The 144,179-nt window shown below is 46.2% G+C and overlaps 1 protein-coding gene and 1 long non-coding RNA gene across 4 annotated transcripts; one reads left to right on the forward strand and one right to left on the reverse strand.

The window, feature by feature from the left end:
- Positions 1 to 2,608: 2,608 nt before the first annotated feature.
- SETD7 (SET domain containing 7, histone lysine methyltransferase) lies at positions 2,609 to 79,996 on the reverse strand. Its single transcript, XM_029596087.1, has 8 exons — positions 79,809 to 79,996; positions 62,060 to 62,189; positions 39,344 to 39,545; positions 31,744 to 31,933; positions 28,568 to 28,649; positions 20,608 to 20,725; positions 11,890 to 12,047; positions 2,609 to 4,283 (listed from the first exon to the last, which is right to left on the reverse strand). Exons 1-8 carry the CDS (start codon positions 79,990 to 79,992, stop codon positions 4,103 to 4,105), a joined length of 1,245 nt encoding a protein of 414 aa, XP_029451947.1. The 5' UTR covers positions 79,993 to 79,996; the 3' UTR covers positions 2,609 to 4,102.
- A 22,520-nt stretch (positions 79,997 to 102,516) lies between these two features.
- On the forward strand, positions 102,517 to 111,686 carry LOC115079849. Of its 3 annotated transcripts, none has more exons than XR_003853412.1 (4): positions 102,517 to 102,587; positions 102,660 to 102,846; positions 103,088 to 103,571; positions 110,838 to 111,686. It is a non-coding gene; the product is annotated as an uncharacterized LOC115079849 (long non-coding RNA). The 3 variants fall into 3 exon arrangements; XR_003853416.1 differs by lacking the exon at positions 110,838 to 111,686 and having other exon boundaries at positions 103,088 to 103,156; positions 103,443 to 103,856; XR_003853409.1 differs by lacking the exon at positions 110,838 to 111,686 and having other exon boundaries at positions 103,088 to 103,856.
- Positions 111,687 to 144,179: the final 32,493 nt, after the last annotated feature.

Genomic DNA, 144,179 nt, shown 5'->3' on the forward strand with positions numbered 1-144,179 from the left:
GCTTCTGGTGACTCTGGATTGGCCACAGAAACCACTGTGCGCTGCCCTCTGACAACACTTAGTGGGCAGTCTGATGATACTGCTGGTCAGGGAGGATCTTCTGTATCAGGGGCCGATCGTGTACGAAAATCCAGGTTGGTTCTGTCTTATGGTTTGGCTCTTAAGAGGGCTCGTTTGCTGAGGCATGGTTATTCTCTGGCAGTGATATCCACATTGCTTCAAGCTAGAATGTTTTCTATATCTCTGGCTTATATTAGGATTTGGAGAGCATTTGAGAACTGCTGTGGTTTAAGAGATTCTCACCCTCTCAGAGTGGAGATCCCATTAATTTTGGAATTTCTGCAGGAGAGATTAGTTAAGGGCTTGGCCCTAAATACCCTGAAGGCGCAGATGGCAGCTCTCGCATGCTATAGAGGGCGAATTAATGGTAAGCCCTTATCCTCCCATCGGTTGTGTCTATGTTCTTGAGATTTTTGGCCACTGCGTGATCTCTCCTTGTGGCCACGTACCTTGAAAATGGCTGTCCTGATGGCAATCTGTTCAGCTAGGCATATCTCTGAGCTGCAGGCTTTGTCTGGCCGTGAGCCTTTTTTATGGAGAACTCCGGGGGCAGTGCAACTCAGGGCCGTGCTTTCCTTTTTGCCAAAGGTGGTATTGGAGTTCCACTTGTATCAGTCTACTTCCCTGCCCACACTGGACAGGGCTAGAGATGAGAAGGATTATCGGTTGTTACATGCCTTAGATGTGAAGTGGCATCTGATGCAGTACTTGAAGATTACTCACTCCTTGTTTTTCTCCATCACAAGTGGCAGCAGCCCGCTGGGTTAAAGAGGTCATCATGGCTGCCCATGTGGATGCAGATGTTCCATTGCCTTGGCAAAAGTCAGGGCACGTTCCTGACTACAGCATAGGCAGTCTTGTTGTCTCCTGTCGAGATTTGCTGGGCAGCCACATGGTCCTCTCCTTACATACTTTCTCCAAGCATTACCACTTGGATTTTAAGGCTCAAGAGGACGCGGCCTTCATGCAGGTAGTGTTGACGGGACGCAGGCAGCCTCCTACCCATTTTGGGAGTAGCTTCGGTACATCCCACTGGTGTGGACTGGCCTGCCTGAGTGAAGAGGAAGGTAAAATTACTTCTTACCTGTTCATTTCCTTTTCTCTGAAGAAGGCAGGCCAGTCCACAACCTGCCCTGGCTGCCTACTTGGTTTTGGCTTCAGTTCATCCTTTATTCAGGGGCGATGCTGAATGTTCTTGGTTATGAGTCATTTGAAGGACTGGTAAGTGAAAAACCAGCCCCTAAGATCAGTTGATGTTAAATTTTTCCTGAGCTCAGTGCTTCCCAGTTATTAGTCATTAACTGTTAATAGTCATGTTTCAAGTATAATCAGTTTGTCCACAGTTTGGCTTTTCTAGCGGTTCTGGCAGGCTGATGTCTGGGCAGGGTTATATGTCAGTGACGTCAGTTTTCTCCATCTCCCTCTGCTGATAGGAGGGCATAACCCACTGGTTTGGATTGGCTTGCCTTCCTTAGAAGAAAGGAAATTATCAGGTAAGAAGTAATTTCACCTTTCGCTCCAAGTTGGTAGTGTTGTTTGAGTATTTATTCTGCAAAACACAGGTGTGAAAATAAAATGATGAAACCGTAAAACTCCAGGGCCACAGGACTGCGTTATCCCCCTCCCTCCCTCAACCAGACTGAAATATTAAAAAAGCCTGATGCGTGCATTAATTAGGGGATGTGCGAATATATTGGGCTTGTGTGTGCTAAGTGGATTTTAAAGGCTGCTGAGATAAGCGCATATCTCCTGGACCATGCACATCTTGAAGGGTTTCAAAAATGGGCGGGATAAGGTTGTTTCGAGGCATAAACCCGAGATGTGCGCGTATATATATTTCTGCAATCCGGTGCGTGCTGAGGCCTCCTGCCTTGTATTAGAACCTCAGATTAGAACCCTGCCTCTTAACGTTCAGAAAAACACTCAAAACGTGGCTATTTCATCAAGCCTTTGCTGACCCTCCAGACAATCTCTAGTCACCATTATTCTCTCCTGGACGAATTTATCCCCTCCCAGACGAATGGTTTGCTATCCTCTCGAAAGATGGACTCAGGCACTTCCAGGTTAAAGCACCTTAAGCTTTAACCCACATCCTTTACTATTGTTACAATACTTCCTGCCTTTATTTTTTCCAGCTATTTTTAGCTTCCAAGTTTCTACACCTTGTTAAATGTAACTTTACCTTTTTCTCCTCTATTGTTAATCACTTTATTTATTGCTTCAGTTATCCTTGTTCTATGTAAACCGATCCGATATGGTTTTCACTATGAAGGTCGGTATAAAAAAGTGTTAAATAAATAAAATAAATAAAATAACTTTATTTCTGCTATGGATGGGTAAGTTCAAAAATAAATGAAAACAAGCAGATCAGCGGGTTTTTAAGGGTTGGGGCCAAATGGGGGGGGGGGGAGTGAAGCCTATTAAACTAGGGGGTGGGGTGGGTGGGTTTGGAAGACCTCTCTCTTAACTGGGGGTCGAACTGGTAAAACTGGGAATAGCATCGGCGCACGCCCCTTTTAAAATCCCTCCCCCCCCGATATACGCGGGAGAAGCGGCATTTGCACACACATGCGCGTGCCCACTTAAAATTTGGTGCACGTGTGCAAGCGGCCAGGCTATTTCATAACACGTGCACAAGTTATAAGACAGCCGCATCCCTGGGCACAGGCTGACGCACGCACGCGCATGTGCGCCCTGGTGCCGGTTGGAAAGTTATCGTCCCTATATCGTATTTATTTTACCAACAGGAGATAAAATGCTGCAGGCCAAATGTCTCGGGAATCGTGCGGAACGGAGGGATTCCTGCAGCATGGGTAATCCCAGTAAGACCGAAGGGCGGCACATATGGCCACCACCTGTAAAATGGCACAAATATGAAGCATCATAAGGTGGGGGTTTTTTTTTGTTTTTTGAGATTTAGCAGGTTGTGAACCAAATTCAATGAAGGTAAAAAAAAAAAAAAATGAAAATTTGCTTCAGCATACATGTATTGGCCAAATATCTTTAGTTTAGTTTTGCTTGAGGGTTTTCTTTCTAAGTTGCTTCAAATGTGTTTGCACACTAATCCCGCATTGTAGCTCCACATCCATTCATATAGGACTGTACCCCTCACTGGAGCAAATCCCTTACAAAAAAAAAAATATGTAACCGCTTCAGCTACAAAACACAATCCATGAAGATTCAATCGCGTTTTCGTTCTTCCTTCCCCTTGAATGAATTGTTACCTACATTTGCTGGCAGCTCATTCGAGCCACTTTATCCCATCCTCTTTGGATGGGTGCAAACATCTCAAAGCAGGGGTGATGGGTAGATTTACTATCTACCAGGTGACTAATCCTGAAGCAAAGATTTAGCCCTACAGATTACTCTAATGTCGAAGACTCAGAAAGAGGATCCTCTTGGAAAAGAGCAGGAGTGAGAAATTGGCCAGGAACAACACAAAGTCAGACCCAGCCTCTTGTAAGAAAGGGGAAAAAAAAAAACTGCTCGATTAGAGAGTTAGGTCAAACGCTAGATGGCAAATTCTGTTCCTGCTGTAGGAGAGAAAATCAAAATATACCAACCCGGTCCTGCCACAAAGATATTCCTGCAAAACGTGAGAGCGTCTAAGGTTTCCACCAGGGCGACAGCAATACGTAAACCACACAGCTAAAAATAACCATGTCCTTTTACCTCGAATCATTTGGCATCTGAAAACAAGACTAATAATTAGTTTGGAAATACCAAAAGAAGCACACGCTACCTGGTATGTACCGATAAATAGCCCCTTTGTCACAATGCTAGCTAAATGTAAATTGGCTAAGAGCAGTGCACTCAAACCCAGTTAGTGTGTAAGAAACTCCTGTTTTAACACCGGATGAAGATTTGTGAGGCAACAGTATGAAACAATCCCTGGGTGTCCGGTTTTCGGTATAAACGTAGTGCATAGATCCAAGTATCCACATCAGCTCCCTGAACTGCGAAGTTCCCGCCGCTGCTGCTGCTGCTGTTGTGTGTGAGTTTGTGTGTGTGTGTGTGTGCGCTTTGTGCATGTTAATTCCCTTTAATTCTGCTGAGATGCCTGGAAGGCCTTCAGTTCCAGCTGGTACCATTCGGGTGCTTCAGGCCCATTCTTCCCTCGAGGGTTGTGATCATACCCGTAGGCGACCGTCAGTTCATCATCCAGCTCCACTGCCCTGATGGTCCGGATGCACTTAATCGGGCCAAAACGAGGATGAACAAACCTGAATACCAAAACAAGAACAAGTAAATAACCCCAGATTCATTCTCAGCAAAGCATTTTTTTCGTGAGGCTGGTTGATGATATTTTTTTGTTCTCCATAGGTAATCTGCGCAATTAGAAGAATTAAAGAGAGCCCACTGCTCAGTAGGCCAGCTGATAGCAGTGTCTTATTTGGATCAACATAGCTAAATGGTTTTGCAGGGGTTGGTCTGCATTCCTAACCTTTCAGATGCAAAACCAGGTGGCCACTGGGTACTAAGCTTATTCAGGTTTCTACAACTCAGGATTTCCTAGACTGCATTATTCAACCTTTGAAATGCTGCAGTGCAGTGTTTCCAGCAGCTGAATTATTCCCTTAAGGAAAATTGGATTTGTTGTAGGCCATGCAAGCTCTTATTGGCCCAGTTGTAAAAATCATCCACAGATGATAATATCCACGAGCTTGAGACCAGAGCCATGTCTTGGTTTCAATAAGAAGGCATCACAACCTGCAAAGTATCCAAAATGGAAAACTCAAACACTTTTAAAACCTTTTCTTCAGCTGTGCTAGAGGAGCATTTCTACAGGGAAGGCCAAAGGGAAGGGCAATTCACAAAGCCCCTTTCTATAGGTGAATAGTGATTTCCATGCATTTCTTCCACAACGCCTGTGCTTTTAGCTGCATTTAGAGTAGATGCTCCAAGGAGTTTAGGTCATTTGGGAGAGGAGGGGGCAAGAACACTCACAGGGGTAAATTTTCAAAGGGTTACACGCGTAACCCCCGAAAACCTACCCCAAATCCCCACTGCGCGCGCCGAGCCTATCTTGCATAGGCTCAGTGGCGCGCGCTAGCCCCGGGATGTGCGTAAGTCCCGGGGCTTTCCTGGGGGCAGGGGGGGGGGGGGCGTGGCGCTGTGGCGCGTCATCCGGGGTGGGGCCGCAGGCATGGTTCCGGCCCGGGGGCGTGGCCGCAGCCTCCGGACCAGCCCCCGGACCGGAACATAGCACGCCAGCAGCTGGCCCGCGCGTGCGAGTTAAGCCTGCCTTGAGCAGGCGTAACTTCTGGAATAAAGGTAGGGTTAGGAAAGTTCCCTCCGAGGCCGGCTGCGCGGCTTGGCGCGCGCAGGCTGCCGATTTTGCTCAGCCTTGCGCATGCCGATCCCGGATTTTAACAGATACGCGCCGTATCTATTAAAATCCCGCGTACTCTTGTTTATTTAATTATTTAGCATTTTTTTTATATACCGAGGTATAGCATAGTTGCCTTCACTCCGGTTTACATACAGAACAACTTGTTACATTGAAAGATTTTAAACTTTAAATTTAACAATAGTGGGAAATGGAACCAACAAGAAGAGGTATGAACAAAAAACATAGTGTAAACAGGGTAGATACACTGAATAGATAGGCAGAGATAACTGGGTTCTTCAAAAAGGAGGCATCAGTGGCTTGAATCAGTAGAGATTGTCCAAATGGAATATTTAGAGTTGGCGGATAATGGGATTATAGTATAAAGTCATTGAGAGTTGTCCTTAAGAGTATGGTTGAGAAGCCAAGACTTTAGGTCTTTTTTGAAGGATTTTAAGTTTTCTTGCGCGGTGAGGAAGTGGGGTAGTGAATTCCATAGTTTTGGTCCGATGATGGAGAAGGCTCTGTTTCTGGTGGAGGATAGTTTGGCATTTGGGAGTGAGGGAATCACAAGTTGAAGTTTACTAGAAGTTCTTGTTGTGCGTTGAGGGCGAAGTATGTGTAAAATGTCATCAAAGGCAGTGTAGTCGGTTTTGTAGATTGCATTGTGGATCAATGAAAGAACTTTGTATTCAATTCTTTTTTCTATTGGGAGCCATTGTAATTGGTTGAGGACAGGGGTAATGTGATCATATTTGCTTTTACCCGTTAGAAATCTGGCAGCAGCATTCTGAAGAAGCTGCAAGGGCCTCAAAGATGATTTTGGTAAACCAATCAAAAGGGAGTTGCAGTAATCCAAACCGGAAAAGATGAGGGCTTGTAGTACGGTTTTTAAATCGTGGGGGTGAAGAAGAGGTTTTAGGTGTTTGTTTGCGCCTGGTGTGCGAACAAAAGTATGTGTGCGCGTAATTTTGTAAAATCTACCCCATAGATTGTATATTCAACTTTACTCCCATTGTTTTCTATTAAAAAAAAAAAAAATCCACACAGAAAGCAGATAAAATGACCACAGGTACAAACGTTTCAAAACGAAAGTACACGCATATTTTCGTTTTCAAAACTGATGCAACTTTGTCTCAATGCAGACGGTTTGAAGCTTGCCTCCTGAATGTGTAACAGCTATCACACAGTAATATCCTCAGATCAAAAAAGTTCTTCCTAGGAACACTTTGACTTGACACATAGGGGAGGATTTTCAAAGGGTTATGCGCGTAACCCCCGAAAACCTACCCCTGCGCGCACGAGCCTATTTTGCATAGGCTCGGCGGCGCACACAAGCCCCAGGAGTCCCGGGGCTTTCGAAAATGGGCGGTCTGGGGGCGGGGGCGTGGCAGCAGTCCGGGGGCGGGGGCGTTCCCAAATCCTCCGGCACATCAGCCATGCTGGAGGCAGGCGTAGCTCCATCGAATAAGGTTGGAGGGGGATTAAAAAAAAAAAATTCCTTCCAAGGCCCCCCCGATTTCGGAGGGGCCTTGGAGGGAACGGGGAAAGCCATCGGGGCTCCCCTTGGGCTCAGCACGCGCAAGGTGCACCGACCCTGGATTTTTATAACATGTGTGCGGCAGCGCGCGCATGTTATAAAATCGGGTGTACATTTGTGTGCGCCGGGTAGCGTGCACAAATGTACCCCTCCTGCGCGTAAAATTTAAAATCGGCCCCATAATGAGGGGGTATATAAAAGAAGGGGGGGGAAGGGGCAAAAATGTATGTGGTTGTGCTTATTATGTGATGGGCTTCATTGCTTATTTTGTATGGATCTTCAGCATTACCAGGTTATGCATTGCACTTGTTGTGATTACCCTTTTTTTTGTTTCTGTATTTCTACTTGCAACCCTATTTCCTCTTGAATAAAGATATTTAAACTAAAAGTACTTCCTAGAATACTCCCGCAACCAAAAAATGGAGAACTGCTTTTTTTTCCAGGGCTCTGCCTAGGGGAGGGGGATTTTTAAGTTAGAAGAATCTCAAGGAATTCATAGAGCTGGAAGTATGCAATTTCTAAAGTTGGTCTTTCTGTAAAACAATCTCTGAAGGAAGCGTAGAGTGCACTCCCTGCCACCCTCAGAGCCGGATTTAAGATTTTGCCGCCCTTAAGGCACTGTTGGTGTCACCACCACCGGGGAGTAGAAGGTCCAAGGTACGGTCTCGCAGTTCTGTGGATAGATTCTGGGACAAAAATTTAGAAACTTCTAAAGCACACTGACAAACATTTCCAACTTTTATTTTATATTATAAAAATGTTCCGTCTTTGCTTCTGTCTTTATAATTTGTTTCCTATTTTATTGCACGACGATAATGAATATCAAATATCAGTACAAAGAAAAGGTCTCAGGGACAGGGAGAGAAGGAGAGGCTGAGAGGACCAGGGATAGGAAAAGGAGAAGGTGAGAGGATTGGAGATGGGGGGTAGAAGAGAAGGAGAAAGAAGAGAGGATGGAAATACAAACAAAAAACAGACTTTGAAATGTTTGTATGCTAATGCCAGAAGTCTAAGTAGTAAGATGGGAGAATTAGAATGTATAGCAGTGAATGATGACATAGACTTAATTGGCATCTCAGAGACATGGTGAAAAGAGGATAACCAATGGGACAGTGCTATACCAGGGTACAAATTAGTAACTTAGTAGTGGGGTGGCGCTTTATGTCCAGGATGGCATAGAGATGGCTGTAGAGGCAAAAACTCAGAGTAAAACCTTTTTAAAATATATCCGAAGCAGAAAGCCTGTGAGGAAGTCAGTTGGACCGTTAGATGATCGAGGGGTTAAAGGGGCACTTAGAGAAGATAAGGCCATCGCGGAAAGATTAAATGATTTCTTTGCTTCGGTGTTTACTGAAGAGATGTTGCGGAGGTACCCGTAATGGAGAAGGTTTTCATGGGTAATGATTCAGATGGACTGAATCAAATCACGGTGAACCTAGAAGATGTGGTAGGCCTGATTGACAAACTGAAGAGTAGTAAATCACCTGGACCAGATGGTATACACCCCAGAGTTCTGAAGGAACTAAAAAATGAAATTTCAGACCTATTAGTAAAAATTTGTAACCTATCATTAAAATCATCCATTGTACCTGAAGACTGGAGGATAGCAAATGTAACCCCAATATTTAAAAAGGGCTCCAGGGACGATCCGGGAAACTACAGACTGGTTAGCCTGACTTCAGTGCCAGGAAAAATAGTGGAAAATGTTCTAAACATCAAAATCACAGAACATATAGAAAGACATGGTTTAATGGAACAAAGTCAGCATGGCTTTACCCAGGGCAAGTCTTGCCTCACAAATCTGCTTCACTTTTTTGAAGGAGTTAATAAACATGTGGATAAAGGTGAACCGGTAGATATAGTATACTTGGATTTTCAGAAGGCGTTTGACAAAGTTCCTCATGAGAGGCTTCTAGGAAAAGTAAAAAGTCATGGGATAGGTGGCGATGTCCTTTCGTGGATTGCAAACTGGCTAAAAGACAGGAGTGCCTCAGGGATCTGTATTGGGGCCCTTACTTTTCAATATATTTATAAATGGTCTGGAAAGGAAGATGACGAGTGAGAATCAAATTTGCAGATTTATTTATTTATTTATTTATTTTTAGATTTTTATATACCGGTGTTCCTATATGAAATAAAGATCACATCGGTTTACATTGAAACAGAACATGAAAATTGCCAAAAGGCATTACATAGAACAAGGTTATGAAACTTGGAACAGAGTACATAAGTTCAAAATTTAATGATAACGTTGTAACATTGATGACCAAAAGATAAAGGAGAAAAAAAAAAAAAAAAAAAGACTTAAACAATTAAGTTGACAGGTCTTATTGAGCATAAAAATTATAACGTATAAGTGAGAACGTCTCAAGTGTCCTGCAGCAAGAGATTAGATACCGAAGTAGGTAGTGGTATGGAAAATGGGGGTTTGTGAAGAAGATATGTTCTTGCTGGTTGGAGGGGAAAAAATGATGATCATGGTCCTGGAAAAGCTTGGCTAAAGAGCCAGGTTTTAAGTTTTTTTTTTGAATGAAGAGTGGCAGAACTCAAGCCGAATGTCTGGTGGGAGCGCATTCCATTGAATGGGGCCTGCTGTAGATATGGCACGTTTATGATGCGAGGATTTTGTTGAAGGTACATAGAGTACACAAATGACACAAAATTGTTCAGAGTAGTTAAATCACAAGCAGATTGTGATAAATTGCAGGAAGACCTTGTGAGACTGGAAAATTGGGCATCCAAATGGCAGATGAAATTTAATGTGGATAAGTGCAAGGTGATGCATATAGGGAAAAATAACCCATGCTATAATTACACAATGTTGGGTTCCATATTAGGTGCTACAACCCAAGAAAGAGATCTAGGCATCATAGTGGATAACACATTGAAATCGTCGGTTTAGTGTCCTGCGGCAGTCAAAAAAGCAAACAGAATGTTGGGAATTATTAGAAAGGGAATGGTGAATAAAACGGAAAATGTCATAATGCCTCTGTATCGCTCCATGGTGAGACCGCACCTTGAATACTGTGTACAATTCTGGTCGCCGCATCTCAAAAAAAGATATAATTGCGATGGAGAAGGTACAGAGAAGGGCTACCAAAATGATAAGGGGAATGGAACAGCTCCCCTATGAGGAAAGACTAAAGAGGTTAGGACTTTTCAGCTTGGAGAAGAGACGGCTGAGGGGGGATATGATAGAGGTGTTTAAAATCATGAGAGGTCTAGAATGGGTAGATGTGAATCGGTTATTTACTCTTTCGGATAATAGAAAGACTAGGGGACACTCCATGAAGTTAGCATGGGGCACATTTAAAACTAATCGGAGAAAGTTCTTTTTTACTCAATGCACAATTAAACTCTGGAATTTGTTGCCAGAGGATGTGGTTAGTGCAGTTAGTATAGTTGTGTTTAAAAAAGGATTGGATAAGTTCTTGGAGGAGAAGTCCATTACCTGCTATTAAGTTGACTTAGAAAATAGCCACTGCTATTACTAGCAACGGTAACATGGAATAGACTTAGTTTTTGGGTACTTGCCAGGTTCTTATGACCTGGATTGGCCACTGTTGGAAACAGGATGCTGGGCTTGATGGACCCTTGGTCTGACCCAGTTTGGCATGTTCTTATGTTCTTAAGCATAGGTGCATAGGATCTAGGATCTGGGGTCAGAATTTGAGATCAAGAGAGAGGATAGGAGTTGTGCTGGGTGGGGGGAGGAGGAAGCAGGAATCTGTGCGGGTGGCCTGCTTTGCTTTGCATCCCCTCTGTAACCTCCCATCTAATCTGACAATCACTCATGCACACCCATCACCAATCCCTTCTCTCTGACACACAAACACTTCTCCCCTCCCCCTCTTTCTCAGACATCCCCTACTCTCCTCTCCTCACTGATGCCCCAACCTCCCCAAAATGATCTCCCTTTGCTCTGTGTGCTCCAGGCTCTCACCCTTCCCTCCTGTCCCTGAATGACAGGAGGGGAGGGATTGGATTTGGGAGCAAAGTAGCTTTGCTATTGCCAGGGTCTCCTCCTCCCCTCCCCTCCTATTCCCTGGGAGGGGAAGGGCTAGAGCAGGAAGCAGAGGGCTCTTCTCTGCTGAGTGAGATTCAGCACAGCTAGAAGGCAGCAAATCTTCAGCCAGCCTGCTGTGCCCCCAGACTTTTGCCACCCTATGCACAGGCCTAATGTGCCCATTGACAAATTCAGGCCTGCTGAGAGCCAGCAGCAAGAGACAGACTGCACTGCATGCTTGTCAGCAACTACTATGGCAACCATTGCCAACAGGAAAAACCTGGAGTTTTGGGCCATGGCAGTCAGTCAAGAAGTACTGAAGACTTGCAGCCCTATCCTCACAAAACATCTGCAGGAGAAGCAAGGTATCTCAGTAGCTGCATGAGATCTGGAGAAAAAACGGAAAAGAAAAAAATGTAATCCACAAGCTTGCGAGACCCCTCGTCCAGATGTCAGCAGTCTCAAAAGCCCATGGACTACAACATCTGACCTATGTTGATCCAATAAACAGAGCCGAAGAAACCCTTTTGGCATTCAGAACCTTGGAACTTGACAGAAACTTCTTATTTGCTGCAGATAACTGGAATGGGGTAGACTCAGGAACCATTTCTGTGGTAGGATGCATGGTAGCGGCTCACAGTGGCGTTCTGAGAGTAAGAAAGCGCAGGATAATCCTTAGCGGTAGGGAAGTCAGGGCGAGTGGCTACTGCGGGGGGCCAGGAAATGGGGCACCGCAGCTGAGTTCTGCCGTCTCCACTCTGCTTATCCTATTTCTAGGCTTCTGTAATTGAAATCGTGAGGGAATTAAGGCGACCGCACTGGACGGCGCCACAATTACGGGAATCTGGCTTGCACCCACACATCCTGGCTGCGGCCCGAGCGCGACACGACATTTGCTTCCTCTGTTATCTTTAACGCGCAGCGCCTTCTACATCAGCCCAGCCTCCTACTTACGGGTCATAGATGCAGTTGGGAGTGAAGGAATGGTTGGCCTTGTGTCCCAGGGAGGCACAGTATTTGGCTGTGTAGTTGTTCGGCTCCGGCACGTCCAGCACCGTTTCATCATCAAGGGAGATGGTGTTTCCGTTCAGGGACCAGTCCCGACCGTCCACCTGAGACCACAGAGAAGAGTTAGCAGGGAACGCGGCAACCCCTCTGGTTATTATTTCTCCATTTCACTACAGCCTGCTGAATAACTATCCGCGAAGCAGATGGGCTCCCAAATTCCCTCCCGCACACCAGTTTCCCAGAGAAATGCATTTCCGCCGCGACACAATTTAAACAAATGCAGATCGGTCAGACAAAAGCACACGAGAACGTCACAGAAAATGCAGCAGTTCTGTGCTTTTTAAAATATTTATATATAGTAGACGGTGGCAGAAAAGATCTAAGGGCCCATATCCAATCCGCTCCCACTGCCAAGGATACATCCCCGCTGCCAGGCATGGAGTGTGAGCACCTTCGAGGTTTCTCCTTATCTAGGATGGTCTTTTTTTGGTCTTCCTCCTTTGAACTCTACCTTCTTAGATATAAGATCCCCCACTTCGTTTCCTCCAGCACCCCACCTTTGCCGTGCCTGACCACAGTACAGTACACAGTACACCATTCACCAACCAACCTCGTTTCCTTTGTGCAACAATTCTACAACTCCAAATGTCAGGGAAACCCCTTGATCTGTGGTTTTTTGTGCGGTCGCTATTTATGGAACAACCATAAACAAAAAACACAGATACTTGAATAAAAATTGAAAATGAAGAGTTGTTGAACAAGAAAATTAAAGAATAAAACACTGGAGCTATTAAAACAGGTCAACCACAGAGTGGTTGTTCCATAAAATAGCAACCGCACACAAACCACATATCAAGGGGTTTCCCTGACATTTGGCGTTGTAGAATTGTGCCTAACCACAGGGCAAACAGGCAGCACTGCTAGTGTGACCAGGGCCCAACCATCTGTGTTCCTAGCTCCCCTGCCTACCCTGCCAGACAGACCTGGCTAAGATTTAACATGATAAAAACAATAATCAGGTGCCTTATTTTCCTGATTCAGTGTAAAAAAGGGTTTTGGAAGCTGCATACTGCAGGTTTTATTGACAGCATTCTGTGCTCCCCTCCTCCCCAAACGCACACCCTGCCCTCACAAGAGGTCATTTCCAGAGGCGCGTAAAAATAGCAAACATCTCGGCAATTTTCAAAAGCCCGCTTATGCACGTAAACCTTTGCCCTGTGGAATTTTAAAAGGCGTTATATGTTTGGGGGAAAGTAGCAATTTTCAGAAACCCGCTTATGCACGTAAATGCTTTTGAAAATGACCTCCCGGGTGTTTGTGTGCCTTAACTATTAGCCATGTGCTAGCAGAAAGGGCGCGAAGGGGAAAACTGATCAGCGTGGCCAGATGGCTGCAGGCCTGCGCAGGCCAGCGGACAGAACAAGCGCCGGAGACGGCTCCATGATCTCACAGCCATGGAAATTGGATGGGAGAGACAGGGACACAGGCCTGGAGACAGCTAGGGGAACCAGTGCTTGGGTCGGGACTGGAGGGGGAGGAAGGGAGAGAGTGCTGGGATCAGGCTAGGGGAAGAGTGCTGGAGCTGAGCTGGGGAGGGGGGGTTGTGGGACACAAGCTGAGCTGGGCCTGGAGAGCCACTCTCTTTTGAATTTTCAGTGGGTGATGGCTAGAGTTTACAGCATAAATATTTTCATTTGCATTTCCAAAAATGTCAGTGTTTTGGTTCTAACAGTCCTGATGACAGTTCTTGTGAACAAAGACAAAAGTTGACAGTTTTGAGAGTATAAATAAATGTATTCAGGTCTTTTAATCCTCGGAGACGTTGCGTTTTTTTCTTAAGGCTCTTGATAGAATTGGAAGTCCTGGTATCTGCCCTCCGATGCGGTGTATGCACGTCTGCAGTTGGGGAAGCTTTTCCATGGGATTGTACTGGATAAACGGCAGATTTTTCTTAAGCACCTTTATAGGGAGGGAGCAAAATGGCAGAAAGCAGGAGCAGCCCACTCGGAGCAGGGACTCCAGAGGGGGAAGCTGAGAGGACGAGGACCGCATGTAGTGGAACAACGTTAGCCCACACACAAAAAAAAAAAATCAGACAGAACGGGACATCGAGAACTTCCTGTTTACGGAGCTCAGCATCAGCTACTTCATTCACTCTGAAAAATCAAGACCCACGTGGAGAGCTATTATTTATTACTGGCACCAAAAAAAAGAAAAAAAAACCCCACAGAAAAGCAGAATTAAGACAGACTGGAAGTCTCCACAGACTGCGATACGGAGCCTTTCATGGCTAAGTTCCAATTCAGATCCGGCTCGGATCGCTGGAGACAGAAAATCATTACCAGCTTAAAAACAGAACTAATCAGTTTAAAGGAATGGGCCGGCTATCTGCCTCTGCCTTTGCTGTGGTCATGCCTAATAAGAGCTCTTGGGAGTGACAGAAGACAGGGGCCTGTGAGGAGGTTAGTCAGTCTAACGCAGGAACAAACCATCTTAACAACAACCTAAAGCAAGATCAAGCTGGGCCATTAGAATTCTATTTTTATTCACTTTAAATAATGATTTTGTCCTTAACAAGGGGCACTAGCAGCAGTACAGACTGTAGCCGCTCACAGATAATACAACGCAGAATCAGACAAGGGAGACAGAGGTGGGGTTAATACAGCAGGATGAGCCATGGGGAATAAGCCACACAAAAGCAAGGGAGAACGAGAGAGAGAGGTGGGGGAAGGTAAGAGCAGGATGAGCTATGGATGCAGTGAAGTGCTTTGAAGCCAGGTAGGCATGGGCCATACCGTAAGACAAAATCAAGTTGGATCTTCGTGAAGAACAGTTCCCTGCTGCAACAGGTTCCTGTGCACTGGAATTCGGAGAGGCGAATCCACCAGGAGTCTCCGTAGATCTGCATACCACGGTCTCCTGGGCCAATCTGGAGCGATCAAGAGACCATCCCTCTCTGGTGTTCGATCCTTCGAATCAATCTGCCCAACGTGTGCAACATAGGAAAGGCATACAGCAATTTGTCTTCCGGCCACTCCTGCACTAGGGCATCAATCCCCAATGACTTCAGATCTCTCCTGTGGCTGAAGAATCACTGAACTTTCGCATTGCACAAAGTCACAAACAGGTCTAGGAACAGGAGACCTCCAGCGATCCTGAATCAGCTGAAACGCCTCATCCGACAACGCCCACTCTACTGGGTCCAGACTCTCCCTTCTGAGAAAGTATGCTCTTACATCGTCTTTGCCTGCAATGTGCGAGGCTGAGATCATCTAGAGATGCACTTCTGCCCATTCCATAAGTTGATCTATTTTCTGCGATACTTGTTGAGTCTTGGTACCTCCCTGTTGATTGATGTAAACCACAGTCGATACATTGTCCGACATTATTCGGACTGATCAACGCTGCAGTCTGTCGCCGAACCGTAAACATGCCAACCAGACCGCCCTGGCTTCCACCGACTGACGTTCCAGAGAGACTCTTCTGCAGTGCAGCGCCCTTGCACGGACAGCTCCTGACACTGAGCTCACCAACCAAGGAGGCTCACATCTGTCGTCAGTGCTAGCCAGTCTGTTGGGGTTAGGGAAACTCCCTTCCGAAGATGATCCACCTGCAGCCACCACTGCAGCTGGGAATTGACCTCCATTGGCAGGTGGAGCTGAATTGAATAGTGCCAAGACTGCCGGTTCCACAGAGTGAGCAGGGAGCATATGCGCCCTCGCCCACAGTACCACTTCCAGGGTCGCCACCATTAAGCCAAGTACCTGCAGGAAAGACCATACTTTCAGGCGCAGAGTGTTCAACAACAGACGGAGTTGAGCTAGCAACTCCTGAATTTGAGCTTCCGGCAGGAATACCTTGCCCTGCTTCATGTCGAACCAAACCCTGAGGGATTCCAGCGATTTGAGTAGGCTGAAGACTGCTATTGGCTATGTTCACCACTCAGCCGAGCACCTGCAACAGGGAAATCATCTTGTGAGTCACCAGGCAACTTGGCTCGAATCAGCCAGTCGTCTAAATAAGAGTGCACTAGGATTCCATCATCTCTCAACTCTGCTGCATCTACTACCATTACCTTGGAAAAGGTTCTGAGAGCAGTGGCCGGACCAGAGGGTAGAGCCCAAAACTGAAAGTGGCACCCCAGAACTGCGAACTGAAGAAAGCATTGATGTTCTAGTTAGATGGGAATGTGAAGATACGCTTTGGAGGTCAGAAATTCCCCCGATGGCACGGCCATTATCACAGAGCGCAAGGTTTCCACGGAAAAATGTTTCACCTGCAGATGATGGTTGACACCTTTGAGGTCAAGGAAGGGACAAAAAGAACCTTCCTTCTTTGGCACGATGAAATATCGCCCCATATTTTCTTGAGAAATAGGCACTGGGACCACAGCCTTCAGACTGAGGAGCCTTGACAATGTACTCTTCACTGCCTGCTTCTTCTGAGGGGAGTGGCTGGGAGACACCATAAGAACATAAGAACATAAGAAAATGCCATACTGGGTCAGACCAAGGGTCCATCAAGCCCAGCATTCTGTTTCCAACAGTGGCCAATCCAGGTCATAAGAACCTGGCAAGTACCCAAAAACTAAGTCTATTCCATGTTACCGTTGCTAGTAATAGCAGTGGCTATTTTCTAAGTCAACTTAATTAATAGCAGGTAATGGACTTCTCCTCCAAGAACTTATCCAATCCTTTTTTAAACACAGCTATACTAACTGCACTAACCACATCCTCTGACAACAAATTCCAGAGTTTAATTGTGCATTGAGTAAAAAAGAACTTTCTCCGATTAGTTTTAAATGTGCCCCATGCTAACTTCATGGAGTGTCCCCTAGTCTTTCTATTATCCGAAAGAGTAAATAACCGATTCACATCTACCTGTTATAGACCTCTCATGATTTTAAACACCTCTATCATATCCCCCCTCAGCCGTCTCTTCTCCAAGCTGAAAAGTCCTAACCTCTTTAGTCTTTCCTCATAGGGGAGCTGTTCCATTCCCCTTATCATTTTGGTTGCCCTTCTCTGTACCTTCTCCATCGCAATTATATCTTTTTTGAGATGCGGCGACCAGAATTGTACACAGTATTCAAGGTGCGGTCTCACCATGGAGCGATACAGAGGCATTATGACATTTTCCGTTTTATTCACCATTCCCTTTCTAATAATTCCCAACATTCTGTTTGCTTTTTTGACTGCCGCAGGACACTAAACCGACGATTTCAATGTGTTATCCACTATGACACCTAGATCTCTTTCTTGGGTTGTAGCACCTAATATGGAATATTTATTTATTTATTTTTAACTTTTCTATACCGATGCTCCTGTACAGGATACATATCGCACCGGTTTACATGGAACTGAAAACAGTCGCCGGGAGGCGTATACAATGAAACATAGGAACAAAAAACGTTCGGGGAAATAAAACAGTGTGGGGAAATGTAACATTGGAACAAGGAACGTGCGGGGAACAAGGAACGTGTGGGGAAATGTGAAAACTTTAGCAATATAAGAGAATACACTACCATATAATGTGGTAGATATAACATAATATTAAAAAGAGTAAGTTTAATAATAATAAGAATGGGAAAAGAGGCCTAAGCCTCGGGGAAACGAGCCGGTGGGGTGGAAAGGGAGAGAGTAAAGGGAGAAAACCACAATGAGCAATGGGACATTTAGCATTGGCAGGATTCAAGGGGGAGAGAGATCAAGGGCGAAGGGATTATCTGTCCGAAGAGGCCTGACTGAAGAGCCAGGTTTTCGGGATTATCTGTCCAAAAAGGCCTGACTGAAGAGCCAGGTTTTCAGTTTCTTTTTGAAGACCAAAGGGCAGGGTTCTTGGCAGAGGTCTGGTGGGAGCGAGTTCCAGAGTGGAGGCCCAGCTGTGGAGAGGGCGCGCTTCCTTAAAGAGGTTTTAGCAGGTGGGGTATATAGCATGTCTTTGTATGCTGTTCTAGTGGGTCTGTTTGAGGTGTGTGGCCTTATTTGGAAGGTTAGATTGAGGGGGGAGATATTATGTAAAGCCTTGTGGATCATCATGAGGGCTTTAAAGAGGATCCTGGATTTGATGGGTAACCAGTGCAAGTTTTGAAGGATGGGAGTGATATGTTCTCTTCTGTTGGCATTAGTGAGGATCCTGGCTGTGGCGTTCATGACCATCTGAAGAGGTTTGATTGAGTTGGCGGGTAGTCCCAGCAGAAGGGAGTTGCAGTAATCCACTTTGGACAAGACGATGGATTGTAACACCAAACAGAAGTCACGGAGGAGTAGTAGTGGTTTTAGTTTTTTTAGTACCTGCAATTTGAAGAAGCATTCTTTCGTTGTGTTGTTTATGAATTTTGTCCCATCCCGAGGAACACTGCGAAACTCCATCGCATATCCTTCTCGTGTCACTTCCAGGAAACCAAAATGAGATTTCTCTTCGGCTCAGACCCGGAATCTGCCCCTAGCATTTCCAAGGTCTGGGAGATCAGAGCTGGCAGTTTATCTTTATGAAAGACCCATAGCTTACTTCTATATGGTTCTAATCCTGGATGAATTTCACCATCTTCAAGAAAGTTAGGATCGTTGTCATCATCCGTGCCATCCGGATCTCTATCAGGAGGTCCCGCTGCCGCTCTAGGAGTACGCCGGCTCTTAATAGAAGGGCCAAGCAAGGTTCCTACCTGCACTTTTCTGCTCTGGAAGCATTGGACAGGGTTGAAGATTGCGCCTGAAGAAAAAAATAAAAAGAGTGCAAGCCCTGGAAAAATTCTACCCATGAAAAGGCAGACGTATCCAAACCAGGAGGCACCTGACGTGTACTCACTGAACCTCAGTCCCTCGCTGAGGAACAAGTTAGGGGAGTTCCAAATTCAAGCACCCCACCTGAGTCGTCTTTGCCCAGACCTACAGCCGGCAGGGAAGAACCAGGTTTAGTGAAATAAGAGGAAGATAATTCTCCCTGAGCCTCCAAACAGCACTGGAAATGTTAGCGGGCACTCCTGGCTGAGATGCCCTGATATGACAGGCAGTGCAAAGAGAAAGGCGCTTAGTCTTAGGTATAGGCGCCATTACAGCCGACAGTGCACTGAGTGGTGGCTGGAGGCATGTGTCTAGCGTCCAACTTAGACACCCAACACTTAGGCGACCCACACCTAGGCACCTAACTAGGCGCCCAAGACTTAGACTTCCCAAAGATGAGCACCCCAGAAAACCTAAGCGCATAGTACAACTTGTGCACAGAGGTAAGCGCACGGTCACTATGGCGCTGCTTAACTTGGACGCACAGGGGTAGATATTAAAAGATGCGCACGACCATGTGCTATTCTCCCCAGATCTAAAAAAAAAAAAAAAAAAAAGTGCGCGTCCGACCTGCACATTTTTATGCTCAGAAATTAACCTAACCCCCCTGACAGCCACCTCTCCTGTGCACACATTTGTCCCTAGCACCTCCTTGACAGTGCAATCCCCTCATTTAGATATTGAATCGCGCACCCAGGAGAGATGCCTGGGCACGCGTTAGGAAAGCCAGCGCTCAACATTTGCATTGGCCCCTGAGAATGCAGACGTTTATTATGCTCTGTTGGATTTCTATGTATGCTGTACCTGAAGTGTAACGTGCCTGCAGGCATGTCATCAGATCCAAGCGTGAGGTTGTCTGCCTGTGTCAGGAAGTTACAGGCTGCATTACGCTTACAGCTCAGTAAAGGGATGGGGCGGCGACAGACAGTGAAACATTCAAGTTCCAGGGGGGGCCTGTGTCTGATAATGGGTAAGAAAGCCAGGGTGGTTCTTAGGTCCTTCCGGGCTGGTTTCAAACTATTTGATCCTCTTCATTTCAAATGTTTTTGTGTTGCTGTGTAGTTCTGAAATTCCAATTACAGGGAAGAACAAAGTGACACCTCCATAGGAAAGCATTTATCAAGGAAAGATCACTCTCTTAACGACCTCACAAACAGGGTACTCTGAAGGGAATTTCAAAGAACACAAAACTTTTGAAATTCAGATGATCAGATACTTTGGAATTGGTGTTTCGCTGGTCGAGTGGCAGCCTCTCCTTTACCGAGGTGTAACTGTAAAGCAACCTGCAACTTCCTAGCATATAGAGATCTTCTCCTGCCCATCTGACTGTGTACTTTAAATCCAGCATAACTGGGCCGGCTCTTTACTGACCACACGAAGGGAGCAGAGCTCTTGAAAGCCACTCACAGATGCTTCAAATTAGTTGAATAAAAAAAAGCTCTCACCCACAAGTTGCTTGTTGACCCTTATATTTGTAAGGCATGAACAATACAGCAAGAGATCACAGGAAATGCAGGATTATGTCAACAGACAGAATGGAACAAACAGGAAGGTCTGGAAGGCTGTGTTGTAGAGGGCGAGAGCACAGCGACAAGCAGAAGCAATGGAAAGGAGGATTCTGAGAGCAGATGCTCAGCCAACGGTAAGGCTGGACCACTGCAGGGATCTGATAATCATTTTATTCGCATCTCTTATTCTAAATGATTTTTGCACATTAAAATACCACAAGTTTTGTGCTCTGTGAATGTTTTGATATATACAACATTTTCAGCCACGCGGATCTATTTTGTAAATGCGAGCTAGACCCTCTGAGCTTATATTTGCCAAGGGTGGAAAGCAAGAGATGGGGGCGGCGTCCTTACTGCCCGACAGGTGCACTCACCTCCTGATGTGTAATGCGGACTCCGTTGTAGAAGGACATCACTGTATTGGGACCAGCTGCTATCTTAGCGTACAGTCCTTCTCCGGCACTGGAAATAAGAGATTCAGCGACGTAGACCCTAAAGGGAATGACGGGACAGGGTGGGAATTTGAATCTCTTTTTTCTGTGTCAAGCCTGCAATAGCTAAAACATTCCAAGGCACCACTGACTACATGCATGTGACCATCTTACTTCTGTGAGAGTCCCCACGATGGCCCTATCACCAATTCTACTTATAGAACCGGCTGCTGTCAGCAGAGGCACAGCAAGTAAAGAGGGTGCACTGCGGGGATGGTCAGCATATGCGCACTTGCTTAATCAGTGGCCCATAGTGGATTCTACTGCTCACAGTTGGAGGGAGATGACCAATGTCAAGGAAGGCGATAAAAAGGGGGACTGAGAAGGGAAACAGAGACGAGGAGGTGGGGAGGGACTGAAAGGAAAGCTGGAAGGTTGAGGATTGGAGGCAGGGAACTGGAGGGCTTAGATGCAGAGAGGGGGAGGAAAGGCATGCAAGAGGCTGAGAGGAAGAGAAAGTGAGGGGGGGGAAGAGAAGGAGTAGGAGACAGGGAAATGGAGGATGGAGAACAAGAGGTGAGAGACAAAAATGAAAGTCAGGGGAGAAATGAAGGGATGTTGGACAGCTGAGAAACAGGGGTAGAGAAGAGCAAAATGAGAAGTGAGACGAGCAAAATAAGAAGTGAGAGGAGAGAAAGGTTAGTAATAGGTGTAAGAGGAGAGAGAGATGAAGAATGAAGGGGAAGAAAAAGGCAAAGATAAGAAAAAGTAAAATAGAAAGAAAACTGGAAAAGGATTCAGAAGACACATATGAAGAAAGATTGGAATATAAGAATTGTCCCATTGGGTCAGACGAAGGTCCATCAAGGCCTGCATCCTGTCTCTGACAGGGGCCAGTTTGGATTGCAAGTACCTGGTGGATCCCATAAAGTAGATCTAATTCCTCTTACTCACTCCCAGAGATAGCAATAACTATCTTTTGTCTACCTGGCTATTAATGTGTTATGGAAATTTCCTCCAGGAACGTCTCCAAACCTCTTTTGAACCCCACTATGCTCGTCATCTTGTTCACGTCTTCTGGCAACAGATTCCACAGCTCGATGAAAAAAAATCCTCAGCAAGAAAACCATCTTGTTTCTTTTTGTGATACATAAGAAAATTATTCCTTACCTGCTAATTTTCGTTCCTGTAGTACCATGGATCAGTCCAGACGGTGGGTTATGTCCCCCGTCCAGCAGATGGAGTCAGAACAGAGCTCGAGAGTGGCACCTCATATGCTAGCGCACCCTCTGCTGGAGCTCAGTATCATGGATAACAAAGCTGAAAATAGCAATGTAAGGAACAAGGTGGATCAAGAAACCTGACGTAAATAAACCATCAAGAACGATAACCGAGACGACCTGCAACTCAGGTCGGAACAGTCAACTTGTGAGGAGTTGTAACCCCGAAAGAAACTTAGCGGAAGAAAGAAAGAAAAGGCAGCCAACAAGACAGCCATACAGACGAAAACCCGAGCAGGAGCTTGAGATCCCAGCGTGGTGGGCGTCTGGACTGATCCATGGTACTACAGGAACGAAAATTAGCAGGTAAGGAATAATTTTCTTTCCCTGTACGTACCAGGATCAGTCCAGACGGTGGGATGTACCCAAGCTTCCCTAAACCGGGTGGGCCCCTGAAAGCCCTGCTCGGAGGACCTGATCCCCAAAGAGACCGGATCCCGAAGGCGCCAGGTGCAACCGATAATGCCTGGCAAAGGTATGCAGCGACTTCCAAGTCGCCGCCCGACAGATCTCCTGCGGAGACACGGAACGAGATTCAGCCCAGGATGCTGCTTGCGAGCGAGTAGAGTGGGCTCGAACTCCCCTGGGTGGGTCTCGTCCAGAACCAATGTAAGCCGCCGAGATGGCGTCCTTAATCCAGCGGGGCGATGGTCGTCTTCGACGCGGCGGAACCCTTCTTAGGTCCCGACCAGAGGACAAACAGATGATCGGATACCCGGAAGTCATTGGTAACCTCTAAGTAGTGGAGGAGCACTCGCTTCACATCCAGATGGCGAAGCGTCCGAGAATCCTCTGGAGAAAAGGCCGAGATCTCAACCGTCTGGTTCAAGTGAAAGGACGACACCACCTTTGGCAGGAAAGCTGGCACCGTGCGAAGCGAAATCCCGGCATCCGAAATACGCAGGTAGGGCTCCCTGCAGGATAGCGCTTGAAGCTCCGAGATACGCCGAGCGGAGCATATCGCTAGAAGAAAGACTGTCTTCATCGTGAGGTCTTTAAGTGTGGATCCTTGAAGTGGTTCGAATGGAGCACCTGCCAGTGCCCGAAGTACTAGATTAAGATTCCACGAGGGGCAGGGGTCCCTGACCGGCGGTCGGACGTGTTGAACCCCCTTCAGAAACCGGGCGATGTCCGGATGGAGCAGGAGCGAGGACGTGTTCCGCACTAAGATATTCAAAGCCGCCACTTGTACGCGGAGAGAATTAAAAGCGAGACCTTTGTCCAGTCCGTCCTGCAAGAACTGAAGGATTAGTGCGACCGTCGCCTCCGTGGGCCGGACGTCCCGACCGGCACACCAGGCCTCGAAGACCTTCCACACTCGAACATAGGCCACGGACGTGGAGGGCTTGCGGGCCTTAAGCATCGTCGAGATCACCGCCTCCGGGTAGCCTCTGCGGCGGAGACGCCGCCGCTCAAAAGCCATGCCGCAAGACAAAAGAGTTCTGCCTGGTCGAAAAATACAGGACCCTGGTGCAGGAGCCGGGGAAGGTGACCCAGCCGGATCGGTCCATCCACCGCCAGTAGGAGTAGGTCCGCGAACCAGGGACGTCGGGCCCATTCTGGAGCCACGAGAATCACGAGGCCTCTGTGACTTTCTATCCTGCGAATGACCTTGCCCACAAGGGGCCAGGGAGGAAAGACATAGAGCAATTGGTCCTCTGGCCACGGGAGTGCCAGAGCATCCACTCCCTCCGCGCCTCGCTCCCTTCTGCGACTGAAGAAGCGCGGGGCCTTGGTATTGGACGCCGTCGCCATCAGGTCCACCCGCGGCATCCCCCAGCGTTGAACTAGGAGTTTCATCGCGGCGTCGGATAGGGACCACTCGCCGGGGTCCAGGCGCTGCCGACTGAGATAATCCGCCTGGATGTTGTCCACCCCGGCTATGTGCGAGGCCGCGAGCCGCACGAGATGTAGTTCCGCCCATGCCATCAGTAGCGTGGTTTCGGCGGAGACGTGTTCGCTTCTCGTTCCGCCCTGGCGATTGATGTAGGCCACGGTGGTCGCATTGTCGGAAAGGATCCGCACCTCCCTGTTCCGAACCAGAGGGAGGAAGTGCCGGAGCGCTAGCCGTACCGCCCTGGTCTCCAGTCGGTTGATCGGCCACCGAGCCTCCTCCGGCGCCCATAGCCCCTGCGTGGCGCTGCGATCGCAGACGGCGCCCCAGCCCACTAGACTGGCGTCCGTGGTCACCACCACCCAAGTGGGGACTTCGAGCGAAACGCCGCGAGCCAGGTGAGCCGGAACCAACCACCACTTTAGGCTGTCCCGAGCCGCCTGAGGGAGAGGCAGGATCACTTGATACTCCTGCGAGACCGGTTTCCAACGAGAAAGCAGGGACGCCTGCAGGGGACGCAGGTGTGCAAAGGCCCAGGGCACCATGTCGATCGTGGAGCCCATCACTCCCAGGAGCTGCAGGTAATTCCAAGCGGTGGGCTCCGGCAAGGCCGCGAAATGACGTATGTGCTCCCTTAACGAGAGGGCCTTGTCGGAACGCAGAAACACCATGCCCTGCTGAGTGTCGAAAGTCGCGCCCAGGAAATCCAAGCGTTGCGATGGCACGAGTGAGCTCTTGGGAAGGTTCACGACCCAGCCCAGGGAGCGCAGGACCGCCAAGACCCTGGCAACCGAGGCCTGACCATGTGAGAAGGACTTCGCCCGTACCAGCCAGTCGTCCAGGTAGGGATGCACTAAGATACCCTCCTTGCGAAGGGCCGCCGCCACCACTACCATAATCTTGGTGAAGGTCCGGGGGGCTGTCGCCAAACCGAAGGGCAGAGCCCGGAATTGAAAGTGCTGTCCGAGGATCTTGAAGCGAAGGTAACGCTGGTGGTCCGGACGTATGGGAATATGGAGATACGCCTCCGTCAGATCCAAGGACGCCAGGAATTCCCCCCGGTGCACTGCGGCAATTACCGACCGCAGTGTCTCCATACGAAAACGGCTGACCCGGAGTGACCGGTTGACCTCCTTTAAATCCAGTATGGGGCGAAACGACCCGTCCTTCTTGGGAACTACGAAGTAGATGGAATAATGCCCCGAGCCCACCTCGGCGAAGGGGACGGGCACAATTGCCTCTATGGCCTGAAGGCGGTCCAGAGTCTGTTGAACCGCCATTCGTTTGGCCTCGGAGCCGCACGGGGAGAAAAGGAACTTGTCCCGTGGCGGGCGGACAAACTCCAAGGCGTAACCGTGCCGGATGGCGTCCAGGACCCACTGGTCTGAGGTGATCTTCGCCCACTCCTCGAAGAATTCCGTGAGTCGGCCCCCGATGGTCGGGCTGGAGGAGTGGGCCACCCTGGCATCATTGGGTGGATTTGGCGGGGGGATTCCCCTGCCCCGAGCCGTCTCTCGCGGGCCTCCGCCCGCGAAAGGAACGCGACCACGGCTGTGATCTGTTGGGGGCGGCTCGAGGTCCCGGCTGTCGGTACGACCTGAAACGCCGCTGCGCCCTCGCTCTGGTTCTGGAAGAAGCAAACGGCCTGTAAGTCCGCTGTCTGTCTTCGGGTAGTCGATGCACCGAGTTTTCTCCCAATGATTTGATGATTTCATCCAGCTCATTGCCGAAGAGGAACTTCCCCCCGGAACGGGAGGGATCCTAAGCTCAATTTCGAAGAAGCGTCCGCCGACCAATTCCGAAGCCAGAGGAGCCTACGAGCTGCCACCACCGAGACCATGGACCGGGCCAGGACACGGAAGAGGTCATACAGAGCATCCGCCCCGTATGCAATGGCAGATTCCAGGCTGTCCGCCTGAGCGGCCTCCTCCGGAGGCAGCTGCTGGGACGTCAGGAGCTGCTGAACCCAGAGGAGACTCGCCCTCTGAGTCAACGAGGTACACATGACGGCACGCATGCCTAAGGCCGAGACTTCAAACACTCTTTTGAGGAACGTTTCCAGCTTGCGGTCCTGCGTGTCCCGTAGGGCCGTACCGCCCGTGACCGGGATCGTCGTCCTCTTCGTCACCGCAGAGACCGCCGAATCCACCTTAGGGACCCGGACGAGATCTAAGAAATCCTCCGGCAACGGATACAATTTTTCCATGGCTCGGGAGACCCTCAGGGACGCCTCCGGGGCGTCCCATTCTCCAGTAAGCAGTTGCAGAAAAGACTCATGAACCGGAAACGCCTTCGCCCGAGGCCTGAGCGCGGCCAGGACTGGATCCCCTTTCTTAGAGCACGTCGCCACCGCTGGAGCCACTGGCGCCGGCGGATCCGGCGGTGGATCCAAATCCAGCTCCTGCAGCGCCTGTTGCAGCAGATCCTGCAGCTCCTCCTTGTGGAATATTCGTAGGGCGCGCGGATCGTCTCCTTCCGTCTGTCCATCCGCGTGCGCCTCCGGAGGGTCAGAGGGATCGAATCCCGGGGTGGAAGCCGCTCCCACAGCGCGCGGCGGGGATGGCAGAGCAGGGGTTCCTGGGACTGCCCCAGCCGGGCCCGGAGGCCCGGTGGGCGGCAAAGCTAGCTTAGGGATCTTGGGAGAGGGCGGTCCAGCCATAGCGCCCCCCGGATCTGCTAGGCCTTGTAAATAAGCCCTATGCAGTTTTAAAATAAAATCCGGGGAGAAAAATGGCATGCCGGGAGGCGCGCCAGAAGTAGAGGGCTCCTGGGGCAGACGATTCGGCAAGCCCTCCTCGGGGCTGCACTGCAGGCGAGGGCCGCCCCGAGCCGCGGCATCCTCCTCCCGGCCGTTTTCCGCGCCAAGCTCCCTCTCCAAAATGGCCGCCATTCCCGCCCTTGGCGAGGAAATGGCCGGCCCACGCTTCCCGGGCAACGGGGAGAGGGGGGTCGGGAGCGCACCCGTGCCGTGCGCGGCGCCTTCCTCCTCGGGAAGGCAGCGCGGGCAAACCCCCTCCCTCGAGAAACGAGACCCCTGCTCTCCGCAGGTCTCGCACCTCGAGAAGCGCGGCATCGAATGCCGCGACGAAAGTCCGCCTCGGGGGGGGCCGAAAGGAAATCGCACCGCGGGGGGGCCGGAGTGGCCTTCACAACCCGCCCAACAAGTCCGTAGGCACCGGCGGGAAAACCCCCCGCCGGTGCGCCCAGGCCCGAGGAAAAAACGTGCCGGGCCGCGGGACTGTCAGCACTCGCGCGTAGGAGCCGGAGCCACCGGCCAACTCAGCTGTAAAGCAAGCAAAACACAAAGGGAAAAACCCACTTACCCCAACGCGCAAGTACAGAATAGCAGGAGGAGGCAGAATAGAGCTCGAAGAAACGCCTCCTCAAAAATCAACGTGAACAGCAATTTATTTACTTTTTTTTTTTTTTTTTTTTTTTTTAGAATAACTTGATCCAACCTTGCAAAGAGGAACAAAGATGACAGGAAGAACTCAAAAGAGAGCCAAAGAAAAGAAGAAAACCTGTCCCCCTGGGAAATCCTGATTTCCCCAACTCGCATCTGCTGGAGTCAGAAAGATACTGAGCTCCAGCAGAGGGTGCGCTAGCATATGAGGTGCCACTCTCGAGCTCTGTTCTGACTCCATCTGCTGGACGGGGGACATAACCCACCGTCTGGACTGATCCTGGTACGTACAGGGAAATAACAGTTTGCAGAATTAAACTATGACATTTCTGGACAATTTACAATTGCTTAACATTGTGAGCACAATTTCAAAAGGAATTCACGCGGGTTGCTGAGTAGTTCAGTGGGTAACTTCCTCGTGCGGAGAATAGTTGTTCAGCAGGTGCACTTATTGCACACAGGGACAGGGAATGGATGGGGCGGGGAAGACAATCTATGCAGTGGGATTTCATTGCAGTAAAGTAGCTGAAAAAGTCCGCAGATACTCCTGTCCTGAATTTCCAAAGGGAAAAAGCATGGGGACTTTCCCTTCAAAAATCAGTCTGCAGACCCACAAAGTTCCCCCCATGGGGATTTTAAGACGTAGTTTAATAACATCATTTATAACTTGCTTTTTCAGTTAATAAACCAACTCCTATGTTGTAAAAGCTGTCGAGTACCCTGCTCTAAAAGTTAAATGAGACATTTCTGATCCCGTATTTTAGCTGGCAACTAGAACATTTTTCTGGCTACTAAATCTTGACATTTTTGAAGCCCTGAAGCCTGTCATGCTTTTCCCCCTTCCCCCATGAAAACAAAGTAGATGGGAGAGGTGAGATGGGGCAGGCACAGAAGGAGCAGAAGACAGGAAATATGTGCCGGATCCAGGAGCCACCACTGGAAAAAGAAGGGAGCCACAAAGAAGCAAGGAGGGCTGCGGCCTACAGGTAATGGGGAGCGAGGTCAGACCTGTGGTGATGGTGGGAGGAGGAGGGAAGGAGAGGAGGTGATGGTGGGGGAGAGGGGAAGAGAGAGGAGGTATTGGTTGTGGGTGGAGGGGAGAGTATAGAAGTAGAGGAAACACTGGGGAGGAGGTTAATAAAATTTTCATCTGGCCTTCTCTGCCATTTCAAGTGTTTTGTGTGGCCCCTGTCATTAAAGGTCTCGGGACCCCTGCTTTAGTGAGCGCAGATCTCATTCAAAGCTTACAGAAACTTCAGGGTCCCACGGGTTCGGGGAAACTGGGCCTCTGTCAGTGATGTCCCCAATATCTGGCTGGGTACAGGAAGTGCAGGCAAGAACGCTACGGAGGAATTCAGGACATTTAGGGAAAGGCAGTCCACCTACCGCTCCAACTCGTACGGATCGGGAAGAAGTGTATTTGTAGAAATGCAAGATGAAGTAGATTTATCAAAGTTGTAAACAGAGTCTAAAAGAGAGAAATCAGTAATGCAATTAGAAAATCAACCATCTCCACATTTCCTTCTCTTTCATTAGACTGACGTCCATCAGGAATAACGTTTTCAAAAGTTAACTAGCAACGTCCGCATGCAGATTGCCAGTCTGATAATAGAGCTATACGTACACGCGGTGTTCCAGAACAAGGGTCCATCTAAGCTGAATTTAGAGGTGGCATTGCTGGGGGGAGGGGTGGGGATTTGGGTGGAATCAGAAAACAACATGCCTAGATTGTATTTCCAAGTCTACACGTGTTATTTTCCTCCAAATGTTTATCTGCAGAAAAAGCAGGTGTAAATTCCACACGGGCCCATGCAGTATGGTGCGTTCGGCCAAGCCCACCGTTAGCCCTCGTTTGGCCATGCGTTTTCGATGCGCTATTTTTACCCCTTATACAATATGGGGTAATAGCGCGTGGAAAATGCGCAGCCAACACACCCCCCCCCCGAAACTAATAGCACCCACAACATGCAAATGCACGTTGATGAGCCTATTAGTTAGTCCTGCGCGATACAGAAAGTAAAATGTGCAGCCAAGCCACACATTTTACTCTCTGAAATTAACGCCTTCCCGAAGGCTGGCGTTAATTTCTGCCGGCGATATTAAGTCCGAGGCCCACCCCCCCCCCCAAAAAAAAACAAACAAAAAAAAATCTGCCTGCGGGATGGAAGATGGACGCTCAATTTTGCCGGCGTCCGTTTTCCAAACAAGTGGCTGTCAGCAGGTTTGACAACCGACACCGGTAAAATTAAGCGTCGGCTGTCAAACCCGCTGACATCCGCCGCTTCTGCCAATAAGGAGGCACTAGGGACGCGCTAGTGTCCCTAGCGCCTCCTTTTTAGCGCGGGCCCTCATTTGCATAGTGAATCGCGCGCCCAGGAGAGTGGCCTGGGCGCGCGTCGGGAGAGCGGGCGCTTGCCTCGGAGCGCCGGCTCTCCCACGCACTTTACTGCATCGGCCCGACAGGTAGAAAGGTAAAGCACGAGCAGTCTCTCTTTGAAACCTGTTCTAAAGTCCGCGCGTATAAAGAGAAAGCACGAGCAGACTCTCTTTGAAACTTGGTATAAAGTCCATTGGTACGAAGAGAAAGCATGAGCAGAATCTCTCTTTGAAACCATGTGTAAAGTCAGCATGTATAAAGTGGATATCTGAAAACCAGGCCTGTTTGTGGCTCTCGAGTATCGGAGTTGGTCACCCTGGACTATGGGCACTTTGAGCCTTCATTTGCAACTGCCCAGAGAATTTTTCCTTATTTCCATCGCCTCCCAACTTAACCCAGCTTTCACAACGACAGTCTTCTGCCAGAGGCCACACACCCCCGCTCCCTCTTCAGCATAGTAGGCATGGACCCAGAGCCTAATCACTCAATTAACAGGTGTCACTGTTAATTTGATTGCTGAGACTCCCTCCACCCAGGGCCTGTGAATGTTGTCTCCACATTACGAGTAGGAACCTTTGTTTTCAGTTTTCCTGGGAATTTCAATGTTTTAATAATAAAAAAGAAAAGCAGTGGAAAAATGACTTTGTTGTAACTCACAAGAGAAAAATCAGTGGAAAAGTCATTTTTCCATTGATTTTTTTTTTTGTTATAACATTGAAATTCCCAAGAAAAAGAAAATAAAAATTGAAAACGAAGGTCCCTAGCAGACATAAATCTAAAACTGACTCACTACCTCTACGCGGACGACATACAAATTCTCATCCCGATCACAGAATCCTTACATAAAACTATGACTCATTGGAACAATTGCTTGCAATTGATCAATCATCTGCTCTCCAGCCTCAACCTCATCCTTAACAGCAACTAAACGGAGATCCTAATCATCTCACAAGATGACAACAATGGGCTTTTCAACCCAACTGACACCCTCCTATCAACCATACCAAAATTAAATCAAACTCCTCATGTGAGAGATCTAGGAGTCATTCTAGATAACCAGCTAAACTTAAAAAAATTTGTAAGCACCACCACTAAGGACTGCTTCTACAAACTGCAAGTCCTTAGAAAGCTGAAACCACTATTTCACTTCAACGATTTCCGTATGGTTCTACAAGCCATCATCCTATCTAAAATAGACTATTGCAACTCGCTCCTGCTTGGTCTCCCGGCCAGCACTATCAAACCTCTCCAGATGGTTCAGAACTCCGCAGCCAGAATTCTTACCAATACTAACAAAAGAGAACACATCACCTCCATCCTTAAGATCCTCCATTGGCTGCCCATTAAACACAGGATCCTCTTTAAAGTTCTCACAACTATCCACAAAGCCAGTCACAACATCTCCCTGCTCCATCTAAGCTTCCAACTGCGTCCTCATACATCAACCAGACCTATCAGAGGAGCATACAAGGGCACTCTCTATGCCCCCCCAGCAAAATCCTCCCTTCGGAAATGCGCCATATCTACAGCAGTCCCCACACAATGGAACGTGCTCCCTCCAGACATCCGACAAGAACCTTGTCATTAGATTTTCAGAAAGAATCTCAAAACTTGGCTCTTCCACCAAGCTTTTCCAGGATCATAAGCCCCTGGTTCATATCCAGCAAGCAAGTTTCTCTGCTTATTCTCACTTTCTGAACTAATTAAGGTCATTCTAGACACGATGTACCCTACTAGTATTACACTGCCGCAAGTCTCTGACTGTTACTCTTACAAGCGGCATTTTTCATCTACTCCCCATTATCAATGTACAGTTTACTCTATACTGATATCTGTTTGTTTTGTTTTATGATCCAATCCATAATTTAAGCTAGAATAGTTCCCCCTATCCAAGTTTTTGTACCCCCTGTTCCATGTACCGTCTCCAGGCGAATTCTTTTTCATTGTTTCAATGTAAACCGATGTGATTTGTATTTCATACAGGAACACCGGTATATAAAAAATAAAAATAAATAAATATTCAAAATGAAAATGAAGACAGACTGAAGAGGGATTGATCAAAGTACGGTTTCAGGTTTATCAAAAAAAAATAGTCCGTTTTTAGTGGGAGACTGCTCAAGATGCATATAGCAGATTTTCAGCTCTTTTTGATTAGAATAATCTTTCATAAATCAATTGGACTTACTATCTGGTAGCAGTTCAAAATAAGGCCTCCCCTCTTCTAGAGATGAGAGGGTTGCCAGTCTTGCTTCTATCATTTCCCCGTCTACGAACGTTCCATAAAGTGCGATCCTCATATCAGGGTACACGTAGGCTATCTTGTCTCCCGTCATCTCTCCATCCTCATTGACGTCTCCTACGAGGCTTCCTCCATCCTGGTTAGAAAGTGTCCCAAAGAAAACTCAGATGGTAGCAAGAAAACAGAAGAGCCTAGAGTGAACGATGGGCTAATGACTGTGTCATGGGAACCCTCCTGCTCAAAATTCAAGGCCGGTTAAAGGTTCAGCCAGCTGGAAACACCTCCTCGGTAGTGGGACATGAGTTGCGTTACCTCCTAGACAATGTCTCCCTGTTGCTACAAGGAACATTCAAATTGTGCCAGCAGCAGACACGTCATCATGTTCCTCCATTTTCCACAAGAACTGAAACCTACTGAAATCTTTGGTAGGTACTGCTGAAAGACTAAATGGATGCTTTCAGCAGCAGAGCCCTCTTTATTTTGATCTAGCTCCTAATAAGCAAGGTCCAGCCACAGGGTGCTTTCACTGGACTGAACAATGAACCACCCTGAATTTTGAGCATAATTCCCTTTTAAACTTAAAGAGCAAAAACACTGATATCAACAAGATGAAGACTTCTGTCCCTTTAACGAGTTCTGAAATGTTAAGTCTGCCATGCAAGTGATCCTCCTATCATGGAAGTACATCTGAGGCTTTCACGACCCATTGCCAACACAAGAAACCCCCCCAGGTACTTGGGCACCCCTGAGAGAAGATGGTTTCGCTAAATCAGTGGTTCCCAACCTTTTTTATTTCATGGCACACCTGGCACAGGGGTCACTTTGTTGTGGCACATCACCCACTTCTCCATCATCACTTTCTCTTCTCTTCCCTCTCCCCCCAGCCCTTGGCATTTTCACCTTCTCCCTTCCCCTTGCATCATCTCCTTCCCTCTTCCTCCACTCCTCTCTTTCACCCCCTGGCATCATCAATTCCCTCTCCCCATTCCCTGGCATCATCACTTTCTCTTCCCTTTCCCTCCACTCCCCATGCCAATCACCTTCTGTTCCCTTTCCCTTCAATCCTTGAATCAGTTGCCCTCTCCCTCACTTCTGGCATCATAATCATCATCGTCATCATCTTCCCTCTCCCTCACCCCCTGGCGGAGGGTCCTGTGAGCGGCTTCTCTAACTCATTACTGACCGGACTCTGGCTCCACTCTCTGATGCGCTGTGGCTGAGGGGCTCCCAGAACTCTCCTAAGTTATTCAGATAATAAGATATCCGGCTAAAATTTAACTGGCTACATGTCTCCGAGTATGGATCTTTAAAGATAATTTAGAGTCAATTTTGAGACCTAAACCAGGATTTTCCAATCTTTCCAAGCCATGCCCGCGTTAACAAAAAAGTTGTGGGTGTACCAAATTCCACAGGGGAGGCAGTGTGGACATGGTGAGGACTCACAGCCAAAAGAAGAGGTACGGCACCACTGAAAATCCCACCAGTCTCTCTTCTATTGTTTAAAACAAAAGGAGAGAGGCGATGGAAACAAACTCAGTTCCCTTTATATTCAAGTGCAGGAGGGAGAAGTCATTGTAGTGGGGGCAGCTGACCTACGGGCCGATACAGTGCACTGTTATCCCGCAATTGGACGCACGTTTTGGACGCGCTAGCTTTACCCCTTATTCAGTAAGGGGTAATAGCGCGTCCAAAACGCGCTTCCAACCCCCCCGAACCTAATAATGCCCGCAACATGCAAATGCATGTTGATGGCCCTATTAGGTATTCCCGCGCGATTCAGAAAGCAAAATGTGCAGCCAAGCCGCACATTTTACTTTCAGAAATTAGCACCTACCCAAAGGTAGGCGTTAATTTCTCCGGGCACCGGGAAACTGCACAGAAAAGCAGTAAAAACTGCTTTTCTGTGCACCCTCCGACTTAATATCATGGCGATATTAAGTCGGAAGTCCCAAAAGTTAGAAAAAGTTAAAAAAAAAAATTTGAAATCGGCTCGCAGGTTGAAAACCGGACGCTCAGTTTTGCTGGCATCTGGTTTCCGAACCCATGGCTGTCAGCGGGTTTGAGAACAGACACCGGCAAAACTGAGCGTCGGCTGTCAAACCCGCTGACAGCTGCCACTCCTATCCAAAAAGAGGCGCTAGGGACGCACTAGTGTCCCTAGCGCCTCTTTTTGCCACAGGCCCTCATTTGAATACAGAATCGTGCGCACAGGAGAGTGGCCTGACTTTTACTATATTGGCCCGTATGTTAGTTACTCTGGCTGCCAGAGCTCCTTGTGAGTCACATCCAGCAGTCAGTGCACACTCTCCCCGTCTCACTCAGCCTGGGGATAAGACAGAGGCTGGAAGGATTGAAAGGGGGGAGGATGAGAAGATGCTGCACGCAATGTGTACGCTGCACAAAGTAAGGCCCAATCACTGCGCCCTGCCTGCTGCCTGTTAATTACCACACTCCGGGGCTCAGACTGCAGCCAGGAAACAAACGTTCTCAGAAACGAGCTCCTGCACATTTAAGAGCCACTGCTAATGCCTCTTGTTCCTGTGAAGTGCTGGGAGCAGAGCCCAGGAGTTGGGCCTGAATCTGAGCATCAGGCAGTGGCAACCTTTCCAGGGCTGAGGGCAGACTGATTGGGAAACACTGCCCTAAAGCTGTAATAACCACTTCATCTAAAGATTACCAATGGCCTTTTATCTATAGGACTCTTCTTTAAGATCCAGAGTACTTCTGTCTTTGAAAAATGTACTTGTAGTTTGTTAGCATGCATGCAAACTGTGATGGCTGCTATTTATTTATTAAAATTTCTTATATTCTGCCCAATCTGGCATAACCGTTCTAGGCAGACCACAAACATACCAGACGAACATCTAAAATTTTCTTATGCAATGCTCCTAAACAATAGTTGCCATGACTTAATAGCTATTCCCACTTAAGAAAAACCATAAAGAAAAAAGTGCGTTTTCAATTTCTTCCAAAATCTTTCCAAATCCTGCATTTTCTGAAGCTCTAATGGCAACATATTCCACCGCTTGAGTCCCACTACTGCAAACGCTAAATATGTATTCAAAGCATCTAAGCATGCATTATGATTATCGCCCAAAGAAGCACCATCTGTGAAGAACTGATAACATATCACACCTGGAAATCATTTTACCTACTGCCGCAGGTGAAAGCAAAGTCCCCTGTGAGACTCCGCGATGCAGTGGAAATAACCTGGAGGTATCTGAACCCAAAGTATAAAACCATCACAAGGTAGATCCTGTGATCCTTTTAGAGGAAGGCCGATGGGCAAGACTGCATGATCCACCATATCGAAGGCAGCGCGTGCAGTAAATCAAAGATGAGTAGCATTGAGTCTATCCCCGTATCCATATTCAACCGTAAATCCTCCAAGATCACTGCCATTGTACATTCTGTGCTTATGGATGTGTCTGAAACCAGACTGCCAAGCATCTAAAATACCACAACCATCTATGTATGCCTGAATAAACACTGCCCTTTACATCAATTCAGGTGGGAAAGAAAGAAAGATTTGAAAATGGATGATAATTTCCCAAAATCTTCCTATTCAAATCTGGCTTTTTCGATATTGGTTTTACTGACGATATCTTTAGGGCTTTGGAAAATTCTCTTTTCCTGAGAGAATTATTCATCATAATCTGGAGGGGTCTTATTCATAGACCCTTATTAACTCTAATCAGATCGAATGGGCATGGGTCTAGTAGTCAGAGCCGTTGTGTGCCTATGGCCACTATGATTCTGCTCACAGGTGCCACTATCCGAAGGGTGCCATAGTGATGCCGGCGTCATCGCCTGCTGCTGCCTTCGGGAATGACATGGCCTCGCCGGAATCAGCAATGTGGTCAGCAAGGCCCTAGGAGGAGGAGGAGTGGCGCGGCCTGCCCTGCAGGAAGGAGCACAAGGCCAGAGCTGTGTCAGGCCCCGCAGCCCCAAAAAGAAGCATTCCCATCTGCTGCGGGGTGTGAAGAAGGAGACTATTACTGCTGCTGCTTCAAGAGGAGTGAGAGAGAGCATGTGTGTGTGTGTGTGTGCATGCGTGCATGAGTGTGCGAGAGTGTGTGCGCGGGAGAGAGAGCGAGCAAGCTTGTGTGTGTGTGTGCATGTGTGAGAGAGAGAGGAGAAAGAAAGTCTGTACGCAACAACTCCCCTTCTCTCTGCATGCTAATCCATGACAATCCCAGGGCATCTGGAAATGAAAAATTCCCAGATATGGAGAACAGAGGATTTTTTAAAAAATCCTTATAAGTTTTAACTATTGGGTGTTATTTGATGTGTCTCTTTTGGAAATATTTTATTGGTGTTTGGAAAATTGTTATATTAGTTTTTAATTGTTGGATGTTATTCTATTTGTAGCAGTTTTGAATTGTTCTTTTTACTGGTGTGGTTTTGCCACTATTGATGATATTTATTAGGAATGGTGATGTTTCTGGTTTTCCATTCTTGCACTACATACAGAGTTTGTTTTGTTGCAGTTTCTAGTTCAGTTTTTACCTGAACATATGTATTTATATTTTGGGTCTCTTTACTCTGTAGTTGAGGGTCTGTCTGTGTTCTGCATGTGTGACTGAGGTGGGATATTCTGTTGCCATGTACTTTCTTTGTAAGGATTTATAGTAGCTTGGCTTGTCCTGTTTTTTCCTAAAAAAGTGATGTATTGTTTTAGAGCCTACTGTAATATTTGTAGTGTTGCCTTTTCATAGGTAGGGTTGTTGCTGTGTTGGCAGTTAGTACTGTTTTGATATAGAAAGTTTATTGTAATTCTGTTTTCTCATGGCTTTCTAAGTGCCAAGCCCATGCCTAAAGCATGTTTCAGTAGGCCGAATACCATATGGGTTCAAGTGTCTTTTTCACTTTTTTGCAGGGTTTTCTGGTTATATTTACGGCAGTGCATATAAATATAATATTCATATAGTAAGTGACAGTTTTACCTCAAAGACTGTACCTTGAATATCCTTTTTTTTCACGTAAAATCTGAGGTCCATATTGAGAGGCATTTAGCCGGATAACTTAGAGGTTATCTGGCTAAATTCATATTTGGGCACTTATTATCTGGATAACTTTGGGGCATTCTGGGGGCGTTTCGAGGAGGAGTCGTGGAATCCAGATATGAAAAGAGCATCCGGTTTGGCTATCTTGACATCTCTGTACAAAAGGTCAGCTAAGTAGAGTGACACCGAGAGCAAAGCTAAGCAATTATGTGTTTACTGCATTTGTCTAAGTCGTATGATTAGATTAAGAAAGAACAGCCTGAAATTATGCTTTATTATTAGAACGCACCTGGGATGAAATCATTCTGAAACCAGCAAGAGTTCTCCTTTCTGTCTTTTGGGTAAACATGGTTTTTTTTTTAGTTAAAAAAATGGAAATCATCCTACAGTACTCTCTCCAACACAGAGGACCTACGAGCACTTTGTCCTTGGGGTCTAAGATGGTGGATAGGAGATAAAGCGGAAGAAGAAAGGGCGTTTATTAGCTTATCTCAGATGATTAATAATAATCAGTGTAATCTGGGATGGAGGTATAAGCCCCATCCATGATTGTTTCCATGGTGTGAGGAAAGGAAAGGGGTAAGACGGAAGCAAGAAACTGATTGGCTAGGTATGTGTGTGTGACGTTAAGGAAAAGTATATCATGATCTGTCCATGTGATTATAGACAGAGCAACTGGGAGTTGTATTTCTCTCTATCCTAGACTGGCTTTTTTTTGCAATAAAACCACATAAAAGCAGAAGTACTGGTTTTGTGTCAGGATTTCTCGTGCAGCTATTCGGCGTCACTGTAATGGTTCCTCCTGGAGACAACAAGGGACCTGGGGGGGGGGGGGGGCAGTTTTATGCTGTTTCGGGAATTTTAAGCAGGAAATACGGGACATTTTCTGCAGCGTTACGTTAGCCGGATGTTCGGAGTTAGCTGGATAACTTATGTGCTACGTCTGGTCATGCCATAGAGCAAACCTAAAGTTATCCGGCTAATTTTAAGATAACCAGCTATATTCACTAGTGCGACTGAATACACCTCCAAAGTTAGCCGATAAGTTTATCCAGCTACCTTTGCTATCCAGACAGGGACTGAATATGGACCTCACTGTGATTATAAATGCGTAATCTTTAATTGTATGTGGGGAGGGCATGACAGGAGTGGGAGGGAGTGCGTGGCTGTAAGGTTTGCTTAGGGCACCTAATATCCTTGTACGAGCCTTGGGCATCGTGTAAAAACATGTATCAGAGAGTCTCCCCACTCTTGACGCTGTTTGTTGTGAAATGGGTAAGGGCGCTGTTTTTCACTTGGCCAAATTACCTGGTTATGACTCTAGATCTACCTGTGAGGTAACGACTTGCACTGTTTGCACAATAGTAGTGTACTTTTTCCAAAGTCAATTTTATAATAGCCCCTTGTAGGGCTGAAGTACTTTGTACACATGGACTTCAGCTCTAATTTTCAACGTGGACTTAGGCTCGTTAAGTCTGCTTTGAAAATCATCGGTACAGCACGTGCTTTAGCATGGCACAGGGACGCACATTTACAACTGCTAGTGCATATGTCCCCCAGTACTCCTCCATGCGTGTGTAGCCCCTGCCCTAGGGGATTGTTTTATAAGAGACAGGGTACACGCTAAATACCGGGAGTGAATCTTAGGTTCCACATCATCCTTCCCATCTCTTCTCCAGTGCAGAGTCCTCCGCTGGGGAAGAAGGATCATCTCCTGGGCCCTAGGGTTAGTTATCTGCCCCCTAATAAATGCCAGTGATGAAGCCGGACTCGGTGCTGGTGTTCCAACACAACTTAAATGAAGAAAACGTTCAGACACGGAAAAATGGCGCTTTCTATTGGTCTCTCTGTAATCTGTAAACCTGTGACACTGTGATCCTTTGGTCCATCCCTTATAACTGTTAGAAAAAAGGAAGTGCTAATGCCTCTGGAAAGGTCACTGGTGAGACCTCATCTGGAGTAGGGTCCAATTCTGGAGGCCATACCTGCACCAAAGGGTACAGACAGAGTAGAGACAGTCCAGGGAACGGGGCAGGGTCGGCACCAAAAGTACTATGAGGTGAGGCTTAGGAACATATGAGTTGAGAGAGAGGGAATAAACGACAGGGATACTGAAATAGTTTAAAGGTATAAATCAAGGAGCAAACCTCTCTGGAGAGGAAATTCTCAAACAGGTCGTGGTCTGAAACTCCAAGGAGAGTGGACTCAGGAGTAACCCTAGAAAATATTTCTTCCCAGAAAGAATGGGCAATAGTCTCCCAGTGGACAGAAGGACAGTACAGAATTTAAAACGGCATGGGAGAAGTGCAGAGGATTTACGTTTGAGATGGGAAAGGATACCGGAGGGCCTAAGGCAACACAACAGAAATCACTTAGGGAATAGCCACTGCTGTTAATTGCATCAGTGGCATGGGATCTTCTTGGTGTTTGGGTGATTGCCAGGTTCTTAAATTACGTGGGCCGGCTAGGCCTCAGAGTCCTCACCAGCCAGCAAACGCCATGTTTTTGCGTAATAAAGCCTGTAAACGAGGCCGGCTTACTGGAAAGTAGATCCAGCAGAGCCCATGTCGAATGTTGTCCTTGTACTGTCCCTTGAAGATCAGCCGCCCGTCTGTATCATATTCCTGAGCCGCTCCATTCAGCTCGCCATCCATGTAGGTACCATGAAGGGCCCCGCCATCCTCATAGGTGTAGATTCCCTGCCCTTGCAGGGCGTCATCCACATAAAATCCTTCCAGTGTGCTGAGGAAACAGAAAGGGAACATTTTTACAGACCAGTCAACTGTAAACCAGACAGACAGAGATGTAATTTCTTTTACCTACACAGACTCACACTCACACACACACACACAGATTGTGAATCAATAGATGTCTCGGTTAAAAAGGGATTTCTTTTCATACCAGAATCCGACCGATACAGTAAATTATCTGTGACTCTTTCCAAAGCCTCATTAGCATTATAGTCAGTGTCATACAAATGCAGGGAGTACAGAGCGTTAATACAATCGAGTACAAGGCTGACTTTACTGTTCTAACAATTTTAGGGGGCAAAGGCTGAGAACAATATTGCCACCGGGAGGTCGCTATATTCTTCCACGGGGCAAACGCTTTTCCATTATTTACCAAACGAAGCAGATTATAATCAGCTCAACAGCTCCACCTCAGAAACAACAGAAAAGAAGTTTGATAAAGCCATCCCATTTTTATTGCCTCCTGTATGAAATATTAAAAAATGGATAGTGGTTAACCAACATTACTAAGAGACCTTGATATGTCCTGGTTACTATACTATTTATCAAATGTATAGGTTACCTATTTAAACTCAGCGCCCAATAAAAATAAAACATGCACATTAGCAATACAATTATAAAAATAAAAAAATGAATATCTGGAGAGGGAGGGCTGGGAGATTTATATCTATGGTTACTGTTAAGATATATATAGTTGTTTTATTCTACGGTAAGTCTTTTCATGTGTAGAGATCTGAAATGGCCCACATCTCTGCGTATAACTATGCTGTAATGTATGCTTTAATTGTTAAAACAATAAAACAGATTGAACATAAATACCGAATATCATACACATCACATGGTAATTGACATCAGAAAAAGACTGCAATGACCCAGAATGTGGTTTTGGGTTGGACCACTGATCTATGCATATTACCCCATGGGCCACTGTCTAGCACCACTTAGAGACGGATAAGTTCAGATTTGTCTGGATAAGTGCCAAGTGTTTCAATATTTGGTCAATAAATAATTAGCTGGCTAAGTGAGAGGTGGGACAGGGCATTCTAGGGTGGAGCTAGTTATCCAGCTAACTAGTCGGAAAAGTACTAATATTCAGCCTTATCCAGCTAAGTTAGCTGGAAAAGAGAGAGACCTGCCATTCAGCAGGTCTAAGGCTGGCTGCATAAACATATCCAGCTATTAGATACCCGGGTATATTCAATGGCAGGGCCACGCTGCTGAACATCCTGGCCATCTTTTTGCCAATAAGGGATCATCTTTATCTATTGCAATGCTTTTTTGAATTCTGCTCTCATCTGCGACTCCACTATCTCCTCCAGGAGGGCATTTTATGCATCCACCATCCTTCCTGTGAAAAAATATTTTCTGATGTTGTTCCCGAGTTTACTTCCTTATAGCTTCAAACTGTTCAACCCCTACAGTTTCCTTTCCATTGGATAAGGTTTATTTGTGTGTTTATATCTTTCATGTATTTAAATGCCTGTGTTATATCCCCCCCCCCCCGGTCTCTCCTCTCCTCTAGGGTATACATGTACAAGTCCTGAAGTCTCATCTCATTTATTTGTTGGCACAGTCCCCATACCATTTTAGTTACCTTTCTCTGGACCGCCTCTAGCTTATCCCCACCCTTTTCCAGATTATATCCTCCAGAGCTCAATACAGTATTCTAAGTGAGATCCATATGAAGGCATTAATCACCTCAACTTTTTTTTTTTATGGTTATGCCTCCCTCTCTCTTTGCAGCCTAGTACCCCTCTGGCTCTAGCCACTACCTCGTTGCTCTGTTTTGCCACCTTCAGATCATCAGATTCTATCACTCTACGGTCTTTGTCCTAAATCAATGCACATCAGCTTCCCCTGCCCCCAATCACATACAGTTTTTTTGGATTTTTGTACCCAAAATACATGACTCGTCCCTGCACCTCTATTGCATTAAATCCTAACTGCCAAGCCTTTGGCCACTCCTCAACATTCTTTTGGTCACTTCACATTCTGACTACTGCATCAGGTGTGTCCACTCTGTTGCATATTTTTGAGTCGTCCACAAAAAGACAAACTTTTCCTTCTAACCCCTCCACAATATCGCTCACAAAGATACTGAACAGAACCAGCCCCAAGACCAATCCCTGAGTCACTCCCCAAATCACCTCTTTCTGAATTCCACGTACCGACGCCTTCTGTCCATCTGTTACTCAACCAATTTCTAATCCATTCCACCACCTTGGAATCTATTCTCAAGCTGCTCAGTTTATTCATGAGTCTCCTATGTGGGTCAGTATCGAAAGCTTTGCCGAAATCCACGTAAATTACACCCAGTGTAAAGCCTTGATCTAATTCTCTAGTCGCAAGTGAAAAAAATCAGAGCTGTTTGATATGACGTGGCTCTGGTAAAAACATGCCACCTAGGATCTTCTTCCTTCAGTACTATCTCCATTAATTTTCCCACCACTGAGGTAAGGTGCCTTGGTCAGTAGTTTCCAACCTCCTCTCTGTTACCACTTTTGTTAAGAGGAACCACAACCATTCATCTCCAGTTTCGTGGAACCACACCTGTCTCCAATGATCTACTGAACAAGTCTGAAGGGTAGATGGCAAGTCCTTCAGTGGACCTGCAGAACTTATTTATGTATTTAATTTTATCACCATGATATTGATATGCTCTTCCTCTTGTCCATTTCTACCCTTGCTATCTGCTTTTGCCTCTATTATTTATACAGTTAATCAACCCTTTTTCTTTCTGCCATTACTGCTCAACGTCAAATGTAAATACCGCCTCCTTATATAATCAATTTTACACCAGGTTCCTTATATAAGCCTTTGTAACCAATTGTTCCATGTTCCTTGTAAAAGCCTCACCTTGTTACCTGGTGTCGCTCTCTTAGTTCTGTGTAAACCGATACGATGTGCAAACGGATATCGGTATATAAAAACCTCTAAATAAATTTAGATTTATATTCCACTTTTTACAGCGCTTCAAAGTGGATTACATTCAGGTACTGTAGGTATTTCCCTATCCCCAGAGGGCTTGCAATATAATTTTGTACCTGAGGCAATGGAGGGTAAAGTGACTTGTCCAAGGTCACAGGGAGCGAGAGCGGGACTCGAATGCTGTCTCCTGGTTTATAGCCTCTGCTCTAACCACTAGGCTATACTCCAGCACAAGGGGGAATGGTACCCCACAATCCCCCAATCAATCGAAGCAAATCCTAGGTGGCACACCACATTCTCACACCTATGGCAGCTCCTTAGCTTGTTGCAGGTAACATCCTCCCTCTGACTCTGTCCTCTCCTCTGTTCTCGCAACCCATTTCCCCTTTCTCAATCCTTCTCATCCCCTAAGTTTCTCTCCTCCTCTCCTAGCCAGAATTCCTTCTTTCAGTTCCTCTCCCAGACCTTCCTTTTACATCTATTTCCATTTGCCAGCTAGCTTTCTCTGTTCTGCATTCTCTCAGCCCATCTCCCTCCAGCCCCATAGCTCCTCTCTGTCTCTTTCCCTGTCCCCCTCACCTCTTTTGTTCCTAGGAAAATGCAGTAAGTCTGCTTGTCCTAAAGGGCACCTGTTAACAGGACCCCCTGCTGTCCATTGGTTGGCCCACGGCATTAAGCCCCTGTGTGGTCTATCTATCCTCACCAACTATTAAGCACCCCTCTCATCTATCCTCACCAACTATTAAGCACCCCTCTCATATTCCTCATAAAATAGCACAGACACCAGCAATGACAGGACATAGGGCCATCTGATTGCCACACTGCGTCTTGGACCACATGGTTTCTTATGCTGCATGCAGGGCCATCTGGTTATCCACCTGAATTTAAGGCCATCAGGTTCCCAATCTGCATCTATGATCGTTTGGTTGCTTTTGGCTCGGCAGCCAATTTCAAAATCAGTTATAACATATGACAAGTACAACTAACTTAGGAACATAGAACCAGGTTTGATCCTGCAGGTGGGAATGCGATATCCCTTAGTATCCTTAGATGTACTTCCATCCAGCCTATTGGCTTTGTCCATCTTTAGTTTCTCAAGTTCCATACAAATACTCTCTTCCATTGATGGTGTTGTACTAACTCATTCCCATCCATACCCTTGCCGACCACCAGCAGTCCTTCTCCAAGGTCTTTTTCAATGATCACTAAACAGAAGGATTTATTTAACATTTCTGCTCTCTTGTTGTCCCTCTCCACACCCCTTTTAAACTTACAATTCCACTTCTGGCCTTCCTCATTGCTCTATTTTTTTCACCTACCTCGTTGGAGAACCATCTTGGTTTCTTTTTCTTCTTGCTTTTATTTACCTTCCCTATATAAAGATTTGTTGTTCTTTTTATGACTCCTTTTAGTTTAACCCACTGTTCTTCCACTTCTGTCCTTTCCCGTTTTACCAAATTTGATATTTTTGAAATCCAGGACTTTGAGCTTTGTGTGACAACTCTCCACCTTGCCAATTAAATCATACCATATCATCTGATGATCACTGGTGCTCAGGTGGGCACCCATTTGGACATTAGAAATATTGTCACTCTTTGTGAGAACCAGGTCCAGTATCACCCCTCCCCTTGTAGATTCCACCACCAACTGTCTGAGCAAAGCCCCTTGAATACCATCTACAAGCTCTCTACTTCTAGCCAGTTCTGCAAACAGGATACTCCAATTCTTATCTGGCAGGTTAATGTATCCTATTAACACCAACTCTCCCTTCATTCCCATCTTTTCGACATCTTCAGTCAGATCTCAGTCTAGTTCCTCCATTTGGGCCGGAAATTTGTAGATCACACCAATGTGGATGGATATGCTATCATTCCTTTTCTAAGATTGCCCACAGTGCCGCCTCCTCTCCCCATGCATCCTTCATTTCAGTTGTTTTAATATTTTTTTTCATAAAGAGCTACTCCTCCCCTCATTCTGACATCTCTGTCCTTCTTAAACAGATTATAACCCAGTATGGGATTTCATGGGACTCACTGAACCATGTCTCTGTAAAAGCAACAATATCTAAGTCTGCCTCCACCATTAGGGCTTGCAGATATTGAACCTTATTGCTTAGGCTGCAAGCATTTGTGCTCACTGCTTTCTTTGGCAGGCTTATATTCTGTATAGCTTCATACCTGTCTCCTGCTCTGCTACTGAACAGTGAACTATCAAGACGATTTGTCTTTTTTCCCATTATTGTCATGCGTTTCTTGGCAATGACATTCCGAATCCATCCACTTCCAACTGTCACTCTCAAAAAATTGGCCAACATAGGTGTATAAAAATCTTATCATTAATTTAAAAAAACAAAATCCTAACAGGAAACAATTTAGCTGTAGAAAACACTTCAGTCTTCCATAATGTATCTATATATATACTCTATCAGATATTACAGAGAACAGCAGGAGGTCCATATTCACAGCCACTTAGCTGGATAAAATTTGATTTATCCAGCTAAGTGATGGCGGCTGAATATGTGCCCAGGATCGGTGGCCACCACATAGCCGGATAACTGTTTATCCAGCTAAATAGTTAGTAGGGTATGTGGTGGATGGGGCAAGGGCATAACTGGGAGGAGCTGAATTAGCCGGCTAAGTCAGACCTGTCCTAAAGTTAGCCAAATAGACTTATCTGGATAACTTTAGGACAGCCAGGTATATTCAGTGGCATGCCTGCACCGCTGAATATACGGGCTAAGTTAGCATATAGGTTTATCCGGCTAATTAGCCATGCTGCACAGTGGCTAAATATGGACCTCCAGATTTAAAATTCATACACAGTTCTTAAAAGCATTATAAAGCTAAAAATAAGATAATCACTTATTAATCTCATTTGCTTGTGAAGAGCGTTCCATAAAATATTACAATAAAAAAAAAAATCTTTCAATCTAGTCTCTACGAGGTCAATATTCAGTAAGCCGTTTAATGGACAAGTTATCCAGCTAAAGTTAGTCAGATAACTTGTCCCATATATTCAGCGGACAAGCATGACTAAAGTATAGTCAGATAACTAAAAAAAAACCCAACCTAACCAGCTATGTTTAAATATAGCTGGTTAGATTTTGTAGTTATCCAACCTTGAATGGTTGGATAGCTTCCTACTTAATTGGATTTCTTCAAAAGATATCCTGGTAAATAGCGCTGTGAACAAAAAAAAAAAAAAAAAGTCAAGGGCCTAGGGCCTTTTTTTACCTCTTTCCCTATAACATGGCCCTGTTGGGCCGAGAACCCTCACCTCCTAATGTCCTCTTAAATGGCTTTGCTGAATCAGTCATGCAGGCACCAGGTCATAAGGACCGCCACTAGATTTAGAGACCTTCAGAACTACTGATGATACCTCTGTACCAACCCTTCCTGTCTTATCCTTCATAGTATCCTGTATCAGCCTGACTATATACTTACATAATAACCACGTAAGCAAGTCAGAATAGTTATATTTATTTTGCACAAAATATACAGGTATAATAGCAACCACATAAAATCCCATTATGAGATCATCCATTCAAAGATGTAACAGAAATATGAAGCCTGGAACATTTCTTTTTTTTTTTTTTAATTTAAATAGAAAACGTATTACATTCCCCCTTAATGTAACCATTTCGCACACCTTGTATAACAGTTGAATAACAATAATATCAAGTTATAATTAAAAAATAACATAAGAACACAATAAATTGCCATGCTGGGTCAAACCAAGGGTCCATCAAGCCCAACATCCTGTTTCCAATAGAGGCCAATCCAGGCCACAAGAACCTGGCAAGTACCCAAAAACTAAGAAGATCCCAAACGTACGGTGCATTACAACATTGTGGGTGTATATTGCTTAGTTTAAATAAAAATAACAACATGGTATCTTAAAAGATGTTGTATTGGTTTCCATTTAGCCTGTCTCCTGTTTTTTATGCATATATTTTGTCCAATGTTTTCCCCCTCCCCTCCCCCCCATCCAATTTCAAAACCGCCTCTGAAAGTAAAGAGATGAGAGCTTTGTGTTACCAGATCGCATCATAAAGGTGTATGCGAGGTTTGAGGGAAAAAGGTACCCCACACCCCCAAATAACAGCAATTGGATCATGAGGGGTTTCTCGACGTAGTACAAAATGCTTAAATCTAGCACTTGATGTTTGACCGACCTTTCTCCTTCTAGGTGAGGTAAGGTTGCCATACTTTATCAAAACTGTGTAGGCGGTCACATCTTAGAGCTGTTAACTTTCCCATGTAAAATACTTTGTCCAACCGGGCAAGAAAGTGACTCAGGGAAGGTACTACAGTCTTACGCCATCATAATGCAATTTCACAAGTGACAGCAGAAAGCACCTGATGTATCCATCTTAACACATATAGGGGTAGATTTTAAAAAAGTGCGCCTTCGCGTACTTTTGTTGGCGCACCAGGCGCCAACAAAAGTACGCTGGATTTACGCTGCTAAAATCCAGGATCGGCGCGCGCAAGGCTGCCGATTTTGTGCAGCCGGCGCGCGCCAAGCCGCGCAGCCTGCCTCCATTCCCTCCAAGGCCGCTCCGAAATCGGAGCAGCCTCGGAGGGAACTCGCTTTCGCCCTCCCCTCACCTTCCCCTCCCTTCCTCTATCTAAACCCCCCCCCCTACCTTTGTCGGGGGATTTACGCCTCCCGGAGGGAGAAGTAAATCCCCGCGTGCCGATACGCAACCTGGGGGGCGGTTCCGGAGGGCGCGGCCACGCCCCCGGGCCCCGCCCCCGAAACGTGTCCCGCCCCCAAAATGCCACGCCGATCGGCCACGCCCCCGACACGCCCCCCTCGAAAAACTCCGGGACTTACGCGAGTCCCGGGGCTCTGCGCGCGCCGGCAGGCCTATGGGAAATAGGCGCGCAAGGCCCTGCTCGCATAAATCCGGGCGGATTTACGCGAGCAGGGCTTTTAAAATCCGCCCCACAAAGAACCTGCCTCAAACGGAGCACGCAGCAAGCACACTTTAGGGTCTGCAGGTATAGTAACGCCCGCTGCCTTGTAGGTAAAATCCCTGAACTCCTCCCAAAATTCTGTCACCTTCGGTCACTCCCACATGTGTAGGAAAGTCCCTATTTGTCCGCACCCTTTCCAGCAAAGACTGTCTGTTCCCCCATATAGTTTGCATATTTTTCTGGTGTGAGATACCACCGGTATAATACCTTGTATCCGTTTTCTTTTATGGTGATGGACACTGAACTTCTGCTAATAGCAATAAAGATTTGATCCCATATGTCATCTTCCACGCCCCCCCCCCCCAGGTCCCGTTCCCAAGCTTGTTGGAAGAGCGCCTTACTCCGAAAAGTCCCCTTAATAATTGTAATAATTCTAGTAATTAGTTTTGTAACTCTGTGAGGTTGGGAACGTAAGTTTTCGAACAGAGATTTGCCCTTACGTAATTCCACTCCTATATGCGCAGTGACAAATAATGCAAAACCTGATTATAAGCAAAGCAGTCCATATCTGGTAATTGGTAAAGGTGCTGTAAATCGGAAAAGGTTAAAAGTTTTTGCCCATCCCATAATTGCTCCCATTTATAGAGGTCTCTAGCCCTCCATCTGGTCACTACACTTGGTTCATTACCCGGTGGGAATAATTTATCATAAAAAGGATGTCAGATGGTATGCTCGTTTACTGCCTACTAATCTGATTTTCCATTTTTCCCATACTTGAAATATTAGCTGCATAAAAGGAGATCCTTAAACTCGCTGCGTCCCCTCTGCCAGGCCCTGATGTGTAGTGGTGGCGAATTACTAGGAAGTGAGGCTATCCTTGCCCATGGTTTGAGTAGGTCCCCCGAGTGACAATGAAGGAACGCGCTCAGCTGTGAGGCTCCAAAATATTATATTAAATTAGGCACCTGAAGGCCACCTTGGAGTTTCTCTTGGAAGAGGGTGGCACGTCCCACCCTGGGAGATCTCTGCTTCCAGATAAATCTAAACAGCTTACGCTGCCAGTGGGTCAAAGTGACGTCAGGCACTGGTATCGGGAGTGTTTGAAAGAGATAGCTAAGACGGGGCAACACATTCATCTTCACTATTGCTATTCTCCCAAACCAAGAGAACATCCCCCTATCCCAGAGGGTCAAGTCACTTTGGATATTGCAAAACAATGAATCATAATTTAGTCAGAATAAATCCTGATATTCCGGTCCAATTTTGACACCCAGATATTTCACCCAGTCTCCCGCAACACGGAAAGGGAGTGTGTGTACAATATCATCAAAGTGGTTCGATTCCACTGATTTATTTAGCTGCTCTGACTTGCCTTCATTAACTTTAAAGCCTGTAACTCCCCCATTTTCCCTCAGGCCCTGCAGTATAAGAGGCAAGGAACCTTTGGGTTTTGTGATTGTGAATAAAAGGTCATCTGCAAACATAGAAATCTTATAATCAGTAGATCCCCTCAACAGGCCCCGAACTTCCGGAGTCGCCCTCACCCTTGCTGCAAATGGTTCGAGAAAGAGGGAGAAAAGAAGCGGTGTCAGAAGGCATTCTTGCCTGGTACCCCTCTTTACTGGGAATAGAGCCACGTATTCGCCATTGACCTTTAGGCTCCCCCGAGGATTTTCATATAATCACTGAATCCATTTAATGAAATGGGAACCCAAATTAAATTTGTCAAGAACTTTAAACAGGTATGGCCAATATACCCTGTCGAAGGCCTTTTCAGCATCAACCCCTAATATCACCAACAGGACCTCCACCTTTTTTGCTTGGCAGATTATCTCCAGGACTCTCCTCACATTATCTGAGGCTAGTCAACCTGGGACAAAACCTGATCGATCCTCATGGATTAAAGACGGGGCTACTTGTGCCAGCCTTGTGGCTAAGATTTTGGCCAAAGCTTTGAGGTCAATGTTGATCAGAGAAATGGGACGGTAAGAACCACACTGTGTGGGGTTCCGCCCACTCTTGGCCAAGATTGTAATACCAGCCAGGTTTGATTCGGGTGATAGCGATCCCTCCTCCCTCAACGAGTTAAACATATTCAGCAAGGGTGGGATTACCTCTGCTTGGAAAACTTTATAGAATTTAGCGGTGAAGCCATCAAGCCCTGGGGATTTATCCACCTTCAATACTTGTATCACCTGGTACAATTCTGCATGGGTAATCTCAGCATTAAGAAATTGTTGCGTATCATCAGGGAATGTCGGAAGCTCCTCCCCTCTTAAATAGACATCTATAATTGAGGAGTCCACAGATTTGTCATCCGCATAAAGCTCAGTATAAAAACTTGTAAAGCGGGTACTAATTTCTTCAGCGGTGTATAAGAATGCCCCTGATATATCTTTTATCTTAGTAATATGTGACTGAGCAGCCCTTTCTTTTAATTTACGAGCAAGAATGCGCCCAGCTTTGTTCCCAAATTCAAAATGTTGTTACTTCAGAAAATCCAGCTGGAAGGCCATTTTCACTAGATCTAAAGCCTGGAGTTCCTTTTTCGCAGACATGAGTTCCTCTAGTTTCTGAGGATTACGGGATCGTTTATGACTAAGTGAGAGTCAAGCTATACGGTGAATCAGCTGATCCCATCTAGAATTTCTTTCTTTTTTAAGAAAACTAACTCGGGAAATCATCTTCCCTCTAACTACTGCTTTAAGGCAGTCCCATACGATACTAGGAGAGATATCCTCAGTGCAATTGAATGTCAGATATTCTCTTATGTCACCGGATATTGATTCAACAAAAGGTTTATCATTCAAAAAAGACTATCATTCAGTCTCCAGTAGGATTTCCCGACAGTTTTAGTGGGTAGATTGATTCCTAACCAGATTGGCGAGTGGTCACACCATGTAATAAGCCCAATGAACGTATCTACAGTGAATTCTACTAGCTCTTTGTCGATAAGGAACATGTCAATTCGGGAGTAAGTCTATGGACTTGGGAGAAGAATGTGTAATTGCGCTGAGTGGGATTCCTTAGCCGCCAAATATCTTCCAACCCTCTTTCAGAAATCAAATGTTTAAGAGCCTGTCTCTGCGCACGAAGCCCCTTCCCCTATCTCCCAAATTGTCTAAAAAGGGATACCTGGTTAGATTAAAATCACCGCCTACTATTACGTGGCCCTCTGCCCAAGTCTCTAATAAAGTTGATATATTTTACAGAAATACTCCCTGATCTGAATTAGGGCCATATATGTTAAGGAGAGTAAACAAAGTTGTGCCAATCATAATTTTAAGTGCTTATATCTACCATCAGGTTCGCTCTTAATATCCTTAACATTAGTCACCAATGTATAGGCGAGGAGTATACCCACCCCACAGTATTTTTTTTTGATTGAGGCAGACACTAAGTGCTGTTGAGAATAAAATTTGTCCCAAAGCATGCGTTCTGTACATTTAAGCAAGTGTGTCTCCTGGCAGAACATAATGTTTGCCCTACCCTTCTTCGCCTCCTGAAATAATGATTTCTTCTTGGAAGGCGAATTAAGCCCCTTTGTATTACCGGACATTATTTGTAACTCAGCCATCAGAATATTTAGTTGTAAACTGAGAAGATATTGTGCCCATCATATATCCCAGGATACTAGAGTAAATCACCCGCTGTAACGCAAAGCAAACGAAACCAACATGATGTACGGTATTTTGGCAGTATTAGCATCTTTCCCCATCCCCACCTCTCCCATCCACCCCCACCCCCAAACTAACCAAAATGGAGCCCAAATCCATTCCCAGTGGGCTACCAGTCGAAGGAGTGTATGCATCGTCATGCCAGCCCCCCCCCCCCCCGGGCTCAACCCTTCAAATAACGAATAAATTGTTAGAACAGAGAATGTAGACCCCGAATATTAATGCTAGCATACGACACCAGTATAAGGTCGCCATGGAAATCAAGTGTCCAAACTAGTCATACAGTAAAATCCGCAACATAAGTCACTATCAGCAAATCAACCCAGACAGTCATTCAGGTGCATAGATCTGCGTGAGTGGTGCCGAAGCCGTTTACCTCCTTTAGCCACACGTTGCCATCTTGGCGTCTCACCATGAGACCGGATGGGTCTCTCGCTTCCTGAGGTGGCATTAGAGCTGGTGATGTTGATGTTCATGCACGCCACTTGTAGGATATCTCCCGCTTCTTCTGGTGTGAAAATCCTGGAAGTGACTTCGGCCACCGTGAAGCTTAGGCTGAAAGGAAATAACCATCTATATTTGACATTATGGCTACGGAGTGTGATCACCACATCTCTGAGTTCTCTCCTCTTGCGGATGGTAGTGGGAGCCAAATCCTGGTACACCTCTATTTGATTTCCTTTCCACAGAACTGGGCCTGGTCTACGGGCTTGCATGGCAATCTCTTCCTTCTGCGCATAGCTGTGAAAACAGACGACTATGTCTCTCAGCCGGTTAACTCGTGGGGCACCTAGCGCCCTGTGGGCCCTTTCCAATTTCTCCACTGCTACGGTACCGGAGTCTTCAGATGGTACGCCCAGGAGTTGTGCACATATGGTATTAACCACTTTTTTACAGTCCAAGTAATCAGACGTTTCAGGTACTCCTCTAAATCGCAAGTTTAAGAACATAAGAAATTGCCATGCTGGGTCAGACCAAGGGTCCATCAAGCCCAGCATCCTGTTTCCAACAGAGGCCAAACCAGGCCACAAGAACCTGGCTATAAATATATTTGCTCTACAAGACCTGTTTTCTAAGTCCTCCAATCTGTTTTGTAGCTCAGTACTAGCTGTTGGTAGTTTATCTTGCACTAGTTTACAAGTAGAGAGTTCCGAGGCCTGGTCCTCCAAGCGAGCCTCCGTCTCCTTCATTCTGCTCCCCAGCGCAGCCAGATCCCCAGCAATCTCTGTTTTTAGATCTCTAATGTCCTACTACAGCCCTGACATGGCTCCCCGGAGCTCTCCAAACCAGCTGAGAAATTCTGCCTGGCTCGGCACTTTTTCTTCTGTGCCGTCCCCTCCGTCCACGCTCACCTCCGTTGCCGCATGGCTGATGTGCTCCCGATCTGCCTCCCCAACCGCCATCTGTGCTGCGGTGCTCGTGAAGGAGAACTTTTGGAGATCTGTTTTTTTCCGCAGCACTGACATCGCGGCTACACAGGCGGGCTTCAGAGCTAAAAAAAACCGGCGACATCTGCAATTCGGGGTCCAGATGAGGAGGGATTTATACAAGCCGGAGCAGGAGCCCAGAATCAAGCAGCCATTGCCGATGGTGACATCACTTCCTACTCAAGCCAGGAACATTTCTGTAAATATATTTTGTTGGTTTCAGGCCACTAAACCCCAAAGGAGGGGCCGGTGCTGTTCAAATATCTTTGTAAGCACTATTGTACAAAGGACAGAAGGAAAAGTTTGTCTTTGCTGAAGGTCTTTGTCTCATCTGCAGAGAGTGGACACCCCTGGAGTAGACACAATGAGGCATGATCTAAAAAAGCTTGAGGAGCAGCTTAAGATTCAATGCAAACAAGTACAGATTCATCCATTTCGGTTGCAGAAATCCAAAGGGAGCAGTACGGAGGTGCACAAAAAATGACAGAGACTTTCAAATGATCGTACCTTATGAGCCCATGCTAGGGAAATCTTTTGACAAGGCGGTATCCAAAGCAATACTAGGGTGCATAGCTAGCCAGGTTTTCAGGATATTCATAGTAGGGATGTGCTGCCCGAAATTATTCGTTTTCATTTTAGTCTTATTTTATTATTCTTTTTTTTTTTTATTTAGTAATTTCGTAATTCGATTTAGTGCGCACTAAAAATGAAAACAAAACCAAATACACATTCCTAATTCACAATAAATATGCATAAGAAATATGGGCACACATTGGAGACCTTGTACATGCACACATTTCCCATGCGTCGTCACTGGTGATATCCTGAAAATCCAGCTGCCTGTGGAGTCAGTCGGAGATGTTTATGTTTATGCAAGCTTTCCCGGACTTAAATTAATGCATCTCGCCATCAACATATCCAACACAGCAGCTGTACCTCATCTCCTTGTATATAATTTAGTCTCTGCTAAACTATCTTTATTTCCTCTGATCCCAGTTCAATAGTCCTTGTTAATTGTAACTGCTTTCTTCGACACGTTATTTCTGTTTTGATGTATTTATTGCACCCCTGTTTATTTGTAAACCAGCATGATGTGATCGCTTCATGAATGCCGGTATATAAAAACCTTAAATAAATAAATAAATAAATGTTTTGGCATCACGTGACAGACGCTGAAACACTTCAAAGGAATAAGGGAGCAATTTTTTTAGGCGTCAACATTTTACCAGTATAACCACTTGTAGTTATTTTAGCAGAGGAGGAAGTGCAGGGGTGAGGTTATTTAGCAAGACTGACTTGATGAATAATGCTAATCACAGAAGTATTAAATTAATCCAATTAAAAAAGGACTCACCTAAACTTTGTGTGTTGCCCCTTGTTAATCCTCCTGATCACAAAGAATACAAACTTTCAAGGTAATTAAAACCTTATTAAATTAAAATGATTTTTGCGGCGGGGGGCGCTCTCGCCACGGAACAAAATGGCCACTTGAGCCAGAACTCCTGCCTTCCCCGGACCAACAAACCTGCAAAAAATGCGATTTCAGACTTCGGAACATCTTATAATTAAACAGCATAGTTGCTAACCCGACATGGCTCAGAAAAAAAAAGGGAACGGATTTCCAACAATTTTCATATGTGAGAAATGCAAATCCAGAAGACGGGCCTGCAGGCGAAACTGAAGCTCCGACCTCGGGTGAGCACAAGGCCATGGAGGGAGCTATTCGGGGGGAGCCACGGCACATATTGCAGACCTTCCCACTCACGACGAATTCCACCGCTGGTTTAGTGATCTGAGAAGGGAGATGAAAGAGAACAAACAAGAACTACTCACCTCTATAGACAATATAAAGGAAGAAATGGCTGAAATCTGGAGAAGAGTGGACCAATGTGATATGCGCCTGGATGCCCAGGCAGTAAAAATAGAACTGCTGCAAAACTCAGTCTCCCACAACACTAATGAAAACGTGGACATATTAACAAAATTAGAGGATTTACAAAACAGAAGCAAAGCAGTAATCTGAGATTCCACGTAATCCCTGAAATTGAGGATTATGCGGATTGTAAAGCAACCATCCAAAAACTATGTGGCTTTATTTTGCAGCAATCTAGCCACTCCGGAGAGGCCGGGGAAGCGCCAGAGGTGGAGTTAGAGTGAGTTCACAGGTCACTGGGCCCCAAAGTGAATGGAAAACCAAGAGATATTGTATGTTTTTCCAAATATTCTGTGAAAGAAAATATTTATATGATGGCCAGAAAACAACAGACCTGGGAATGGGAATCCCATCACATAATGATCTTTGCAGATATTTCTCCCTTAACATTAAAAAGAAGAATGGACTTTAAAGATATTACTCTGATCTTGAGAAAGGGAGGAATCCGCTATCATTGGTTATTTTCATTCGGCATTGCAATGACCATCCAAGGCGTGACCATGAAGGCCAAAACCATAGAAGAAGCGGCAGCCATCTTGAAGGAGGCAGGCCTTGTGGTGAAAATAGCAACTACTGGGAAGCAAGCTCACTACACTGCTCCAGTGGATACCCCTAGATGGCAACAGGTCAGCAAAGGCGACAAGAGACTATGCAGAAATTCCGGAGATAACATTCCAGAACAGGATAAATGGAAGGGATGAGTATCCTTACTCCAGAATTTATTCAGATTTCCAGACTCAGGAGCTGGAGAATCGGCTCTAAGAAGAGGTTTCATTTTGGACATATTTTCAAATATATCAGAGGTTTAACTCATGTTTGCTATAGTTGACGGTACATGACTGTTGATCCGGGGGGGGGGGGGGGGGGGGGCAGGTTCTGGGGATGAATCCGCCTCCATCTGCTCACGCAGATATGTCCTGGGTACAGGGCTGCGGGGTTACTAAGGTTCTAGCGGGTAGGGGGAGGGGGTAAAAGTTGGTTTCTCCTATTTTACAGTTATGCAGGCAACAATTCTTATGTCAATTATGTACAGTGTCACCATAGCAGGGCGGCGAGTATACAGCGGCACATGAAAAGCAAGGGAGAATGCAATATGCGTTCCGGAGGTTGTTGCATGGGGTCTTAGCAGATAGATAGATTACTTCACATAATTCGGGAATGATGGCTATCAAAATTTTTTCCCTTAATGTCAAGGGATTAAACAGTCCACAAAAATGCCAGATTTTTAGAACTGAGGCTCAAAATTCGAAGGCAGATATCCTGTTTCTTCAGGAAACTCATGCGAAAAGTAGATATGAACGACTACTACACTGGTCTCTTTTTCTCCGCCAATACCATGCAGCGGCCTCTAAGCTGGAGCAGTACTCTGGAGTGAGCATACTATTACATAAAGATTTACAATGTCAAGTGTTAAAAACGCTGGAAGATCCCATGGGGCGTTATTTACTACTACAATTGGAAATGGATCAGGAAAAATATACATGCTCCCAATTATGATCACCAGATATTTTTTGATAATATAGGACACCTGCTGGATAACATAGAAGTGGGACATCTGATTATAGCAGGGGACTTCAATATCACTCATGACCCCAAGAGTAATTGGACTCGGAGTAAAAGATAAGTTTTAAGCGGCTCTCGTTATGGTTGTGAAATGAGATACGTTACTTTGTGACTGGATTCAAGTATCTTCACGGGTTGGGACTGTGTCTTAAGAAAAGAAAAGAAAAAAAAAGACAAAAAATGAATACATAGAATTAAATTGAATAAATTAAAGAAAATTGGACCAGAAGGACATGAAACTTGTCTGTTAGTTCAAAGTTGTTCCCATGAAGGTCCTACACAAATAGCTAATTTAATGTAAGAAATATTATACTGAAGAACATTGTGGTGTGATTTTTTTGTTTTCTTAGTTACCTCAGATTTCTGAGTTTTTGGGGCTCCCTTGGATTTTTTTATTTCGGATAAAATATATTCAAGCCTGGGAGAGAGACCTGGACAAATCTCTTTCCAAAGATGAGTGGGATCAGATCTTTTTGAATACTAAGCAATGATCTATCTCCGCTTCCCTTATGGAAAACGGATTTAAAGTACTATTTCGCTGGTATCTCACCCCGCGTAGACTATACTGCGCCAATATCAGTCCCGACGACTTATGTTGGAAAGGTTGTGGACAATCTGGAACTTTTATTCATATGTGGTAGGACTGTCCCAAAGTGGGAAGATTGTGGAAGGAAGTGTCAGATATTATACAATGCATTTTGGGTCGACCCATCTCCTTGTCCCCTGACCAAGCGTTATTGAATGTGTCAATTGGGGGCTCTCGGAGTGACAATAGTTGGACATCATGTGTATATTGTATTGGATGACAGCACAGAAATATCATAACATACTTCACTTCAATCAGGTGTGGACTCCTTATCTATAATGGAGGGGGAATGCTTCCACCAGTGCGGCTGGGATTCAGAGACAACAACTACCTTCAGCGAGGAGACAAAGACATTTACAGGCCGTTTGGACGCGCGTTTTTGTCGGGCTAGCTTTACCCCTTATTCGGTAAGGGGTAATAGCGCGTCGAAAACGCGCATCCAACCCCCCCCAAAACTAATAGTGCCCAAAACATGCAAATGCATGTTGATGCCCTATTAGTTATTCCCACGCGATTCAGTTTCAGAAATTAGCGCCTGCCCAAAGGTAGGCGTTAATTTCTGCCGGCACCGGGAAAGTGCACAGAAAAGCAGTAAAAACTGCTTTTCTGTACACCCTCCGACTTAATATCATGGCGATATTAAGTCAGAGGTTTCAAAAGTTAAAAATTAAATAAAAATAATAAAAAAAAAAATTTTAAATCGGCCCGCGGGTTGAAAACCGGACGCTCAATTTTGCCGGCATCCGGTTTCCGAACCCGTGGCTGTCAGCGGGTTTGAGAACCGACGCCGGCAAAATTGAGCGTCGGCTGTCAAACTCGCTGACAGCTGCCGCTCCTGTCAAAAAAGAGGCACTAGGGACGCGCTAGTGCAGGCCCTAATTTGAATAATTTGTTTTAGTGAATCGCACACACAGGAGAGTGGCCTGTGTGCTCGCTGGGAGAGCGGGAGCGCTCGCCAGCTCTCCCGCAAACTTTACTGTATCGGCCTGTTAGACTGTTTGAGTGTACCATATATGAGGCTACTGTTTATTTAATTGCATATTACCTTGTTAACATGCTATGCATCATTGTATTGCCATAATCCTGCATATGCTTGTACTTTGTTCACAAGTTATATGTTTCAATAAAATTTAAATTAAAAAAAAAAAAAAAAGATTTTTGCACAGTAGTCCAAGCATTAATTCTTCCTTAATACTGTCATTCGCTCTTCCTTGTTTTGCCCCTTTATACCATCAAAGCCATTCTTGCAGTCCAAAATTCTGCAGCTAGAATAATCGCAGGTACCTCCCGTTTCGACCGCGTTTCCCCAGTACTCAAGGACCTTCTACAGTTGCCCATTCAGTTCCGTGTGCACAACGCTCTTAAAAACAATTTATCACATGTCATTCATCTCTTAGTCAAACTTCACAGACCTGTAAGGAATTTAAAATCAGAAGGCCAACGTCTGCTGGACATACACAGCCATAAAATTACGCGCCTTGCTGAATCAAGAGACTGTACGCGCTCTATAGCTGAGGCAATGCTCTGGAACAGACTATCAGCTTCCCTCCAGAAACAGGCTGGTTATATAACATTTTTAAAAAAGATTTTAAAACTCATTTGTTCAAACTAGCATTTGACTAAATCTACCTTGCAGCCATTAGTGTAAACCCCAGTCAAGCCTTGTAAGTCCTCATTCTAGCAGCATTTATCGCCCACTGTTATTGCTTTCAATTTTATGTATGTATATTTTGTAAGCCACCCAGAAGATGGGATTAAAGCGGCCTAAAAATATTTTAAGTAAATAAAATAAATCACAACTTGTGTTCACTTCCTTCCGACTTATTATTTCTACCTGACAAAACCAGTCTGAATGTGGCCAAATGAAGAAGCCTGTGGAGCTGGAGTGACCCTTTCGGAGAGCCGGAATGACGCGCAGCGCACAACAGCTCTGCAAGCTGAACCTCCTACGTCACGCCACACAGCCTCGTCACAGCACTGGGAGCCGCACAGTCCTACTGCATCATCCTGGGGAGAAAGGCAGCGCGGGGGGGGGGGGGGGACCAGACCTTTGCTCCCTTTTCCAACACCCAGCCTCTCTCGTGAAGCCTTTCCAGACTAGCCTGAGCATCTGGGCAGCTGAAACTAAGCGAAGGGAATCTGAGCAGGTCTTTGTTCCTGCAGACATAACGTCGCCATTATTTTCCCTGTAAAACGAAGCTTTCATTCGAACACATAATGCCACAGGGAGTGGGATGAAAGAAGATGACTTTTCCTTAGCATTCAAAAGCAGACTTGGGCCAAGGCAGAGCAAGCTTAGACTAACTAGCATGCTACTTATTCTTACAATTATTCTCCCAGTGACTATAAGGCACAGTTTCTGTTATCACTAATCGTATGTATTACACTCGATATACTGTACCAGGGATAGGCAACTCCAGTCCTCAAGAGGCACAGACAATTATTCATGACAACTCAACTATGCAGATTAGCTGAGATCTCCAAGCAAGCCCATCTGATGAATATTTAGCATTCATATCCTGAAAACCAGACCAGACCCGATCACAGCTGTGCAATCTACTTCCCTCACAGTCTGAAAAAGTGTCCCCTCCCCACTTCCAACCAACCCTCGGGATTCCCTCCTGCCCTGTTACCTTCTCCCTGGCCTTACAACCACACTCCCACCCACTGCCCTCTCCGTCTGCGTTTAAATTCTGTCATGGTCTTAGTTACCACCACCACCACCCCTGCCAGTCCAAGCATCTGCCGCCCTTCCCAGTAAAACAGGGATTTCTTCATCTTTCTCCCCGAGCCAGTTCAGCTCCAGGCAAACACGACAGCGCAAGATGGATCTGCGCAAGTCTGCCCGGGACACGTGGGAGGCTCCGAGTGTCTGAGTCCTGCACCGCCACTGCTTCCCAGGGACCCCGGGGGGGGGGGGGGGGGGGAACAAGAGATAACAACCGAACACTCCTCCTGCCACTCACAGGACTGGGTCAGCATGAAGTGAAAAAAAAAAAAAAGGTAACTGTTAAGGAGAACTAACTACTGACGCTGGCTATTGAATTACAATAGAGGCAGAACATAATGGAAGAATGAGTTAGGGCCACATTTACTACAAGGCGCTAACACGTCGTTTAGCTAACAGGCCCCATTAATCTCAACAGGATTTAAATTTGCTAACAGGCCGATACAGTAAAGCGCGGCTGCAGTTACCCCGTTTCTAACCCGCTGTGTACCCACAATTTCGCCGCGTAAGTCTAACCCGCGATTCACTATCTGTTTTTACCGATCCTTACCGCTTCTTTAACTCGACGCGTATCCCTTTCCGCCCGCGGCATGTATATGTATGTAAACGATCCGATTAGCTATTCCCTCCCATACAGTAAAGTGCGCCCTGACTATCGCCTTTTTAACCTGCTATCTTGCTGCGTCTTTAACCTACTAATTTACCGCCTACCCTGACCCTTGCGTTAGTGTGGTGAACATAGCCGCCCAGTCCCAAACCAAACCAACCCAATCCAAGCCCCAGCAGAGAGAGACGAAATTTCACAGTCCCAAACCAACCCAATCCAAGCCCCAGCAGAGAGAGACGAAATTTCAGTGTCCCAAACCAACCCAATCCAAGCCCCAGCAGAGAGAGACGAAATTTCACAGTCCCAAACCAAACCAACCCAATCCAAGCCCCAGCAGAGAGAGACGAAATTTCACAGTCCCAAACCAAACCAACCCAATCCAAGCCCCAGCAGAGAGAGACGAAATTTCACAGTCCCAAACCAAACCAACCCAATCCAAGCCCCAGCAGAGAGAGACGAAATTTCACAGTCCCAAACCAAACCAACCCAATCCAAGCCCCAGCAGAGAGAGACGAAATTTCACAGTCCCAAACCAAACCAACCCAATCCAAGCCCCAGCAGAGAGAGACGAAATTTCACAGTCCCAAACCAACCCAATCCAAGCCCCAGCAGAGAGAGACGAAATTTCACAGTCCCAAACCAAACCAACCCAATCCAAGCCCCAGCAGAGAAAGACGAAATTTCACAGTCCCAAACCAAACCAACCCAATCCCCAGCTTGGATTGGGTTGGTTTGGGACTGAGCGGCTAAATTTCATCTCTCTCTGCTGGGGCTTGGATTGGGTTGGTTTGGTTTGGGACTGTCAAATTTCGTCTCTCTCTGCTGGGGTTTGGATTGGGTTGGTTTGGGACTGTGAAATTTCGTCTCTCTCTGCTGGGGTTTGGATTGGGTTGGTTTGGGACTGTGAAATTTCGTCTCTCTCTGCTGGGGCTTGGATTGGATTGGGTTGGTTTGGTTTGGGACTGTGAAATTTCATCTCTCTCTGCTGGGGCTTGGATTGGGTTGGTTTGGGACTGTGAAATTTCGTCTCTCTCTGCTGGGGCTTGGATTGGGTTGGTTTGGTTTGGGACTGTGAAATTTCGTCTCTCTCTGCTGGGGCTTGGATTGGGTTGGTTTGGGACTGTGAAATTTCGTCTCTCTCTGCTGGGGCTTGGATTGGGTTGGTTTGGGACTGTGAAATTTCGTCTCTCTCTGCTGGGGCTTGGATTGGGTTGGTTTGGGACTGGGCAGCTAAATTTCGTCTCTCTCTGCTGGGGCTTGGATTGGTTTGGTTTGGGACTGTGAAATTTCGTCTCTCTCTGCTGGGGCTTGGATTGGTTTGGTTTGGGACTGTGAAATTTCGTCTCTCTCTGCTGGGGTTTGGATTGGGTTGGTTTGGGACTGTGAAATTTCGTCTCTCTCTGCTGGGGTTTGGATTGGGTTGGTTTGGGACTGTGAAATTTCGTCTCTCTCTGCTGGGTTTTGGATTGGTTTGGGACTGTGAAATTTCATCTCTCTCTGCTGGGGCTTGGATTGGGTTGGTTTGGGACTGAGCGGCTAAATTTCATCTCTCTCTGCTGGGATTTGGATTGGTTTGGTTTGGGACTGTGAAATTTCATCTCTCTCTGCTGGGGCTTGGATTGGTTTGGTTTGGGACTGTGAAATTTCGTCTCTCTTGTCCATCCGAAGGAGGGTGCTTTGTTGCGCTTCCTGCCTCCGATCGCCGGCTGCTGGGGCTTGCTGGCGCCGGGCGCTCAAGGCAGCGGGGTTTGTAGGAGAACCATCCACTTCCTGGTACCTGTCATTTCAAACGTCATTTGAAATGACATTTGAAATGACAGGTACCAGTGCACCCAGGATACTGTACAGGCGCTGTATAGCGCCTGTACAGTAAAATGGATTGCGCTTCATGGACGCGCGTTGGACGCGGCTTGCATTTGCATGCCATTTAAATACAGTATCGAGCGGTAGGTGATCCAAACTGTGTGTGCGGCAAACGCGGGTGCGCCGGGCACTAACGCACCTCTTTCTACCGCACCTTACTGTATCGGCCCGAATGCCCGCTAGCACTTTTTATTAAATCTGCCCTTCAGAGCGAACACAGGTTAAACAGAGAGAAAAAAAATAAATAAAAAGAACAGAGCAAGGGTGACTACCTTCCGTCGAAAAAGAAGAATTTGCCACGCCCGTTCTTCTCTCCGTGTACGAAGTCTCCTTCAAACCTGTCGGTGGAGGAGTAGGTGACCGTACAGAAGCCGTGGGGCAAGCCATCGTCGTCCAAGGCACCTGCGCAGCAGACACAGAAGACGTTTAAGACAGGCCTAGCGCATCCCAAGCATGCGCCTCCCCGGTCTGGACGGTGTTGTAACATTACAGACGGCGAAAGGATCTCGGGGGACTCAGCTACTTCTAACCTGATTTTAATGACTTGAAAAAAAAAATAAAAAAAAAAATATAAAATTTCCAACTGCAATGAAAATAAATATAATTCCACCCCCCTCCGAATGTACCGAGGTTGGGTTCCACCTTTTCTAAAAGTCCCCCCAGGCCAACATCTCCAATTTACTGCCTGAACTCTGATCTGTACCAGAGGGGATTCAGGGCGCCTCCCAGGCTCTCTCTTCCCTCTGAAAGAGGCAAAAGTCCCAAGCAGTCATCCCATTTTTCCCCTTGAGCTTACACATAGAAATCTAACGGCCTCTGGCAGCGCAGCAGCATGGGCACAGTGCACGCATCTGCGGTTTTTACGCAGCCCGCCCTAGACGTTAGGAGCAATGAAAACAAACTGGTATGAAGGAAAGTTCAAAAATGGGCCTCAGTAACAGGCCAAAGCTTTAGGGCCAGCTACCCTGAACGGGCAAGTTTTGAGGTTTTTATGGAAAGCTGCCAGGGAGACGACCTCCTGGATGTCCGACGGAAGTCTGTTCCATACAGAAGGGGCCAGGGCAAAGAAAAGAAACCTCAAAAAATGGGAGGTGGCTGGTCCAGCACGTGGGATAGTCAGAAGAGGGCGAGACGCAAAACCAAGACAGTGAGCTGGCATGTGCCAGCAAGTTAAGGCAGAGGGAGGGTTGAATGCAAGTGAAGGTGAAGAAGGGATGCCCGAACATGGCACAATAACTGAACTTGCCCAGCAGGGATGCAAGAACAGCACTGGCCTGGTGGCTAGAGCAACAGACAGAAAATCAGGGAATTCATTGCTCAAATCCCTTTCTTCCACCAAAGCTCCTTGGGCAGATGACTTCACTCTCCATTGCCTCAAGAAAGAACCTAATTGTCAATGGTCCGAATTTAGTCCGGTTTCAGACAACTCAATTCAAATTATAATCAGCAAACAAAAACCCTCAAATTCACCTTACAACCCTTGTTCAGGAGTCTTCTTCAAAGCTATTGGTCATCATGCATACTCTTTTCTCAGTAGCCTAGTTAACCAATCATTAGAAACAGGACAATTTCCATCTAATCTGAAAAAAACATCCATTCTACCAATTCTAAAATCAAAAACAAAAGGTACAGCCGATCTCAATAACTACAGACCTATTGCCTCCCTCACATCATTAGCTAAACTAATAGAATCTGCAGTTTTACGTCAACTTTCTGACTTTCTATCCGAAAATAACATTCCCCACATTAACCAGCACGGCTTCAGAAAGGGACACTCTACAGAAACACTTCTCCTATCTACCTTTGACACATTATTCCGGGCATTTGATTCATATACAGATTACATTATAGTATTTTTAGATATCTCAGCAGCATTTGATACGGTCGATCACCAAATTCTCATCTCAGGCCTACAAGCAATAGGCATCACTGGAACAGTATTAAGTTGGTTTTCATCTTTTCTTACAGATCGTCCTCAACAAGTTAATATTAACCATCAATCCTCTACCCCCTACACAATTCCATCCGGCGTTCCCCAAGGATCTTCATTATCTCCCATATTATTCAATATATATCTTCTTCCGCTTTGTCATATCTTATCTTCACTCAACCTACAATTCAAAATTTATGCAGACGACATTCAATTTCTGGTCCCCTACAAAACTTCCTGGTCCGATACTCTATCTTTAGTTTCACTCTACCTTTCCACCATTAACTCTTGGCTATCTCATAATCGTTTAAAATTAAATCCATCAAAAACTGAATTAGTCCATTTAACATCCATTACAGATTCCTCTATAGGCCCACCATCTCATTTCACTTTCAATGGCTCAACCATTCCAATTAACTGCCATGCCATAAATCTAGGTGTAACCATAAATACAGACTTATCTATGAAACAACAAATCTCCTCCCTAACAAAGAAATCATTCTACAAATTACAGCTTCTGAAACGTCTTCGTCCTCTTCTTTTCTATCGTGATTTCAGGACTGTTCTACAATCTCTTATATTTTCTGGTCTAGACTATTGTAACGCTCTTTATCTAGGTCTATCTGATTCATCAATTCACCCGCTACAATTAGTTCAAAATAGTGCAGCTCGCTTATTATCCGGTACCCCCATTCGCAATCATATTACACCTATTTTACATTCCCTTCACTGGTTACCCATAAAATACAGGATAAAATACAAAGTAATCTCAATCATCCATAGTTTAATCTACAACTCTACATCCACCTGGCTTTGCACCTTACTCCGCATTTACAAACCCACCCGACACTTAAGATCACTTACTCAAAATCTCTTAGACATTCCATCACCACGACAGGCTAGATTAGATATCACCAGGAAAAGAGCTTTTTCAGTAGCAGGACCATCTCTCTGGAACTCTTTACCCAACCCACTCCGTTTAATATCAAATCCTCATCATTTCAAAAAGGCTTTAAAAACATTCTTTTTTCAACAAGCATTTAACATTCCCACTAAGCATCTCCCCGATCAAAAATGAAACTCCATCCCCTAAATTTCTCTCATCAGATACATATTACCTTAACGTCTCTCCTCTTTCATTCCATCCGTGTTCTTTCTAGGACATTACAATTCGATACGTTGCTACCCCCCCCCTCCATCCCTTTTACCCTCCCTACTCTTTACCCATGGCATGTTACCATTATTATTATTTTGTTATTTAATAATTTGTTTTAGCTAACATTTATCTAGCTATTTAGTTAAATTTATGTATTTTAAGTTTATTTTAGTTATATTTTATTTTCACTTTATTTTAACATGTTGTAAACCGTTTTGATAAAATTTTATTTTAAAAAGCAGTATATAAATACTTTTAAATAAATAAATAAAAATACAAACTTAGGGCCTTATTTACTAATGATTTTTCTCCATTCTGTGTCTATGGGGGGAAAAGCTTAGTAAATAAACCTTTAGATTCTAAGCCTCCCAGGGAAGGCATCTACCTACTGTAACTGAATTGTAACTCACTTTTAGCACAGGTTTGGAACAGTGAGTAATTAAAGTGCAAATCCATGTGTGGAGCATTTCTAAAGCAGCAGCAGAAGACATCAAGCCAAAGCTGACAGACCACAGAAGGGGCCACTGCAATAGTCTAGTCTAGAGCAGAAAACTGGGTCTTCATACATTTTTAGCTGGGAGATGTGCGTTCGGGCTGCTGGCAGAATAGGACAGGAGTTTCATTTTAAATACCGCTAAAGTGGGGAAGTGGTCCAGGCTTGGCAGCAAGTACATGCAGACCGCACAATATTGGAGAAATTACTTACCTGATAATTTTGTTTTCCTTAGTGTAGACAGATGGACTCAGAACCAATGGGTATAGTGTACTCCTGATAGCAGTTGGAGACGGATCAGATTTCAATCTGACGTCAGTCCTAGTACATATACCCCTGCAGGAAGTGCAGCTCTTCAGTATTCTCCTCGAAAAGCAATTGTGGATATATGCGTGACTGAATAACTTGAATAACTTGGATAACTGGATTAACTTTATAACTTGGTTAACTTGAACTGGTTGAGTTGCTATAGTTGGAGACCGCCAGTGCCCTCAACCGAGAAACATCGACATCCGGTAGGGTGGGTGTCCTAATTGGAGGGAAACTTGGCTTACCCGTGATTATCTCGCTCTTGGGGAGATGTCGCCCGAGAATTCCATGCATGACGGCAGCCGTGGGTGGGATGCTGAGTCCATCTGTCTACACTAAGGAAAACGAAATTATCAGGTAAGTAACATCTCCATTTCCTAGCGTGTAGCAGATGGACTCAGCACCAATGGGATGTATAAAAGTTACTCCCCGAACCGGGTGGGAGGCTGTCCGTGGCCCATTTAGTACTGCCCTTGCGAATGCTGTGTCCTCTCGAGCCTGAACATCCAGGCGGTAGAACCTGGAGAAGGTGTGGATGGAGACCATGTCGCCACCCAACAGATCTCGGCGGGTGACAGCATCTTGGTTTCCGCCCAGGACACTGCCTGGGCTTTAGTGGAATGAGTCTTGACTTGCAAGGACAGTGGCTTGCCTGCTACGTAGGCCGCCTTGATAACTTCTTTGATCCAGCGGGCTATGGTTGCCCGTGAGGCCGCTTCCCCTTGCTTCTTCCCGCTGTGAAGGACGAATAGATGGTCCATCTTTCATACGGATTCCAACCTTTCCAGGTATCGGTCTAGGAGTCTGCTGACATTGAGGTGGCGCAGACAGCAAGATTCTTCCGGATGCTTATGCTCATCTGGCGATGGTAGCGAGATGGTTTGGTTGAGATGGAAGAGAGAAACCACTTTGGGGAGGAAGGACGGGACAGTGCTTAACTGAATGGCTCCCGGAGTGAGTCTGAGGAACGGCTCCTGGCAGGACAGTGCTTGTAGCTCGGAGATACGACGGGCCGAACAGACTGCCACCAGGAAGGCAGTTTTCAATGTTAATAGGCGGAGGGACAGGCCACGGAGAGGTCTGAAGGAGGCTCCTGCTAAGAAGTCTAGGACTAGGTTGAGGTTCCATAGAGGCACTGGCCACTTTAGGGGTGGTCGGATCTGCTTGACTCCTTTGAGGAAGCGGGAGACGCCTGGGTGAGAGGTTAGGCTACAGCCCTCACTCTTGGTTCCGTAGCATGACAGTGCAGCCACCTATACCTTGATGGAGTTGAGAGACAACCCCTTTTGTAGGCCATTCTGCAGGAAATCCAAAATCGTGGGAATTTTGACTAACCGTGGGATGATGTCGCGGTCCTCACACCAGGCTCCGAATACTCTCCAAATCCTTATGTATGTTAGGGATGTGGAGAACTTGCGTGCTCGGATCAGAGTGTCAATTACTGCCCCTGAGTATCTGCTCTTCTTCAGGCGAGTCCTCTCAATGGACAGACTGTAAGAGAGAATCGAGCTGGGTCCTCATGGAGGATCGTCCCTTGTTGGAGCAGGTCCCTGTGTGGCGGTAGCGGAAGAGGGCTCTCTGTTGGTAGCCTTCGCATGTCTGCATACCACGGCCTTCTTGGCCAGTCTGGGGCCACTAGAAGTACTGCTCCCTTGTGGTGCTCTATCTTGTGGATGATTCCGCCCAATAGGGTCCATGATGGGAAGGCGTATAGTAGAGTTTCCTGTGGCCAGGCCATCGATTCCCTGGGACTGAGGATCCCGTCTGCGGCTGAAGAAGCTGGGCCCTTGGGCGTTGGACCAGTTTGCCAGGAGGTCCATGGTTGGTGTTCCCCAACGGTTTACTATCAACTGGAAGGCTGTGGTCGACAGTCTCCATTCTCCTGGGAAATCACCTTGGGAATTCTCAACTGGGGGAGGGACCCAAGGGGTGTCACCGCAGGAGAGCGGGGCTCGTCTGTAGAGGTAAGATTTCTTCTTGTTTTGGGTTTCTTTTGGTAAATTACTCTAACACTGTGCGAGCGTGCATAGAGTCCGGAACTGTTATGGATATGGAAAATACTGAAGAGCTGCACTTCCTGCAGGGGTATATGTACTAGGGCTGACGTCAGATTGAAATCTGATCCGTCTCCAACTGCTATCAGGAGTACACTATACCCATTGGTCCTAAGTCAATCTGCTACACGCTAGGAAACATTGTGTTATTTTAAACTTAAAGAAGTGAAAAGGAAGCTTATGTATGTGAATTCTCATCCAATCTGAAATTTTTGGGGCTGGAAGAAGGGATGGAGAGAGAAAACAAGACATATTTGATTTTCAAACATGTTATCAGTGGAACAGCATTTAAATGGAGCAGATTGTCACAGTTTTTTGTTAATCACTACATTAACAGCTGTCAGATAAAGACATGAGGCACCAATTCAGTTATCAGCATGGCTGGATTTAGTGAACGAGTGATTAGATACGTGCAGATCCATATCGAGACAGCTTTATCTGGCTACGTTAGGGACTTGGCTGGACAAAGCACAGGACATGAATTTCCTGCTATGCCAATCGCTGCCAGTTTAGCCAGGTAAGTGTAAATGTATCCGGATAGATCAGAGGCCTTCCAGGGCAGGGCTACCTTACCCAGATAACGCCGATATTCAGCATCGTCCGGGTGAAGCCTAGTTGTGCCAGAGAATAGTCCTAACGTCATCTGGATAACTTGGATTTTATCCCGGTGTATTCAGAGGAACCATAGCCGGCTGCAGTCCGCTGACTCTATGAATAAAAGTTATCCAGATATCTTCACTTGGATAACTTTCTCGCTCCTCGTGCTGCTGACTATGGACCACGGGACTTCTACTGAACCCGGCCTCAACACTAGAAGGACAGAGGAAAGAGATTCTCTGGCCAAGGAAAATGCTTGGCCATGTCCTGCTTGTTAAAGGAAAGGTTATAGACTCTGGAGATAAGGATTTACATGTGTAAATCTAACATACTATCCTTGCAATTTTCAAAAGCCCATTTACCTGAACAAAGTGCATTTACACGTGTAAAACCTAGTTTTAAGTGTGAAAATACTTTTGATAATCAGGCCCTTTGTGTTGTGTCCAACATTTCACATCCCAGTCCAGCAGTCAGAGGAGGATTTAGGATTTTTGCCGCCCCTAGGCATTGTTGGTGTTATCCACCCACCCTCACCTCTATCATAAGTTTAGACAACAGGGAGCAGAAGGACCAACCTGCAGCCCCACAGTTCTGCGGCAGCTCGGGGGTTAATTCTATGATAAGAATTTAGAAAATTCTACAGCACTTGTTTAAACATTTCCATCTCTTATTTTTTTGCATTATAAAAATAAAGTAGTTTTCCAGTTTTGTTTGTGTCTAAATAATTTGCTTTCTTTTTTACTGCGTGACGAAAAAGGATTTCAAATGTCACAACAGGAAAGAGATTCTCAGGGGTAGGGCCTCATAAATTATCCCAAAGAACCGAAAGGGGGTAAAAAAGTTAAGCTTGCCGAAATCCAAGTCAAATCAGATTAATAACTGGTTCTCATGGGGCCAATAAATCCAAATCCTCAGACGATGACGATGGAGCCTGATAAAATGCATCTCTCTTTATCCTTCAGAAAACAAGTCACTTGAACAGGCTCATAAAAAAAACTATTCCTCTCCAAATAAACTATTTCACACTTAGGGGCCAATGCAATTATGTGAGCTGAAAGCGGGCGCTGACTTTTCAGCGCCTGCTTTTTTAACGCACTCATGGCGCCCACAAGGGGGGTGCCATGTAATATGGAAATTAGGGGGTTGCACTAGGAAGGAGGCACTAGGGTCGCTTGCGCAACCTTAGCGCCTCCTTCCTAACGCGTCCTGCCGCAGCTGCCGGTTATGAAGACCGACGCCGGTAAACCTGCCTGTCTGCCAATAATGAAAACGGCCGCCGAGTTATTTTATATTTTTAACTTTAAAAGAGAAGAAGTACAGAAAAGCAGTTTTTTCTGCTTCTGTACTTCTTTTCAATGCACTCAGCTATTAAAGCCTCTCTCTTTTTTTTTTTGGCCTGTACTCCCGTGGTTATTGCCTGTTCTCACTCCCTTTCAGATGTGGTGTATTGCAGTGTGCCTTACCATCAACCATGCCTCCCCCTCCAAGTACTCATCACCTTCAGGGAAGCTCCCCTGCCACACCCCGTGGCCTGTCTTGGAGAAATTTGTTCCTCCTACTTCCTGCATTCTCTTTTTTTTTTTTTTTTGCAACTTTACTGAGGCCTGTTGCAGAGTATGAGAGCAAGGCAGAAGGCAAGCAGTCTTGAGGACAGGAGAGAGAAAGTTTAGGGGAAGAGAGAGAAAGAAAGTGAGAGTGAGGACCTCAACCTCAAATTTGGGAAGACAAGTTCCTATGGAGAGGGATCCTCCTGGGGGAGGGGGGATCCTCAGTGCCTTGGGAACAGAGACCCATAGGCTAGGGCCCACCCAAAGCTGGGAAGCAGCTGAACTTGAAAAATCAACCCCGAAAGGCTGCTGTCTCAGGTGCTTGTTAGTCCATCAGGGCAGGACCGCAGCATGATTCTGGAAGAAAGGAAAAGTCCATCAACTCTTGTCCGCAGCTGCAGGAGACAGAGAACTACTAACGAGAGCCTCCGATCACACCCCCTTTATGCAAAGTCTGACATCATAGAGGGGGGGGGTGTGTCCTCCATCTCCAGCAGCTGAGGAGCGGGATAATCCCAGGTGAAATGGACTGGTCTAGCAGACAATAAGGAATCACAGAATGATGCATCTGAATGCAAGACTGACAGAGATGGGTAAGGTATAAACAAGATTAATGTACATATGCTGTGAAGAAGTCAAGAGAAAGCCGTAATCAGCTGGGCATCTACGGTATGCACCAGGAAATAAACTGGACAGACTAGATAGGCCCTGGGTTCTTATCTGCCATTAAAGGCTACATTTCAGATGTTGCAGCCAGATATGCCAATAAGGACCAGCCTGTGACATATTTGCAATGCTATGCACTGAGGGGCAGGAAACTAGTGGTTCCTGTCCTTCAGAGCTGGTGAGATACATGGTATGTGCTCGGGCCATACTGGGGACGATAAGTGCCCCCACAAGAGCAACCTGCTGGCCAAAGAGTGATGCAGCATTAGAGCAGACTTCTGTCCCAGCTCATCACCAGCAAGGGGACCCTGTGTCACTCAGGCTGTCATCCTGGGAGAGGATGAGAGACAAAAACATTGGGGAAAAGGACAAACAAGGAGATCTAGATTACCTAGTCAGATGTGTAGACATTGCACAGTAACAGAGAGAAGTGTACTATGGATGTATGTGCAACATATACAGACAAACAGAGAACAAGGTCATTGTTACCCAGCCGCGAGTTGAAGACCCAGTGCGAGGCAAACCAGAAATCAGCTTCATTTCCCAGTCCGGATGCCTCAGGCGAACAGAGACAGGAAGGAGCCATAGTGTTACTCAATGGCAAAGCCTTCCTGGTGGTGAAGAGAGTCGTGATCCTGTGGTCTAAGGCATGCTACCACCCAGGCCACATAAAACTTAAGATGCATTGCTTTCATATTTCCAAAATTACTTAAAATTCAGCAAAGTCAGTGAAGCCCACCTACCAAGCAAAGTTCAGGCACCTACAGAAATTCCTAAAAGCAAGCAACATACAACTTCCTACATAATGCCTCCCCTATTCCCAACCATGCTGTCACTTTAAAATCCCCCAGACTGCATGTCCATGAGACACATGATCCCTTACTGCAGGAGCAAATTCTCCTCCAAAACTAACACTTTTCTCCCAGGAAGGGGGTTCCTTCCAGCCCCCTCTTCCTGGCGTGAAGGTGCCCGACCTCTGAACTTGAGTCTCCCAGCATTTTACTGCACAGCGCCGTGATCAAGCCCAGGACCCGGCCCCATTGTTAATATGTAAATGCTGTCTAGATCAAGGACACTGCCGGTGAACTAATATACCCAAAGGAACGCCTGTACGTGCAAGTCCAGGCAGCATACATCTTACTCCCATTCAAAAACAATCGAAGCCCGGTACATGGAAACTTACAAACAATTAATCTTTTTATATTAGGAAAGAAAACTACAAAATTGCCAACTAAAATATCGGATTTTTTTTTTTTTTAATTTTCTAGCTAGTACTGATGCTTTCATGGCCCAACAAGTCCCGGCTGTATTATCAGGCTGACCATATAACTCTAAGCCAAGCTGAGCCAGCCCCCTTGCAGGCAGGCGCAGTCCTGCTTCTCTCTGGGAACTCAATAGGGAGATCTGAACTACATCTCCCAGCATGCCATGGCGTAAAGAAACCAGGACTAGCTCAGCTTGGCATAGGCTTAGAGGGGTCTCTCTCTCTACATATACGTGAAAAAAAATTCTGAATTTATGGCACAGGAAAACTCAAATAAGCCTTAATTGCAAAACTTACAACCAGTCAAAAGGAGACAGATTAAACAGGACGTACTTTGGCAATGTGTGCCCACTGTGAAATGGAAGATCAAAAAGATTTTGGGAGCGTGCTGAGCCTGGCTCCTATAAACCTCCTATTTACCTTACAAAAACTGTTCATTAGTAAGACCAAAATACATGAAGATCGCCCACTCTCAGACATCACTCCTGCTCTGTGACCTTCTCTTTCTCTCCTGCATACTGAACACGCAGCAACGTCAGGACATTACGCTACCACAAAATCTGTTCCAAGCACACAAAAAGTACTTGGGACGTCCCAAACACAAACAGTGCACACAGGCAGTCTGAGAAAAACCAACCGGGAAGCAGCAGCCCCCTCCCTTCCAGGAGCATCACTGGCAGATGATGATCCCTTTCCTCTGGATCTAATTCTGGACATTTATTTTCTTAAAATGTACAATGATTTATCCCTTACTCCTAAGCAGTGTACAGTAAAACCATGCGTAATTAATCAAAATGTGATAAAACAACAGAAACAGATCAAACTGATAGCCTGCCAGTCACTGAGGTTATGATCTCAAAACAAATGCATGAGGAAGCAAAGGGCCACGATGCTAACCGGTATGTGCCAAAACAGTTTTCAACACAGATTCAAAAAAGACTTGAAGACTGCAGTCCACAGATGATTCCTAGTCAACTCGAAAGAACCAGAGTTCTTCTGCCAAGAAGAATGGGCAAAAACTGCACCATCCCGCTGTGCATAATTGGCAGACGCTTATCCTAAATGACTCATGGCTGTTTCTGCTGCAAGAAGGAGCTTTCACCAAGCAAGACTTTTGGTTGGTTTGGTTTTTTTATTCCTTAATAACTTTTGGATTATTTCTATAATTATTCTTTCACAATGAAGATACTGAGTATGTTGTGTAGATCAGCGAAACAAACTCCCACTTTTGGATTTTGTACACAGCAGAATGTGAAAAATATACAAGGATGTGAAGACTTTTACAAGGCACTGTATCATTTCTATAGCAGTATTAGATATGAGCACCACTGTACAAGACCCGAATAAACATTTAAGAGAGACAAGAAATGTTTAAATATTGACTAAAAGGTGAAATTAGCTTTCTTGCCCATTAATTTTCTTTTCTTTTCTTGAGCCCACCAGACCAGTACACAACGCATGGGTCTAGCCCCCCCTGCCAGCAGATGGCGACAGAGTAGAATCTGATTCACTGACATCAGCCCTTATAGGGCACTGTGAAGCCTGAAGCATTTCACTATAACTGTAACAAAGCAAACCGTATAAAGCTCCACCCCCCCCCTCCCATGAGCAGGGGATACTCAACAAGACCCTTTAACAAACTAGGTCCTTAAAACTATCCTCTTAATGACTGAACAGACTTATCTGTATAGCAGGCTGACGGCTAATAATGGGTGGGAACCTGGACTGGTTGGACTCAAGGAAAGAAAATTAGCAGGTAAGACACCTAATTTCTCCTTCCTTATCGTCCCACCAAACCAGTCCAGAATGCATGGGATGGATCCAAGCCACTCTTAAGAAGAGAGTGAGCCAGACAAGCCTGCCCTCAGGACCCCAGCCAAAAAGGAGGCAAACTCCCTAGCACGCACATCCAACCTAGAATGCTTTCAGAATTTATGCAAGGAAGCCCACACGTGGCTGCTTTGTAAATCTCCTTAGGTAACTCTGCCCACGAAGTTGCTTGACTTCTCATGGAATAGCTCAAAGGTCCTCAGAGACTTAAGAAGCCTCTGGAAATGTAAGCTGAACCAATAGCTTCTTTAATCCAGCTGGCAAAAACGCAAATGCTCTCTCACCACTGGATCCAGGGGATGCAGGCCTTCCAGAGCCCAAGCCCCTTTGAAATTAGCCTCTGGGGTGTCCCACTCAAGATCAATCGATTCTCCTTAACAGGGAAAAAAACAAAAGACTTTATGCAAAGAAACCAAAATGGGATTTTTCTTTGGCTCAAACATGGAATCTGCCCCAGGTACTCCCAGCATCTTTTAACGTCTGGGAAATCAGAGCCGGTAACTCATCTCTATGAAAGAACCGCAACACAGTCCGACACAGTTCCAGTCCTGGAGGAATTTTTCCCATTTTCCAGAGAGTCAGGATCGGCCTCACCAACAGAGCCATCCGGATTCCTATCGGGGGGACCTGCTGCCAATCTATTTTTATTTTATTTATTTAAGTTTTTCTATACCGGCATTCGCGATAAAAATCGCATCATGTCGGTTTACAATTAACAAGTAGATAGGGAACAAAAGGCAATAAATAACATTGATCTAAGTAATAATAATAATAAAATAATAGTAATAGTAGTAAAAAACGTTAAACAAGAGAAGGCTAAGGAATGCAGTTACAATAAAACAAGGGAGTAGTATAACTTGGATCAGAGAAAAGAAGCAGGGGTTTAAATATATATAACATATATGCCAGTCAATGTGCTTATAGCGTTGAAGAATTGCCCTTATGAGGTAGGGATATTAATTACTATGATTAAGGCAAAATCTGAGCGAATAGGTAATAATGGAATAGGTTTAGTTTAGTTCAGGAAAGGCTTTCGTGAATAGCCACGTTTTAAGTCTTTTCCTAAATGTAGGAAGGCAGGGTTCTAGGTGTACTTCAGCGCATAACAGTAGCACCGGGCAAGTGAGAGGTCACCGCCTGCGACTCTGACCTGACAGGATTGGACGGGGCTGAGGACTGCGCCTGTAGAAAGGATTGCAATCCTTGAAAACATTTTATCCAAGAAAAGGCAGAAGGATCCATGCCAAAACCAGAAGAACCTGTGCTGTGCCCACTGAGCTGACAAACCAGTAAGGGAGTCCCAAGGTCAGGCGCCCCTCCTGAGATGTCTTTAGCCAGGTCGTCATCAGGCTGGGAAGAGCCAGGCTTAGTAAAATCAGAGGAAGATAATTCTCCCTGAGCCTCTAAGCAGCGCTGACACAATTTAGAGGGCATGCCAGGAGGAGATGCCCGAATATGACAGGCAGCACAGAGGGAAAGGCACTTAGGTTTCTTAGCCACAGGCGCCATCAGTCTGTCAGTCCGCTCAACAGGCAGCTGAAGGTGTGCGTTCAGCTGAATTCATGCCGTAAAATATACGAGTCCAAAATTTAGGTGCACAAAATTTACGTGTCCCGAGGATAGGCGTCGCAAAACTGGGCACACGTCCGCCCTTCTAAACTTAAGAGCACAATGTGGCCCAAATTGTGCCCACAGGCAAGCGCGTGCCTAACACGGAAGCCGCTATCACCTGGATGCCCAAGTAGGCGTCCGACTGGGCATCCAAAATCTGGGCGCACACTGACGGCCCCTAAAGAGGGCAACCTAACATGCAGGGGAAAATGCGTGAAAAGGCCACCGCAGCCTACCACTCGGTGCGCAGCGGGGCCTGGCCCCCTCGGGCCGCTCAACCCGCCAGGCTGTCCTCAGCCTCCCTGGGGAGCAGGAACGAACGTTGGAACGGCAGGCTGAGCACAGAGCCCAGAGGAAGAGGGAAGCCTTACAAACAAACCTTCTACTCTGTCTTTTTTTTTTAAACCTTACCTGAGCTCTGCCTTTCCCGGCTGAGTTCAGAGACGGTCTCCGGCTGCGGCACTTGGCTTCCTGCACCCTCTGCTTTTCAGCTGTTTTAACAGCTAAGTCCACACCGGCTGAAGAAAACCAGCTACTGGACCAGGGCACTCATCTGAGGGTCCAAGGAAATCACCTCAGGAATTCTCAATGGGGGGAGGGACCATTTGGTATCACCGCAAGAGTGCAGGGCGAATTAAATCTCCTTTTATTTCTCCTTCTAAAATTTGAAGCAATCCCCAGTAGGGAGATGCACGTCCACCACCTGCTGGAGACGGAGAATACTGGCAGGCTGATGTCACTGGAGGGGTCTATATACTGTGATGTCAGCTTTGCCCCGTCTTCATCTGCTGGTAGAGGTGCATAACCCACTGGTCCTGAATTCATCTTTCTGGGTGCTAGGAAACACATGTTTCAGATCCATAGAAAAAGTATCGGTCCTGCCGTAACTTTATAAATTTAAGCTGTTTCTGTTCTAGTTTTCCCCCCTTTAATGTTCTATGCATGACACCACAGACTGCTTGGAATTGATGTTACTGTAACGTAAACGTAAATTTGCCTACATAACACCCCCCTCCCCCCCCCCATCTTGGCTCCTGGCACTCCACCACAACAAATTCAAACTCTTCGTCCTAGCTTACAAAAACACTCAAAAGGCCTAGCTCCCGACCCACCTCAGGCGATCTCTCACCCCCTATACACCCATGCACCCTCTGAGCTCACACGCTCGGGGCACCTCTGGAGGTGTCATCCCCAAAAGTGGCGAGCTACCCCAGCACCAGGAAGAAACCCTTTGCGGGTTTAGGCCCGACCCGATGCAGTTCCCTTCCACCTCTCAGACTCCTCCCCGCTATCCTTTGAAGCAGCATTCTGTACCACCGGCAACGCAAACCCTACTAAGGATTCCGTATACCAACCCCTTAAGACAGCGTTCCTGCTAACTACGTACTACACTTATCTAGTGAGATACTTTACTTGGGCAAATGCTCTTCAACTCCTCTAAAATACCGTGACAATTGTTTCTCTCTATTTAACGTGCATCCTACACTATAATTCACTAAGTTGAGTTGTACTGTTCAGCCACTCTGTCTGTAAAACGGCTTGAACTTTCTGACTGGAAAGGTGCGCTATAAATGAACGAGAGTGATGATATATCACTGTAACAGCTAAAAGCAATCCAAGGTAATCAAGAAGCAAAACACGCTGAAGAGCAAGACAGTCAATGACCACCTTAGTTCTAGCAGGCCATTTTCCTTTTAGGGAATTTTGAGATTATAGGCCAAAGGTGATTGACATTTTGATTTCGGATGCAGTTGGGACCACCAGCTTGACACTGGCAAGGAGGCTAAACCTGAGAACTGTATCAGCAGAGCGCAAGCTCCTGGTAAGGGACACTCTTGCCAAACAGGTCTGAAAAAAAGAGACAAAGAGTGCCCCATAGATCCCTCAAGCTGGGGTTGGTTTCCTGGCCACATAAAATGTAAACGTATTCATAAACTGGAAATTCTGTGCGGGTACTGCCACCATAAGAACTTATCGTAGTAAACAAATAAATAAAAAGGAACCAGTGCAAGTACAAAGGGAGACAATCACAAAGATGATTCTACTAGGGTTCTGGTGATGTTAAGTTCTGCCTATGCTCGGTTTTCCCTGATGCTTACGTCAACAGTTTTTAAGTGCTGGACTGCATACTCTCCTGGAACACAGAGAGGAGAGAGAGCGGAAAGAGGCAGAGCTTCCGGAGAGCACAGAAATGCCAAGCCACAAAAAAAAAAAAAAAGAGACGTGGCAGTACACAGCCGGGAAGGCAGCTGTGGGCACACACGGGCACTGTCCCATCCTCCCAAAGTCAAGCAACATGTAATCTGGGACTCGTGGACTGCTAGATTCCCAGCCAGGTCTGGCGCTGGCTCTGCTCCACATGGTGAGGCACCCTCGATTTTCCCCCTTCAAACAGAGTGTTTTCACCACCCCTGCTCTAAAAAGCAAGCATTGCATCTCATACTGCAGGAGGCGAATCTTTCGGGCAAATGCCACCCAGCACCCCCTCCCCCAACTACATCAATCTCTTCCTCAGATGCAATAGGGTGGGTTGCATTTATTTACAGTCAGTCCATGCAGTGGCACTAGCCAGCCTCACTTACAGCACTCTGAGTCTAGAAACTCCTGCAGCAGGAACAGCTGGGCAGCACATGCACACACATGTGTACGGGATAGCTCAGCAGCACATGCACACACATGCAGCAGGGAAAGCTGGGCAGCACAAGCATGTACACACGTGTGACAGGGAAAGCTGGGCAGCACATTTGGACAGGTGGCTGGGAGAGGTGGGCAGCACATGTACACATGTGGCTGTGAGAGGTGAGCAGCATATATGGACAGGTAGGAGGGAGCGCTGGGCAGCACATTCATCTACACATATGGCTTGGAGAGTTGGGCAGCACATATGGGCAAGTGGCAGGAAGAGCTAGGCAGCATATACACACATGTACACACATGTGGCAGGGAAAGCTGGGCAGCACATGTGGACAGGAGGTGGGAAGAGCGGGGCAGCACATGCACACTAGTGTACAGGTGTGGCAGGGAGAGCAGGGCAGCACAAGTACACACATGTAAACATGTGGCAGGGAGAGCTGGGCAGCACATGCAGACACGTACGTGTGGCAGGGAGAGCTGGGCAGAACATGCAGACATGTAAACACGTGTGGCAGGGAGAGCTGGGCAGCACATGTACACACGTGTGGCTGGGAGAGCTGGGCAGCACATGTACACACGTGTAAACACGTGTGGCAGGGAGAGCTGGGCAGCACATGTACACACATGTAAACACGTGTGGCAGGGAGAGCTGGGCAGCACATGTACACACGTGTAAACATGTGTGGCAGGGAGAGCTGGGCAGCACATGTACACACGTGTAAACATGTGGGGCAGGGAGAGCTGGGCAGCACATGTACACACGTGTGGCTGGGAGAGCTGGGCAGCACATGTACACACGTGTGGCTGGGAGAGCTGGGCAGCACATGTACACACATGTAAACGTGTGGCTGGGAGAGCTGGGCAATACATGTACACACATGTAAACGTGTGGCAGGGAGAGCTGGGCAGCACATGCAGACACATACACACGTGTGGCAGGGAGAGCTGGGCAGCACATGCCGTCATGTAAAAACGTGTGGCAGGGAGAGCTGGGCAGCACATGAAGACACATGTACACACGTGTGACAGGGAGAGCTGGGCTGCACATGCAGACACGTACACGTGTGGCAGGGAGAGATGGGCTGCACATGCAGACACGTACACACGTGTGGCAGGGAGAGCTGGGCTGCACATGCAGACACATGTAAACATGTGGCAGGGACAGCTGGGCAGCACATGCAGACATGTAAACACGTGTGGCAGGGACAGCTGGGCAGCACATGCAGACACATGTGTGGCAGGGAAAGCTGGGCAGCACATGTACACACATGTAAAACGTGTGGCAGGGAGAGCTGGGCAGCACATGTACACACATGTAAACACGTGTGGCAGGGAGAGCTGGGCAGCACATGCAGAGATGTAAAAACGTGTGGCAGGGACAGCTGGGCAGCACATGCAGACACATGTACACACGTGTGGCAGGGAAAGCTGGGCAGCACATGTACACACATGTAAAAACGTGTGGCAGGGAGAGCTGGGCAGCACATGTACACACGTAAAAACGTGTGGCAGGGAGAGCTGGGCAGCACATGCAGACATGTGGCAGGGAAAGCTGGGCAGCACATGCAGACACGTAAACACGTGTGGCAGGGAGAGCTGGGCAGCACATGCAGACATGTGGCAGGGAAAGCTGGGCAGCACATGCAGACACGTAAACACGTGTGGCAGGGAGAGCTGGGCAGCACATGCAGACACGTAAACATGTGTGGCAGGGAGAGCTGGGCAGCTGCTGCATACGCTTAAGAGCTGTTTGGTGTCGCTGAATGGGAAAAGAAGCCCGGCAGCCTGCTCAGGGCGGAGGAAGGCACAGCAGAGCCGCGGAGACAGGGCAACGGTCCTCGGTTCCGGCCACCGGGAAAAGCCCCGGCGCGGGGGCCCTCCGCCCGTCTTCCTCCCTCGCTCGCTCCCTCCGTTAACCGCCGCCGCTCACCTTCCACCGTCTCCTCCACCGTCTCCTCGTCGCTGTCCATAGCAGCGCCGCCGCCGCCAGGAGCTGAATAACACAGATCCCTCTCACCGGGGACCGAGCGAGCCGTCTGTCTGTCTGCCACCTCGCCTGTCCTGCCCCGCCGTAATGTCTCCTCTCGGTCACCGAGCAGCTGATGCACTGACATCACCCCCCGGCCCTCCTCCCTGAGCCTGACTGGCAGCCCTCGCCCCTCCCCTCCCCGAGCCTGACTGGCAGCCCTCGCCCCTCCCCTCCCCTAGCCTGACTGGCAGCCCTCGCCCCTCCCCTCCCTGAGCCTGACTGGCAGCCCTCGCCCCTCCCCTCCCCGAGCCTGACTGGCAGCCCTCTCCCCTCCCCGAGCCTGACTGGCAGCCCTCGCGCCTCCCCTCCCCGCGGATGGGCGCACGGGGGGGGGGAGGGGCTGGCTTCTTCCACAACTCGCCCGCCTGCCAAGCCAGGCCCCTTCCTTCACTGTAACAGCGATTTGCACTCACATCTAGGGAGCTCTTCCCATTGTCTTTTACACTGAGATACCAAAGAAACGCGCAACTCATTTCTCCCAAATTGCTAGAAGGGGTTGGACTTTGCCTTCTCCGTGCTTTCCTAACGGTCAACTTCTTATTTCGTCTGCAGCATTACAAATGTGGCTGATTTGACACCAAAATAATTATATTTTGCTTCAGTTACATTAATTTTATTAGAAATGAACTGGCTAATTAAATTATGCTTTTTAAACATAGGAGAATACCACATACGTTGTGTCTAAGGCAGTGCCGGTACGATCAGTGTTGCCAGATGCCAACATTTTTTTTTCAGCCCAATTGATAACCCAGTCTAGCCCAAAACTCAAAATTTGTGAAAATAGTTTTTATTCTGCACAATAAGAACATGCCATACTGGGTCAGACCAAGGTTCCATCAAGCCCAGCATCCTGTTTCCAACAGTGGCCAATCCAGGCCATAAGAACCCAAAAACTAAGTCTATTCCATGTTACTGTTGCTAGTAATAGCAGTGGCTGTTTTCTAAGTCAACTTAATTAATAGCAGGTAATGGACTTCTCCAAGAACTTCTCCAATCCTTTTTTAAACCCAGCAACACTAACTGCACTAACCATATCCTCTGGCAACAAATTCCAGAGTTTAATTGTGCGTTGAGTGAAAAAGAACTTTCTCTGATTAGTTTTAAATGTGCCCCATGCTAACTTCATGGAGTGTCCCCTAGTCCTTTTATTATCCAAAAGAGTAAATAACCGATTCACATTTACCCATTCTAGACCTCTCATGATTTTAAACATCTCTATCATATCCTCCTCAGCCATCTCTTCTCCAAGCTGAACAGTCCCTCCTAACCTCTTTAGTCTTTCCTCATAGGGGAGCTGTTCCATCCCCTTTATCATTTTGGTCACCCTTCTCTGTTCCTTCTCCATCGCAACTATATCTTTTTTGAGATGTGGTGACCAGAATTGTACACAGTATTCAAGGTGCGGTCTCACCATGGAGCGATACAGAGGCATTATGACATTTTCCGTTTTATTCACCATTCCTTTTCTAATAATTCCCAACATTGGGGTAGATTTTCAAATACCGCGAATAGGCATACTTTTGTTGGCGCTCCAGGCGCAAACAAAAGTACGCTGGATTTTAGTAGATACGCGTGTAGCCGCGCGTATCCGCTAAAATCCGGGATCGGCGCGCGCAAGGTTATCGATTCCGTATAGCCGGCGCGCGCCGAGCCGCACAGCCTACCTCCATTCCCTCCGAGGCCGCTCCGAAATCGGAGCGGCCTCGAAGGGAACTTTCCTTTGCCCTCCCCTCACCTTCCCCTCCCTTCCCCTACCTAACCCACCCGCCCGGCCCTGTCTAAACCCCTCACTTACCTTTGTCGGGGGATTTACGCCTCCCGGAGGGAGAAGTAAATCCCCGCGCGCCAGCGGGCCGCTAGCGCGCCGGGACGCAACCTGGGGGCGGGTCCGGAGGGCGCGGCCACGCCCCCGGGCCCGCCACCAGAACGCTCCCGACATGCCCCGAAAACGCCGCTGCGCTCGGTCCCGCCCCCGACACGCCCCCCTCCGAAAACCCCGGGACTTACGCGAGTCCCGGGGCTCTGCGCGCGCCGGTAGGCCTATGTAAAATAGGCTCACCGGCGCGCAGGGCCCTGCTCACCTAAATCCGCCCGGATTTGGGCGGATTTAGGCGAGCAGGGCTCTTAAAATCCGCCCCTTTGTGTTTGCTTTTTTGACTGCCGCAGCACACTGAATCGTCGATTTCAATGTGTTATCCACTATGACGCCTAGATCTCTTTCTTGGATGGTAGCTCCTAATATGGAACCTAACATTGTGTAACTATAGCATGGGTTATTTTTCCATATATGCATCACCTTGCACTTGTCCACATTAAATTTCATCTGCCATTTGGATGCCCAATCTCCCAGTCTCACAAGGTCTTCCTGCAATTTATCACAATCCGCTTGTGATTTAACCACTCTGAATAATTTTGTATCATCTACAAATTTCATTGCCTCACTCGTCGTCTTCCTTTCCAGACCATTTATAAATATATTGAAAAGTACAGGTCCCAATACAGATCCCTGAGGCACTCCACTGCCCACTCCCTTCCACTGAGAAAATTGTCCATTTAATCCTACTCTGTTTCCTGTCTTTTAGCCAGTTGGTAATCCAGGAAAGGACATCGCCACCTATCCCATAACTTTTTACTTTTCCTAGAAGCCTCTCATGAGGAACTTTGTCAAACACCTTCTGAAAATCCAAATACACTACATCTACTGATTCACCTTTATCTACATGTTTATTAACCCCTTCAAAAAAGTGAAGCAGATTTGTGAGGCAAGACTTGCCCTGGGTAAAGCCATGCTGACTTTGACCCATTAAACCATGTCTTTCTATATGTTCAGTGATTTTGATCTTTAGAACACTTTCCGTTATTTTTCCTGGCACTGAAGACAGGCTAACTGGTCTATAGTTTCCCGGATCACCCTGGAGCCCTTTTTAAATATTGGGGTTACATTAGTCACCCTCTAGTCTTCAGATATAATGGATGATTTTAATGATAGGTTACAAATTTTTACTAATAGATCTGAAATTTCATTTTTTTAGTTCCTTCAGAACTCTGGGGTGTATACCATCCGGTTCAGGTGATTTACTACTCTTCAATTTGTCAATCAAGCCTACCACATCTTCTAGGTTCACCATGATTTGGTTCAGTCCATCTGAATCATTGCCCATCAAACCCTTCTCCATTACGGGTACCTCCCCAACATCCTCTTCAGTAAACACCAAAGCAAAGAAATCATTTAATCTTTCCGCGATGGCCTTATCTTCTCTAAGTGCCCCTTTAACCTCCTCAATCATCTAACGGTCCAACTGACTCCCTCACAGACTTTCTGCTTCAGATATATTTTTAAAAGTTTTTACTGTGAGTTTTTGCCTCTACGGCCAACTTCTTTTCAAATTCTCTCTTAGCCTGTCTTATCAATGTCTTACATTTAACTTGCCAACGCTTATGCTTTATCCTATTTTCGTCTGTTGGATCCTTCAAAGTTTTGAATGAAGATCTTTTGGCTAAAATAGCCTCTTTTACCTCACCGGGGCTCTGCATCCAGCGTCTCCTTGGGCCCGACCCTAGGCGCGCGAGCGGCTGACCTCCTTCATTTTAAAGGGCCAAGCACGGGAAACCTGGCCAGGTCACTCAATGATGACATCATCCCTGCCTAGTATATAAGCGAGGCCCTGTCTCCCAGGACCTCACCTTGGCAATCGGGTCACTTTGTGATAGCAAGTTTGCCTTCCTGCGTTTCCTGTGTCTCCTGTTCCAATTTCTTTGTTCCAGCGTTTCCTGTGGCTCCAGTCCCAGCGTCTCCTGTGTCTCCAGTTCCAGCATCTCCTGTGTCTCCCGTTCCAGCGTCTCCTGTGTCTCCAGTCCCAGCGTCTCCTGCTCCTTCGTCTCTCCATCCCTGGTAGTACCCTTTGGACTGATCTCACAGTACTGACCTCTGCTTGTTCTTGCCTACTCCTTGATCACTGCCTAACCTGACCTCTGCCTGGAATTCTGACTATTCTTGATTGCTGCCTGCCCTGACCTCTGCCTGGAACTCTGACTATGCTTTGTTCGCTGCCTGCCCTGACTTCTGCCTGGAACACCGTCTACTCTCATCTGCCACCTGGAGCCTGACCTCGTGCTTGACTATGTCTGATCTGACCTCTGCTACCAACCCGGCCTGGCTGACCACTCTACTCCAAGACTCTGGCCTTGATTCTCGCTATACACTTGGACACTCTGTTTTGGCCTCCTGCGACCTCTGGACTTCCTTGTCAGAACACCGACCACGCACCCTTGTTTGTGGTGGGCACTCCCTTGAACTTTCTCTCTAGGAGACCCTGCGAGGCCCACCTAAGACCATGTGGCCCGGGTAACCAAGGGCTCAACCTGAGGGATCCCCGGGTTACTATTGGTGAAGCTCCAGTTAGCCTCTGTCTCCTCCTGTGCTCCACCTCCTGGTGGCAGGCGCTCTCCGGTCTGACCGGAGGGCTGTACCAATCCTGAACCAATCCTGTACCAGGCCAAGGGTCCCTTGCAGGCCATCCCTAGCCTAGCAGCTCACATCCAAGAACAACAGCGAACCATTGAGGCATTGACTTCTTCAGTAGAGAGACTATGGTCTCAATTGGAAGATGCTGTCGTGACCAACGCTTGGGGTTGGTCCCAACCAGCACCCTCTTGGGCATCCCTGGCCCTTCCTGCTCCACCCTGCTTCAGTGGAGATCCACGCCTCTGTCGAGGTTTCCTCAACCAATGTTTTATGCAATTCGCATTACAGCCTGAACTGTTTCCAAGTGAGAATACCAAGATCACTTTCATCCTCTCACGCCTTGAGGCGAAGGCCCTGGCATGGGCTTCCCCACTTTGGAAACGTTCAGATGACATCCTCTGTCATCTCTCCCACTTCATCTCCATGTTCAAGCGAACCTTCCAGGACCCCGGCCGACAGGCGGTTGCGGGTCACCAGCTCCTACATCTCCGTCAAGGTTCACAATCGCTCACCAAATTCATGGTAGAATTCAGGACATTAGCCACCGAACTGGGATGGCAAGAGGACTGTCTACAGGTAATCTATCTGGATGGCTTAACTCCTGCCCTCAAGGATGAGCTTGCTGCTCGCGAGATTCCCACATCTCTAGATGACATCATCACCTTGGTTGGCAAGATCGATCACTGCCTATGTAAGCGACACCAGGAGATAAAAGCCTCTCGCCGTTCTACAGTACGCCCAGTCCGTGCCATCAGTCCTCAGCTGAAGGCCTTACCAGCGCCTCCTCCATCGATGGACGAGCTGATGCAGATCAACCGCAGGTGCTTGTCCCCTGAAGAGCGCCTTCGATGAAAGAGGGAAGGCCTTTGCTTGTACTGCGGTGGCTCCGGACATCTCTTACAAGCCTGTCCAGTTCGTCAGGGAAACTTCAGAGCCTGAGCCCGGCAGGGGTCCCAAGCTTGAGCGCCACTGTTGCTGGCCCCCAACTACTACTTCCTGTGTCTCTCTCCCGAGAGTCACGAGCCTTTGCCATCACTGCCCTTGTGGACACCGGGGCGAGTGGCAATTTCATCTTGGACGATATCGTCAAACTCCTCCAAATTCCGCTCCAGCCTTTGGACATTCCTCTCAGGAGCACCTTCCTGGACGCATCACTCATTGCATGCTAGCCTTCCGCCTCTCCATGGAAACTCTCCATGAAAAAGAGATCTCATTATATGTCCTGAAGCATTCCACGCAACCAATAATTCTCGGACTCCCATGGCTCAAGGTGCATGGTCCGCAATTTGATTAGCAATCCCTACAGCTAATCCAGTGGGGACCCCAGTGTCAACAGTGTCAACTACATCAAGTGTCTCCAGCAATCACTGTGTTGAACTCTACAACCCTAACTGGGTTGCCTGCTCCGTATACAGACTTCCAAGATGTATTCTCTAAACAGAATGCTGACATACTACCTCCACGCGGAGGCCCACACAGGGTACAAGTCTGGCTAGGCAAACCTAGAAGGCCTCAAACTGGACAGGAAGGCCCAAGAGGCCCAAGAGGCCACTGAGCATGGCAGGTAGGCCTGAAAGGCTGCAGAGCAAGGCCAGAAAGCCTGGAAGGGTGCAGAGCAAGATAGGCCTGAGATGCCACAGAGCCAGGCAGAGAGGCCTGGAAGAGCACAGCACAAGACAGAGAGGCCTGGAAGAGCACAGCACAAGGCAGAGAGGCCTGGAAGAGCTCAGTGCAAGGCAGAGAGGCCTGGAAGTGCACAGAGCAAGGCAAAGAGACCTGGTAGGCCACCAAGCAAGGCAGAGGGGCCTGGAAGGATGCAGAGCAAGGCAGGTAGGCCTGGAAGGATGCAGAGCAAGGCAGGTAGGCCCGGAAGGGCGCAGAGCAAGATAGGTAGGCCCAGAAGGCCACAGAGCAAGATAGGTAGGCCCAGAAGGCCACAGAGCAAGGCAAGAAGGCCTGGAAGGCCACAAGCCAAGAAAAGCAAGGATGGCCAGGTCACTTTTTATGCATATAGCCTTTTTTAACCACCATAAACTCCTTTTGGAACGCGTGGATTAAAAATCCTTTCAAATAAATAAGAGGCAAAGAGGGAAAGGACAGGCTAGGTTAAATGGGGCTGGGACTACTGCATCATGTGATCAGCGAGGAGGTGGCTAGAACATCTGTGAGTGAGGCTCGCTGTTGACCTCTGCTGGTGGGGAGGCTGCATCTGGGTGCTATCACTGGTTTTCCTCTCCATTCTTTTCTGGTCATTCCTCCCTATGGACACTAATGGTCCTTCAGTTCTCTCTCAATCAGAGACACCACTTCCTCTGATGTTAAAGAAAAACGGAGTCCCCAAGCCCTGGGGTGTTTGTGGAAATTTCAAACAGTTTTTAAAGAAAAAAGGGAATCCTAAAATGGAGGCAGGAAGGGTAGAGAAAACATCCCCCTCATAAAGAGAAAAAAGGTTTCCAAAACTCATGGTTCAAAATTAGAGGGAAGTACTCTGTCTCCTTTCTTTACCCAGCTCTCAGTCCCAGAGTCCTTCTCCATTTAAAATAACCAAAAGAGAACAGCTGCTCTCTGGGAGGGTCTACCAAAAAAAAAACAAAAAAACCCCACATCCTAAGATGGTGACAGCGGTTTATAAGAGCCCACATGGGTGGGAGCTACAATCCCACACTAGTTATTCCGTTTCTCACATCCAGTAAACGGATCGTTCCTTCTGGTAGAAATTTGGTTCAGGTAGAGATCTGGGAAGATTTCTATGCTAGTTTTCGAACAACTGCTGGCATCCAGATCGGCATGAGCTCCTCCCCCCCCCCCCCCCCCCCCAGCACACATACTCCCTCTCCTCTGCCCTGCAGACCTTTAGCTCTTTTAACAGGTGGTGGCAGCAGACTTAGGTTACGAAGACCAGGGCTGTTAGAAGGGGCAGATGGGACCAGGTGCCTGCCTAAGACGCCACGTCGGGAGGTGCCAGCGTGCCTTGATGCTATCATTTCAGCAGCAGAAGTAAGGTGCCTGGCCGTGCCATCCCCCTCTGATGGAGGCAGCCTATAGCCCTGCAGCAGTCATAATGAAGAAACGTGGAGCTGGGGTGTCGAAGTCAGCTTATGCTCCGAGTCTCAGGTCCTGTGGTAGCCCTGCCCTCTCCTGGCACCCGCCTCAAGGCTGGGAGAGGAGTGCACGCTGATTCTGTCCCCGCATGCTTTCATAAGTTAAATCTGCTACCGCCCGTGCCTCAGATCATCTTCTGATCAAAGAATAAAGGTTCAGTGGGGGTGGAGAGGTTGTAGGGTTAGAGACTGTTTTTATTTTTTTTAAGTTGGCAACCCTAGTCATCTCCCCCAAATGCATCGTATTTTTCATATATCGGAAGCTCTCAGTTAATTGTACCTGTTTGGCTCGTGGCCAGTGCACGCTCCATCCTGATTCCTTTTTTTTCTATGCCTCAAGCCAGAAGCAGCAAATGTAAAATTGTCACGCCAATAAAGTTCTCTGAATCTGAATCTGTTCCCAGCTGCAAAAAAAACCTCTGCCAGCTACACTCTTGGATGTCCTGCTCCACTAACTGGTCGCCCTTTCTCCTGTACTGCAGCTTGCTCCGCTTTCATAATAAAATGTCTGAGCACAGATCCACTGAGCTGGTCGCAGCTGAAGGTCTGGACAAAGAACACGAGAACATAAGGAAGTGCCATCCTGGGTCGGACCAAGAGTCCTCTAGCTGAGCATCCCGCCTCTGACAGCGGCCAATGCAGACGGTGGTGATCCCCATGTCTACCTGGCTAATAATTGTTAAGGGACCTCTGTCCTCCACAGGATCCGCCCCACCAGGGGTACACGCAGTGAGTCAGGTAGCATTGATCAGTACCCCACAGTTTTTAACAAATGCACACCCCTAGGGAGAGGCAGACCTCAGGCTGCTCTGCACAGAGCTGGTTCTTTCATTTTAAAAAAAACATGCATTTTGGGGGTGCAGTCTCCTTGTTACACCTTAATTCCAGCCACCCCTGCCAATGACCTTTATTTGGAAGGAATTTCTTATAGGAGGGGGGTCTATCTCCTGCTCTCCTGCAGGGTTACAGAAAATTCTTTCAAGATGCCAGAGAGCTCAGCTCGAAGCCTAGGAGAGCCATCCGTAGTGGAAGGCGTGAAGTGTGCACGCGCAGTGAAGCCAGCAGCATGGGAGGAAGAAAAGTGTGGTGGGTGCCAGCGAGCTTCTGGAAAACACACGTGCAACTGGCGGCTGCAATGCAAGGAAGAGGACCCACAAAACACCTCCGAGTTGGCGCCCCATCTCATAATATCTGTGGTGTAGCAAGGAGATGCCTGTCTGGGAGTAGAGGCCTCAGAGCAGCCATCTTTCAGCATCTATGACCCAGAACTAGCTTTGTCCACTGACTCAGGCTTGGGGGCTTCAGCCGCCAGAACCAGTAAACCACAGATCAAGCCAAAGGATTTAGAGTGGTTGTGTGTTTGCTCGCAGAGCTGGAGCCGGTGCAAGACTAACAACTCAGTAGTGACCGTGGGCAGTGCTGTCCATGATATCGCACTTCTCTGCCAGCAGGACTTGCAATGTACGGGCCTTACTGGAGTCTGGCTGCAGCATAACAATACTGTCACAGCCTCTGGGCCTGAGTTAGTTCCTCTCACCTGGTTTGGGCCCTCGGATGGATTTGGATGAAGCATGATAGGTAAACTCAAATCTCAGCAAAGGTCTCTCCAACCAAATTTCAGCCAAATTCATCCACAGAGAGCACCCTTAATACGCACAGACAAACAGCCAATCCAGTGAATAGACGTGGTAAATGCAATAGGTGCATTTGATTGATGAAACATGCTTAAAAATGCAAGCAGCAGCAATTTATTAGTAAATCAACGGGATTCAAAAGATTAAAACAGTGCACCAAAATGAAAAGGCGATGGGCTGATTTGCGACAGAGAGGCAGTTCAGGTAGTGCGGAGCTGACCCAAGTCCATCCAGGGCTGGGAGTAATTTTCCAGACAAAATGAACCAAACCCCGGAAGGGCACTGCCCACCAGAAGTGGCTGCACCACAGCTGTTACTTTCAGGGTGGAAGTGAGTCTCTCAGGAACCAGCATGCGGCGTGATAAAACGGGGCCCCAAGTAGTTCATGTGATGTCCTCAGGGTCGGGCACTTTTGGAGCCTATGTCTGACCTTGGGAGCCACCCTACATCTGCAAGGAGACCCCAGCAGCACTTTTCAGTGAATCCCAATTCTGTGTTTCTTCCAAGGTAGCCATCTGGAGAGCCCTGCTACTTTGTAGCCCTAAGTGAGGCTGGCCAGCCCGACCCCTGAAGGGCTCGGGGGAGGGTGGGGCAGGGGCACATTTTCCAAGTTAACTACATTTTTAACACCTGGCCACCTCTCACTGAAATTCTCTTCTCTACTTGGAATTCTTCCCCTAACTTTTATTTCTCTGGACACTAGCGCCCTCTGCTGGCCATAGCACGACATCGTTCTACCATCATTACATTTCAACACAGTACTGCAATAGGCCCAAACTGTAAGGTCACACAGAAGGCTGAATAACTGGCTGGCCTGGGGTCTCGGTGGCAGGTGCTTCGCGCTGTGATGCAGAGGACCCGACTTCAATTCCTAGGTCAGGCTTCTGCTCCCTGGGGCAACTGGGGCTTGGGATGCTGTGGAGGCAGTGTTCACAGCTCCTGGGGTGGAGGGGGGAGGAGGAGGAGGAGAAGGGTGTCCCCATCATTGTTCAAGGGCGACACCTAGTGGCCAGATTTAGGGTCCACGTTAGTTGAGCTTTAGGGGCGAGCCGGGCTTTGTGGCCTCCCCTGGCCGAGGGCTGGCACTATTGAAGGAGTTCGATTCCATGAACCCCTGAAGACTGCACAGCTGTGACGCCTCTCGTCTCATCATGCTGCAGTGAAACGCACAGCCATTTTGATTTACTAACATTTGCAACGCAAACGGAACCTAATACGTAATGACGTACTTACACACTAACGTTTAGTGAACATGACTCCATTTTGGATTCATATTTTGTATTGTATTAATACGAACGCCGTCGCAAATGTCTAACCCGTCAATTAAATGACGAAACAATAGTCTGATCATAAGCTACGCCTACTAGAGACCACGCTAGCTATTGCTTGTTCAGCAGTTTGTAAAATGCTTGTTCAGCAAAACCAGAACGCATGTGTGAAAGATAAGAACTGTAAAATGTATAAAGGTTTGCTCCGAAGGGGGCGTGGCATGCAGTTGTACTAAGCCGTTGTCTTAGCTGCATCTTGCTGGCAATAAAAGTCTATCTTTACGGATCAGTTGTCTGGACCTCCTTACTGACAGAAAAGAGACGGTTACATTTGGCGAGCTCAGCCAGGAGGTACCGGAGACGCTATTTTAGCTCTCCAGAAGGTCCGGTAGTTTGGTGGCGGAGCGGTCCCCCTGATACACCTGGTGAGTGGCCACCGCTGAGTTCAGCGATCGGGTTTCTGAGGGGATCGTTCCACAGAATTTCTGCCGAGATCTCTGGGTTGATGATCCGGGAAGAAGGCTTTTGTGACGATCGGAAGACCCCTGCAGGCGAGTATTATGGGTACATGGAAATAAGTAAAGACTAGCTAGCTAAGGAAATAGCCCGGTCTATCCCTGGCGGACCGAGGGGGCCTTGATCACACCCCACGCAGTGTGTTAGTAGGAATTACGTTCCGAAGACCACGCGGATAACATGGAATAATGATAACATGGAATAATACATATACGATAGTGGGAATAGGTTTCTTGTTGTGTGAAAGAGAGTGAATGGCCTCGCAGTTCTAGACCGGGCGACCGCGTTCTAGTCGGGGCAAGTGTGACCCTTTTGTGTCTGACGGATAAGGACCCCTTACCTATCCGTTTTCCTTTCCCTCCCTTGTCTGTGAACTCTATCCTAATGGGAGGGAGCGGGTCGACTCCGTTAAAAGTCATGACGGAACACTATAGTGAAGTGTTCGATAGACATAAATGTACTAAACCCGGAATGATTCAACGATGTACCCATAAATGGCCCAGTTTCTGTGTGGATTGGCCTCCAACAGGAACTTTTAATTTCCAAACGGCCACGCGGGTACAGAGGGTAGTTGTACGAGAAGGGAATCCGGGTTGCCCTGAGGATATACCATACATAACCGCGTGGATCGCAGTTATCGAAAATCCTCCAACATGGGCAAAGAAGTTAGTGGAGGGAGCCGCCCTCATAATGGTGACTCAAGCATGTAAGATGGGAGACCGGAAATCCCCAAACCGGAAGAGAAAGGGCAAAGCGGCCATATTGGAATCTAAAGAGCATGCGTCATCTGCGGCGGCCATATTTGTAGTACAAGGGAATCCACGGACTCCAGAAAAAAAAATTAAACCCCTGCCAGCCGCAGCATTGCCCGACGTTGAAAATATCTTGCCGCCACCATATGCCCCTAGTTACCCTGTGGCACATCCTATGCCACCAAGTCCCCCAGTTCCCTCCAATGCGCAAGCCGATCCAGGGATGGCACCAGCTCACGAAGAGCGGCCCGAAGCGGCAACCGCCAAGGAAGAAAGCGGCGGCGAGTCATCCGTATCAGACGGAACTCGCAGTAAGACCCAAGCCACAGCAAGTTTACAATTACCAATCAGGGAAACATCAACTGTCGTTCCTGTAGTTCCAACTGAAGAAAACGAGCATCGCACTACGCAAACAATAAGATTATTTACCTACATACCTTTCACATCCAGCGATCTTTTCAATTGGAAACAGCTGGGGCCGTCATACGCTGAGAAACCAGAACAGATGATAGACTTTTTACGGGGCATTTTTGCAGCCCATAATCCTAACTGGGCTGACATTCGACACCTAGCCTCCATTCTTTTCACCACTGAAGAACGCCGACAGATACAATTAAATATGGAAGAGGCAGCTCGATTAGGAGCCGGATCAGATGGACGTCCCGAAGACGTAGTGAGAAACTTAGCCCCAACTGCGGATCCCAACTGGGATTTCCAAACCGCGGCAGGGCGGGAGCGCATTACCGCCTATCAGACCGCATTTCTGGAAGCTTTAAGGAAAGGGAAGCAGAGAGTTGTAAACATGGGAAAAATTAAAGATGTGGTGCAGAAGAGAGACGAGTCCCCCGGAAATTTTTTGGAGCGATTAATGGATGCGTACCGTCAATACAGCCCATTTGACCCAGAAGATCCCAAACATCAGTCCATCATAGTGATGAGCTTCGTTAGCCAGTCCTGTCCAGACATTCGTCGGAAGTTGCAAAAGCAGGAAGGGTTCGAGGGCATGAATATCAGCCAATTAAAAGTAATGGCTGATAAAGTGTATGTGAACCGAGAACCGGATGGAGACAGCAAGGAAAAGAAAGAAGCCAGAAGGTTAAGAGAACGTGTTAGTTTGTTAGCCGCAACGTTGGAAGAAACTAATTTCGGGAACCCGTCCAGGCAGTATCACGGGTATCCCGGATTCCGAGGAAGAGGCAGACCACCTTCTAGAGGGCTGCCAAGAGGACGAGCAAGTAGAGAAGGAGGAGTTAGAGGTGGGAGAATGCCATTGAAAACCAATCAATGCGCTTATTGTAAACAGGAAGGGCATTGGAAGGCTGAGTGTCCGGAGTCCCTGCAAGCAAGGCAGGAAGAATATACTCCGCCCAAATCTAAAGAAACGGAATGGCAGATGACTGTAGGTGAAACTTCCGGCGAAGATAGTGAAGCATGACTAGACAAGGGAACCCTTCCCATAGACCCCCTAGTGGAGATAAAAGTGGGGGCTGAAACGTTCAAAGGACTGCTGGATACGGGGGCTCAACGATCTGTGATGACCACAGCCATCACCATGCCTACTTCAAGAAACATCTCTATAGTCGGGGCTTCGGGAAAACCATTAACTGCTCCCTTCCTTCAAAAACGGCAGGTTACAATAGGAGGACAATTAGTGTCCCATCAATTCCTCTATGTGCCAGGGTGCCCAGTACCACTCATAGGAAGAGACCTCCTATGTAAATTGAGGGCCACCCTGCAGTTCGAACCTACCGGTGAAATCAAGGCATCCTTTGCCGATAGTCCAGTTTCTCTTATATGTCCACTACAAGAGGAATGGAGACTACATCTCCCCGTTCTTGAGCAAATCACTCTGCATCGATACAAAGGGGATACCCCTCTTAACGAACAGCGCAGACAACTGATGGATAGTGTACCCCAAGTGTGGTCCGAACAGAACCCGGGAGGAATAGCTATCGATGCTACCCCCATATGGATAGAGATGAAGCAGAATGCACAGGTTATCAATCAACCTCAATACCCCGTTCCATATATGGCTAGACAAGGAATTGAGATACACCTGCAGAGGCTGTATGATTTGGGAATTCTCAGGCGAATCCGATCTGCTTGGAACACCCCTCTACTGCCCGTAAAGAAACCCGGTTCTTCTGACTACCGACCTGTACAAGATTTACGGAAAGTGAATGATCAAGTAGCAGATCTAGTAGCCCTTGTACCAAATCCATACTCAATCTTGGCTCAAGTTTCCCCTACCTCCAAGTGGTACAGTGTCATTGACCTCAAAGATGCTTTCTTCTCCGTTCCAGTAGCAGAAGAATGCCAGAAGATCTTTGCCTTCACATGGGAAAATGCACAAACTGGAATCAAGCAGCAGTACACATGGACTCGCTTACCGCAAGGATTTAAGCACTCACCCACGATGTTCGGGGAGCAACTGGCAAAAGACTTGAAGATGTACCAAGTCACGTATGGGCCAGTTATACAGTATGTGGATGACCTTCTGTTGTTTCGTGAAACGTATCACGAATGTGCTATAGCCACACTCCACTTACTAAAGACATTGTACTCAAAAGGATACCGTGCAAGTAAAAAGAAGGTGCAAATTTGTGAATTGGAAGTAGAATACTTGGGATTCCAAATTCGGGAAGGTACCCGCTGCCTTGGAATATCCCGTACCAGTTCAATACGAGGTCAACCTGTACCCACTTGCAAGAAAGAGCTCCGAGCGTTCCTTGGAGCTGCAGGATACTGTAGGCTGTGGATTGCTAACTACGCTGTTATTGCCCAGTCCCTGTACGACAAGCTGCGGGGAAAGGAGGCAGAATCTCAGCCTTTTCAGTGGGAAACCCATGAACTGACAAGCTTACAACAACTGAAAGATGCCTTGATTGAACCACCTGCCTTAGGATTGCCAGATGTGATGAAACCATTCCATCTATTCGTCGATGAAAAGAAAGGCATGGCCATTGGGGTATTGACTCAAACTCTAGGCTCATGGGAAAGACCTGTTGCATATCTGTCAAAAGGAATGGACAATGTTGCAAAAGGATGGCCAGGTTGTCTTCGAAGCATTGCGGCTGCATGCTTACTAATTCCAGAAGCAGTCAAATTAACTTTTGGACAAATCTTGAATGTAACGACCCCCCACACCATTCAAGGACTGCTAGAAACTCACGGACCAAAATGGATGACTAATTCACGTCTTGTAAAGTATCAAGCTCTGCTATGTGAAACTCCTGAAATCCAAATACAGGATAGCAAAAATTTAAACCCGGCTACTCTTATGCCGGCACCTGAACCCGTCGCACATGACTGTGAGGAGGTCATGACTACAATACATTCCAGCAGACCAGACTTGAGAGATCAACCATGGCAGGGAGCATGGACACTGTTTACTGATGGAAGTAGCCAAGTTATTGATGGAATTCGAGTTGCTGGATATGCTGTAGTTTCTGAAGACGACATTATTGAAGCTGAGCCCTTACCTCCTGGGACATCAGCCCAAAAAGCTGAGCTAATAGCCCTCTCTCGAGCTTTACAATTGGCAGAAGGACAGACTGTGAATATTTATACAGATTCCAAATATGCTTTCCTCACAATCCAAGTACATGGAGCCCTATATAAGGAGCGAGGGTTTCTAACAGCTGAAGGAAAGCAATTGGCTAACGCGTCCGAAATACATCAATTGCTAAATGCTGTATGGGCACCGTACAAAGTAGCTGTCATGCATTGTAAAGCCCACACTGGAAAGTCAGATCCCATTGCAAAAGGAAACCAATGGGCAGATAAAGCAGCAAAACAAGCAGCCCGTGCCCATCTATTGCCAATTCCAACTACAACATGTCCACTTCTGCAATTTCCAACAGAAACCCCTACCTATTCGACAGAGGAAAATGACTGGGCACAAGCTGAACAGTTCCACCATCACAATGGCTGGTGGATTCTACAAGATAACAGAATATGGATACCAGAAACATTAGCTTGGACTATTGTCAAGGAAGCTCATAACAAAACCCATCTCGGACGAGATGCACTAATAAAGTTACTGGGAAAAACGTACTACATCAATAAAATCATCCAATTAACAAAGCATGCAATCAGTCAATGTGTCACATGTGCAAAAAATAATCCTAGAAGTGGACCTGGTCCATCACCCGGACATATTTTAAGAGGAACTACGCCATTTCAAGTTTGCCAAATCGACTTCACTCACATGACTCCGTCCAAAGGATACAAAGCAATGCTGGTGGCTGTCTGCACCTATACAGGATGGATCGAAGCCACACCGACACGAACTGAAACCTCCAAAGAAGTTGCGTCCTTGCTCCTTCACCAAATCTTACCACGCTACGGATTACCACGACAAATTAATTCAGACAATGGCCCAGCATTCACCAGCGACGTTATCCAACAACTAAGTAAAATTCTGGGAATCACATGGCATTTGCACTGCGCATGGCGACCGCAGAGCAGTGGATCTGTTGAACGAGCTAATAGAACTTTGAAAAATCAGATAGCTAAACTATGCCAAGAAACAAAGACCAAATGGCCAGACGTCCTACCTTTAGCTTTGCTACATATCAGATGTAGTCCAAAGCGATCTGGTCTAACACCTTATGAAATGATGTATGCAAGACCTCCACCTCTCCCCTCTTTCCCTGAATCACTGCAGATACAAGGAGAATTATCCCTCAGTAATCAGCTCAAAGGACTATATAACACAGTTATCGCGATTCAGGACTATGCATGTAACGTTGACCCATTAGTTTTGCTAACCCCAGTTCATCCATTCCAGGTTGGAAACTCTGTATGGATGAAAGACTGGGATGAATCCGATTTTCTTAAACCACGATGGAAGGGTCCATACACAGTACTACTCACCACTCCTACTGCTGTAAAGGTCTCTGGATGTCCTTCCTGGATTCACTGGACTCGCCTAAAACCTGCTGCCTCCAGTTGGCAAGTCTCCAGGATTGGGGACAACAAATTAAAGTTCACTCACTACAGGCAGCAGACTAGTCCAGATTAGATGACTATAGTACTTTGCTAAAGAGTACTAACATATACATTTTTCTTCATTTCAGAATTAATCTACTGAACTACTTACAACTCGAGACCAAAGTGTCACCTTCAACTTCTGGCCATGAGAAACAGACTACTACAAGTTATTCTACTACTTTCCTGTTCTAGAGCTACATCTCTTGTTCTACCTCTCAGCAAGAACTGCACTGAATGTGTCAAGTTAATCCGTACCACAACTCCAGATGGATTCCAGATTGTCTCTACCATTATACACCAATCTCAGCCACCAACCTTATGTGCAACTCAGCCTGCATGTGCATTGAATACCACTCAAGGATACCAGTCTTTTCACCGATGTTTACAAGATGACAAAGTCATTTGTCATACCCCAACAACTCCCAAGTACTATAACATTACCCTCACCGCTGGACTACCAAAGAGCTATACCTCAACTATCGTTCCAGAAGGAAAAGGTATCCTATACTACATCAACTCAACCAAAGTACTTATCGGAGGAGAATCTACAGCTACAATAACCTTCGACGCCTGTGAAGCCATTGGAAAACACCCTAACGCCCTCCATTGCGGATCTCAGTCCTGGAAAAAGTCCTACGCTCACAACCACAAGTACCTTTGCCCTTACAATCGGGTAGCCAACCCATCAAATTGGCTACCATGTCAAGGAGACTTAATTTTATCAGGATGGGCTCTGGTATGTGACTATACAGGAGGTGGATATCATGGCTGCCATGGAATTGGCAGATTAACTACAGTAGCTGGTAATATCATGTCCATACAATGGCCAATACGAGGTGAAGGATTTCCCTGGCAAGATACTTGGGGCTTTGGAATCGATGGTACAGGAAAAGACCCCATGACTTACATAACCATCACCCAGCGTCGAGACAAGCCTCGACCAATCATCCATCAAACTACTGTAGTAGGCTATCAATCTTTCTTCGATGAAATATCCCACGCATCAGAAGAATTGAGAAAACATGCTTTCTCCAATCAAGCAAAGAATATGTTTGTCAATCTGGCTGAAAATATAGCTCTCTCCCTCGAAGTTAAAAACTGTTTTGTCTGCGGAGGAACGAACACTGGAGAGCAATGGCCGTGGGAAGCTAAAGAAGTCTTCCAAACCGATCTTAACCAATTAAACACGACTATAACTTACAAACGAAAACCACACCCATACGAATGGGCTCTCCAGACCGATGTCATTGGCAGACAGTGTATTTCTCGACAACATTCCCGAATATATACTACCTCTGTTGGTAATTCCCCATGTACTGGGGTGCTTACTGCTAATCTAACTAAACAAACCTGGTGGCAAACTGAGAATTTCACAATGCCCACTACCATGTGGACTGAAAAAAACCTCAACAAAACGTGGACAGCAGCTGGAGTGCCAACTACCATCTTCGCTGCACCAGACGGCTACTACTTCGTTTGTGGCCGACGGGCATATGAATTGTTACCACTCAACTGGTATGGCACTTGTTTCCTAGCCACCATACGGCCAAGTTTCTTTCTCTTGCCAATCACAGCGGGAGAAACATTAGGCGTACCCGTTTACAGCCCCATGAAGCCAAACAAGCGTCGCAGAACACCTAAAGTTTCTATTGGAGATTGGAAGGATCAGGAGTGGCCTCCTGAACGCATTGTACAATACTACGGCCCGGCCACATGGGCTGAGGATGGCTCCTATGGATATAGAACTCCTATATACATGTTAAATCGCATCATTCGCCTGCAAGCAGTATTAGAAATGCTGACTAACGATTCTGCAATGGCTCTCAATATCCTTGCCAAACAAAATACCAAAATAATTACAGCTGTCTACCAAAATCGTTTAGCCTTGGATTACCTCCTAGCACAAGAAGGTGGTGTCTGTGGTAAATTTAATCTCTCCAATTGTTGTTTGCAGATTGATGATAAGAGTAAAGTAATCGAGGAAATTACTGACCGAATGATCCGGTTAGCCCATGTTCCTGTGCAAACCTGGACCGGTGTCCTTGATTGGACTTCTTCATTACCAAATTGGCTCACCTCCATTCCCGGATTAAAGGACATTCTCTTTCCTCTGCTATTTTTTATTCTAACTTGCATTTTGTTCCCTTTCTGTCTACCTCTTATTTTCAGAAATCTCAGATCAATGATTGAAACCATTGCTGATCGCAGAGCTGCAGCTCATGTTATGATGATCAATAAGTATGTGTCAATTTCCCCATTCCCTGATTCTAATGCATCTGACTCTGATATTTCTTTTGACTCTGATACTTCAGATAACGATTATTTTGAAACCAAACTCTAATACTCCCATTAGTCGAACATCCCCTGGACCACTTTTGTTGCTAGGGTAAGTCGGGCTACAAAGGGGGGTGACGCCTATAGGGCCCATCCGTCTCAAACCCGTGAAGTAACCAACGACCTGGCAGCATTTTAGGGTCCAAATTGCAAACTCCATGTATTAATTCTTGTTTCTCTTTTCAGTTATCTAACAGCTACAAGTGATACTTCCACTTTTCCTCGACGTTGAAGTATCAAAGGGGGGAATGAAGGAGTTCGATTCCATGAACCCCTGAAGACTGCACAGCTGTGACGCCTCTCGTCTCATCATGCTGCAGTGAAACGCACAGCCATTTTGATTTACTAACATTTGCAACGCAAACGGAACCTAATACGTAATGACGTACTTACACACTAACGTTTAGTGAACATGACTCCATTTTGGATTCATATTTTGTATTGTATTAATACGAACGCCGTCGCAAATGTCTAACCCGTCAATTAAATGACGAAACAATAGTCTGATCATAAGCTACGCCTACTAGAGACCACGCTAGCTATTGCTTGTTCAGCAGTTTGTAAAATGCTTGTTCAGCAAAACCAGAACGCATGTGTGAAAGATAAGAACTGTAAAATGTATAAAGGTTTGCTCCGAAGGGGGCGTGGCATGCAGTTGTACTAAGCCGTTGTCTTAGCTGCATCTTGCTGGCAATAAAAGTCTATCTTTACGGATCAGTTGTCTGGACCTCCTTACTGACAGAAAAGAGACGGTTACACTATGATGGCCGAGCTGAGTTGGGAGGAGAGATATAAGAAAAAAAAAAAAAGCTGAGCGATGCCCTTTTGCATGGGGGCCTCGGGCCAAACGGAGGCCGCTTCCACTTGAGCTGGAAACCCAAAAAGCAGGAAGAAAGAGCTGGGCAAAAACTAACAAAACAAAGATGAGTCGATACGAGAAGCACCGGCTTCAACCCAGAGCTCAGGGATGCTCAGGGACTGCCAATTCCTTGGAGACGCTGCCTTTCCCCGAGCAAATGCTCCCAAGTTATACCTGCACTGGTGGTCTTTGCATGAACGCACTCGTTCAGCCCCCAGTACGAGAGAAGACATCCTAAGAACAGCGCCCGGGAGCGTTTAAAGCTCCTCTCAGGGGCTTGGCGCGCAACCTCCTAACGGCGCGAGGGAGGGGGAGGGCACAACCACAACAGCGCTTTCCTTTCGGGCCCTCTTTCTCTTCTTCCCCCCTTCACTAGAGAGAAAAAAAAAGCTCTGATTAACGACATCCTAGAAATGTATTAAGTTTGCTAAAAAAAAATATCTGTGTAAGTTGTATCTGTATTCTCTGTTTGCTGTACCTTAGCATGGGCATTTTTATGGTAATGAAGTGATTATTATTATCATTGATGCCTCAATATCTTGGAGAAAAACAGCAACTACTGCCCGCTGGGATTTTCACAGGCCGTTTCAGTTTTCGCCCTCTCAGCCGGCTGCGCTTTGCAACAGAAAAGTAAACATCGTGCCCCGCCACTCCTCCCCCGCCAAACGCTGCAAAAAAAAAAAAAAAAAAAAAAAAGAGGCAGCCTTGGTCCTGGCAGCTGCCTGTCCGTGTGCCGGGGAGCCGCACGCCCTCAGAAAGCTTACATACAAACATCTCCGCCTGCTCCGGCCCTTTGGGTGCGCGCTGTAACCGGGCCACGTGATTTATAGAAAGCGGTGTCTGTCCCTGGGGGGTAGAATTACCTCAGCGCCCCATCTGGCAGAGCCGATTCCTGGCAATCTTAAGCACAGGTCCGCCCCGCCGCCCTGATCGCAGTAACTCGTCTCCCGGCACTTCGGGATGTGCCTTCCTGGAAAGTGAGATCCTCCTGACCCAAGTCTCCATTGGGACACAAAATCAGTGTGAGTCGCCCCCCCCCCCCCCCCCCCAGCCTTCTCTTTATGAGCCTTCCTCTCTGAACAGTCCTGAAGCGAGAGGGAGAAGAAGCCTATTACACCAGAAACCCACTGCAGGTATTGCACAGGAGTACAAAATGTAGTGAGGGGATCTTCCGCCAGCACCTCTGCCTGCTCCCCGCACCTCTGCCTGCTCCCCGCACCTCTGCCTGCTCCCCTTTTCATTTCTCTGCTGCCATCAGAGAGTGTCCACAGCACTGGGCAAGAAAAGGGAGCGCAGAAGAGGTGCACAGAGCTTTGCAAAGGGAACAAAAAACCCCATGGTTAAAGAAGCTGGCAGGTCTCTCTCTACTACGTAATCCAGACATCGTAGGGTAGCAGCAAACAGGCCACATGGGGACAGAGGAGACTTTGGTACTGGGGGGGGGCAGAGAGAGCCCTGGGAGTCTGGCAGAAGTGTGCATTAAGGCAGAGAGATAACGGGATTTAGCTTCTGCTCCCATGGCCATCCGAGTCCATGCTGCCACCCACTCCAGCAGCCGCTGAAGTCAGGGGAGAAAGGGCTGCGTTCTCTGGCAACTGATTAAAAAAAAGCATGGAGAAGGGGGCGACGGGAGCGTGGCGGTGGAAGAGTAGGAGAAGGATCAAGGGAAAAGGCTGGGCAGGGGTTAATGAGGAAGAGGCATACGAAGGGAAATGAAGGGATGAAGTGTGGAGTGGTAAGAAACTGGCAACTGTGGAAGGGTGGGAGACCTTAGGTGAGTGATAGGGCGGAGCAGTAGGCGAAAATGAAAGACAGGGAGGGCGAGGAGCAGAGAGGAAGATGGAGGAAAGAACATGGGAAAGACCGAGTGCTGCTATTTCCAACACGGGGTCCCCACTCTCCCCCAGCACCCGGCGAGACTGTACCTGTCAGTTCTCGCCAAGAAAATCCCGCTCACGCAGTGGGCGCCACTGTCGCTGAAGCCTGTGAAAACAGATAAAGTATAGATTACTGGCGTAGTACCGTCACAACTCCGAAAGGAAGAGGAGAGGAGCGAGACCCACACAAATGGTGTGTTTGCTGGGAGAGAGACAAGGGGCTGACATGGAAGAGCAGCGCATGCAAAGTCTGATTTTGTATCACCCACTCTCGTTCCACAGATCCCTACATGCGCACAGTACTGCGGGCCTGATTCACAAAGCTCATTTTTCCATAGACACATTATGGGACAATTGCTATCACCTACATTATTAGGTGCCTAAAGTTTAGGGATTTTAAATTTAGGCAGATTTTCAGAAGAATTTAGGAACCATAAATTTTCAGCTGAAAATGACCTAGATTTAGGCTCCTAAATCTTAGTTTGATGCGGTCCTCTCAGGGCAACAAAGGGGCTTCCCCCCCTGGTCTGTCACAGTGACAAGGAGTCAGATGCTGATAGTGGTGCAGCTGTTCTCCTGCGAATCTCAGATAGCCTGGACGCAAGGTGGAAAAGGCCCAATCCCACTCCTCAGCAGGGTAAGTTAAGTAACGGATAATCCCACCCTGCCACAGCGTCTGCCGCAGTTAGAGAGGAAGGGAAAGAACGCATAAAGAAAAAATGTTCTCCCTTGTAGGTAGGAGGATGATATGTGTGTGTATCTGTCTCAAGAACCAGACACTAAAATAAATACAATGCAATTTTATTTCAGTCTGCCTAATGCTGGAAGAAGGAACTGGATTAACAGATAGAAGAAGAAAGAACTTAAAGCAAATAACAGGTAAATGATTTTTTTCTTCTTATATGGTACCACTTTACAGCAGTTCTATTAACATTATTTTCCTTTTTACAGGTGTGATAATAACATTTATGGTAGGCATCTGTTTAGTGGAACTCCAGGAAGCACTGCTTGGATTTTGAGACCCCCTCTAAAACTGTCTCACGTTTAGATAACAGAAGAAATAGTGTATAGGCCCACAATGAAGAATTATAAAAGATGCATGTCTTCAAGGTTCCCAGGATCCTTTGGAATGTTAGACGTAAGCAAATGTTTCTTTTCACCTTGTGACCTTAAATCAAAGGAGTGTTGTTTTAATTACTAGGGCAAAACTGTATTTAAGACTAGCCAATTGAATATCTAATCAAGTCAGTTTCTCCAACTTAGGAGCTGACTTCCTTATGCGCATAAGAAATAAAGACTTTTGATCATGAGAAATATACTGTCTGATGTGTCCTTGGTAAACCAGATACTAAAATAAATACAATGCAATTTTATTTCAGTCTGCCTAATGCTGGAAGAATGAACTGGATTAACAGATAGAAGAAGAAAGAACTTAAAGCAAATAACAGGTAAATTAATTTTTTCTTCTTATATGGTACCACTTTACCGCAGTGCTATTAACATTATTTTCCTTTTTACAGGTAACAGTTCAGATTCTGGCCTAAACAGCAGATAAGTAATCAACTTTTAAACACATATTTATCAACCCTATTCCTGCCATCTTTCAGAAACCTCAGAATATGGTGCACAGTATCAGAAACGTATTTTGCAAAACCTTTTCAAAACTTAGCAGAATTTGCTGTCCATAAGATCTGATTCTTTTTCATTAAATTGTCTTTTCTTCATGTCTTTCAGATGAATCAACATAGCAATCCCAGACTATTCCTCGTGTATACCAGAGCTCTGGATTTGAATTTGAATAGCTCAGCACTCTGTAATGTAGAGTGTTGATTTGCGAGCTCATAGTTTGCTGCTTTTTTTCAGGTAGCGGCCTTCTTTTCTGATGATTTGGACTGGTCAAAGCTGGATTGTGCTCCTGTGTTAGCCATTCCCCAGTCTCTTGTCTCTTGCTGCTGAAAATCCATAAACTGACTCTTTTATTCATCTGAAAATATGGGGAAAGTCTGTTATCTCAATGGACCTTAGTGAAATTCTAGCTAAAATAAAATGTAAAATGGTAGTGTTTTTCCCTATTTTTGATTTGAATATTCCCAGTAAATACGAATTCATCCTCAGAAGCACACATTTTCTTGCACTTGGTTTAGCATACACTCCCTCATACACTGTGCAAAAGAATTATATTTCTTTCAATTCTGTGAACTCTGAAATTCTAGCTAAAATAAAATGAAAAATAATGGTAGTGTGTTTCCCTATTTTTGATTTGAATATTCCCAGTAAATACGAATTCATCCTCAGAAGCACACATTTTCTTGCACTTGGTTTAGCATACACTCCCTCATACACTGTGCAAAAGAATTATATTTCTTTCAGTTCTGTGAACTCAGCTTAGTTTTGCAGCAAAGTTCGCTCACAATAGTTTCAGAGCAATAATTTTTGTCCTTCCTGTCCAATATAACATTTGGCTTTATAATGCCTGTTCAGATTCAAAGTCACATGCTTACAGAGAAACGTCTTTTATAATTTAACTCTCTACATGTTTTTCACTCTTACTTCCACTTAAAGAATGCAGCGTGAATACACGTTCACCGTGATTTCTGTATCGCACAAAGTCAGTTAATTTTCCTTGACTTATCAGGTACAAGGGCTTAAGTTACTGCCAAATTCCAAATAGTTAAAAGAATTTTCCTCGGCATTCGTGTTGTGATTCTGCTTGACATGCAGCCTCCCAACCACCAGAGGTCCACAGGGAGCTGCTCCTGCCCTCTTTCCAGCTTTAGCCTTGATTGGCGATTGGGATATTTCCAATTGTCCCTCTAATGAAGCCAGCATACCTTCCCTGAAAATAGCTAGCCTCAATATGAATGGACTGGGACACCCCATTAAGAGAACCAAAGTCCTTCAATCTCTCAAAAGGTCCCAGGTACATATAGCCTGTCTCCAGGAAACTGAGCAACATCGCTCCCGGTCCTCTTCTACTGCAAAGGGGGCGGGGCCTCTGGAAGCTGGGGAATTCTATCCCTGGATCACTCGCAGTGACCTCTACACTCCTCTCCCAGGGGTTACAGGGAACAGTATGAACAGGAGTCTTCCAGTCCTTTTCTAATGCAAAAGGGGGTGGGGCATCTGCAAGCTGGGGCTGTGGAATTCCATCCCTGAAACGCTTGCAGTGACATCTGGACTCCTCTCCCGGGGGCTGTTGGGACCAGTATGCAGAGGATCCTTCCGGTCCTCTATTACTGCAAAGGGGCGGGGCCTCTGGAATCAGGGGCTGTGGAATTCAATTCCTGGATCGCTCGTGGTGACCTCTGCATTCCTCTCCCAGGAACTGCAAGGAGCAGTATGCAGAGGAGCCTTCCAGTCCTCTTCTCCTGGAAAGGGGGCGAGGCCTCTGGAAGCTTAGGTAGTGGAATTCAATCCCTGGACTCCTCTCCTGGGGGCTAATGGGTACAGTATGCAGAGGAGCCTTCCGGTCCTCGTCTACTGTAAAGGGGGCAGGGCCTCTGGAAGCTGGATCTGTTTAATTCTATCCCTGGCTCGCTTGCGGTGACCTCTGGACTCCTCTCCCATGGGCTGCTGGGAGCAGTATGCAGAAGAGCCTTCCAGTCCTCTTCTACTGGAAAGTGGGCAGGGTCTCTGGAAGCTTGGGCTGTGGAATTCAATCCCTGGACTCCTCTGCTGGGGTCTGTTGGGAGCAGAATGCAGAGGAGCCTTCCGGTTCTCTTCTACTGCAAAGGGGCGGGGCCTCTGGAAGCTGGAGATGTGAAATTCCATCCCTGGATTGCTCGCAGTGAACTCTGGACTCCTCTCCCAGTGGGCTGTTGGGAGCAATATGCAGAGGACCTTCCGGTCCTCTTCTACCACAAAAGGGGCAGGGAATCTGGAAGCTGGGGCTGTGTAATTCCATCCCTGGATCGCTCTCGGTGACCTCTGCACTCCTCTCCAGGGGCTGCATGGTGCAGTATTCAGAGGAGTCTTCCGGTGCTCTTGTACTGCAAAGGGGGCATCTGCAAACAAGGGCTGTTGGAATTAAATCTCTGGATCGCTCACGGTGACCTCTGGGAATAATATGCAGAGGAGCCTTCTAGTCCTCTTCTACTGCAAAGGAGCGGTGGGGCCTATGGAAGCTGGGCCTGTGGAATTCCATCCCTTGATTGCTCACTGTGACCTCTGGACTCCTCTCCCAGGGGCTGCAGGGAGCCATATGCAGAGGATGCTTCCATACCTCTACTACTGCAAAGGGTGGGCGGGGCCTCTGGAAGCTCGGGCTGTGGAATTCAATCCCTGGACTCCACTCCCAGGGGCTGTTGGGACCAGTATGCAGAGGATCCTTCCAGTCCTCTACTACTGCAAAGAGGACGGGGCTTCTGGAAACTGAGGCTGTGGAATTCCATCCCTGGATTGCTCACGGTGACCTCTGCACTCCTCTCCCAGGGGATGCAGGGTGCAGTATGTAGAGGAGTCTTCCGGTGCTCTTCTACCGCAAAGGGCTCGGGGACTCTGGAAGCTGGGGAACTGGAATTCCATTCCAGGATCGCTTGCTGTGACCTCTGGACTCCTCTCCCAGTGGCTGCTGGGAGCAGTATGTAGAGGAGCTTTCCAGTCCTTGTCTACTGCAAAAGGGGGGCCTCTGGATGCTCGGGCTGTGGAATTCAATCCCTAGACTCCGTTTCCGGGAGCTGCAGGGAACAGTATGCAGAGGAGCCTTCCGGTCCTCTGCTACTGCAAAGGGGGCGGAGATTCTTGAAGCTGGGGCTGTGTATTTCAATCCCTGGATCGCTCGCGGTGACCTATGGACACCTCTCCCAGTGGCTGCTGGGAGCAGTATGTAGAGGAGCCTTCCAGTCCTCTTCTACTGCAAAGGTGGGGGGGCCTCTGGAAGCTGGGGCTGTGGAATTCCATCCCTGGTTCGCTCGCAGAAACCTCTGGACTCCTCGGCGACTCTTTTACCCTTTCCTCCTCCTGTGTGTAACTGTCCAGCAGTCCCTACTCCCTCCCCCCTTCCCCAGCGGCGGAGGAACGGGCTGAGCCGTTTCTCGGAGCGCGTTGCCGTGGCTCAGTCTGGTTTAATTTCACAATGCGCATTAGCTCTGCTCCGGCCGTCCCAACTCCCTCCCCCCCCCCTTCCCCGGCAGTGGACGGACTGGCTCGGCGACTCTTTTACCCTTTCCTCCTCCTGTGTGTAACTGTCCGGCAGTCCCTACTCCCTCCCCCCTTCCCCAGCGGCGGAGGAACGGGCTGAGCCGTTTCTCGGAGCGCGTTGCCGTGGCTCAGTCTGGTTTAATTTCACAATGCGCATTAGCTCTGCTCCGGCCGTCCCAACTCCCCCCCCCCCCCCTTCCCCGGCAGTGGACGGACTGGCTCGGCGACTCTTTTACCCTTTCCTCCTCCTGTGTGTAACTGTCCGGCAGTCCCTACTCCCTCCCCCCTTCCCCAGCGTCGGAGGAACGGGCTGAGCTGTTTCTCAGAGCGGCAACTTGTCTGCCCTTTTCTCCTCCCCTCTGTGATACCCAGCATATAGCGCAGAGCTCTATGGTCCGCACATGCGCGGTAGAGCTGCTCTCAACTGCGCATTTGCGGTCCGTCGGTCAGAGATAGCGTGTGTTACTTTTACGTCCAACAGATTGCGCCTTTTTTCCCAAAAAGCATGTTTTACCTGTCACAGGTGTGACATCTATATAATCTAGGTATATAAAAACATGCGCGAAATCGAATGCAATGTTGTGTCAAAATTTCAAAGCAATCAGTGAAGAACTTTCGGAGATTTAAGATTTTGAACAAACGAACATTTACATTTTTATTTATATAGATTTTGTCCATCAACCCGCTCTAGGAAAATAGATTTGTCACCCGACATCTCAGGCTTTGGTAGCCAACCGCATATGTTTAAAGTTGCAGCGTTCGCGGATGATGTCCTGGTTTTTTTGACTGACCCTTTTTCTTCACTTTCCGAACTTCTTTGCCTACAAAATCTATTTGGCACTTTTGCAGGACTTAAAATCAACGAAGATAAATTGGAAGCCATTGATGTGACTGGCACGTTGCAACAACATTGGCCGGGTTTCTTCCCTTTAAAATGGTTGCAAAAGGATCTGAAATATCTGGGGATAAATATTCCGCTTGTTATTAAAAAATGTATACTCATAATATCCAACCACTTTTGTTAGCCACAGAAAACACTTTGAATAGATGGCAAACCTTGCCTTTATCTTTGACAGGAAGGATTCAACTGTTTAAAATGGTTTTAATGCCAAAATGGTTATATATCCTTCAAATGGCGTCTCTATGGCTTACCAAGAAAGATATTCAGCATATATATGGCAAAAGAAGAAAGCTCGGTTGTCCATGGCAGTTCTTACACAAACTGTGAGCAGGGGAGGCTTGGGTTGCCCAGACTTGTTGCTGTACAATCTTGCTTGTGGCCTACGATATGTTCATGTATGGATTATATCCTCTTCCATTTACACCGTTACCAAACCTTGGTAGCATGGTATGGAGTTGCGTCGCTTAACACTCTTCTACAGACGGACCTGCATAACATTCCCCTAAGAGTTCGGCAGCACGAGATGCTTCACACATGTCGGAAGGCTTGGACATACTTGTGTAAATGGTATGGACACCCATCCCGTTTAACCTCAATGATTACTATTGCACACAATCCCAGTTTCTTCCCGGGAGTGGGTGGAACTGTATTCCATAGATGATCTAAGCAGGGTTTAACATTTGTCCATCAGCTGTTCCAGCCGACTACGGGCCAGAAATTTGATTTTCCTGCATTGCAACACCAGTACCAACTGACTACCGTAGATTCTTTTCAGTATCTCCAGGTGTGGCACTTCCTTAATGCACATCTTGCTGACTTTGGAGAAACAAAGGCCAATAAGAACATAAGAGCCCTTTTGACATTGGGAAAATCACAAAAGTCCTACTATATCTTATTTTTATAAGAGTTTGCTTGAAGATAGGGAGGCGTCAAGTTTGGAGTCACTGCATGCCAAATGGATGCAGTGGTCCCAATTCTCGGTTCCTTTCACCACATTTAACAGGCTATTTGCAGCAATCCCTGAGCTGTCTGACAATGTCAGTCTTCGTGAGACAGAGTTTACATTTTTGTGGCAAATTATTTTTACCCCAGAGCGTAATATAAGATCCAATATAAGATCGCTGCCTCTAACCTCTGTACTAAGTGTACCCAAAGTGTTGGTACATTCTTTCATTATTTTTGGGACTGTCCTGTGGTGTTGGATTTTTGGACTAAAATACAACGCACTTGTATGAAATGGTTGCAATGTGCACTTCCCTTGCATCCTGGCTTTTGGCTGTTCGGCTATGAAGCCCAAAGGTGCCCTTCTTTAGATTTGTCCCGTCGTCTTTTCTTAGGCCGAGGAAGGTTGTTGGGGGAAAAAGGTAATATTATTTAGATGGATTGATTCACAAGGACCAAACCACGAGCACTGGCTACAAAAAATGATACACTTATGCTCGCTAGAGTTTGCTATAGCTAGATCCACGTCCCAGAAAAAACTAGATGCTACCCGTCTTATCTGGGACCCTCACCACAGGTTTCCACACCGGTACCCTAATGCTTCAATGCAGTTGTACCAATATCTGGAAGCAAGTTTTCTTTTGCTCATATCCAAGGGGCATATGATAGGTCATGATCCTACTACTATTCTTCCGCAAGGAATATCTGGGAGCTTTCTCTGTCAGTAATGGGATTGGGTACTGTCTTCCGAGCTTTTACAGAATCTAGCTTAGTGTACAGGCACCATGCCTTAGGAAGTACGAAATTATACCATACTAGAGCATCTGGGAGAGTTCTCCTTTCCTCCAGGTGGGGCGTTGCATGTATGTTAAACATGTTTAACATATTTAGCATGGCCAAATTTGCCTATCATACATAGTCTGTTTCCACTCTGCTTATGCCTTGTAAAGACCTCTTGTATAAATGCTGTACACCCTGTTATATATGGTATGTCTTTTATGTGAACAAATGCCAGCCTTCTACCTTGCTCATCTAAAAGAACGAGAGCGACATGTCAAAAGAGGAAAAGAAGGGGGGGGGATATTAAGATTTCTCTTCGGGGAAGGGAAGAAACTGTTGTTTTAGAAAGATTTCGTGTATCACCATTATTATTATTATTATTATTAACAGCATTTGATGTTCCGGTTCTGTATTTTCCGGTAGAAACTCAATAAACATATTAAACAAACAAACAAAAAAAAAAGAATGTGGGAAAAGAGGTACTTTTTATCATATGTGGTCGGGATGTCCCAGAATAGCCCAGTTTTGGGCTGTTGTGATCTCCTTTATAGAGGAGGTTATAGGACGACATCTACTGTTGACTCCCGAGTACATCTTATAGAATCTGCCTCTTGAAACCCCAGCCCCAATATGGTTGTTGATTCAACAAATCATATTGTCTGCTCAGTGTGAGCTTGTCCTTTATTGGAAATTGAAAGATACTCCCTCCAAGATAAATATTTATTGATAAAATAGAGAAAACCTGCTCCTTATATAAATTAACGGCAATTAAAAATCATCAACTTTCCAAATTTAATAGGATATGGGATCCTTTTCTGAAATGGAAGTTTAATAATGTTCTTACTTCGTAGTATTGAAAGGGATATAATTATCCTCTTGCTTATCCTCAATCTACCCTTAGGGTTATGAGAGTATTTAAGGCGATGAATATAGTTAGTTATTTGCTTGACTCCTTTCGGGTGGGAAGGGGGGATTGAGCATGTTATGCTTGTTTTTTGTAATTTGCATCGTACTTCAATTATGTAAGAATTGAGTGTTAGTTATGCTGAAGTAATTGTTATATGCATTTTTTTTTTAAATTGCAATTTTATTTTCAAAAAAATTCCCAAAAAGTTGGAAAAAATAGTAAAATACAAAAAACGATTATTCAATCCATTATTTGTCTTCATTTGCTTTGTACCTGTTACAATTGTCTGTTTAATTTGCTATTGTGTTTAATGTGACCAGTTTATTGTCCAGAAAGTGCATTTTGCACTAACATTTATTCCTTTACAGAATCTAGCCTACGGTCGCATTTTAATAAGATGGCATGTTTCCACCGGTATAGTGAAATATGTATAAAGTTGTGTTTTCCTTCTGTTTTCTAGGAGCCTTGATCTCAGCTAGAGAGTCCAAGCTGTAAGGAAGAACCAGGAGGATGGTCACCCTCATCATCCTGTTAGACGCTCATCCAAGTGGAGTGTTCTTGCCTAAAGGGGATGGGATGAATTCATGCCTTGGCTCACTGACACAGTTTGAGTCTCTGGATTTTTCTTGGCATTCCTTTTCCACACAAATGTCTTTAAAGGTGTTTCATCTGATATATTAACCATTCAATTTACCTTGCAGTATAAAATGAAGTTGCTCCATGTACAAAATGGCACCCATTACCGTTTTGCTTAATCATTTAGCTCCGGTATTTTGCTATTTCTCTGCTGTTTGATGTTTTTTTTTCCCTTTAGTACAAAATTGTTGGTTATCTGGGGCAGGTACAAGAGGTTCACCAAATGTGCTAGTGACTTCAGGGTTTCCGCGGACACTGCGTGTAAAGGTTAAAGTCTAAGTATAGTGACGGATTTTGACACTTCTCAATGGGACGTTGATCCACACTCATAAGCCCAGAGTTCAGAAGGGAGAGGGCAACCTGGGCTCAGAGAGAGAGCTTTTACTCATTTAAGGACCATGTTTTTGAAGACTTTTTTCTTTCTTTTGAGAGGGGAGTATTTCCACCCTTCTCATCTCATATTTCTGGTTTTCCCCATGTTTCTTTTTTCTTACTGAGTGTTCTGTTACTTAGGAACGCAGGTTTTGAATTAATATTCAAAGGAGGGGTGCCTTTCTCTGAGAGAGGTCCAAAGGATCATCAGTATCCACAGGAGAGATGATGCAGGAGTTATCTAAAGGGGAGAAGGAGTGAATTGGGAAAGGAGGAGAATTCATGGACTCACACTGAGATAACATAGAAATGATGGCAGAAGAAGACCAGTAGGCCCATCCAGTCCGCCCAGCAAGCTTTCACACTTATTTTCTCATACTTATCTGTTACTCCGACCGCTGAGTTCAGGGTCCTTATTGGTAGCTTTTTGATTCTAATTTCCTTCCACCCCCACCATTGATGCAGAGAGCAGTGTTGAAGCTGTATCAAAGTGAAGTATAAAGCTTAATGTTTGAGGGTAATAACCGTTGTATCGAGCAAGTTACCCCGATGTTTGTATATTCATACTGCTCAGATCAATGCCTTGTTAGATGTTGGCTGGATGTAAATCCTATTTCTTCATTCCCCCTGCCGTTGAAGCAGTGAGCTGTGCTGGATATGCATTCAAAGTGAAGTATCAGGCTTAATTTGTTAGGGGTAGTAACTGCCGCAATAAGCAAGCAACTCCCACGCTTATTTGTTTACCCAGACTGTGCAATTCAGTCCTTTGTTGTTGTCTGAATAGAAATCCTCTTTTCTTCATTCCCCTGCCGTTCAAGCAGTGAGCTGCCCTGGATATGCTTTCCAAGAGAAGTAATAGGCTTAAATTGGTTCGGGGTAGTAACCGCCGCAACAAGCAAGCTACTCCCACGCTTATTAGTCCTTGTTGGTTGTTGTCTGAATGCAAATCCTCTTTTCTTCATCCCCCCTTGCCGTTGAAGCAGAGATTTTCGCTGGTTATGCATTGAAAGTGAAGTATCAGGTTTAATTGGTTTGGTGTAGTAACCGCCGCAACAAGCAAGCTACTCCCACGCTTATTTGTTTACCCAGACTGTGCTACCTTGTTGATTGTTGCCTGAATGAAATCCTCTTTTCCACATTTCCTCTTGCCGTTGAAACACTTTCATCTCAAGGGAGATAACAGGAGAAGAAGAATAGTACGGATGCTCGTCAAGTGCCATGAGTAGTAAGGAAAGAATGATGAACTAGAAAAGAGGAGAACTGGAACTATGGTTTAAGTGACATCTAAAATGGATCAAGGATAATTCGTATCAACCAGTTCACCAACTGCCTTAACCCATAGGAAGGGAAAGAACTTATAAATGCAATTGGAATTGCTTTATTATCCAGCTTAATTAAAAGGATGCTAGTCACAAATTTATTAAATGAGTGTAACATCAACTTGTGAACATTTAGAACTGTAAACACTTTTAATCAGTTTCACCATTCATCAGATTCCAGCACAATTAATGTAGCTGATTACACCTGATTGCTTATCTGTGCTGTTTACAAGAACTTTTACAATAGCATTTAGATAATGCACAAGGCCTAGAAGATTATTCTTCTCCTCCCTAAGGAAATCCTGGCCACTCAGATGAATTTTAACATGGGAAGATTTGAATTGTAAGAGACTGTGTTTGAGATGTGGCTCCTGGGATCTTATCTGGGATTATCTACCCAGGGGCTACACACATGTAGTTCACTTTTCTGGCCTAAACATGCCCTTGGGAATACTTCTTTTCAATGTAGCTAATGTATGCAAGTTGTGAAATATGCATGCAAGTCTGTTCACTGTATGTTTGTGCTGTAAACCACTAGATGTCAGACCTTCTACTTTATTATTCAGAAGAAGCAGTGCATCAGGCTGATACTGGTTCTGTCAATTTGTACAGAATGAAACCTTCAGAGTAGCCCTTTTTCTTATAAATAGAAGAGAACAGTATGGAGAAGTATCATATCGTTGCTTGCTGTCTCTTTGTGCCTGGAGTTACTTGGTGACTATATGGACAGTCTACCAACCTAAATAGAATTAAGCAAGCTTCGACATGTATATAGTGAGATCATGACAAGGATCAGTGGCAATGCCCGATTCCTGCTGTATTGTTTTGTGACTTTTAGCTGCGTTCCACGGGACTGCAACCAAGCTATTTTTAAAAATGTGCTTCTCTGAACTCCCCCCGCACCCACCGTTTTCCCTGAGCAAACACACCCACCAACAAACTGTTCACCTCAATAGTGGAAGCAGAACTGTTTTTTTTGGGGGGGGGGGATGGCAAGGTTGACATGGGTGGGCAGTAGGCATAAATGTCTGGGCCCTACTAGTTGTATTCTTAGCAATAAATAAAGCTTTAAGAGTGCTGCCGACAATGGATTGCTAAACAGTCTGCAACAGCTGTCGTGCATCATGAGTGACTCTTTAAAATATTTTAATTCAATTATTTCAAGCATTTTCCACCATTAAAAATGCCTTGTGAGTCTGTTTTTAATTTATTTTGTATTTATTGCAGTTTATAAATACACAATATCATATAAAAAGTAAACAGAGAACACTTAATAGAAACATGAGATCTAGGGGGCGTGGCGATGTCATTCTAAGCAGATTCTCCTGGTCCCGCTCCCTAGGAATTGGCGACGATTTACTGTATCTGATTTCCAAATAGCACTAATATTCATAAATTGTCATATTTGCATGTGCAGGATTTAATAGACAATTTTGCAACTAAAAATTTTGATGAAATGGCAGGATGATTGAAGAGATTATGGGTGGATAACTTTCCCAAGGAGGGTGACAAAATGGCACAGGACTCCGGCCCAACAGAGGGAGGCCTGAATGACGCAGCTCGTAAAGAAATCACCCAGCCTGGACTGGCAGCACTTATCGATCAGCTCCAAAAAATCCAATCATTGGTGGATGAACTCCGGGATAAAGTAGAGGCTTACAACACAGCGTTGACAGGTATTAATAAGTTAACCGACCACAAAGATCGCGTGGAGACCCTAACCAGTGAGACACTGAAACTGAGGGGGGAAAATAAACAGCTCGAGGAAATGCTGGATGACCTTGAGCATCATAGTCAATACATTTCCTAGCATGTAGGCAGATGGACTCAGGATCAATGGGTTATGCTCCCCCGCCAGCAGATGGAGACGGGAGTCAGATGTCAAAGATGACATCACCCTACATACACCCCTGCAGTGACCGCAGCCCTTCACTATTTCTCCGTCTCCAGCAGATAGTGGACATACTCCTCCCTATGGGGATTGCTGTACTTCTTGGAAGGAAAAATTCTACATTTAAATTGGAGAAAAAAATATTGAGCCCTGCTCTCCTGCAGTGATACCTAAAGGTCCCTCCCCCAGTTGAGAATTTCTGAGGCGATTTCCGAGACCCCTCAGAGGTGTGCCTTGGTCTGGTAGCCAGTTCCCAGCTTGGTCTTTGCTGCTTAAGAAGCTGAAAGGCAGAAGATGCAGGAAGTCGAGCGTGGAGGTGATGGCCAATGCCCTCTTGCCTCGCAGCCGGAGATTCTCTGTACTCAACTGGTAAGCACTGAGCCCAGGTAAGTTTAAAAAAAATAATAAGATTTACTTCCCGATTCAGAGACATTGGAGGGGTTTTTAGTAAGACTTCCTCTGGTCTCCTTGCTTGGCGCACCATACCGACATCATTCCAATCCCATTGGGGTATGGGAAAGTGGGCTTCTGAGAGGGTTGAGCGGCCCCCGATGGGCTAGGCCCCGCTTTAGGCTTGGTTGACACACTGTGTGGTAGCCCACAGCAGTGCTATCTTAGGCACGTCTTTGATTATGCCGTATTGCCCTCCATGGAACGTCGGTACGCACAGTGCATATACACACGACCTACTAAGCGCAAAATACAGGCAAAGCCGAGTGCATGGGCTATGCATGTACTTTGCTACATCTTGCCTAGGCGCCCGAAATCTGTGCATATAAAATGTTAAGCACGAGCTGACAGAGTGTACAGTTACTGCCGCCAATGGCTCTGGCAGCCAAGAAACATAAGCGCATTTCTCTCTGCGCTGCTTGTCATATTAGGGCTTCATAGTCTGACCTGGATTCCAACTTATGTCAGCACTGTGAGGAAGCCCAAAGAGAATTGGCCTTCCCGGACTTTACTAAACACGGCTCCTCTCATTCAGAAGATGAATTAGCCATGGCTTTAACTGGAAGTACCCCTGATCTGAGTACCCCTGTGTTTGGGTCATCTGTGGGAGAGGGAAATTCAGCAGCACCTACCCCAGTACCTTCTGACTTAGCATGGACCCAGCTGTATTCTCTTGGGTGGAATTTTTCCAGGGCCTATAAGCCTTCATGCAGGCGCAGTCTGCTTCTTCACTTGCCCTTATCCAGACAGAACCTCAGCCAGTAAGCCCACCTTCTCTCAGTCCTATCGGCAGACCTCGAGGCATGTCAGCCCTCAGAAGGACAGAGACCGGATTCCTTGCAAAAAGCAGCACCACATGACCTGGGGACAGATCAAGGCCCTATCCAACCAATCTGCACAACTCTTAGAACAGCAAGGCCTTGAGAAAACTCCAGAGAACTTATTAGCCGCCCTTTTCTTGCCTGAATGCCAACTCATTAACAATTGTGTTCTGTACCCTCATCTTTTGCCTTATTTCTCCAGCTATGGCGATTTCAGAACAAGGACTCTGACAAAACAACATGTACATCCTCGATGCACAGAACTTTTCACACCTGTTGAATCGAACAGACTGTTGGATCTGCACACACATGCCAATCCAAGCCTGCGGAGAACTACTGATGCATGCTGTACCATTTAACCTTACAGTATGGACTAATTATCCTTTACAGAGAGGTTTTCATTAACTCTCCAGTTAATAATACCATACTACACATTGGTAGCTGTATTCAAGAGACTGCCACTCTTTGTTGGGACTATGATACAGGGGATGGGAAAGGGACTTCAGGTGGGAAATATCCATATTGTAACCGAACCTTTGTATTAATCACTGAACACTTACATAATTATACCACATATATGTATGCAATTGGCAGATTTCAGGATGTGCAGTGGGAGACCCAAGCAAGTACAGAAAGTATAGAGGGGATGAAGGATTTACCCTTTGTAGTTATATAGCCCAAATGATAACCAATGACATGTCCACTAATCTGTTAGGAAACATATGGATGTTATGTGGGCGTAGAGCCTATATGTACATTTCCCCAAGATGGAGAGACAGATGCACTTTAGGCTACATCCTCCCCTCATACTATGCAGTCAAAAATTTACCCAAAGCAAGGCTCCGTAACAAAAGGGAGGCGATAAATAATCCCATAGAAAAGTATACAGAAACTCAGATAGCTAGAAGCCTGTTTCCCCCAATGGGGACAGTTATGAATTACAGAGACTTACACGTCCTAGCTAACTGGACGACTGCCCTATTTAATCAGACAGTCCATGCATTAAAACTACTCACAACAGAAGTTTCTCAGATTAGAGAAGTAGCATTACAGAACAGCTATACCTTGGACACTATTTTAGCCTTAAAGGGTGGTGTTTGTGCATTAATTGGATCTCATTGCTGTGTGTACATATCAGACTATAAAGCAAACCTCACACATACCATAGAGCAGATAGAAACCATGGTTGCTGATGCACCATTTTCAGGCAGAATACCAACTTCTCCATGGGACTGGCTATGGTCCTGGCTCCCTGATATTTCTGGTCTCAAAAGGGTGATTTCTATTATAATTACTGTAATTGTCTTAATTATCTGCCTGTGATGCTGTATTCAGTGCATACCCAACCTCATATCCATATTGAAACCTTGCTCTCAGCCCGGATACAAAGATGTCTTGTAAGATGCCTAATAGGGAATCATGAGCCCTGCAGCGTTGGCACACCACCTGCACCAGCTCTGGGTGATATGGAGATTCAGGAGCTCATCGGTGGCTGGCACACCACGCCGAATCAGCTTTCTTCTCTCCATAATCCCCCTTCCCCTATTTCCAGCCCATACCAAGACATAACAGATTTCAGTAAGGGTCTAAAGCTTTACTGAGCTGCCTAAACAAAAACAGAAAGGGTGAGATGTGGGAAATATAAGCTTTGCCAGCAAGCCATTTCATCAGGGTTAAACACTAACTTCCCTTCTCCCTGACATTTGCCTGAATAAAAGCATCACTTGTGCTTAAGTCTCTGCCTGGGAAAGGATACCTGACTATCATGTATTTCTCTGGCTTGTGCTTAGCCCTGAATTCCTGGGGGAGGGGCTGGGTGTTCCTTAGTCAGAGGCAGGACAAAGTCAGGAGGTATAGATTTCAGCAGCCAATGAGATGATCCGTGCACACCCCCTGAGCCAAAGCCAATAGTGTAGGGACTCGTCTGTTGCTATGGGGAAAGTAGCCAATCATGTAATGACACATCATCTGCCTTTGTATGAATGTACAATAAAAGAGAGCACTGCATTGTGCTCAGGTCTCTTTTACCTGCCTGCCATGAAAGCTGCCTGAAGTGTCTTCTTTGCCTCCATATTCAACACACCAAGGGTATCCCTGGCAGGGACCCGGACGGCATGGACGAAGAGGATACAGATTCCTTGGAAGATGGGGAAATTCCCCCAGTTTAGAACCATATCGGACCATGTTACGGTTTTTCCATAGAGACGAATTGCTGGCCCTGGTTTCCCAGACCGTGAAAGTGCTGAGAGTTTCTGGGGTGGAATCTATGATGGAACCAGAGAAGAATCCTATTCTGATTTCCCTATGGCAAGCCTCTTGCTACTTTCCAGTACTGGAAGCTATCCAGGAGTTGATTGACCTGGAATGGTGTTGTGTTCTGCGGCCACGGATGGCCGCGGTCACGATCCCCTACCTGACCCGAGACGGCAGGGCCGCCGCAGCAGCATCGGGGAGGCCGCGGGAGTCCGGCCCCAGTCGCCCCCGCACACCGGTGCGGACCTCCACATGACTGCCGGGTTGAGAGGTGTCCCTGCTCCTCCCTCGTGGCATCGGGCTGCTTTCCTCCACGGCCGGGAATCCAAGATGGCCGCCATGCTCTTAGGCACGAATTTAAAGAGGCCTTGTCCCCCAAATTGACTTCACCTGTGCCTGATGGGCCAGGCATAGGGAAGTATATAAGGAGACTGCCCACAGTCATTCCTCGACTTGGCAACTTGTTGCTTCAAGTCTGCTTGCTCCGGTGAGTCTCCTGGTGCTGGGTTCCTGATTCTTCTCAGCGATCCCTCGGTGTGTGACTTCGGACTGGCAAGCAGCGATCCTCTGGTACTTGACCTCAAACTTCTCTCGGACCATCCTCCTTCAAGGGCCCACCTAAGTCCCAGCGGCCCGGGTCCCTACGGGCTCCTCCCGGGGGGACTGCGGGCTTCCAGTGGCGAAGATCCAGTTGGCCCTTGCACTGTCCTCACGCCTCTTCAACCTCTCCAAGGTCCACCTAAGTCCCAGTGGCCCGGGTCCCTACGGGCTCCTCCTGGGGGGACTGCGGGCTTCCAGTGGTGAAGATCCAACTGCTCCTTGCTTCGACTTCATGCCTCGCCGCCCTCTCAGAGGCCATCGGAGTCTCCAGCAGTGAGGATCCAGCCAGTCCCAACTTCTGTTCCGCCTCGCCACCCGACGGGGGAACCTGAGGAGCCATCTCCCAAGGTAGTACCAACCTCCCCGTCGGTCCAAGGGTTCACGTCCCTCCTGATCATAACAAATGGAATGCCCCAGAAGCAAGTTTTAAAGATGAATGAGTGATTATACCCACTGGATCTGGAAGTGAGAGAGTTTGCATTTCCCTAAAGTGGATGTGCTGGTCTGTGCCATCTGTAAGTGAACAACTATCCCAGCGGAGGGAGGAGCGGCCTTAAAGGATGCTCACGATAGACAGATAGAGTCCATCTTTAAACAGGCCTTTGACACAGAAGGAATGACCTTACAGATTGCTTCTTGTTGTGCCCTGGTAGTCTGTTCATGTCTACTCCTCTCTCAGGAGGTGGATAACTCGGCAGTGAATCCCAGAGCAGTTATGGAACCCGTTGCCGTCTTTTCAGCTGATGCGGGCTAGGATCTAGTCCGTACTTTGGCCAGAGGAATGGCCTCAGTGGGGGCAGCCAGAAGACAGCTATGGCTGTGGAATTGGTCAGTAGATGCAACCTCTAAGGCAAATCTTACAAAGATGCCCTTTAAAGGATCACTTCTTTTTGGAAGCAAATTGGAAAAGCTGGCCAGTAAATGGGGTGAATCTCCAGTTCCCCAGCTACCAGAACATAAGAGAAATCAGTACAGTGCTCCTTGCCTATGAGGGTTGATTCAGGGGCTCCCAACACTTTCACCCCTACAGAAACTCAACATTTCAGAGGTCTCAGCTTTTTGGGAGGTCTCAATCCTTTTGTAGTCGACAGCCCAAGAGAGGGGCAGGCTCGGGTTCAGGTTTGTCCTGAACCCCCCTCCCCCCCAATTACCCAAATGCTAAGAAGATCCCATGCTACTTAATTCCCTAAGTAAATTTGATTAATAGCCATTAATGGACTTCTCCTCCAATAATTTATCCAAACCTTTTTTGAACCCAGTTACACTAACTGCACAAACCACATCCTCTGGCAACAAATTCCAGAGCTTTATTGTGCGTTGGGTGAAAAAGAATTTTCTCAGATTAGTCTTAAATGTGCTACTTGCTAACTTCATGGAATGCCCTCTAGTCCTTCCACCATTCGAAAGTGCAAACAACCGATTCACATTCACTCGTTCAAGACTTCTCACGATCTTAAAGACCTCTATCATATCCCCCCTCAGCCGTCTCTTCTCCAAGCTGAACAGCCCCAACCTCTTCAGCCTTTCCTCATAGGGGAGCTGTTCCATCCCCTTTATCATTTTGGTTGTCCTTCTCTGTACCTTCTCCATCGCAACTATATCTTTTTTGAGATGCAGCGACCAGAATTGTGCACAGTATTCCAGGTGCGGTCTCACCATGGAGCGATATAGAGGCATTATGACATTTTCCGTTTTATTAACCATTCCCTTCCTAATAATTCCTAACATTCTGTTTGCTTTTTTGACTGCTGCAGCACACTGAACTGACGATTTTAAAGTATTATCCACTATGATGCCTAGATCTTTTTCCTGGGTGGTAGCTCCTAACATGGAACCTAATATCGTGTAACTACAGCAAGGGTCGTTTTTCCCTTTATGCAACACCTTGCACTTGTCCGCATTAAATTTCATCTGCCATTTGCATGCCCAATCTTCCAGTCTTGCAAGGTCCTCCTGTAATGAATCACAATCCACTTGTGATTTAACTACTCTGAATAATTTTGTATCATCCGCAAATTTGATAACCTCACTCATCGTATTCCTTTCCAGATCATTTATATATATATTGAAAAGCACCGGTCCAAGTACAGATCCCTGAGGCACTCCACTGTTTAACCCATTCCACTGAGAAAATTGACCATTTAATCCTACTCTCTGTTTCTTGTCTTTTAACCAGATTGTAATCCACAAAAGGACATCGCCTCTTATCCCATGACTTTTTAGTTTTATTAGAAGCCTCTCATGAGGGACTTTATCAAATGCCTTCTGAAAATCCAAATACACTACATCTACTGGTTCACCTTTATCCACATGTTTATTAACCCCTTCATAAAAATGAAGCAGATTTGTTAGGCAAGACTCCCCATGGGTAAATCCATGTTGACTGTGTTCCATTAAACCATGTCTTTCTATATGCTCTACGATTTTGATCTTGAGAATAGTTTCCACTATTTTTCCCGGCACTGAAGTCAGGCTCACTGGTCTATAGTTACCTGGATAACCCCTGGAGCCTTTTTTTTTTTAAATTCTTTATTTATTCATTTTTATAATACAATGTATCATAAAGTGTAAAGGAAACATGTTACTTTACATTAGCATGAAATCATATCACGATAATTCAATACCCAAAAATTAAATTTCTAATGTAGTAACCAAATCTCATTTTATATATGGTTGAGGGGGACAACTTTCAAGGAGTACATTAGGAAATAATAACAACTCATAAATTTAATAGGACTTAACCTGAAATGGGGGCTGTTTCTCCTTTATTCCCCTGAAAATACAGTGCTCCCTGAGGGGGTGTGAGAATCTAAATATAGCCTTAGCTGTTCTGGGGAAAAAAAAAAGAAAGTATTTGCTTCTTTTTTTATAATGCATTTGCACGGATATCTAAGCAGGAAAGTAGCCCCTAAGGAAATCACATCCTGCCTCATACTCAAGAAGCCTTTCCGTCGTTCCTGGGTTATCTTAGAAATATCCGGAAACATTCGAACTTTCTTGCCATGAAACAGTGTATTTAAATTCTTGAAATATGCAATCATTAACCTACTAACATCTTGTTCCATTATTAAGGAAACTAATAAAGTCGAAAAATCTATAATCTCAATGGCTGAAGATTCAAGAAAATCTGTGAGATTCTGCAAGTCCATGGGGGGTACTGCCTGTTGATTTGAACGGTTCTGTAATATGAAATATGCTTTATTTATTAAAGGAAATTGATTTTCAGGTAATAAGAGAACCTCGGCAAAGTATCTTTTTAAAGTAGAAATAGGCATTTCCCCCATGACTCTAGGAAAATTAATAAGTCTTAAATTTAGACGACGATTCCAGTTTTCCAACAGTTCTAGTCTTCTAGAGAGGGCCGCTCTGTCTTGGATGGTAGCCATGTTAAATTCTTTAATTTTTGAAATTTCAGTGTCTACTTTTCCCACCGCCGTCTGAAGCTGTGTCAAGGTATTATCCTGAGCCAGAATTTTAGTATTAATTTGAGAAGCAAAAGTATCCAATTTAGCATTACAGTCTCATACCGCCAGTGTTAACCCCGCAGAGAGTTTCCATAAATTTTCAAGGGTAACGACCGTTGGCCTTACCAGGGGTTCAGGTATCCCAGTTGTTGTGAGGGTCGGTTCGGAGATTGCAGGTGGCATTGCAGATTCAGCTTGGGCTGAAATCTCTCCCCTCGCTGAATTTTCTCCACTTCCTGATTCTTCGAAGCTCTCCGTCGCTTCTCCCAGCACTCCTTCAGCTGTGACCTCATCGGTCCGCGTCGGTTGCTGAGCGTCCGGGGTCGAAGTTCCTCTGGCTGCCGGTGGACGTATGTCGGGGGGGCTGAGGGAAACCTCGGTCCCAGGTGAAATCGCCTCTCCTCCCGGCGTTTTCACAGCGGGATTCGCCGCCTCGATGTGTACAGCTCCCTGGGCGAGGAAGGACTTTATTAGAGCTTGCTCTGTAAGCTGGGTGCCTTTTTTAAATATTGGGGTTACATTGGCCACCCTCCAGTCTTCAGGTACAATGGATGATTTTAATGATAGGTTACAAATTTTAACTAATAGATCAGAAATGTCATTTTTTAGTTCCTTCAGTACCCTAGGATGCATACCATCCGGTCCAGGTGATTTGCTACTCTTTAGTTTGTCTATCTGGCCTGCTACATCTTCCAGGTTCACAGTGATTTCATTCAGTTCGTCTGACTCATCACCCCTGAAAACCATCTCCGGAACTGGTATCTCCCCAACATCCTCATTAGTACACACGGAAACAAATAATTCATTTAGTCTTTCTGCAATGGCCTTATCTTCCCTAAGAGCCCCTTTAACTCCTCGGTCATCTAATGGTCCAACCGACTCCCTCACAGGTTTCTTGCTTCAGATATATTTTTTAAAGTTTTTATTATGAGTTTTTGCCTCTATGGCCAACTTCAATTCAAATTCTCTCTTCGCCTGTCTTATCAATGTTTTACACTTAACTTGACAATGCTTATGTTTTATCCTATTTTCTTCAGATGGATCCTTCTTCCAATTTTTGAAGGATTTTTTTTGGCTAAAATAGCCTCTTTCACCTCACTTTTTAACCATGACGGTAATCGATTTGCCTTCCTTCCACCTTTCTTAATGTGTGGAATACATATGGACTGTGCCTCTAGGATTGTATTTTTAAACAATGCCCATGCCTGTTGAACACTTTTAACCTTTGCAGCTGCACCTTTCAGTTTTTTTCTATTTTCCTCATTTTATCAAAGTTTCCCTTTTGAAAGTTTAATGTTAGAGCTGCAGATTTACTTATTGTCCCCCTTCCAGTTATTAGTTTAAATTTGATCATGTTATGATCACTGTTACCAAGTGGCCCCACCACCGTTACCTCTCTCACCAAATCCTGCGTTCCACTAAGAATTAAATCTAAAATAGCTCCCTCTCTTGTTGGTTCCTGAACCAATTGCTCCATGAAGCAGTCATTTATTACATCTAGGAACTTTATGTCTCTAGCAAGTCCTGATGTTACATTTACCCAGTCAATACTGGGGTAATTGAAATCTCCCATTATTATTGCACTGCCAAATTGGTTTGCTTCCCTGATTTCTCTTAGCATTTCATCATCTGTCTAACTATTTTGTCCAGGTGGACGGTAGTATACTCCTATCACTATACTCCTACCCAACACACATGGGATTTCTACCCATATAGATTCTACTGAGCATTTAGTCTCTTGTATGATCTTTATCCTGTTGGACTCTATACCCTCCCGGACATAAAGTGCCACATCCCCACCAAGTTGATCCTCCCTATCATTGCGATATTATTTGTACCCTGATATAGCACTGTCCCATTGGTTATCCTCCTTCCACCAAGTTTCTGTGATGCCAGTTATGTCAATCTCATCATTTGCTGCTATACACTCTAACTCTCCCATCTTACTTCTTAGACTTGTCCCCGGTATGCCCCTCTTTTGTATTACAAAGTTTTTTCGCGTACCAGGAGGTACACACGTGGCTGCGGGCCTCTAAAGATCCATGCTGCGTGTGCATGCCCCAGCCAGGTGCATATCTCCCAGATTTCATGCATGCAGGGCATTTAAAATTAGCCCGTTTGTGAATTTGCTGGCATAGCACATATGCATCACGTGACCATTGGCTGATGTTCATAATCCCTGCTTCAGAGATATGGAAGAATAAATGAATTTTTTTATGGACTATGGGAAGTATTGAGTGTTTATGTGATGACCCTATTCATGATAATGAGGGAAGAAACATTCATTAATTGAAATCGATTGGATTGTGCTAAACATCCCATGGTGACCTGAAATGATACCACAAGTGTTGGCACATCATAAGGATTGTGGACTCTTGTTGCTGTGGGGAGGTTGGCTCAACCTTCGGTGAAGGCTCTGAAGGTCCTCCCTGACAGCTGGCGGGACTAGGTTAGCGGGAGAGTGGTCTAGAGCTTCTACATCATTTTCAAACCAAAACCAAGGAGGTTCAGATGCATTATGTCTGAAGTGTAATCATCTTAGTAGAAGATCTGGCCACATGTTCACTGAGTGCCATAAATTGCAGAATTTCTGGCGACAAATTTGTGCCTTTAAGGAGAGAGTACAGGCACGACCAATTTTCAAAAGGGAAACTTTGATAAAATGAGGAAAATAGTTAGAAAAAAAAGAAATGTGCAGCTTCAAAGGTTAAAAATGTACAACAGGCATGGACATTGTTTAATAATACAATCTTAGACTCGCAGAACAGATGTATTCCATGCATTACAAAAAGTGAAAGGAAGGCAAAATGATTACTGGCATGGTTAAAAAGTGAAGTGAAAGAGGCAATTTTAGCTAAAAAAAAAATTCTTCAAAAATTGGAAGAAGGATCCACCTGCAGAAATAGGAAAAAGCATAAGCATTGTCAAGTTAAGTGTAAAACACTATTAAGGCAGGCTAAGAGAGAATTTGAAGTGAAATTGGCCGTAGAGGCAAAAACTCATAATAAAATCTTTTAAAAATATATCCGAAGCAAGAAACTTGTGAGGGAGTCAGTTGGACCGTTAGATGACCAAGGGGTTAAAGAGGCTCTTAGGGAAGATAAGACCATTGCAAAACATTCTAAATGAATTCTTTGTTTCTGTGTTTACTAATGAGGATGTTGGGGAGAAACCTGTTCTGGAGCTGGTTTTCAAGGGTGATGAGTCAGATGAACTGAACCAAATCACTGTGAACCTGGAAGATGTAGTATGCCTGATTGACAAACTAGAGAGTAACAAATCACCTGGACCAGACGGTATGCACCCCAGGGTTCTGAAGAAACTAAAAAATGAAATTTCAGATCTATTAGTTAACATTTGTAATCTATCCTTAAAATCATCCATTGTACCTGAAGACTGGAGGATGGGCAATGTAACCCCAATATTTATAAAGGGCTCCAGGGGTGATCCAGGAAACTACAGACCAGTGAGCCTGACTTCAGTGCCGGGAAAAATAGCAGAATTTATTCTAAAGATCATAATCACAGAGCATATAGAAAGACAGGGGCAAGAGTCTATGTAAATGAATGTTTTCACCCTATTTCACCTTCAATCTAGTTTGTGACCTTTGCACGTCACACTCGAGATGTGCTGAAATGTGATGTAATTTATTGCTTAAGCTTCCAAATACACAGAGCACATTATTCTGCTATTAAAAAAAAAGTTTATTTGAATTATTGCCTTGGAAGTATCAGATTTCCTTAACAAGGTATTTTAATTTTGAGTTGATTTTATTTGCATGGGGAAATGGTGGGACAGGTCAAGGAGAGAGAGGCTGATTCTCTTTCCCACATGGTGAAGGCCCCTCTCCCACCACCTCCTCATCCCCTCAGCTTCCCTCCAGCCCCATAAGCTCCAAAGTGGCCCCCATTTAAAAAAAAACAAAAAACAGTGAAGACCACTGCAATAGGCATTCCATCCAGAACTTTCCCATTCTGTACAGAGCACAGTGCTCATTTCACCATATACTCTGCCATCTAGTGGCTGTTCACCACAATTGTCTACATAGTTATTTTCCTACCAAATGCATTACAAACTTTATTAATCATGTATAAACCCCTGAGCAGACTCTCTCCCAGGCCACACTCCAGTGACAAAGGACCTATTTTGGAAGCCTGTCACACTGGACTGGCAGAACAAGCAGGCCTTAGGGATATCCCCAGACCCCAGGATGGATCCTGTCCCTTAGATTCCGCTGCCAGCACCTCGCAATTCTTTTCCTCCCAGACTTATATATAGAGGGAACACTCTCCTGGCCTAGAAGTAAAATCTCCATACACTTATGTAAAGGAATAAGCAAAACAGTGCCATCCTGTTCTACACAACCTTCCATTATGAATAACATGGTAGAGGTTACGTGAGAATTTGGAAGAAAAATTAAAATACAAAATTACTAGTGGCATAGCGACCAGAATTTAGTAGCTGGGCCACAGTAAGTGCATAAAATTTCCTGAAATATTTGTACATACAAGAAATAAAAAAATAATAATAATAATAAAAAAATATCTGTATCTAGAAATCTGCTCACATTATTAAAGGAAGCAATGAACTTGATTTGAAAGGACCTGTTTTGATTGGTGCCAGTTCAGCCTAGATGGTCAAGATGCTTTACTCTCTCTTCTACAATGGCAATTCATGCTTTATCAGCCTAATTACCAGTCTTCGTTTTAGAACCTTCTCTAATAAACAGCTTCCAGATGAGTCTTACACTGGTCCTCAGGCACCCTACCTACACTAAGAAAGTCCTTGAAGATTAAGCCTCACAAGGACTTTCCTGAACTCCTTAAGAATCTTTGCATGAATACCCTTCTGATTCTGCTCCCTAATTTCCCCAAACCCTCCCCTTAAAGAAAAAATGTGACCCCCAAGGCCAGACCCTCCCAATGCACTCTCCAGACACCTCCAAGACTTATTATTCTATCCCTAGACTATTTGGGTCTAGTGAGAGCCCAGAATGCCCCCTAGGTTCCGGGACAGGCATTAGTATTCCATGCATTAAGAAAGGTGGAAGGAAGGCAAAATGATTACCGGCATGGCTAAAAGGTGAGGTGAAAGAGGCTATTTTAGCCAAAAGATCTTTATTAAAAAATTGGAAGAAGGATCCTTCAGAAGAAAATAGGTTAAAGCATAAGCATTGGCAAGTTAAATGTAAGATATTGATAAGACAGGCTAAGAGAAAATTTCAAAAGAAGTTGGCCTTAGAGGCAAAAACTCACAATAAAAACCTTAAAAAATATATCCGAAGCAAAAAGCCTGCAAGAGAGTCAGTTGGATCGTTGGATAATCAATGAGTTAAAGGGGCACTTAGAGAAGATAAGGCCATCACGGAAAGATTAAACGATTTCTTTGCTTCAGTATTTACTGAAGAGGATGTTGGAGAGATACCCGTTCCGGAGAAGGTTTTCATGAGTGATGATTCTGATCAACTGAACCAAATCATTGAGAACCTGGAACGTGTGGTAGGCCTGATTGACAAACTGATGAGCAGTGTTTACCCCAGGGTTCTTTTAGAACCCTGGGGTAAACACCCCAGGGTTCTAAAAGAACTAAAAAATGAACTTTCAGAGCTATTAGTACAAATTTTTAACCTATCATTAAAATCATAAGATTGGAAGATGGCCAATGTAACCCCTATATTTAAAAAGGGCTCCAGGGGCGATCCGGGAAACTACAGACCGGTTAGCCTGACTTCAGTGCCAGGAAAAATAGTGGAAAGTGTTCTAAACATCAAAATCACAGAACATATAGAAAGACATGGTTTAATGGAATAAAGTCAGCATGGCTTTACCTAGGGCAAGTCTTGCCTCACAAATCTGCTTCACTTTTTTGAAGGGGTTAATAAGCATGTGGACAAAGGTGAACCGGTAGATGTGGTATATTTGGATTTCCAGAAGGCATTCGACAAAGTCCCACATGAGAGGCTTCTAAGAAAACTAAAAAGTCATGGGATAGGAGGTGATGTCCTTTTGTGGATTGTAAATTAGTTAAAAGACAGGAAACAGAGAGTAGGATTAAATGGTCTGTTTTCACAGTGGAAAAAGGTAAACAGTGGAGTGCTTCAGGGATCTGTACTTGGACCAGTGTTTTTTAATATATTTATAAGTGATCTGGAAAGGGGTACAATGAGTGAGGTGATCAAATTTGCGGATGACACAAAAGTATGTAGAGTAGTTAAATCTGAAGCGGATTGTGATGAATTGCAGGAGGCTTCCAAATGGCAGATGAAATTTAATGTGAACAAGTGCAAGGTGATGCATAAAGGGAAAAATAATCCTTGCTGTAGTTACACAATCTTAGGTTCTATCTTAGGAGTTATCACCCAGGAAAGAGATCTAGGTGTCTTAGTGGATAACACATTGAAATCGTTGGCCCAGTGTGCTGTGGTGATCAAAAAAGCAAACAGAATGTTAGGAATTATTAGGAATGGAATGGAAAATAAAACGGAGGATGTCCATAATGTCTCTGTATCGCTCCATGGTGAGACCACACCTTGAATACTGTGTACAATTTGATCACTGCATCTCAAAAAGGATATAACTACATTGGAAAAAGTGCAGAGAAGGGTGACCAAAATGATATGGGGCATGGAATGGCTGCCCTGTGAGGAAAGGCTAAAGAAGTTAGGGCTGTTCAGTTTGGAGAAGAGACGACTGAGGGGGGATATGATATAAGTCTACAAATCATGAAAGGACTTGAACAAGTTAATGTAAATCGGTTATTTACTCTCTCAGATAATAGAAGGATCAGGGGACACTCCATGAAGTTAGCAAGTAGCTCATTTAAAACAAATCAAAGAAAATTCTTTTTCACTCAGAGCATAGTTAAACTCTGGAATTCATTGCCAGGGGATGTGGTTTCAGTAGTTAGTGTTACTGGGTTTAAAAAAGGTTTGGATAAGTTCCTAAAGTTTAAATCCATAAACTGCTATTACGGTAATTAATAAGCAATATTACCTTGTGATCCATCTAATGTTTGGGTACTTGCCAGGTTCTTATGGCCTGGATTGGCCTCTGTTGGAAACAGGATACCGGCCTGATGGACCCTTGGTCTGACCCAGTATGACATTTCTTATGTTCTTATTAGTCATCTTGCAACATGATGTCCACCTGCTGGGCCTGGTCTTTGCCCTTATCAGGTGATAACAGCTGCCGGCTCCATTTTGAAAGGTGGCTGCTGCCGGACCCAGAGCCTAGGGGAACTCCAGGCCCCCGCTAGGCCACCAGGCCTATAATAGTAAGTTTTGAGGGGGGTTGGGGTTTCGGGTGGTACGGCCAGAACAGGACTTACATAATAATTTTAACTTTTTATTTTTCATAAGCCATCTCTAGAGACGGTGAGGGGAGGGGGTCTATTATTTTATTTTATTTATATTCTGCTTTTTGCGACACTTCAGAGCAGATCACATTCAGGTACTCGAGGCATTTCCCTATCCCCAGAGGGGTTACAATCTGGGTGCATACCTGAGGCAATGGAGGGTAAAGCGACTTGCCCATGGTCACAAGGAGTGGCGGTGGGATTTGCACCTTGGCCTCCCGCTGCTCTAACCACTAGGGTTGTTTTCTTAACTTTTGGGGGGGTAACTTGCCTAGCGTCCCTTTAAAGCGATGGTGATCCCACAGCCCTGGGGCCGCCATCGTGTGTTCTTTGGGGTCGTTTACCGCCGCAGTGTTTTCCCCGGTGGTATCTTACTGCTGAGAAAAGTACCGCGGGGTTTACAAAGTGACAGGGCCATTTCCCGCCGCTTTGTGAGTCCCCTGGTGGTTTTCCACCCCTGCAGCAGCTTTCTCTCTGTCTCTTCCCATCCCTGCCAGGTCCGTTCTTGCTTGTGATGTATGCGATCGGCAGCCGAGATGTGCTGGCTCATGAATTTTGAAATCCAGAGATTTCTCCATCCCCCACCCCCGATTTTTCCTCTCTAGGCAATTGCCTGGTATGCTCAGTGCTTAAACTGGCCCTGGACTTATGTGGTCTTGAAAGCTCATGCATATCATCAGCCTTTGGATAATTCTTCTGCTGCGCCAACAAAAGCATCACAGCCCGCAAAGAATCTATGTGTTTCTTCTGCTGAAAACCATATTGGTTTCTTTCTTGTCACATGAACTCATATAAGCCATGATTACTTGACAAATTACATTTTATGCATTACATTAGGAAAAAAAAAATGATGCTTCTTTATTCGACATGCCGATTTTATTGTGAATTCAACTGGTATTCATTGCATCAGAGTACTTAGCATAATTAATTCATTTGTGAGGTTCCCACGTATACTGCATCATTGTTCCATTGTTGGCATTGTTAGTTAAGCTCTGAAAATTGCATATATGCAAGAATTATCTTTTATTCTGCTTTGTGATGACACATAAGTACCTCTTGATCTGTGTGCAGTTTGCTTTGTATTTCAATAGCCTGATAGGAACATGCACGCTCTTAACAAGCACAATCTCTGCTGGCTTCTGCAGTGCTCAAATGATGCACAATTTGTCATTTTAATTTTATTTAAATAGGTCATTATTTAGGGGGGAAGGAAGGCTATAACAGAACACAATCTCACCCAGGCTTTCATTTCAATTTATGCAAGATGTCAAAATCATTAAATGCAATTTTATTGCAGATAGTAGCCTTAGTACACTGCTCTAGTTGCTGTATTCGTCCTGAAAGAAAATGGACTATTTTTTGCAGTTTGAGAAACTTTATATGTTGCACCAACTTAATACTTACTCAAATATTTTAGGTGTGTATTGTGGGACTGCCTGCGAGCCGAGAGCTTCTCCTCCACGGCCTGGAGGCCGTCAGCATTTCCTTCACGCTGAGCGGCAGGGAGGCCGCTCAGTTCTCATCTATGCGGTATGGTGCCACCACCAAGACCCTTGTCTCCTGCAGCAGGGAGTTGCCCCTGCCACTGCTGGTCTGTTGCTTGTCTTCGCGGCGCTGCTGGGCCTTGCTCCCACATGGTAGGGATGCTGCCGACATGCCTGTCCTTCTTCCTGCTCACCTTAGGCGCGAGCACGCATCTCTCTCCAACATTTAAATGGCCAGCGGCAGGAGAAGCCCCGCAGCCCTCATCAATGATGTCATCCACTACTTCCTGCTTCAGCCCTATAAAAGGGCCCTGTCTGCCTTCATTCAGGGCCTTCGGATTGAGTCTCACAGTCGTCTGTGTCCTCATCTTCAGTCCAGGTTCCCCTGTGGTCTTCTCCTGTTTTGACGGCTCTGTCTTCATGTTCCTGATGTCCTTGATGTCCTGGTCCTCCGTCATCTTGATGTTCCCAGTGTTCTAAAGCTCCTCTGTCTTGATGTTCCTGATGTCCTGGTCTCGTCCCTCATCGGAGCTCCTTCGTCTGTATTTCCAGATGTCTCCATGTTCCTGATGTCCGATGCTCCTTCCCGACGCCTTTGTCTTCACCTCTGCCTCCAGTTCCTTGATGTCCACATCTTGAACCCCAAGTTGTCTGAGAATCCTGTATCTTGTATCCTGAGCTTGAATCCTGTCCCAGTCTTTGGCACCCCTTGCATTTGCGTCCATCCATGTCTAAGACTCTGTTTGAACCTGCTTCGCTTCAGTGTGGTCCGCGACCAGTCATAGGCAGCTGTGTAGGGCACGCCCCGGTGCAGGCCTCTTCGGGATCTTCGCCATGTTCCAGTCTCATCTACTCCACACCTCGTCTGGAGCCTGCTTTGAAACCAGCGTGGTCAGCGACCAGTCCTGTGGGTGGGCTGTGTAGGGCGCACTGCGTCGCAGTCTCAACCCAGCACTTTGATCCTGACTCCTCATCTTCTGTGCCTTGATCCTATGTCTTCGTCCCAGTTTCCTTGCTTGAATCTCCTAAGTACTTGAGTCTTCGTCCAAGTGTCCTCACCTGAGTCTTCATTCAAGTGTCCTCGCCTGAGTCTTCGTCCAGAGTCTTCCATGTTCCAAGGCCTCCGTCTGCCCTCGTCCTCTGTCTGGCCTGCCGCCTATTGCCGTTACCCATCGGCAGGTCCGAAAGGGCTTGGAACGTTCGGAGGACTGTTCATTGACCACCATTGCGTTGTTGGTCTTCCTGAGGCGTGCAGGTCCGGTAGAGGGTCAGACTTTCAATCTCCTTGTCTTCGTTCCAGCCTTGTTCTGCTCGTCTGCCCGTGCTTGCATCAGTTCACCTCTGGCTGTGCTCTTGGGGCTCCTCACTGAGTGGCATGGCAATCCAAGGGCTCACATCTCCCTCCAGAAGCGACCGCGCCTCTGCGCTCGTAACAGTGCATGAGCTCAGGAGATGTTTTTACTTCTAAAGAAGGAATCAATGTATCTTGGAGCTCTTGCCACTGGGAACAGCATAGGTATGAGGGTGACTCAATAGTTTCCTTCAAGAGCAGAGAAGGAATGGTCCTTCTGGAAACCCTTGAATCACCTCCATACCCAAATTGGCAGGTCAAGAGGCGACATGGCAAAAAAGGTTACAGGCGCCTGTGGTAAGAGACAGCCCATGCAACATCTGTTGGTCTGCCTGTTGCTTAAGGTCAAGCGCTGAAATGTGTTCATCAGTGGAAAAAAAAAATGTGTTTTTGGTGGATGGACATGAGATGAAGTATAAGAGCTCCTGTATAACAACAACTTAATTTTGTCCAACAAGAGGTATTACAACCTGCAACTTATACACTGATTTTAATAAATAGTAGAGACTTATGTATCCCCCCCGCATCTTCTCTGGTTGCTAGTTAGTTTAATAGTCTCATATGCAGGGAACTCTGAGTTCCTGACTCAATGAAATGGTGCAAAGATGACGTAAATAATCCAACAGAGAGTGTTTAGTTTCTCTTATAATTCATTAAAAAGAAGGAGCCTAAAAGTCCAGTCCAGCCAAGCATGGAAGGAGATAGAGCGGTTGTGGTAGGGCCCAGTCTACCCATGGATGCCAACGCCGGCCTCTTCTTCATCTCCTCTCCGTAAACGGAGAGTGTGATGCATGGAGGAGGAGGAGGAGGCAGGCACCCATAGGAACAGTAAACATGCTTATGCTCTCTGTTCGTGATGCTGTGCTACAACATCTAATCTGCCTTCAGTATGCAGAAATCGTTGACCTTTTATGAGAGGTTTATGTGTCTGGGATTAAGAACATAAGAACATGCCATACTGGGTCAGAGCAAGGGTCCATCAAGCCCAGCATCCTGTTTCCAACAGTGGCCAATCCAGGCCATAAGAACCTGGCAAGTACCCAAAAACTAAGTCTATTCATGTTACCGTTGCTAGTAATAGCAGTGGCTATTTTCTAAGTCAACTTAATTAATAGCAGGTAATGAACTTCTTCTCCAAGAACTTATCCAATCCTTTTTTAAACACAGCTATACTAACTGCACTAACCACATCCTCTGGCAACAAATTCCAGAGTTTAATTGTGCGTTGAGTAAAAAAGAACTTTCTCCGATTAGTTTTAAATGTGCCACATGCTAACTTCATGGAGTGCCCCCTAGTCTTTCTATTATCCGAAAGAGTAAATAACTGATTCACATCTACCCGTTCTAGACCTCTCATGATTTTAAACATCTCTATCATATCCCCCCTCAGCCATCTCTTCTCCAAGCTGAAAAGTCCTAACCTCTTTAGTCTTTCCTCATAGGGGAGCTGTTCCATTCCCCTTATCATTTTGGTAGCCCTTCTCTGTACCTTCTCCATCACAATTATATCTTTTTTGAGATGCGGCAACCAGAATTGTACACAGTATTCAAGGTGCAGTCTCACCATCGAGCGATACAGAGGCATTATGACATTTTCCGTTTTATTCACCATTCCCTTTCTAATAATTCCCAACATTCTGTTTGCTTTTTTGACTGCCGCAGCACACTGAACCGACAATTTCAATGTGTTATCCACTATGACGCCTAGATCTCTTTCTTGGGTTGTAGCACCTAATATGGAACCTAACATTCAGGTCGATCCAGTAAAGTTCAGTTGAAGATTTCTCGTCTGTAACGAGCTCGCTGCGCACAATTCGGACGCGTAAGGCAAACCAGCGATACAGTCTCCAATTTTGCGCATCCGTAGTGCTTCTTAAAACAGACGCGTAACCCTTCCCGCACCTGGCATGTAAATGAACGAATTAGCTGTATAATGAAGAAATTAGCTATTCCCCTCCGATACCGTAACGCGCGCTCAGGTTCTCTCATTAGTAACGCACTGTTTTGCCGCGGCCGTAACGTGTTAGTTTACCGCCTCCCCCTAGTAGGAGTTAGGACTGTGAGTCTAGTAATAAATCCATCGACACCGCTTAAGATACTCAAAAACAATAAAACACAATTTAAAAAAAAAGCGATACAGAGATGATCGAGAAAATGTAATGATGTGGGACACATAAAACCTGTCAGAAGAAAAAATAAAAAATTTTAAATACCTGTCGGAGGGCCGCGTGGGTCCAGGCGGCCGGCGTGGGTCCAGGCGGCGGGAGCCGGGTGGTCGCGTGTTAAATCTAGGCCGCGGGCGGGTGGGCGCCTGTTCCGGGTGGCGGCGGCAGCGGCGGCGGGGGGACACGCGTTAGTTCGAGACGGCCGGCGGGCGGTCGCGTGTTAAATCTAGGCCGGGTCCGCACAGGCGCGCATTCACTGCCGGTGGGGGCTGCCTCTCCCGGCAGCCCCCACCGGCAGTGAATGAATGAATGCGCGCCTGTGCGACCCCTGCGATTGGGCACTCAAGGCGTGACGTCACGGCATGTGACTGCCTTGAGCGCCGAATCGCAGGGGTCGCACAGGCGCGCATTCATTCACTGCCGGTGGGGGCTGCCGGGAGAGGCAGCCCCCACCGGCAGTGAATGAATTCATTCATCCAGGCGGAGGAGCCGGCTGCTTTCGCCACCGGCTCCTCCGCCTGGATGAATGAATGCGCGCCTGTGCGACCCCTGCGATTCGGCGCTCAAGGCGTGACGTCACGGCATGTGACTGCCTTGAGCGCCGAATCGCAGGGGTCGCACAGGCGCGCATTCATTCACTGCCGGTGGGGGCTGCCGGGAGAGGCAGCCCCCACCGGCAGTGAATGAATTCATTCATCCAGGCGGAGGAGCCGGCTGCTTTCGCCACCGGCTCCTCCGCCTGGATGAATGAATTCATTCACTGCCGGGAGAGGCAGCCCCCACCGGCAGTGAATGCGCGCCTGTGCGGACCCGGCCTAGATTTAACACGCGACCACCCGCCGGCCGTCTCGAACTAACGCGTGTCCCCCCGCCGCCGCTGCCGCCGCCCGGAACAGGCACCCACCCGCCCGCGGCCTAGATTTAACACGCGACCACCCGGCTCCCGCCGCCGCCGGCCGCCTGGACCCACGCAGCCGTCTGAAACTAACGCGCGTCCACCCCCCGCCGCCCGGAACAGGCGCCCACCCGCCCGCGGCCTAGATTTAACACGCGACCACCGGCCCCCCGGATCCCGCCGGCCGCCTGGACCCACGCGGCCCTCCGACAGGTATTTAAAAATTTTGATTTTTACACTTCCTGGTACCTGTCATTTCAAATGTCATTTGAAATGACAGGTACCAGCCCACCCTGGTTACTGTATAGGCGCTGTATTAAGCGCCTATACAGTAAAAAGGGTTACGCGGCCATAACCCTTCCCTACCGCTTTAAAGCCGCGGCATGCATTTGCATGCGATTAGAGGAGAGTATCGGGGAGTTAGTGAAGAGAACTGTGCGTGCGGGGAGGAAGGGTGCGCCTGACACTACCGCACTGTTTCTACCGCGGCCTTACTGGATCGACCTGATTGTGTAACTATAGCATGGGTTATTTTTCCCTATATGCATCACCTTGCACTTATCCACATTAAATTTCATCTGCCATTTTGATGCCCAGTTTTCCAGTCTTAGAAGGTCTTCCTGCAATTTATCACAATCTGCTTGTGATTTAACTACTCTGAACAATTTTGTATCATCTGCAAATTTGATTATCTCACTCGTCGTATTTCTTTCCAGATCATTTATAAATATAAATTTATCATTTATAAATGTAAATTTATTGAAAAGTAAGGGTCCCAATACAGATCCTTGAGGCACTCCACTGTCCACTCCCTTCCACTGAGAAAACTGTCCATTTAATCCTACTCTCTGTTGTTTCCTGTCTTTTAGCCAGTTTGCAATCCACGAAAGGACATCACCACCTATCCCATGACTTTTTACTTTTCCTAGAAGCCTCTCATGAGGAACTTTGTCAAACTCCTTCTGAAAATCCAAGTATACTACACCTATTTACCCACATGTTTATTAACTCCTTCAAAAAAGTAAAGCAGATTTGTGGGGAGACACATCATTTCGTTTTTCTTTTAGTGAGACATGATCTTTTCAGTCTGTAGGTATCAGAATCATTTGGTTTAACCTGCTTACAGATATTCATATGGTGTTGCTGCCCAAAAGACTGTGCACAGATTTACCTGCAGCTTTTGGAAGGTTTTCCCCCTTCTGCAAATTTCTTTATTAGCTAACGATGATCAAAGGTCACAGCCACCTCTGAAAACTCTGGCCCTCACCACAAGGCCCCCAGGCTGAACAAAATGCTTCAGCCATTTCTGAAGGAGGTTCACAGAACCTTTCCTGTTTCGGAAAGGGATATCTTTGTGAAGCTGTTAGTCTTAGATGTGGATTTCTCCGTGTAATCAGGGATTTAACTGCTGAAATATTAAAAAGAAAAAGTTTCCGCTTGTAGTTTTATGTGAAATGGACTGTGTACTGTCTCTTTATAAAAAAAAAAAACAACACATTATAGCAGTTCTCAGGCTGTAATTTAGTAGGTGTGGTGTTTGGTTTTTTTTTTCAGGAGGCTGTAGGAGGACATCATCAGCTAACTGGCCTCACAGTAAAATGGCTCCCTTTGGGGAAACGTAACTAAGTTTTACTTTGCAGCAGACACAGGGTTCTGAGGCATCCTGCAGCATGGAGTTGAATCCAGGAGTGTATTCAGAGGCACTCTTTCGGGTCATGCTTGAAGAAAAATGATGTTGCCCAAAGAAAGCACATGGAATTTTTTTGTGTGTGCACACAGCAGGAAGAGAAGCGAAATTCTGGACAGCAGCAGCACATGTGAGAGAACGGAGAGAACAGCTGGGAGAAAGAATCTTATAAATATAGAGGAATGCTGATGTAACCCCCAAGTCAGAGTGTTTACTGAGGTTTTCAAGGGCCAAAATCAAGCCTGGGGCAAAGTCTCAATTTTAAAGCCACCGGTACTCTTGCCCTGGGGTATGGGTTCTTTTTTAATGGGGGGGAAGGCAATTTTTCAAGGCCTAAGTTATGTAGATGGAATCCCTTCTCTGTGTGTTACTATGAGTTCCTTGGTGCAGGTACACCAGAAACAACAAGCTGAACTCACTGGTGGGGGTGCCCCAAATTAAAAATATACTTTGATTGATTCAAAATATCAATTCACATTAACATAGCTGTTCCCAGTTACATCCATGTTCAGATGGCTCTCTTGGATCAAATATTTTGTTCTCTCTCTATCTCTCTATGTGGAAGTGTCCCTCAGTACTAGATCCTGAGATTTCCTTACTCTCCTGGGAGTAGAAAGATAAGCATCTCAGGTGAGCCAGGTTATTCTATGTGTGGCAGGATTCCCTTTCCCAAAAACTACCCGAGGTCCAGATGAACTCCAGATCTTCCAAAGCTAGTCAGGGTTTTGTGTATCAGTGTGAAGACTCCATGGGGGGGTCTCCAGATGCCTCGCCTCTTCTTACTCCAGATCTCCTCTCCCAAGTACTCTGTTGGACCTCTCTGGGGGAAAGGCCTTTAGGCTGGGAAAAATTCAGATCTTCGTCTTTTCCCATTCTGTAATTAAGGAAGGTTGGCTCAAAAGCTTCCTCACACTCAGAAAAAATGCCAAAACCCATAATCTTCTTAACTCCAAGGAAACTCGCTCTCTTGTGGTGAGGACCACTGTTCCTCCATGGATGGTGAGAGGGGCACAGCAGGTCCTTTCAACCCTGGCCTACGGAGGCTGGACCTGTCTCTCCTCCACTCAGAACCAGGGATTCACAAAAGAAGGGAAAAAACCTTCCAAAACCGATGTTGCCAAAAAAACAGTCCACTGTACTAAAAAACCCGAGGCAAACCCTTCAGGACAGGGAGTGCACTGGTAAGGGGAGAAAAGCCTCACTCAAAATTATTAGGCTGGGAGGCCCAGACAAAACACAGGAGAAAAACAAACAGCTCCTTCCTCCTCAAACTCCAAACCAAAATAGCACATGATACACTCTGCTTCCCCTCCCTTATGCGAACAGAAGCTCACCAGTCCAGCAAGCCTCAGGTGTGCTGTATTGAATGGTTTGCCCCCTCTTGCTAACTCTCTAACCCCAAGGATTGCACTAGGACCATTTAGTAGAGCCAATGTTGATTTATTCAGATATCACAGGAGTTAAGAGGGTACAAGAATTTAAATATGCGGCCTTTGCCGATGTTATCCTAATATTCCTTACTTCCCCTGAAACATCTGTGCCAGCTTCGATGAAGGTGTTCTTGGACTTTGGGAAGTTTACTGGCTTCAGGCTTAATGAAGGAAAGTCTGAGGTTCTGGGTTTCCCCAGTTCTCTTAAGGACCATTGGGCTGAAATGGACCACTGAAATGGACAGCTGGCCTCTTTAGTTAAAGGTTTGCAGATGTCTATGGATCGAGGCAGATTGTGGGAAAATAGTGGCCCGGGGGATTTTCCTCCATACTGGCCCATGGGTACCCAATTACATATACAATATAATTTACATATAATTTACATATATATCTACACACCCCTATATTTCGGTATGGTCCTCCCATATCAACACAGTACTATTTGCCAACACTCAAAGAATAACAATCCCACCTATGAAAAAGAATACCACAAATATTACACCAAAATCTAAAATATCAATACACCTCCTATCAGGAAAACAGAACAGGCCAAGCTACTACAGATCCCTACAGAGAAACCACATGTTAAAAGAATGCTTCATCTCAGTCTTCTTAGTCATGGGTTCTTCTTAGTGTTTGGGTAATTGCCAGGTTCTTGTGGCCTGGTTTTTGGCCTCTGTTGGAAACAGGATGCTGGACTTGATGGACCCTTGGTCTGTCCCAGCATGGCAATTTCTTATGTTCTTATGTTCTTTGCATGCAGAACACAAACTCTCACCAAATACAGAATACAAAATGAAGTAGCACAAATGACAAAAACTGAAATGGAAACTCCAAGAAGCCAGATTTCGTGTATTAACAATAGAAAAATAGAGCCACTATTCCTCATAAAACAAATAAAATCAAGAAACATAAGCATCAGTTATAATAGTAAAACCATAATAAAAGAATATTTTAAAATGACTGATAAATAGAATTTCTATTAATTAAAATCATATACATTTTTTACAATATCCCAAACACTAATAAAATATTTCAAAACAGCACATATATCAAATAACATTCAATAATTAAAACTAATAAGGATTTTAAAAAGCCCCTGCTGTCCCTTTCTGTGGGAGCTCTTTATTTCCAGTCACCCTGATATTGTTGAGGATTAGGAGGTTATCCTCTCTCTCTCACAAATACTCACATGTCCATTCTCTCTCACACATATAGGGGCGGATTTTCAGAGCCCTGCTTGCGTAAATCCGCCCAAAACCGGGCGGATTTACGCGAGCAGGGCCCTGCGCGCCGGTAAGCCTATTTTACATAGGCCTACCGGCGCGCGCAGACCCCGGGACTCGCGTACGTCCCGGGGTTTTCGGAGGGGGGCGTGTCGGGGGCGTGTCGGGGGGCGGGCCCGGTCGTCGCGGCGTTTCGGGGGGCGTGTCGGCAGCGTTTTGGGGGCGGGTACGGGGGCGTGGCTACGGCCCGGGGCGGTCCGGGGGCGTGGCCGCGCCCTCCGTACCCGCCCCCAGGTCGCGGCCCGGCGCGCAGGAGGCCCGCTGGCGCGCGGGGATTTACGTCTCCCTCCGGGAGGCGTAAATCCCCCGACAAAGGTAAGGGGGGGGTGTAGACAGGGCCGGTGGGGTGGGTTAGGTAGGGGAAGGGAGGGTAAGGTGAGGGGAGGGCAAAGGAAAGTTCCCTCCGAGGCCGCTCCGATTTCGGAGCGGCCTTGGAGGGAACGGGGGGAGGCAGCGCGGCTCGGCGCGCGCAGGCTATACAAAATCGATAGCCTTGCGCGCGCCGATCCAGGATTTTAGTGGATACGCGCGGCTCCGCGCGTATCTACTAAAATCCAGCGTACTTTTGCTTGAGTCTGATGCGCAAGCAAAAGTAGGCTGATCGCGCTTCTTTTAAAATCTACCCCATACTGTCACATACATACACATTCATGCTCTTATACCCACCATAACTTCTCACTGACACACTCTCAGGCTCTAAGACACTCCCCCTCCACACCCCCACACCCCCACACACAAACTCTTACTGCCTTGGATTTTCTCATACACACTCATGCTCTCACACTCATATACACACACACACACACTCTGACCCCCAGGCAGGCTCCCATTCATTTTCACACCACTCCCTCCAGGTCAAGGCGTCCGACGGGCATTCCGTCTCCCCCCTCCACATCTACCGATGTTCCCGGAGAAGACGCCAATGGAGGTGGTCTGGGGTCCGGCGGGGACAGAGTGACATCCCCTGACAAGAGTAAGTCTTCTCTCCTTGCTCCGTCAATGGGGCTTAACCCCGGCGTCAAATGTATCAGCACGGCGTATTGAGAAATTAATCTCTGCTCTTGGGTAGGTACGGGCTCTTCTGGGTACACACAGACCTTCCCCTTGCATTTATGCGGCATGTTGAAAAGTAGGAAAAACCTGATTAAAAACCAGGTAAATTTAGGAAATTTCAAGGAGAGCAGGATCAACACGACCGTTCATGCTGCCATCTTGAAAACTCTCCCGTCTATTTTTTTTTTCTAATAAAAAGTTTTGAACTAAAAAGGTAATTTTTTTCTGCATGGTAATAAAGTAGACTGCTTGTTAGCTAATGTTGTGAGACATTGAGGAGGGAAAACTCATACTTTTGTAATGAAAAATAATACAGGCCAGGTGGTTCATACAAATCGGGATATGGTGGGAATTTTTTATAATTTTTACAAAGATATATTCAACAGAGCCATGCAATCTCTTAGCTGCTGAGAACTATTTACGTTCTTGTAATCTGCCTACTTTATCAGAGGAGAAACATCAGGCTTTGAATGTTCCACTGATTTTACAAGATGCAATATCACAATTATGTAAAGCCCCGGGTCTTGATGGCCTATCAGAGGAATTCTATTCAATTTTGATCAGTTATGTTTGCTTACCTTTACAGGCTAATTGCACTGTTGAATTTTGATGTTAAATTCATGGCAAAATTAATGACTGATCTTTTATCTTTATTACTGTCAGGGTTAGTGTCTGGGGCACAGGTGGGATTTGTTAAGGGAAGGCAAGAAGTTTTGAATGTCTGCAAAGTACTGACTTCCATGGATTATTCTCTCAGATTCCAGTTGAAATCTCTGTTAATCAGTTTTAATACAGAGAAAAGCTTTTGACAGAGTAAATTGGACTTTCTTATTTGTAAATCTCCGGGCCTTTGGTTTTCAGGGTTAGTTTTTAGACTATCTTTCTCTTCTTTATAAACAACCTAGGGCAATGTTTTTTGTTAATGGGGAAATCTCTGAGGTATTGTTTTGCAGAGGGGTACCCGACAGGGACAAACCTTGTCCCCACTCCTTTTGGTTTATCGCTGGATCCCTTTTTATATAGGATTATTGCTAATAAGGTTATTTCTGCAAATTCTATAGGGCCCCAATCATTTAAAATTGCTACATTTGCAGTTGATTTATTGCTTCATATTACCAGGCTGCATGACTTCCTAGGGTTAATCCTACACAAACTATATCGATATGGAGAGATTGTGGACCTAGAGTTAAATCTGGATAAATCAGAGGCTTTAGTTATTGGAGATTGGGGGAGGGGGGGGGGGCTATGATTGGGAGGGTGAATTTCCCCTTAAGTTGACTCTTGGAGAGGTGAAATATTTAGGTATTTGTCTCCCCTGTGATGATCACAATCTCCATAAAATAAATGTCTCTAAATTGCAGGAAATCACTAAGAAATCTTTTGCAGTTGGTCACATTAGGCTCTGTCCCTTTCAGGTAGAATACATTTATTTAAAATGACTATCTTTCCCTAATGGGTATATGTTATGAGCATCCTTCTCCTTTTTCTTATGATACTTTATAAATAAATAAGGCACTATTTGTGAAGGGGGCTGAGGGAAACCTTATATACTTCTATTACAATTAATAAGCACTTGGAGTAAGGGAGAGATGGGTTTCCCTGATATTCAGCTTTCTAATCAGGTAGCCAGTCTTAGACATGTGGGAGATTAGCTCATGCCTACTGGCTACTATTGTGATTTAGAGTTTGAATCAGCAATGGTTTATTCCTTCCAGTTGCACTTTATCTTATATACTAGAGAGTCCCAATTACCTGAGCATTTAAAAAGACACATTTTATTGTCCCCTACCCAAAAAACCTGGAGATGGGTCACTTCCACATTTCTTTCCCTTTTCTTCCCTTGATAAGACACAGTGATTTTAGCCTTTGGATTAACCCTAGCTCTTTTCACAGATGGTCTAAGCATGGGATATCAGTCTTGAAACATATTTTAGAGGATAAGAGTACTGTTTGCCTTTTGGGGCAATACAACAGAAATTGGGGAGTCACATCCCAGATTTTTTTAGCTATCTGCAGGTGCAGCATTATGTATCCTCTCTGAGATGTAATGACCTTATGGTAATAAATGGGCACACTTTTTAGGGATGGTTTGATCTGGAGGAGCTCTGTAAGCATTTTCTGTCTTCCTTTAATATGACTCTATAGGTTTCAATTTGGCAGGGGGGTAGTACTACTGTATGGGACAAATGGTTACAAGAATTGCATATTCAGATGCCTATTAAAGTATTTGTTTTGCTCTAATTTGCAAAATTTCAAATAATATGCAAATGTGAGAGACACAATATAAAATACTAACTAGATCTTATTTTTCTCAAATAGGCATTTTTGGCCAAACTGGTAGATTCAGATAAATGTGATGGGGCTTTGCCAGTCACTAATATTTGCTTCTTAGTATTTTTTTTTCCTGCAATGGGCAATAGACAGGATTTTGATATTTCGAATTCCTCTCCTTGTCAGAACCCCACCTTTTTGGGGGAAGCTTGTGTGGGATATAAAAATTCCTATGAGCATGCTCAGTTTTCAGTGGGAATGTGATGAGATCATCTCTGGATCTCAAGTGAGCTGGAGAGAGAAAAAGGAGTAGGAACTTGACTGTAGGATCTTTCTCTCATCCCTGGGGGTCTGGATCTTCAGTTGAAGAGATTAGATTTTTGGGGAGTAGAGTGGATTTTGTAGATTTTTGGAGAACATTAATTTACTCTGGAAGGAGGGGAGTTCCTCCTAGATCTTGTTAAGCATTAAATCAGCTTAAAGGCACTGCCCCATGAACACAAAGGCACCATATCAACTTTAGTAGAAACAAATCTAAGTTTATTATTGCTTATCAAAAAGCAATTAGGGTACCTTTGGGAGAAATGGAGTAGCAGTTCCCTCTTTACAGAACTATTCCTGTGTGTCTCCCCGTACATTAGTAAAGTCCTCTTTTTATAGATAACACAGACAGTCTCAATCCCCAAAGTGCTTGAATCTATGGGAGGATCACGTACCACGTGTCTTGTATCAAAACAAGACAAACTAAATCTAAGCCACCCTGCTCTCCCTCCCAGCGTGAAGCCCAATTGAGGCCGACTTGGTTCATGTCACTCTTCTGTTAGTTCTTTGTCCTGTCAGGTTTTTCACTCTCAGATCTTCACCCTCAGGGAGGTCTCCACGACTCCGGCATCACTGGTACCAATTAGTGGAAACAGCCTGTGAGATGCTGCCCTTTTCCTCCTGCTTTTCTGTGACCCCATGATCTTCCATCATAAGTTTGACATCTCCTGCTGAAGTCCAGATATCTCCTGTAGTTTCT

The sequence above is a fragment of the Rhinatrema bivittatum genome, chromosome 1 (assembly GCF_901001135.1).
Source record: "Rhinatrema bivittatum chromosome 1, aRhiBiv1.1, whole genome shotgun sequence".
NCBI lineage: Eukaryota > Metazoa > Chordata > Amphibia > Gymnophiona > Rhinatrematidae > Rhinatrema > Rhinatrema bivittatum.

Coding starts and splice junctions, on each gene's coding strand:
- SETD7 (XM_029596087.1), bottom strand. CDS start 79,992: ATGTCAGTGCATCAGCTGCTCGGTGACCGAGAGGAGACATTACGGCGG. Junction 31,934..39,343: donor TCTGCTGGATCTACTTTCCA/GTAAGCCGGCCT, acceptor CTTTCTAACCAG/GATGGAGGAAGCCTCGTAGG. Junction 28,650..31,743: donor TTTTGAACTGCTACCAGATA/GTAAGTCCAATT, acceptor TCTCTCTTTTAG/ACTCTGTTTACAACTTTGAT.